Source organism: Eurosta solidaginis, chromosome 4, assembly GCF_040869045.1.
Source record: "Eurosta solidaginis isolate ZX-2024a chromosome 4, ASM4086904v1, whole genome shotgun sequence".
NCBI classification, from domain to species: domain Eukaryota; kingdom Metazoa; phylum Arthropoda; class Insecta; order Diptera; family Tephritidae; genus Eurosta; species Eurosta solidaginis.
Window position 1 is genome coordinate 144,200,847 of NC_090322.1, and position 144,179 is coordinate 144,345,025.

A 144,179-nucleotide genomic window follows, 5' to 3' on the forward strand; every position below is an offset into this window, starting at 1 on the left:
CATGGAAGCACCGCTATCGATGCACCAATCTTGCTGATTGCTACCGCCCTCACTACTCTCATGGGCACTGAAAGCCACCTTGCTTTTGTTGCTAGCTTGCTGTCGAATTTTTGTACTTTGATTGCATTCTTTGCTAATATGGCCTTTTCGACCGCAATTATAGCATTTGAGGTTACGCTTGTTAGTTTTTGCAAACCTTTTCTTGACACTTAACAATGCCTTGCCATCACTTGAGGGCTTTTCGTAATCTCCATCAAGAAGCTTGGCTTTTATGCTTTCGCCGGTAATCTTTATACCACTGCTCTCGATTCCCATGATAAATGGCTTAAAGTCATCAGTAAGTCCGGCCAGCATAATAGCACCCAGCCAATCGTCGGTTATATCGAATCCTATGCCGGACAATTTATTCGAAGTATTTACGAGTTGGTTAACATATATCGTCATAGATTCGCAATTTTCTAGACGTGTGGTGATCAATTTCCGTAGTAAACCGATTTTTCGTGTTAATCCGGTATCGTCGTATAGGTTTTGCAGCGTTTTCCAAACATCATATGCCGTTGTCTGATTTTGTATATGTACATAAATCGATTCGTTTACTGATAATATAATTTTCGCCCTCGCCTTTCTTAGTTTTCTTTCATCTTTTTCAGTAACAGGATCGGTAATGCACCCATGGAGGTCACACAGCTCCAAAATGCTTTCCATTGCGAATCGCCACGTATGAAAATTTTCGCTTCCGCGCAGTTTATCAACCACCTGTAATGTTTGCTCCGCCATTTCACCCTCTTTCTTTTTTTATTTTACAACGAATGTTATTTTACGCTCGAGAATTTGATAAAACTTTTAGCAACGTATGCTTTCGTATTATTTCATTTATCGTACTTTGAACACGCCCGTGGGCTGGGCCCATCACCTGTATAAATAAAACGAGCGGATGAAAATTCACCAGTGGCTTTAATGATGAGTTCAAAGTAAAAAAGGAAGTAAAATGAATGTAAAGTAATATTATACATATGACATAAGCAAATATTAGCAGGGTTGCCATATGAGTTATTTTTAACAGTTATGAAACGAAATCTCTTTGTCCGTTGACAAGACGTTCGCGTCCGCTTAATAGAGGTTTTGGTCTAATTTTTTGACAAATGACTGTCCGCGTCCGGCCAAGAGAGTGTCCGGATAAGAGAGGGGCATTTGTTCTGAAAAATGCACTTAAAATTTGGTGCATGAAAAAATGTCCGCCCATGGAAGGTGTCCGGTTATTAGAGGTGTCCGTTAGGAGAGGTTTCTCTGTATATAATGTGGTGATTTGCTTGAAATTCGATACATTCGAAAAGTAAATATTTGAGTTACTTTTCACTCCGAATAGTGGACCAGGGGCCGATCTACTCTAAGAACTGTATTTATGGCGCGCTTTGCGTGAAATATTGTACAAGGGTAGTTCCTTGACTAGCTTCTTATTTGAGAAACTTGTCTTTCCAAAAAGTGGACCTGTGACCGATCTTTTTAAAAAAGTCTATTTTAGACGCACTTGCTTGATATTTGGTACAGGTATACTTCTTTGACCAAGCTAAGATTTGAGAATATTTTACTATGGGGCTATTTACTTAATAAGAGAGTGCCTCTTCGACAAGCTTAATATTTGCGACTCATTTTTTGCGGCAGGTGGACTAAGTGCACACCTATTCCAAAAAATTTTATTCATTCATTTTCATGAACTTTCCTTGACTAGCTTATTATTAGAGAACATATTTTTTGACTTATCTTGCTTTGTTGATTTTCCGAGAGATCAGAACGAAAATCGACACTGATGATGGCACAACGCCGAAACTGGTTTGCCTCAAACCAAATTTGACAGGGGATGACGGAAAATCGTTCCAATATCTATCTTCTATTCTATAATAAATCTCTAGAAAATCGTATCTGTACATCCAAGATTTCTAAAAAAAAAATGAGTGTACTTGACGTTTGGAATGTCGTAGAATCCATCGGCACCACTTTTTTCCGTTTGTTTGTTTGTCGGTTTGTCTGTGTGTCTGTATGATATCGATAATCTCGGAAACTAACCAATGGATTTTTATGAGACTTTCACATGGATAGCCTGTAATCCAGAAGGGAATCTAGAACTTATTTCGTTAAAATCGCGTGAGAAACAAAAAAGATATAGTGGTTTAAGCTATAATTAAGCTACTTTTAAGGATGTTTTTTTTTTGAAAAACGAAGGAAAATGCACTTAGTTTCCAAACAAATATCAAAGAATGCCTTTGCAAAGTTTTTTTTCAATTTCATGTAAATTAAAAATCAAATTCATGAATAGATACAGTGGCGTACCAAAAAAAATTATTTCACGCTGCCATATTACGATAATCGGTTGAAATGAGGTTACCTAAAACCTCTAAATATGCGTACAATATGGGCATCAAACAATAGAGGAAGGTCACAGGTTTCATTTGAATTTTGTGATATTTGGATAAATTAATCGATAACTGAGTTATCGGTCAAAATGTATTTGCTCCAAAATCTATAAATTTACCTACAATATGAAATACTTTTAGCTAAGATTTTAAACCTTTTACACGCGTTAATCAGGGACTCAAACCTTTTGGTGCAATTCGATTTATCTATTCGCTGACAGGTGACAAGCGTTATTACCAGTTTTCATGAAAAAAATTTCATCAAAGTAGCTGTGATTTTCTTCTTTGATTTTTTGAGGTTTTATAAATTTTGGCTGGACATAAATTTTAGTTGTTTGAAGAATTTCAGTTGTGCAGTTGTATTTTGTGTTGTGCAGTTGTGTTGTTGTAAGTGAATTTTTTACTAGGTTCAAACACACACCAAATTGGCAATTTATACTATTTGGGCAATTTATTACGCAATTTGTCATATAATAAATTGCCAATTTAAAAAAAAAATGCGTAATAAATTGTTTCAAACTGCAAATGCAACATTGTAAAGTGTGTTTATTGAGTATATTAAACGTCAGTTACACATGGCTAAACTATATGGTTGGCTCATCTCATCAGCTGATTTTATGTCTTTCATTTCACTGGAGTAGGGATTGTCAAAAGAAGATGGCAAACTCAAAATGAAACTAAAACATTGAACACATTTTCTTACAACACACAAAAAATTCAAAGTTTTATGTTTTCATTCCATTTCATTCGCCTAATAATGTGCGTGTTTATTTTGACAGTCTGAACAAAGGTATGTTCTTGCTGTAGAGATGAGCCAACCAGCTATCAAATTACTATTGTGCAAGCTAAATCGAGTTGTATGAACAGCACTCAATTCAAATCGAAATTTCCTAAATTTATTTTTCTGTTTGAACATAGTATTAAACTGGTGAGTACAAATTGTTTTTCCTTTAATTTTTATTGTTAATCAATTAATATATTCGTTTAAATAAATAAATCTGTGGCAACAAAACATAACAACTTAAGTCGAGTTAAGAAATTAGACCAATCACAATTTCTTCTGCCGGTTTTTAGTAACAAAAAAGCTTAGTTTTGTAGAACTGTTATCGGTTTTATATTATTTGGTTTCTAGACCATTAAATCTAATACGTTTGGCTAAGTTATGAAGCAGTTTTCTTTTAAAAAATCGCTGGAGGAAATTTCAACTGGTATAATTTCTTAACTCGACTTAAGTTGTTATGATTTGTTGCCACAGAAATAAATGCGAGGTTTACAATATTATACGAGCTTTTCGAGGCATATACGACTTTAAACGAATACCCTGAATATTTTTAATTACATATTGGTAAACTCAACCTATTGCTATTTGGGAGGTGCATTCGGATGATGTATGTAGTTAAATTTTGGTAGCCTTATCTGAAGAAACGTATTTTTGAACCCCAAGCAATTTTACCAGTAACTAATGGCTCAATTACATAAAATTTGGAGTTGTCATTTCCATACAAAGTTCGTGGAAAGTAAAGCAACTTTGAATGAAAGTGGATCCTTCGAAATTTTACGTGTTATGGCCGAAATACATACAACTTTGTGCAACTTTGACAGATGAGCGCTTCGTTTTTTGCTCATGGCTGAAAATTTTTCTTTTTTTTATGTACAGCGTTGAGTGGCAAAAACGAGGTCTACCACATGCACATGTACTTCTCTGGCTGGAAGACAAAATACGCCCTAACGATATTGATAATGTGATAAGTGCCGATTTTCCAGACAGCAACACAGATGCCACACTATTTGACATAGTAAGAACACACATGGTCCATGGTCCTTGCGGGATATTAAATAGCAACTCTCCATGCATGCAGGACGGCCGATGCTGGAAAGATTATCCACGGGCACTTATAGAACACACCATAACGGGAGAGGATGGATATCCCTCTTATCGGCGACGGTCCCCAGAAAAAGGTGGGTTTACTGCCACTTTAAGATTACGTGGTGAAGATATAATTTTGGACAATAGATGGGTAGTACCATATTCACCTGTACTCTCCAAAACGTTTCAGGCCCACATCAACGTGGAAGTGTGCAGTAGTGTATCATCCATTAAATATATATGCAAGTATATAAATAAGGGCAGTGACCAGGCAACGTGTGCGTTAAGAAATGAGAATGACGAAATAACTAGATTTCAATCAGGGCGTTATATAAGCTCTTCAGAGGCCGTTTGGAGAATATTAGGCTTCCCCATTCATGAGCGATATCCCCCTGTAGTGCATTTGGAGGTTCATCTAGAAGGAGGGCAAAGGATATACTTCAATTGCGAAAACGTGACATATCGACTAGAAAACCCGAGGCAAACCACTTTACTAGCATACTTTCGGCTTTGCGAAAGAGACAGGTTTGCGAGGACATTAATGTATGAGGAGGTTCCCTCTTATTACACGTATGATGAGCAAAGAGGTGTTTTTAACCGCAGGAAACGGGGCAGATCTGTAGATGGGGAGCCCGGCATTTTTAAGGAACATGTCATTGGACGTGTATATATGGTTCATCCGAACAATGCCGAGTGTTTTTACTTGCGGTTGTTGTTGCATACAGTACGAGGACCTACTTCCTTTTCGGACCTTCGCACTTTTTTGGGAGTTGAATATCCCACTTTCCGCGATGCTTGCCGAGAACGCCACTTGCTTGACGATGACAAGCATTGGAATGATGCTATATCCGAAGCAAGCAGTAGTTACAGTCCAAGCCGGTTGCGACATTTGTTTTGCGTTTTAGTGGTATTTTGTTCTCTATCGAATCCTATGGCTCTGTGGGTAAAAACACAAGGATAAGCTGTCAGAAGACTATCTCAGAAGCATGCGACGCCATATTCAAGGGGAAATTAACAACGGAATGCGGGACAGAGCTGTTAATTAATGCTTAATCGAACTTCAGAATACAGCTTTGTCAATGGGGGGAACTTACTATCCCAATACGGCTTATCCGAACCATCTATAGACGGTGAACGCGTGAACAGGGAATACGCAAGCGAAATTTCATATAATCCTACAGAACTTGCGGACACTCTACGTAATGGCATTCAATGTTTAACGGATGAGCAAAGAGGAGTATTCGAACGCGCTTGTTATAGTGTCGATAATGAAGTAGGTGAGATTTTGTTTTCAGATGCCCCTGGTGGGACAGGAAAAAATTTCCTAACTAAAATTGTTTTGGCAAAGGTGCGAGCTCAAGGCAAAATAGCTCTGGCAGTGGCTTCATCAAGTATAGCTGCAACTTTATTACCTGGTGGTAAAACTGCCCATTCCATGTTCAAAATCCCCATACACTTCGATATCAATGAATATCCAATGTGCAACATAGCAAAAAATTGCGAAAAAGCCAGCGTTATTCGTGACTGTGTGTTGGTAATATGGGATGAATGCACCATGGCGAACCGGACATCCGGAGAAGCTGTGGACAGAACGCTGAGGGATATACGCCAAAATGACCAAGTTATGGGTGGTGTTACTTTTCTCTTTTGTGGAGATACTACCGGTTATACCACGCGGTACAAGAGCAGATGAAATACGAACGTGTTTGAAGAGCTCATGTTTATGGTGTAACATTAAAAGAATGCATCTAACAGAAAATATGCGCGCTCGAATCGGAGGCAACATAAATGCGCAGAACTTCTCCGAAACTTTGCTAAAGATTGGAAATGGTACATACCCCGAAGAAGTGGGCAAAATTACACTGCCCGATAATTTGTGCCGTACCGTACATTCTTTGCAAGAACAAATTTCTACTGTTTATAATGATCTAGGAGTCTGTCATGATAACTTTTGGCTTTGCGAGAGGGCTATCTTGACGCCACGAAATGACCAGGTTTTGAAAATCAATTCGTATATACTCAACGATATGCAGGGAGAGGAGGTCGAATACTTTTCAATCAACAGAGTTTTGAAGCAAGATGACTCAACAAATTTCCCTGTGGAGTTTTTAAATAGCCTTAGTACACTTGGACTTCCATCCCATAAAATTGTTTTGAAAATCGGCGCACCAATCATTCTGTTGCGTAACATAAGCCCACCAAAATTGTGCAATGGAACGAGGCTCAAAGTTGTTTCTCTTAAACAAAATATAATTAAAACAGAAATTTTGACAGGCAGTGGCAGAGGAGAGAGAGCCTTTATACCACGTATCCCCCTTATACCAAACAACTTTCCTTTAGATTTAAATGTGTTCAATTCCCGTGAACCTTTGCTATGCTATGACAATCACCAAAGCACAAGGCGAGACGATGAGTGTTGTGGGCGTTGATCTGAATGTGAGTTGCTTTTCTCATGGCCAGCTTTACGTGGCGCTCTCACGTGTTAGTGAAGCAGACAAATTAATCGTCTATGTTCCTAACACTTCTTCATCAAACGTTGTTTATAACGAAGCATTATAAAACAATTCTTTTTTTTAAATAAGCATTAAAAATTTAAATTTTGTATTACAAGTTAACTCTCCACACATACACATACATTCACACTGAAGAGCTTGGAAGAATTTTGTTTTATGTGTGCCAAGTATGTAAGCATTCACTTTTATAACAATCATAATGCTGTATATGTCTATGTATGCGCATAAGTTATTCTATAACAGTTTTATATAATTCGCCTTAATGTATGCAACAATTAAAAATTAGAAAGTCGTAAAAAGCTATCAAAATGAATTCTTTTAAAATTATTCAATCAACAAAAAAATATAATTTTTTCCAACCTAATTTGCAAAAACTAACAATTCTAAAAATGTGTACGTAGTTTTTTTTGCCAAACTAAACGATTTTTCAAGCGAAATAAACATGTATGTACCCATATATAAAAAAAATTTCTTTTATTCTCTGGTATATCAACAGGATCTGCAAGTATTTTCTGTTTTATATTTTGAATGTGTATGTATATCCATATATGTATGTAAGTTACGGCTTATAACTTTTAACCGATTGAAGCAATATTTACTGATTTTATTGCATGCTTTAGCGGTAAGCTTAGACAAAAGAACTGAAAATAAGATATGGTAATAGAAATGTGGGGGAAGAGTGAAGAAAATACCGAAAAGAGGTTGAGCGCGAGATAAGAAGAATGGGATCGCCAGAAAAAGGCACAAAGTAAAGTAAGTGGGATGGACCAAGCAATAAAAGGGGAGGAGGGATAATGTGGGAAAATAAATATTGTTTTATATAAACGGAGCCTGCACATTGTTTCGTGATTTAGGTTAGCAGAAATGTTTTAAAATTTGTTAAGTTAAAGACCCAAGATATCGATATTTAAAAAAAAATAAGGGCCACTTTAATATAAATACGCATCCCGAACAACGTCGGGTACCCTGCTAGTATAACATATTTTTTCTGAAAGTGGACCAGCTATTGTAATAAATCTTATTTATAGTGCGATTTGCCTGAATTTTTTTATTTGGGCAGCCAAATAGGCTAATCTTATATATATATAGACGTGTACAGATCTGTTGGTAACTATATGACTCAAGATCGGATAAACCATTTTTACCTTAAAGCTGCGTTGGGAGTGGAAGTGGGAGTGGGAATGGGTTTGGATGTGGAACGGAGATAAATGGAATAACGGATAGAGAAAAATAGAAGAAGAGAGAGAGCAACTGTATTTCGGAAAAGAAAAATGTATATCAGAAAACCCAATTGTATTTCAGAAAAGCTCAATGAAAGCTGAATATCAGAAAAAAGTAAAATGAATGTTAATGTTGGGAATGGAAGCAAATGTATTTCGAATACATAATTGTATTTCAGAAAACCTCAACTTAATTTCATAGAGCTCAAGTGTATTTCAGGAGAATTCAAATTTCTTTCAGATTTTCCAAATCTATTCCACAAAACCCCAAATGTATTCCAGAAAACCTCAAATGTGTTTCAGAAAATATAAAAAGTATTTCAGAACTATTCAAATGTATTTCAGAAAGTCTCAGATATTTCATAAACATCCATCAAAAATTACATTTTATTTTAAATAAAAAGTTAACAAAGTTAAAAGATGACAAGAGCAGCGAATTAACTAAAATTTGAAAGAATCCTATTACACTCCGCCTGACATGTCACGTTATCTCGAAGCATCTAAGAAAAGTATTCAAGTGCTGTATAGCGCGAACACAATAAAGTGTTGCAGGTCATGTTATTTCTTTTCCGAATAACCCCTTCTACACATATTGCAAACGCCTTTAATTGCTCATGCTTCATTTAACTTAGGAAGTGTCATATACGTTTTTATACTCAGTTGAGCAGAGCTCACAGAGTATATTAAGTTTGATTGGATAACGGTTGGTTGTACATATATAAAGGAATCGAGATAGGTATAGACTTCCATATATCAAAATAATCAGGATCGAAAAAAAATTTGATCGAGCCATGTCCGTCTGTCCGTCCGTTAACCCGATAACTTGAGTAAATTTTGAGGTATCTTGATGAAATTTGGTATGTAGAGTCCTGAGCACTCATCTCAGATCGCTATTTAAAATGAACGATATCGGACTATAACCACGCCCACTTTTTCGATATCGAAAATTTCGAAAAACCGAAAAAGTGCGATAATCCATTACAAAAGACAGATAAAGCGACGAAACTTGGTAGATGAGTTAAACCTATGACGCAGAATAGAAAATTAGTAAGATTTTAGACAATGGGCGTGGCACCGCCCACTTTTAAAAGAAGGTAATTTAAAACTTTTGCAAGTTGTAATTTGGCAGTCGTTGAAGGTATCATGATGAAATTTGGCAGGAACGTTACTCCTATTACTATATGTACGCTCAATAAAATTAGCAAAATCGTAGAAGGACCACGCTCACTTTAAAAAAAAAATTTTTTTTAAAGTAAAATTTTAACAAAAAATTTAATATCTTTACAGTATATAAGTAAATTATGTCAACATTCAACTCCAGTAATGATGTAGTTCAACAAAATACAAAAATAAAAGAAAATTTCAAAATGGGCGTGGCTCCGCCCTTTTTAATTTAATTTGTCTAGGATACTTTTAACGCCATAAGTCGAACAAAAATTAACCAATCCTTTTGAAATTTGGTAGGGGCATAGATTTTATGACGTTAACTGTTTTCTGTGAAAATGGGCGGAATCGGTTGATGCCACGCCCAGTTTTTATACACAGTCGTCCGTCTGTCCTTCCGCATGGCCGTTAACACGATAACTTGAGCAAAAATCGACATATCTTTACTGAACTTAGTTCACGTACTTATCTGAAATCACTTTATCTTGGTATAAAAAATGAACGAAATCCGACTATGACCACGCCCACTTTTTCGATATCGAAAATTACGAAAAATGAAAAAAATTCCATAATTCTATACCAAATACGAAAAAAGGGATGAAACATGATAATTGGATTGGTTTATTGACGCGAAATATAACTTTAGAAAAAACTTTGTAAAATGGTTGTGACACATACCATATTATTTATTTATTTATTTATTTATTTATTTATTTATTTATTTGTATAAACAATTTGTACAAGTAAGACTAAAGTCTTTTAGGTAGTACATCAATCAGTCTTAAAGATTACAAAGGAAATATGACACATATAAATATAATTCCAAAGAAATAATACAAAGAAAACCATAATAATACTAATAACATTAATATCTTAAAAATAGCATTATACATTTTAAAACAAAAACATTTTCGGTACACAGATTAAGAATCAAAGATCGAACTATCGTTTAGGATAAGTTAAGAGCTGAGGAAAGTTATTACTGCTTGTTTGAAACATCCTGCTTTTCGTATAGCTTTTATCTTACACGGAAGTGAGTTCCATAGACGGATTGAACTGACAAAGAACATTCTGGATGATGATGAGTACCTAAAGTTCGGAACCAAAAGATTCATAGTTCGAGTAGACTGACACAACTTTAGTTTTTTAAATAAGTAAGGTGGATTTTGGGAATACAATAGCTTATGCAAGAAGCAAAGATTTCTCATTTTTAAGAAATTATATACATCGCATCCGAGGATTTGTGTAGAAAATGAAGATATATGATCATACTTCCTTTTAGAAAAAATGAACCGGGCCGCATTGTTTAAGGCCAATTGTAATTTGTTTAGCGATATCGAGTCAAGGTTACCGTATATAAATTCGCTGTAGGAAATATGAGGTACAATAAGAGATTTCACCAGCATCATCTTGGTGTCTCGCGGCAACAAATAGGCAGTTATGTATAAACTTCGTAGAGACCTATAAATTTTACCAATGACAAGGTTCATATGATCAACGCAAGTCAGAGTGGAGTTGATTTTAAATCCTAAATTGGTAACCACATCGTGAAAGAATATTTTGTCTCCATTAAGCATAATTTCAGGAAGGTTGTTTAAGTCATACGAGGTGTTCGATATTGCTATTGCCTTTGATTTAGTTGCATTAAGAGAAAGTTTATTAAATTGAGCCCACTCTCCTATGCGTGCTAAATCTTCATTCAGCCTGAAAAATAAGTCTTCGGAAAGACCAATTGGACGAGACATGTATATTTGAGTATCATCGGCATAAAGATGAATGGAGGCATTGCGACAACAGGCGACTATGTCATTAATAAAAAGCGTAAAGAGTATTGGACCTAGGATAGATCCTTGCGGAACACCAGATTTTATGGAATTTAAATTTGAGACTTTATCAGCACACTTTACTTGTTGAAACCGGTTATAGAGGTAGCTTTGCACTAACTTTATGGCATATGGGCTGAAGTTAAAACTAGTTTCAAGTTTGTGAATTAGTACTTCAAAATCAACCATGTCAAAAGCTCTTGAGAAATCCAAAAGCACGAGCACGGTAAGTTCATTATTGTCAAAGGCCGGACGTATATCTTCAAGAATCTTAAGCATAGATGTTGCACAACTATGCCCCCTTCTAAATCCCGACTGGGCTTCGGATAGCAAATTATTATTATATATATGGTGAGTTATTTGCATTGCTAATAGCTTCTCAAACACCTTAGATAAGGCAGGTAACAGACTTATTGGTCTAAATTCTTTGTAAGAACACGGAGACCTCGTTTTAGGAACCGGAATAATATTTGCAATTTTCCATTGACTAGGAAACCTACTGGACATAATTGAGAAATTAAAGATATGTGTTAGCGAAGCGGTGGCGTAAGGTAGAATCAGTTTTATAAATCGTATGCTAATACCGTCAATTCCCACGGCATTAGACTTTATAGCAAAAATAGCATCCAGCACATCGCTTTCGGTGACCACTGAAAAATCAAAGGCACTTATATCCAGTCTTCTGTCTACACAGGTTACAGCTATTCTGTCATCGATATCATTCTTATTCACATCATTATTTTTTTCAATATTGTTTGTATTACCACACAAGAAATAAGAGTTCATAACATTTGGGTCGTGGCTGCATTCAATGTTATGCTTTTTACAGACTCCGAAAGATCGAAGATTTTTCCAGAGCATTCTCGTTGGCAAATTTGTATTAAATTTAATATTCAGGTATGCTACTTTAGCATTCCGAATGAAAAGGGTAGCTTGATTTCTCAGAAGGCGGTAATCTTCCCAGTGCTTATCATCGCGATATCTCTTCCACTCCCTGTAAGCCTTCTCCCGTTTTTTTATGTGTTTCAAAACCTCCGGTGTGAACCAGGGCTTTTTATGGCCCTGGATTTTAAAAGATTTTAGCGGAACAAATCTATCGAAAAGGTACCAAACCAGGTTATTAAAATATTTTACCTTCTCGTCCAAATTTGAAATGGACAAGCAGCCACTCCAATCAAGACGAGAGGCTTCTTCATTAAGAAGTTCCATATTAACAGCTTTGTAATTTCTGTAGGTTATGACAGATTCGGGCTCTGCTGTATTAAATTTCAAATCATAGCACAAGAAGAGCATTTCATGGTCAGAGATACCATCCATCGGAAGCTGGTCAGTATGATTGATATAATTTATATTGTTAACACACATTAAATCTAGCAAACTAGGCTTACTATTAGGAGCAAAACGGGTTGCAAATTTATTTATAATTTTTAAGTCACACGCCTGAAAATTATTAATAATACTTTTACTACGGGAATCACAGTTAAGCAGATCTACGTTAAAATCTCCACAAATAATGACGTGGTCATAATTTAACGAAAACTCTGTTATTTTGTGAAAAAGGTGTGTTAAATCGTTAGACCTATTGGGGTTATAAACACATGCCACAAAACACTTTGTACTGGCATCGCCTATTTCAATAAAAATACATTCAACCTCGTTTGCATGCTCTGAACGATAAACCACTTTTGGATTTAAAACATCTTTGCAGTAAATTGCAACACCACCCCCACGAATGTTATCTTTTCTGTCATTCCTCAGCAGTACGTATTCATTTATAGAATAAGAATCATCATTAACGTTGGATCTGAACCAGGTTTCCGTAAGGCAAATTAAATGAATATTTTGATCGGCAAATAAATACGAAAGGTAATCAAGTTTCTGAGTCGTAAGACTCCGCACATTTAAGTGACACATATTTAATCTGTTATGACTTTTACAAATTTGACTCAAAATGCATCGCACATGTCCACTGTCAGTGCAATTATTGGTCAAGTTAACCAAACTCATAGCAACGAAGCAAAATGAGATCAACAAAGCAGTATGAGGGGGGAAGTAGAAAAAAGAAAAGAACAATAAAGAATGGAAATAAACTAAAAACTAATAACACATAAAGCATTGCATTGCCAATATAAGTATGATTTGTTGTTGTCATTGCTCGCTAACAGCAATTCGATCAGCGCTCTCTTTGTCACTGATTTTCACTGCTTCACCTTGTTGACGTGTACGCACATATACATCTCCACGTATAGAGAAAACAGAAGTAAGTTTTCTCTGTTTTTTTAGTTGCAGTGCATGCTGCAATGTTTCGCGATTGTTCTTAGTTAGGCACTCATGCACAAAGATCTTTCCATTTTCGTTGCGCCCAATATCACTGAGAGTCACAGATCTTTTATTTAATTTGCAAAAATTTGAAATTGCTCTTAAAAGCAAGGAACGGTCAGTGGGTGAATTTAGTTTTATTATGATGGGAGAGCTACCGTTTTTGTTCTTGCTCTTTTGAATGCGAAATGCAGAGCGTATTGACGGCGCGGTCAACTGAACCGAGTTACATATTTTTGTGAAGACTTCGCCTATATCTTCGTTTGGTGTTTGGGGGACTCCACTTACCAGCACATCAGATAGCACGGCATTGTTTTGGCATTCATTCAACTGAGCCTTTAATGAGTTGACATCAGATCGAAGCTGACTGCATTCACTTTCCGCTGCTTGTACCCTGGACTGCAGACTGCTGAAGCTGCTCTTTAAATTCGAGATCTCAGCAGCCAACTCACCCACTCTCTGAAGAACCCGCTGTTCCGATTCTCTTAGTTGATCCCTTACTTTTTCTGCAATCTCCTCTAACATGCTCTCTTTCCACAGTATAAGTTTTGCTTCAAGGCGCGAAATCTCACCTGAAACTGCCGGTGGGCTCTCAATTTTCGTAGGCTTAACAAATGTTGGTGTGTGAAGCGGAGAATTAGCCGTTTGCCGTGTTGTGATTTTTTTCATCGGCGGAGCCATATTGGTGGTCAAATTAAAATTGAAATATTAATAAAACAAGCACAGAAGCAACACAACTTTCAATAGGCTTTCACACTTTTATCACAGATTGCCTTACAAAGAACGTCCGCGTATTTCAAGGAATAAATATGACGTCAATTTATAATTAAATATTAATTTACTGCAGCGAAACCGAATACGCGTCTATTCTCTTTGCATATTATTCGTATTAAGTAGAAGAAAATGAAAAAGTTCTGCAAAGCGAAATAAAACACCCTTAAAATCTTGGCAGGTATTACATATATAAATAAATTAGCGGTATCCCTCAGATGATGTTCTGGGTCACCCTGGTCCACATTTTGGTCGATATCTGGAAAACACCTTCACATATACAACTACCACCACTCCCTTTTAAAACTCTCATTAATACCTTTAATTTGATACCAATATCGTACAAACACATTCTAGAGTCACCCTTGGTCCACCTTTATGGCGATATCTCGAAAAGGCGTCCACCTATAGAACTAAGCCCCACGCCCTTTTAAAATACTCATTAACACCTTTCTTTTGATACCCATATCGTACAAACATATTCTAAAGTCACCCCTGGTCCACCTTTATGGCGATATCTCGAAAAGGCGAACACCTATAGAACGGAGACCCACTCCCTTTTAAAAATACTTATTAACACCTTTCATTTGATACCAATATCGCACAAACAAAGTCTAGAGTCACCACTGGTCCACCTTTATTGCGATACCTCGAAAAGGCGTCCACCTATAGAACTAAGGCCCACTCCCTTTTAAAATACTCATTAACTCCTTTCGTTTGATACCCATATTGCACAAACGAATTCTAGAGTCACCCCTGGCCCACCTTTATGGCGATATCTCGAAACGGCGTCCACCTATGGAACTAAGGATTACTCCCTTTTAAAAAAATCATTAACACCTTTCATTTGATACCCATATCGTACAAACGCATTCTAGAGTCAATCCTGATCCACCTTTATGGCTATATCCCTAAATGGCGTCCACCTATAGAACTATGGCCCACTCCCTCATAAAATACTCTTTAATGCCTTTCATTTGATACGCATGTCATACAAACACATTCCAGGGTTTCCCTCGGTTCATTTTCCTACATGGTTATTTTCCCTTATGTTGTCACCATAGCTCTCAACTGAGTATGTAATGTTCGGTTATACCCGAACTTAACCTTCCTTACTTGTTACGAATAATTTTATGTTTATCATGAATACTAAATTGGATTGCGCATTGAGGAGTACTGTCCCAGACCTAAAGCAGTTGCTGATCTGTTATAGCGGACTTCCTATAACTCACCATGACACGGAGGGCGCTTTGTCGCACACAAATGACTAAGTTGAGCTGTAAAAACGTTGCTTAGTGTCATCCCTTTCTTTAAAAGTTTATGGTCCTGTCCGTAATGCCAACGGTGAATAAAAACCCTAAGGCTTCGGTCGTATTATGCGAATAGACGAGACGCTCCGGAAAAGAAAATATTTCAGTGAAAACCGTAGTTTGAAAGCAGAGTAAGAGTGAGACCTCCACTGAGTTGCTCGCAATTGGCGTCAGTTATCGCAAACAGGGATAGCTGGCGTGACTTGTTGTGAAACGGTCAAAATCGCTTAGTTGGTTAAGCGCCATTTAATTATGATTATGAATCTATTATGGATTCGGATAAGCCAGTATACCAAATATCGTAAAGATGTCTCAGTTTCTCAAGTTCGAACGAACATGGCTCAATAAAAATCTTTTTCGATCCGGATAATTTTGATATAAGGAAGTCTATATCTATCTCGATTCCTTTATCCCATTACGCACAACCGTTATTCAATTAAAGTTTTAATACCCTTGTGTACAAGTATACGCTGTGTATAAAAATGTTACGTATACGCAAAGGTAGCCGTATTTTCAGGTGGTACGAACATTAGAGTGGAGTGAATTTATTTTTTTCCGAAATCGCTTTTGGCTGACCTCCAGAAAGTTGCCTTTCTAGACCAGAAATAAGGTTGACAATATTTATTTCACTCATCGTATGTTTAGAGGTGCCCCAACGCAACTAAACTTTGAAAAAGACGGTAGGTACAATTTTTTTTTGTCATTGATTTACTTTCGCTTGTTGTTATTGTGCTCATTGATTTCAAAGCCTACTGATTTTCATGGCCTGTAAAACTCTTACTTATACTTATACACTTGATTAGAAGTATACTATTATCAACAAAAAACTGTAAAACATCATTTAAAATTTGTCGTTTTTTATTTATAATATATAATTTTAATAAAGTTGTGTATATTAAAAAAGAAATAAAATAAATACGTAAATAATGAGCTTTGTAAAATCGCGATTATTTTGCTCAACTTCTTGGGCTGGGGGCACCTCAAAACGACATCCTACGAAAATAATTCTTATAAAGACAACTTTTCATTCCTAGCCCATTACAAAAAAAAAAAAAAAAAATCATAGGGTATCACTCCACCCTAACGAACATGTTTGCATGTAAATGGTTGGTTTTTAATAAAACAACTTTAACAACTATACATATACGTATGTAGGTAGATAGGTTGAACTGGCCGGTCCATGAGGACCTCACATAGACTGATTGAGTCCGTAGTGTTACCAGAAGTTTGTTTTAACGACCAAACTGAAAACCCCTATCAAAAACCAGGACCTATGGTATAAAATAACTCCGTCCTCTTGGCAAATACTAGAAGCTTCCTAGGATTTAAGCCACTTGCTGCTTCTAGATCTGACAGCTGTATCACTCCTAATAGCTGGAGTCTTAGCCTGGCAAGTGCAGGGCACGAGCACAGAACGTGCTCGATCGTTTCCTCCTCCAACCCGCACTTCCTACATCTGCTATCACTGACCAAGCCTAATTTAAAGGCAAGTCAGAATACCCGTCATGAGTCTACAGTCATCTCTTTTTAATGATAGAAGCAACTTGAACCCACGCCTTTCCCGCTTGGTCGATTATATGTACCTCTCGCCTTCGCTTAATCTCGCCCAATCTAAATGGGACATCTACGGAACAACCTTCAAGGGATGCGCCCTTTTTAGCTAGTTCGTCCGATTTTTCATTCCCATCTATTCCCATATGCCCTGTAGATGATACAAATTTTTTCCTTAAGCGAAATAAAGCTTTGTTCTTGTTTGTGAAATTCAAAATATTAATATGTTTAAATTATACAAATTTGTTTTGCGCTGGTGAAAGAGAAATATTCGGCAAAACAATAAATGTTTAACGCTTTATCAAATTTTTTGCATATTTTAATAAATTTGAAATATGCGTGCTTTTTTAATAAGTTGTTTGTTGTATTATTAAACCACTAAAGCAATGTTCATCGACTATATGCCAAATATGTGAAATTTCAACACAGCGGTCTATGAATTGTGCAAAAATTCAAAGGCGTTAGACATATATACATACACAAGCATACTAACATACGTTAGCGAATTGTGCAAATAGCTTTTGTTATTTACTATGAAATCAAATTTTTAACTAATTTTAAAACATACAGATTTGAAATAAACTTTAATTGAACGCTCTTGCATATGACTGAGCAATATATGTATCTATCTACTCATACATGTATGTACGTATGTATAGGGGCGTGTGTGCTTTTAAAGTTGGCTGCATAAACTAAAATTATTATTTCGAAAAGCCAATGTATTGCACGTCGTCTTTGATTCTTTGTTCATTGCCCATCGGATAAGGCAATGACGGCAAGCGAAAAGTGCATATGTATGTATGTACATTGGCCCGTTGCCCCTTAGCTGTTATAATAACAACAACAACAACAGTAAATAACTACTCACATAAAAAAGTAAAAAACAGGAATTTTAAGGAAATGCAATGCGCCAAAATGTCGAAAGCATTCATACATTCAATGTAAAATGATTTTGCAGACGAAAGGGCGGACAGTTACATACGTTTCAACAGGCTTGTGTAGCACATTTTTGTATTAGGGTGCGAGTTTTTTTCTGCATAGCGGCAAATTTGGGGTCGCTAAAAATGCTAACAAGTTCTCACTAAAAGATTAGTGTTACTGATCTTAAAGCGTAGGCGAAGAGCAATTTAGCTGAAATTTAAAGCCTTTAGTTCAAGGTTGAATGTTTAAATCCATGCAGGTACTAAAAATCAGTTAATGATTCACAATAATTGGCAACAAGTGGATAAGGTAAGTGGGCCAATCAAAGTCCATGGATGAGAATATTAGGGAACTATATCCACGCGTCCGGCCTAAATTATCTTCGGAGGTTATCGCGCCTTACATTTATTATTTTATTATACACGCGTTCAAGATTTGCTTCAAGCTTTATTGCAGGGGGATTCCTATTCATTATTTGGTTTTTGTGCTATGATGCGGATGAAAATGTGATGTCCAATGATTCATAATCAGCACAAAAGACTACGCCTTGAAACTTTCTGCATTTAATTACTTTCATCTCTAGCTCTTCTCAGGCTCGTTTTACTAGTGTTCGTTTAAAACAATTTTTTGCATATCTAATAAAGATTTATATTTTTTCAAAAGTGCAGACACGGGCACACCCTAATGTGTATGCGTTAAAACCATACATATGCATATGCATTGTTAGTATGTGGTGTTTAGGTGGTTTCGTAAGCGAAAATCGCTAAGCGGATGTAGATATGTGTAAAAGCAACGAAATATCTAATACATATTAGAGTGTGCCACATTTTTTTTTGTATTTCCTTTTGGCATAGTGAAGATATTGTTCAGCCCCCAAATTCGCTAAAGCTCAAACTCCATCGCCAAAAATATCTGAAACAGTATCAAGTGCGCTGAAAAGTATGCAACCTTTAGTACCCTGTCTAACATAACAGCCTAACTCTTAAATTTACGGCGGTTATTCCTTATGATCATATGGTACTAAATGCTGCATACTTTTCAGCGCACTTGATACTGTTGTACATATTTTTGGCGATGGAGTTTTAGTGTTAGGGAAAGCTGAAATTTGGGGGAGGACATCTAAAAGAATAGCATGTAAAAATTTCAGATTTTTATTTTAATGTTTAGAGCTGCCCAAAGTCGCGATTAGCTTTTTCGTGCAAATCGTATGGGGAGTTTTCAAGTTTTTATTAAAAGTGTTCTAGAGCTCTAACCCTTATTACCCAAATCATTAGCTTTACAAATCCATCTAGGAAATTGTACGGACTACAAAATACGTCTAAAAAGGTATTTTTATACTCAGCGTGCTTTGCACACAGATTATATTAACTTTGATTGGATAACGGTTGGTTGTACAGATATAAAGGAATCGAGATAGATATAGACTTCCATATATCAAAATTATCAGTGCCGAAAAAAAATTTGATTCAGCCATGTCCGTCCGTCCGTCTGTCCGACTGTTTGTCCGTTAACACGATAACTTGAGTAAATATTAAGATATCTTCACCAAATTAGGTACACGAGCTTATCTGGACCCATAATATATTGGTATTGAAAATGAGCGAAATCGGATGATAACCACGCCCACTTTTTATATATATAACATTTTGGAAAACAAAAAAAACCTGATTATTTAGTAATAATATACCTAGAATGTTGAAATTTGACGTGTGTACTGATATTGAGACTATTGATAAAAATTTGAAAAAAAAAATTTAAAATGGGCGTGGCACCACCTCCTTGTGTTAAAATCAATTTTACAAATATTATTAACCATAAATCAAAAATCGTTAAACCTACCGTAACAAAATTCGGCAGAGAGGATGCTTTTACAATAAGGAATGCTTTGGAGAAAAATTAACGAAATCGGTTAAGGACCACGCCCACTTTTATATAAAAGATTTTTAAAAGGGTTGTGGACGAATAAAATAAGCTATATCTTTGCAAAAAAGAGCTTTATATCAATGGTATTTCATTTCCCAAGTGGATTTATAACAATAAATAGGAAAAACTTAAAATAAAAAAAAAGGGTGTGGCACCGCCCCTTTTATGACTAAGCAATTTGCTATGTTTCGGGAGCCATAACTCGAAGAAAAATTAACATATCGTAATGAAATTGTGTACACATATTTTCCTTATAGCAGAATATATTTCTAGTAAAAATGGACGGGATCGGTTAAAGACCACGGCAACTTAGATATAAACAAGTTTAAAAGGGTCTTAGACTAGAATGATAAGCTATAACTTAGCAAAAATAGTTTTGAATCAATGATATTTCACTTATGAAGTTTTACTGTTAACTGTTAACTGAAATGAAATATACAATTGAAGCTCACGCTGAGTATATAATGTTCGGTTACACCCGAACTTAGACACCTTTACTTCTTCTAAGTTGAATTGAGCTTTCATCTCGAATACGAAACGAATTAAGTTAGCAAAAAATGTTTTCAATTTTTTTTTCGCCCACCCTAATACATATGTATATATGAATGAATATTTGCAAGTGCATGAGCATATTAAATTGTGTACTTTTGGCGACATTTTCGTTTGAAATAAATGCTAGGAATAGATGACGGTGTTAAACATGCCAAAAAATGCAAGACAGCGCCGAAAGAAACTTTCATAAGTTTCACAAGAGCACAAAGCATTGAGAAACTTTGTCAAAGGCAGTCTAACTGTGTTATCAGGATCAACATAAAAATTGTTCGATCTATCGCTGCCAGCATTCTTATGCAAAAAAAATTTATATCTTTGCTATTAAGAATCCGTATAATTTTATCTTTTTATATAAAGACAAGGGTTAATATTGGCTATTCCGATATAACTACACGTCAGGTAGATATCAAGCTGTGGATGCTTGTAAAAACGTACCGACTTACAGCAACTAGATGATAAATTAACGGAAATTTAATTAAAAGTCGATAGCGAAATTTCCAAAATCGGATGATTTATTTTAAACATCACCACCCCTGAGCCGCCTAATTACTTACTTACTTAATTCGCGCTTAACCGTTTAAACTGTTATGGCGCGCCAGTCGCTTCACGGCTCTGCTAAAGATCGGTTTTCACCTGGTCCTTTCAGCGGAGCGGGGATCGCTCTATTCCTCTGCTTTCATAGGGGGGTTCCGATAAAAATACTTTCTTAGACGGAGATGACGTATCTTTCATTCGCATAATAGCTGCTTAGTGAAAGCTTTTTAGCCAGCTGTTGTAGCGATAAAGAATGTTAGTGACGTTGCCTCTTACGACAGGCATATATGCCTTGGGTATATTCTAAACTCTCAAACCTATGGCGGCCTTTTTCACCTCATGTAGCATTGTCGTCTGGTTTCGAAATATCCTCATAGCTCAAAGATTCTAGCTTGATGGAAAGTTACTCGCAAATCAATTGCAAAATTCACCAATTTTGTATTGAATTTCACTAACACTTGCCTCATCGCTTTCTTCTTTGTCGTCTTGTTCCTCCTTTGTCTTTCCCCTTCCCTTGCCTTGTTCCCCCTCTATCCCACCATCTCCTCTCCTAGGGATGGCGATGAGAGCAGGTACTTCGTTTTGTCGTTATTCGCCACTAAACCCATCCACTCCGCTCTTCTTTACAGTTTATTTGTTCATACTGATGATATCAATTTCGTCAGCAGGTGACGTGTATACATTTTTTTCCCGGTTTTTTTTTCCAAGATTCGGTGCATAGTGAAAATCTGTTCACGGTGGGCTTGAATAGCTCCGCCAGCAATCCATGAGCGCCCGTGGCTTAGTTGTTTTTCAATCTGGTTATTGCTATTCTAACTTCGTTCGGATGTTCAGTGCCTACCCAGATGCAAAAGAGTCGCTATGGGAATTCCCTGGTGAATGGCGGTCAGAAGTTTTACCCACTTGCGTCGACACGATGGCTACACCCTCCCATTTTTGGTTAACAATGGACTTTGAAAAAAAAAAAAATCAAAAGTGGGCAAGAACAACTCCTGTGCCAAATTTCAGCACGATTTCTGGAATGGCTTTTGCTTTACGGCTTGCAAAACTTTGAAATTTTCTTCTTCTAGATGCGGGCTGACCCACGCCCATTTTCCAAAATGATAGAGATAGCGCAGACCTGAAGGGTAGCTTGCAGGTAATTGGCGGCTGAATAGTATACGGACATTTATTCGACGAGAGAAATATGGATAGAAAGGAAAGAAGAAAGAGAGATTGTGGCAGGGGGTAAAAGAGAGAGACGTAGATGGAGGTAGAGAGCGAACGAGATGAATGGTATTAGAGTAAGCCTCTTTAAAACTCAACAGCAGGCCGTAAGGTTTATAGTATTGCACTCTTTCATCAGAGTTAATTTATGCATACCCATCCCGAGCGGCACTATAAATAATATTATACATAATAATGCATTTATTATGCGAACTATATTCTTCTTATGTATTAAGTAAACGTTGCAATTTATCTTGAATATTCTGCTATTTTAATGTTACGTATACGCCCCGTGTCACTCTACCGGCGGCTAAATATTTCAAGTATTGTTGGGCTATGTACTTAGTATAAAAAAATAAATTTATAAATATGTAATAAAATTAATAAATAAAAAAATAATGAACAGGATTAGCCTGGTGTCATTGGGCCATTGGAGTGCAGTGCGCTGCCACAACGTCCAATTATTATTATTATAAGGTATAAGGCAAAACTGCGCCCAATGAGTCCAGATTGTTTAAATTAAGAATGTTTAAAATTTTTTGATAAAAGACTTTAGTGTTAATACCTACTTTTATATATATACATATGACCAACTACTTTGTATACCAGTTTACAGTATATAACAAAATCTAATAACAGCATAAAAACATTATTTTTTAAACGAATATTTAAATTTGTTCGCCTACGCCACTAATATTTGTAGCACACTACAACCAACGTCCATTTGCACTCGCGCAACATGAACGAACGCAGATGGCGCGACGTCTAAATGACTCACACAGCCAGAACCATTAGGTTTGGCAAAACATACGCACAAACAACAACAATCATGATGAAACCACCGGCAAAACACTGCTCGTCTGAGCGCATATAAAGGCACACCACATAAACGAAAGCCTGTGTCTATGCCACAATAGTTGTTGTTGTTGCTTATTGCTTAACGGCCTGTTGCCTTTTTAACTGTTGGCAGCTGACTATAGAATATTGGCAACAGCATGTAGGTGGTTTGTGGTATATAGAATACTGTATTTGTGTGTGTATGTGTGCATATACAATATGAAAAACAAGATATTTTCTTAAATGAAAAAGTTTACATTTCACTCAAGATATGTTTTTATGATAGCTCACAACGATTCGAAACAACCTTCACATACATACATGAATACACTGAGATTCTATACCCCAACCTCTCATCGTCTGCGTTCCCACCCACACGAATCATTAGTGGCATAATAATTTCGCTTTTTGTTATTGCTTAAAGCGCCCACGACACACCTGAATATTTGCTGCTACTTTATGCCTAAACAATAGTTGTTGCACTCACACATACGCGTTTGCTCCGCAACTTTATCTTTGGTTTTACCGTTCGCACATACGGCTCTCTCGTGCACTGCACACGATCGATTGCCTGCAGCTGTTTATCGGCTATGTATGTGTGCGTTTTGTGAAAATTTAATTTTCTGAAAAATTTCCGCAACATAACGTGCCTGGTTTTCTTGCTTGATCGTCAGTCTGTTTAGTCGAACCGCAGCATTCGCTCCTAACGTCGTCAGCTGCTCGGACTATCGTAGAGAGTGTAATTTTGTTTCTTTTCCCTAAGTAAGTTTTCAGCACATATAAAATTGTTCAAAAAAACAAAGGAATTTAAATATGGCTCAAATCATATTTGTAACAAAATTACAATTTTTGAAAACTGAAAATAGAAAAAAACAAAAATAGTTTTTTGTATCCTTGTAAGTTTTTCAAACTGTGTGATAGATTTGTTCATGAGAAAAGTGCAGAATGTTCTGAAACGAAAACTTTCTAAAGGACTTTCGCTGCAATAAAAAGTTATATAACACAAATGGACGTTCAAACGAAATTGAATAAAGTGAATTTTAATATATTTTTTTCATTGTGGGAACCAATATTCTGAGAAATATGTACATGCGCTATTTTATCGAATGATATTGACCTATTAATCTGAAGTGTCTGTATAGATATCTTGGCTATATAGAGTAAAAGGAGTGTGTGTCTGTGTGTGTGTGTTTGTGACGGCAAAACAATATAGTGAACTTAAAAATTATGCTCTAATAAAAAAATTTTTAATTGAAATATTGGCTAATTTGAGAAAAGAAAAGAAAATTCAAATGATCTAAAAAATAAAAGGGAACTAAATAAGTTTGTAGATCTCAAAAATTAACAATTAATAAAAAACCCAAGGGAAATTAATGAAATAAATAAGACTAATTAAAAACAATTGGGAGTTTCTTATATTTAATAAATTGAGAAAACAACGTGTATTTCTTTCAAATATTTATTCAAGATCTGAGAAAAAAAGTTGTTTTAGAAAAAAATAAAATTTATAACAAAAATAAAGAGTTACAAAAAAAAATTTTTAAATGAAGGTTTAATTACAGAAAAAATTAAATAAAACAATTGAAGACAAAAATTTTATTATAACAAAAAAATATGTTTAATAGTGGCTTAAACCAATTAAAAATATTAAAGAAAAATAATTATGCTATCGAATCGAACTCAAGGCACTAACTTTAATTTTTTGTCATTATTATTGTTATGATGTGAATTTTTTTTATTATTAAAAACAAAATTTTTAAATTGAGTAGAGAAAGAAAATTTTAAGACAACTGTTATGCCTCAACTTAAAATTTTCTTTCTTCTTTATATATTTAAACCATTTTTACAATTAAGGATAAAAAACTAATACGATATAGTTAAATAATATAAAATGACTATAGTAAAATAAAGAAAGTTAGTAAAATAAAATAAAATTTAAAAAATCAGAGTAAAATAAAGTAAAATAAAATAAAAAAATAAAATAAAATAAAATAAAATAAAATAAAAAGAAATAAAATAAAATAATAAAAAATAAAATGAATTAAAATAAAATAAAATAAAACAAGGTAAAATAAAATGGCATAAAATAAAATAAAATAAAGTGAAATAAAATAGAAAAAAATAAAATAAAATAAAATAACATAAAATAAAAAAATTAAAATAAAATAAAGCAATAAAAATAAAATAAAATAAAATAAAATAAAATAAGAAAAATTAAAATAAAATAAAACAAGATAAAAAATGACATGACATAAAATAAAATAAAATAAAATAAAATAAAATAAAGTGAAATAAAATAGAATTAAATAGAAAAAATAAAATAAAATAAAATATAATAAAATAAAATAAAATAAAATATAATAAAATAAAATAATGTAATAATGAAGTATTCTAAAATAAAATAAGATAAAATAAAATAAAATATAATAAAATAATGTAATAATGAAGTAAAATAAAATAAAATAAGATAAGATAAAATAAAATAAAATAAAATAAAGTGAAAAAAATAGAATTAAATAGAATACAATAAAATAAAAGAAAATATAATAAAATAATATAATATAATAATGAAATAAAATAAAATAGAATATGATATAACAAAATAACATAAAATAAAATGAAGTAAAATAAAATAAAATAAGATAAAATAAAATAAAATAAAATAAAATAAAATAAAATAAGAAAAATTAAAATAAAATAAAACAAGATAAAATATGACATGAAATAAAATAAAATAATATAATAATGAAGTAAAATAAAAGAAAAGGAAAACAGACTTGATGCATAAATTAAAGTCCAATCATTTACGTAAAAAAGAAGTCATTGAAATAAAAAAAAAAATCAATTAAAAAAATAGATATAAAATATAATAAGTAGCATAAAGTAAAATAAAATAAGGTAAGGTAAAATAAACACTGAAAAAAAAAATTATAAATTTAGATAAAAATCAATTTGAAGTAAAGTGTTTAAATATAAAAAGGAAGTTGAGAAAAGGAAGAAACAAATGATTGCGATAAAATTTCTGTTTGATTTTTCTGCTTACGACAATGTAAATAAAAAACTAAAAACAAAGTGTAAATATACAAAGTAGATTATAGCAAAAATATGTTAGCATAACATAGCATCAATAACGCGCCCGATACGCATGCTGCCGCCACGCACAGCGCCCATCGAATGTTTCTGTGCTGCAATAACATAATAAAATTTGTGGCATGCAGGGCGCCGCAGCCGTGCAGCCAAAAATAGACATCGGGTCTTAGCTCATTGTGTTACATGATATACCAAACGATCAACGAGCCAACAAAAACACAAAGCAACAAAAATGAAAGCAAAGGAGAAAAAATAATGAAAAGCAAAAAAATGAGTAAAGAAATGAAAAGCGGAATAAAAGAAATCATAATCCAAACAGCAAGATGCCAAGACAAATGAAAAAGAATGAGAATATAAAACAAAGTATAGTGGGGCAACAACAACAAGCGTTGCAGCTGTTACTGTCACTATGCAAAAACAGATGAAGCAAACGGAACGCAAACATATACACACACGCACACTTGCACATCCTCATGCACTGACAAACACACTTAAACGCACACGAAAAAGCACACACACAAAAAATACGGTACAAGTTGCGCAACAATAACAACCAGGAAAACGATATAAAAAAAATATTTTAAATGTGTGTGAATTTAAAAATAAATTTTTTAAAAAAGGAAAAAATAGTACGAGTGTTAGCTTTAAAGTCTAGATAGCCTTAGCTACTTGCCAGCACCTTGGCAAAATTGAAATGAAATGAAATGAGAACAGGAAAAGTATAAAAAATGTGTATACACATGCATGATGTATGTGGCTATACAAAGAATTCTTCGAAGAACTGCATAACAGCCAAATAGAAAAAAAAAAACAAAAAAAATATAAATATAAAAAAAGGAACGATTTGCAGTGTATTGCTATGTGTGTGCGCGTATTGTGCATGCCATAATTTTGCTTATAAATAATATTGCGCACAAATATATGTATGTAGGAATGCGTACGTGCAAATTGCCAAACGCCTGGAAAACGTCATAAACGCAGCACTCTAAATTTAGAAAGTTTGAAGTTGCGATAGAAGCACTCATAATTTTTCAAACACACAAATACATGGAAAGCAACACCTACGTATAAACACATACAAACACATTAACAAGCAGTAGCCATGCTTTGGTTGCTTTTTTGCTGTTCGAACGCGATGGATCACACTTTTGCACACGAAATTTCTGAGGTTTAATGCAAAAGAGCTTTCAGTGCTTTCAAAAACTTTTCAACGATTTGACCGCAATGCACAGCGTTCGTGTATGAACACTCGTATAGACCTTGCAGTTTTGTTGCTGTACTCTCTTTTTGTGATGAGAGTGAGCGCCGTTCCATGCGTTTCACCCACGCAAAATTCTATTTTGAAATTATTTTTATTTGTTTAAAATCATTTGCATATTTCTTTACTTTGTCAGGCATTTTTCGATGTCACATTTATGTTATAATTTTGGAATTTTGCCATTTGATACTATTTTTATTTTTATTAAGCAAAAACGAACGAATTCCATGAGAGCGCGTAGTGTTGGCAGTATGTATGTTCGTACGTAGTGGTATAATGCAGATGAAGAGAAAGCTGTTTGTCTTGAGACCATTTATCAAATCCCCCTTTTGTTTATTTTTCGTTGAAACTTGCCAGCCATATGTCATAGCCCTAAACTATACACCTCGTAGCTATGTATGTAGGTGGAGTACCCACAATCGGGCAGATTTTTGTATCATAAAACTCGTGTGAACTTCCTGTGCTGATATTGACCAGGGTTGTTGTTGATGTTAAAATTATTGGGATCATCTATTTCAGATAAAGTTATCAGATCTTTATGGAAAGCAGTTCAAAAATTATTTCACTGTTGTCTGACTACTTACCTTGATATCGCACAAGTAATGATATTCTCTCGTTTTGTGTGTGTTTAATTGAGATTAATGCGAAGTTAATAAACCCCTTGCGCCCTTCGACCCTGGTAATGCCCTCATTTCAATGCCCATGCCCTCATTTTGCTGAGCCCCTGTGTACCAGCTAATTGATATTTCTAAGGTGTGGCAAGCCCAGCTAAAAGCTACTTAAATATACCTAGAGACATCGAGTAAATTCCTGATACCACATCTGAAATCACGTTAGAACCGCCGGTGTTTGTTGGTTTGGCAAACCTGAATTAACAAAGAAATAAATGGTATTCGAGTGACGAATGTTCCAAAGGCCCGTACCTGGTGTTAATCTCGAGAACAGGTTTTTTTAAAACAATTCATTCTGCTTCGAAAGAACACTGGACAGACGCACAGCTCCTCAATTTCCTGTGCTCTTGGAAGATTGCAGCTACTGCGAGAAGTATAAAGTTCCAGTCCCATCCGCAATTCATGAATGCCAATTGTCAAGCGCCTGGCGAGTACCGAAACTAGTCCGAATATATCCTTGCTATTTATGACAAGATTGGCCGAATATTGTTTTTCGTTGTATTAAGGCCACATGCTCCTAAAAAATATGCAGATTGCTATTGCTTCCACCTTTTGCTAACCTCGCGGGGCTAGTGCTTAGTTGTGCGACCCTTGATACGTGCAAGGGGTGCAAGGACTTCTGCTGATGCTCAAGCGCCTTAGGCGCCGAGCTTTCTGTAGGCTGATGAGATTATTGTAATTCCGAGGACCTTATATCTTCGGCATAAGGGACTCTTTACCAAACATCGATTAACAAACAGAAATAATGTGTTTGTAAATCCCACATAGTTGGTATGAGATGCTATATTGCTGGTCGTTTAGTCTTGTCTGTTCAATATTACGTATCTTCCCCATGGCTTTTTGAGAAAATACCTAAATGAGCAAGCCCTTTATATGGTGGTTTTCTCCCATCTTTGGCCTTTATTAGGAAGCAAAGAACTGAGATTTGTTTGGACGATTACGTAGTATTTACTGTTATCAAAAAAAAAAAAAAAAAAATTCGACGCATTCCGCCTTGGCAACCATGACACTGTTGATAAACAATTTTACCCTGTTACCCTGAGACGGCAATAAAAAGTAAACTCCTATCCAAAGGAGCAAAAGTTACGCTTGATAAGTCCCTTATCACACCTGTACTGATATACGACGCGGAGTCATAGAAGGTGTCGAAGGAAGATAAGATATCCACTCGATCATTCATGAGAAAAAATCCTACGGAAAATTTCCTATCATGGCATTAAGGTCGCATTTCGAATGAAGCTAAGTGATGAGCTGGAGCTGCTTTAGGCCCATATAAACATGGCAACCCGAATAAAGACCCTAATGCTTTACTGGCTAAAAAGTTGAAGTTCCTCTGGCTAAGAAAGTATACATATATACTGGGTATTGTATTTGAAACCAGAGGAAAATATTGTAACGAATTTACTGCAAATCCTCTTATTTGCAACCTTCTGCTAAGTTCGAATCACTAAACTGTTGAATAAATAACTCCAATATTGAATAATGGAAAAATGGTCTTTATTAAAGTACTTCACAATAACGCTTATACTTTGCAACTAGCTGGCTTAATAACCAAACTGACTGATAGCTTAAATGATACTGATCTATTGCCCGACAGATAGCGTGCTTAACTGAAACTGCTTACTGCGCCTCTACCGTTGGTGCTTTTATACTCTGTGATTTCCTGGTTTCATCTTCTAGGCGCTTTCCGAATTTACTTAGTTACTGCCATATAATTATAACTACAGATGCAAGTGTATATCTTCTCAGAGGCGCGTGTGTTTGTGAGCGACACTTCCACAATTACAATTGCATACTTTTGGGAGCATCTCAGATAAGATATCTGCATGTCTTTGTGCATCTGTTCTCCGCTGCGTGTACGTACATATGTGTAGACATAATGATTGAATTATTGATGTGCGTACAAATCACTGTTTAGCATCGGCTTAGAGATGGCAATATCCCTTAGTGTTGCTAATATTCGTAACAATATGATCTCTCTTGAGCTCCAGTCATAACGCTGCGCTGAAGTCGGCGATTTTGTTGATAATCTATATCTGTACTGTCCGATCTAACAGCTATTTTATAGTGTTGCATTCCTTTGTTCTTTTCGTCTGAGAGGCAGGTATGCGTCAACCTGTTGGCCGTTGTTGAGAAGTAGAGCTTACGATTTCTTCTCGAACATAAGCGAGATTTTCGAGACCCGCGAAATCAAGAACTCGACTTCTCGCGAGATTCTCGTGTCTCGAAATCCTCGTAAATCTCGCGAGCTTCTCGTCATTCTTAATTAATCGCTGTATGGACAGTATTTTTACACTTGTTTTTTTTTACTTGTGACTTTTTTGCTGATTATATTGCTTCAATGACATTTAGCTCAAAACATATTTATTATTCATATCATTTTGTTCGCAATCATTGTGAATTCATACAAGTGGCGAATGTTTGTAAAAACGTTCACAATAGTAAACAGCCTCGATCACCTGTTCAATCGCTGTTCGATTACTAAAACCATTTGCTCAATAGTGTTTTTCAAACATTTTTGTAGACGACTGGTATATTGCATTATTTGCATATTTTAAAATGCTTACCTAACGGGCTGCTCAAATTTAATCTATTAACTGGATTTTAAAAATGAATATTAATATGTAGACTGATTTTCTGTATACACATTTTAAAGAAAAGCTGATTTGAAACACATATGGGCAATTCATGGCATGTAATCGCGAGCAAAAAACAAACCTATTGTCCATTCTCTGGCCATTCGCGACAGCCGTTCTCCCTGTCGGCAATTATTTGACAGGTAGGTATGGCAATGGAGGAATAGAAATATTCTTCACTCGTATGGATTCGCAATGTTCGCAATATTTTATTTTTCAACGAGACATCAAGAGCACGGCTTCTCGCGAGCCTTACGAGTAATTCGAGATTTGAGAATCTCGCGAGAAGGCGAGACTCGCGATAAATCTCTTCTCGAACATGTTCGATAAATCGTGAGCTCTATTAAGAAGATGCCAGATTAATATTGATTTTGAGTCTTCATGTTTTTAGTAACGTAGACTCAGCGTTCTGAGGTAATAAAACAGCCCACCAGGGACTGCTGACATAACGGATAGATGGTTATTTGCAAATCTTATAAGTTGATTACTTTAGCGTTGACAATGAAGATATCATGTGAACCCTAGTAGGTTCCCAATAATCTAGAGACGCCCGATAAGCTGTGCGAGGAGATGAATACAAACATATCATTCGCCATATCTTCGCCCTTGAAGTGGAACTCATGAATCGGAATAGTACGTAACAGGTCAGCTTCGTGTATTTGCTGCAGGGGATGACGAATTCATGCTGTAGCATGGCTTTTCTTCTTCTCTTAAAACTCGAGTCATTCCCGTAAGTACTAGAGGAGGCTTAGTGGTAGGAGCATAACAGCTGTATTAAAAGCATCAATGTATCAATAAGGCTTACTGACTTCCTGACTCTTGTGTCTTCTATGCGGAGATCTATGCCAAAGAATGGGCAACTGCAATGCTGCTAGACAATACAGTATCAACGACCAATGCAATAACTTTGTTGACATCCACATTGCTTTAAATTCATTACAATCCAACTTGATAAAATCAGTTGTTCTAGAGAAGTGTCAAGTTTTGCTACTGTCTCTTATTATCGGAACACACCATAAAAATAACGGACTTTCTGTGAATCAACCGTAACAATTGCAAGCTCCTTATGAGCATGTTTGAATAGAAAAGGAACGAGCTTCCTCCTCAAACTAAGCAAATCTGCAGTGAGAGTACTTACCAGCATCAGCACCGATCACTCACACAAGCTCCCTCTGCAGATCAAGTCAGAATGAAGAGGTAGAGAAGTCGATTCATTACCCATTCTTTGCCGATATGTACATGACTGTAGGCACGACGACTTAAATAGATTTCTAGACGCAAGGTTTTTCGACAGTTTGGCGGAGGTTAGGAATGCGGACTTTATGCTCCCACTTGCTTTGCCATATACCCTAAGACAATGCAAGTGGCTAAATGAAAACCGAAAAAGTGGACATTTTGAAAATTTGCATATTTTTAGCTTGATGCCATCAAAATAAAAATGCTCTAGTCAAATTTTGCTTTAAACAAATAAGACGTCACTTGTGAAAAATTTATTTTATTGGTATTTTAATGGCATTCAGTTATATAAAATGTTTGTATGTATAGTTACAAAAACTTTGAAAATATAATACAAATATTGAACAAAATAAACAGATTTCAAAAATTTATTTTAAAATCCACATTAATAAAATAGGCTAACTTATGACGCACAATATTTGTACTCTAATTAATGCTAAGCACTTCTGTCTGTACTATACATAATATACACTTCCGAACAAGAAAATAGCAAAAAAAAAAAAACAAACAAAATATAAACACATTTGAGCATTATTTTTTCTTTTTGATTTTCGTTGTTTAAGAAAAAAAAAAACGAAGTTTAATAAATCACATGGGGAAAACTATGTAAACCAAATTCCAAAAAGATTTCAAAAAATTCAAAATTTCAAAAAAAATTTTAAATTAAAATTGCAAAAATATGTACTATTGGTATACGTAACAGCCAGTAAAAAAAATTTTAACACAAAATTGTAAACAAATTTTGGTTTTTCTTGATTTTCGCTTATTAAAAGAGAGCTTCCTAGAGAGAACTATTTAAACCAAATTCAAAAATGTCTTCAAGAAAGTTCGGAATTTTAAAAAATTCAACAATTAAAATTCCAAATCTTTAATAAGAATTTTAAGAATACTATGTAAACATAATTCCATAAAATTTGGAAAAATTCAAAATTTCAAAAAGTTTTTAAAATTAAAATTTTAGACTATGTAATACCTGTATGTTATAAGTTAGGCCTCGTCGGTAACAGCAAGTGTAGGAAGTGTGAGCTGCAGGAAGAAACGGTTGAGCACGTTCCGCATACGTGTTCTGTGCTCGCCAGGTCACGAATCCAGCTATTAGGGGCGACATAGTTGCCAGATCTCGAGATAGCAATTAAGCTGGGCCTCAGAAAACTGCTAGTATTTGCCAACGGGATGGAGTTATGCTATAATATATGTCCTGGTACCTGATTGGGGTCCTTCGGTTTGGTCGTCAAACAAAAACTGGTAACACTATAGACACATTCAGTCTATGTGAGGCCTTCATTGGCCGGCCAGTTCAACTTAACCTAATCTGTATATGTAAACAACAACCGCACACGATGATTTTGTGAGAAAAATTGAAATAATTATTACCTGAGTAACATAGAGCAGCGTACACATATCAACACTAATACGACAGACCCTCATTTCATTACGCTCTCACAATTTTTTTTTGTTTTTTTTTGTTCTCTCATCACAGCTTCACTCAGTCATTTAAATTTTTATTATTTTGGTGCTGTTGCTAAAGCTCATTTTGGATGACAGAAATTCAATACGATCTATTTTAAAATAATACAAAAACAAATCATATTTTACTTAGCGTTAAATATTCATTGGATATGTTAGTGTAAATCCTATATATTTATGTATGTATATATGTATATGTATACAAATTGCTGTTTACCTGTGCCATATGCATATCTGTGATTCATATCAGAAATTTTTCTATGCAAATATACAAGCAAAATTTGAGCTCCACCACACAGATAAATTCTGGTTTTCACCTATAATTGGGAATATAGACAAAGTCATATACATAAATTCATATAGTATAAATGAAAATATATTTATGTTTGTATGTGTAACTTTGTATTTGTAAATCCGCATTGATGTTATGCATATGAGGTGTAAGTATGCATACTTAGTGTTGGTGTGAGCTTTTATATGTATGTATGAATGTGTGTGTTGTATTTGGGGAAAATTTGATAATGAGCCGTGGCTTTGCTGGTTAAGCTTTTCAATTTTGTTTGCCTTCACCATGCAAATGGTGTATATGTACCCATACATACACACATACAAAAAAGTATGTGCATAAATTTCTTGTTTATTATCAAATATGCCGCGTTAGCAAAAAACTTTGAATTAAAAAAATGCAAATTTCGCGATTTTGTTTTAGTAACCAAGCAAAGTAATTGTGGGTGTACATTAGACTGAGTTGTGCGCGCTTGCAAAGTAAAAAAAGCTCCAAAAGTCCGCCCAGAAGAACCTACCTCAAAAAATTAGAAGGGTATGCAGGCTATCAATGCTTAACATCTTGAGGGCCTTGAAAACAACAATAAAGCTGGATGGTTGGCGCAAGGGTGTCCAACTGACGGACGAGCCGATGCAAGTGAACATCGATGGTTCCAAAGTAGTGGAAGGAGTACGGTCTGCGGTATATTGCGCTGATCCGGAAATAACCAGATTCTGTAAGCTGTAACGTTTTTCAGACGGAAGTATTAGAAGTAACCAACGCAGTAGAAACACTGGAAGAAAATAGCTTAAACTACTGCAGCCGTGCCACCTTTAATAGTGACGGCCAAGCAGCAATTAAGGCAATAATCTCGCACAGCACAGCAACTAAAAGTGTTTTAAGACAGTAAGCAATCCCTGAAAAGAATCGAGACAGGGAGAAGCATACATCTATATTGGGTCCCAGGGCATATGTGAATAGATGGGAATGAAAAAGCGGATGAACTAGCTAAAAAGGGCGCATCCCTTGAAGCTTGCTCCGTAGACGTCCCAATTAGACTGGGCGAGATTAAGCGAAGGCGAGAGGTGCACATGATTGACCAAGCGGGAAAGGCGTGGATTCAAGCGCAGTGCTGTAAAGTGTCGAAGATTATGTGTACGTCTTACAACCTTTGACTAACAAAATTGCTTCTATCATTAAAAAGAGGGGACTGTAGACTCATGACGGGTATTCTGACTGCACACTGTCTTCTGGCGTCACATGCCTTTAAATTAGGCATGTTCAGTGATAGCAGATGTAGAAAGTGCGTGCTGGAGGAGGAAACGATTGAGCACATTTTGTGCTGCTGCCCTGCGCCCGTCAGACGAAGACTCAAGCTATTAGGAGTAATCCAGCGTTAAGATCTAGAAGCAGCAAGTGGCATAGGTCCTAGAAAGTTTCTAGTATATACCAATAGAACGGATTTATTTTATAAGTCCTGGTTTTTGATAAGATTTTCACTAGCACTACAGACTCATTCAGTCTATGTGAGGTTCTCAAGGACCGGCCAGTTTAACCTAACCTAAACGCCTACAAGTTTGAAGTTTTAAGTAAGAGGTGGTGGAAAAATATGTTTTTTCCTTTTTTATTCTTGAAAATAAAACCATTTACTTTTTATTGAAATTGGTTATTTGACACATATTTTAAAAAGCCAAGTGTCACTTTTTTGTCTGGATAGTTTTTTTAATACCCTCAGGGGTCCTTCTGGGTTATGCAGTCATTTTCTAATGGTCACTTTTTCATAATTTTAAGAAACGAGAATCATGCTTTAAAGAGCCACAACTGGTTTCGTGAATAAAATGATCTCAAAAAGTCTTTAAAAGCAGGTTTAGAATTTCTCAAGTTCAACATAATGACATTTAATTTTTTAAATGGGCTGACTAATAACCATGTAGCGATAAAAGCTATCCCCGGGTCATTTGGGGACCACTTCGGATTGTATGGGGATTATTTCCGGGACCCTTTCGTTGTCCTCGCGGGGGTCATTTCGAAATGATTTTAGGAACTCCTTCGGGGTACGCCCAGCTTCATTTTGAGGTCATTTTGTGGTCCTTTGGAGGTCATTCCAGTATAATTTTGCGGGCTCTCTCGGGGTGCTACCGTGATCATTTGTAGATCACTTCGGGGTCGTTAGGAGGTCGTTTCGGGGGGCTTTTCCGGGCCCTAGCGGATTCATTTGGGGATCAATTGGGGCTGATTTTAGGGACTCCCTCGGAAGCCTCTCGGAGTTATTTGGGGATCACTTCAGAAAAAATCGTGTATTTTTATGTTATCACTATGTCCTATTTAGTTTCTATCCTAATCTGTTCTTTTCGGCATATAACTTAAAAAAAAAGATAATATCAATGCTTCACATTTGCCAGGCATCCAATGACGGCTAACATTTTCTTCTTAATTTCCACGAATGTCAATAACAATGTTGATGTATTGACTTTTACAAAGTATTCTGATTTCTCATCTTTAAAACAACTAAAGCGTATGGTTTTTGTTGTGTAGCAAATTTGCACATATTCGCATTGGCCTTTATTGGCCTAACAGGCACTTTAGCTGATTGGCTGTAATTTTTTTTAGAGCGAATTGTACATATGAGGAAATGGGGAAAACATAAAAGCAAATAAAGGGCGAACAATTTTTTTAAGTTTACTTTTTGTTGTTGTTTAAAAGCATTGGTTGTTTATAGGTGCAAAGCGCTATAGGTACATTTTTTTAATTGTTAGATATGTATGTAGGTACACTGAAAGAAAAAGACTGGTAAAATCAACCGAAATACGGGTCAATTCAACAGAAATTTCTGTCAATTTGTATCCATCGCAACAAGATGCTGAATCAACTGCGCAAAAATCGTTGATTCGTAAAACAAAAAAAGTTGTTGCGACAGCTTTGTACGAAAGTACCTATGTTGCGGCATTTGCAAGGCAGATGAGTTTTCACTGAGATCTTTTCATGGCAGAAATATACTCGGAGTGTTTGCCGAACAGTGCCGAGGGGCGACCGAGCTTAGGAAAATTTTCTTCTAAATGAAAAACCTTACTTATAAAATTTTTATGTTGCTTTGCCCGGGGTTTTCGGTGTTGTAGGCGGAGCACGCTACAGTATAGTACACAGCATACATAAGTACAAAGTAGGGAACACAGTGAGCGTAAAATTCTCTTTGAAATTTGCTCATGTATTGACTGTTGATCGCTGTTGAAATGACCAGTGAGATCAGTTGTGTTAACAAAATCAGTTAGATTGATAAGGAATCTGTCAATTTTACAGAATTTTGTTAACTTAAGAGCGACAATTTCTCTTCTGTTGAAATGACTAAACTAATTTGTTCGTTTGACAAAGAACTCGGTCGAATTAACCTTAATTCGATCAATTTCACCGAATCTCCGTTAAGCCAAGAACAACAGAACCAATTTGTTGATTTTACTAGCACCATTTCTTTCAGTGTAGAAAGCAAATTGGAGCTATTTGGTTTGATAAAAGGTGCAATGGATAAATAAAGGTAGAGTTCACAATTTATTAAGCTAACGATGTGAGAACGAATGTTGATTATAACATTGCACGCAAACATTTTTCAGAATAGTTTCTACCAAAATAAATGGAATTATATTTTAGGTTAATTCGAAGCCAACTGCAGTATGAATACGACATTATTATTAAGCCTGCTTCTTGATCTACTTAACAACTTGTAGAAATGGCCTGAGAACTCTTTGGAGGTCAATTTGTGATCTTTTTGGAAATTATTTCATATTATTTGAATAATAGTTTAATCTCGTTTGGGAAAGATTTTGTTACGATTTTGTAGCTACTGAGTTTGGTATATTTTCGGAATGATTGCGGACCCAGGTCAGGCACAGTTCGATATATTTTGTAAAGCCCTCTTTGGTTATTTCTTGAATCATTGCGTTTAAATTTTGGACCACTTTACTACTGGTTTAGGGATTATATAGACCCTCTTTGATAAATGATGAAAAAGCAGTTTTGCTAATTTTGAGTTCGTAAATTGATTGCGTTAGCCATTGCATGTTCTATATGAAATTTAAATCCTGGATATCATGCAAATCATTTTCGGGCAACTGCGTTACCCTTTTGAGTCTATACAGGATATAGACATTTTTCCATATTGTTTTCGGGATTATATAATTACCATATGAGGATCACTCCTGGACCAGTTTGTGATTTTTTCGGAGCCAATAATTTTTAAACCCAACTGATGCTGTTTATTTATTTGCTCTCGAAAAATAATAGGGGTTTCAATAAAGTAGCCGCCTTCGAAGAAGGGTCAGGTTTAGAACAATTAAGTTTCTGCAGAAAAAAGCGGTTAAAAAATGTACCGGACTCAAAAAACTAACAAGTATCAAAAAAATGTACCGGTCCCACCAAGGTTGGCGGTTGTGAACCCTTAACCGGTTCCGAAACGGTAATTGTGTTGGAAAAAATAACGGTTTCGCAAACTGGTCTTGAAAAAATAATAATTTTTGAACAAGAAACAAGTTAAGAAAAAGTAATGGGTTTCAGAAAAAAAATCAGGTTTCGAAAAACTAAACGGTTAAGGCCAAGTAACCGGTTTCGACGAGCTTAGCGATTTAAAATATTAACCGGTTTCGAAAATGTGACCTGTCTGTAGCAAGCAGCCGGCTTCGAAAAATTCAGCGCTTTGAAAAAGTAACCATTAATGAAAAAGTAATTGTTTCGAACAAATATACCGTTGCTAACAAAAAAAAAAACGGATAAAAAAAATAACTGGTTAAACCGATTCTGAAAAAATAACCGATTGGGAAAACTAACCGATTTCGAAACGTAACAGCTTGGAAATCTTGACCAACCACCAGGTAACCGGTTTCGAATAAGAACCCTACTTCGAAAAAGTAGCTGGTTTCGAAAAACTAAGCGGTTTCAAAAATGCAGATGTTTTGGAAACACGATAGGCCTAGAAAAAAAACCGGTTTTGTGAAGATAACTGGTTTCAGAAGGAGTAATCTTTTTCAATAAACTAATCGGTTTCAAAAAAGAAGCAAGTTTCAAAAATTTGCCGTTTTCGAAAAGTTACTCGAGGAAAAGTTTTTAATTTCAAAAAAGTAACGGTTTCGAAAGAGTAACGGTTTTCGAAAAAGCTACATGAAAAACAGTTATCAGTTTCGAAAATATAACCTGTTTTTTTGGTCTCAAAATGTAGTCGTTTAAAAATAAGTAGCTGATTCCGAAAAGTTACCAATTTTGATAAATTTACCGTTTTCATAAGTAAAAGTAACACTTTTCAGTTTCGAAAAAGTAATCTGTTTTTTTTTTTGGTCTTACAATATAATCGTTTTAAAATACGGAGCCGGTTCCGAAAGTAGCCAACTTTTTGAAGACGAGTGATCAGTTTCGAAAAAGTAACGGGTTACCCAATGTAATCCTTTTCAAAAGAGTTACCGGTTCGAAAATTTGACCGTTTCCAACAAAGTAACGATGTTCGAAAAAGTTACCTGAAAAAAAGTTATTTGCTGCGAAAAGGAAAAGTTTTTGCAAAAGTAAACGGTTTCGCATTGTAATCTTTGTCAAAAAAGGACCCGGTTTCAAAATGTAAGCGTTTTTGAACAACGTCTGTATATAAAACAGATAGCAAATTTTGGAAAATACCTCTTATGGAAAAATTTTAAAAATTGTAAGAGTCAGCGAACCTGAAAGTTTTTGAAGTTAATAAAAAAATAAATAAATTCCAGACCTAGCAAAACTAGTAGCAAACACTCTGTCCACAGACTAAAGTAGCGCTTTATATAAAAACATAATTTTCATTGCGTGTGCTAGCTTGAACTTTATTTTCTTTTCTAATCTCAATTCAATTACGGAAAATGTTGGCATTATGAACTTTTCTTTTAGCAACAACAAATCGTTACATAAAAGTATTATTAAATATATCAAAGAGACTAAAAATAAAATTTCGATTACAAAGTCAGCTTGAAAACATCAATTATTTAGAAATGACTCTTATCAAAGTATATTTGCATACAATTTGTTGAGTTTGCAATTAAATTTAATATTACTTTAACAAAGCATAAATTCAAATACAAACAAACAATTTTCTTTTATTTCCAGGTTTCTTAATCCCAAACCATAACCATGTCCGACGATGAAGAGTACACGTAAGTACACAAAGAATAAACGAATTTGAACGAAAAATCTAGAAAAAGAGAAAAAGAAATTATAAAATGAAAAAATTGGAATCAAAAGGATATAAAATTGCAACCACAAATAGGATAAAAGCAGCTTTTCAATAAATTAAAACAAGCAATAGCCAGTTGAAAATGAGCATTTGAAATAACAAATACAACAAAATACACGCACTATGCAACAAGCAATTAAAATAATGACATATACACGCCATATCTACTCTAACATAATTCACAAACGAAGCACAAAAACAAAAATAATAATAATTTAAAAACAATTCTTTTTAAATTATTTTAGGAAACGAAACAAAAGTACTAATTGAAATACGATATATTTCAGTAAATATGTGATATACCATATGCAATATTTACATATAATGTTGAATTATAAATTAGCATATTAAACTTGGTCAGTGGAATTATCATATGCGCACACATACATACATATTCAAGCCATTGTGCCACGGGGCGTATGAGCAACATCATCACACTGGCGACTGCCATTGACTGTTTTGTATGTATGTATGTATGCATGTATTTGGTTATGCATAAAAATTTCAATATTTCAATCATTTGTATTAATAACAAATAATACTACCTTGTGGGAATATATAATAAATAAATGTAAAGCGCGATAACCTCCGAAGAGATTTTAGGCCGAACTTCTCTTCCAGTTTTCATCGTGCTCCTTTTAAGCTTTCCTGCAAATTGGCGACTCCGAACGGCATCCGCAAGACAGATGAGTTTTCACTGAGAGATTTTTATGGCAGTAATACACCCCAAGTGCTTTCCAAACACTGCCGAGGGGCGACCCTCGCTAATTGGAAAAGCTTATTTCTAAAATTTTGATCTTGCTTTTCCCGGGGCGTGAACCCAGGATCTTCGGTGTGGAACGCTACCATCATACCACGGCGGCCGACAAGTTTTTATTTTTACATACATACAAATGTATGTATTTAGTATATTGTGTTTGTGAATGTGAGTTTGAAATATTGTGTGAATTATTTTATTGAAGTATGAATTGCTGCGAGCAGAAAGCTAATTGTATTCAAACATGGTTGGATAGGTTTTTTATGTAGGCATACACTGGACCAGTCAGTCACAGCAGCGAAAAGAAGAATAACAGTGGCTGTTTGATAGCTGTGGAGATTTGATCAAATGCAGTCTTCTTATTTTATTTTCCAATTTTAAAAAGGTTTTTGAAAAAACTTGAAAACTTTATTTTTTTGAAATTTCTCGAACAGCTCGATTTTTTTATGAACAGTTCCCTCAATTATTTCGTGTGCAGTTTTGTAGCTCTTTTAGTCTAACAAAGTACAAGTTGTAGGTCTCTCAAAACTCGCATTGATTTGAGTACCTTCTTTTCCGAAGTGTGTCCTATGTAGAAACAATTGTTTCAAAATTTGTACGTATGGAAGAAAATGTAACAACCTTCGAAGAAGAATTGTCAAAAATCAATACGAATTTTGAGGTATCTATATTTTGTACTGTGTTAGACTTAAATTGATCGGGCTATGAAACAACATATTTTAAAAATTCAGAGAACTGCAAATAATAAGTTCAAAGATTTCGTTTAATTTATTCGAATATTTAAGTTTTTTGGAAAATGTTTTTGAAATTGGTTTTTATAGTTGAAAAATTCATAGATGTTTTTTTTTAAATATTGAAAGTAAAGAGAGTAAAGAAAAAGTGTTTGATTGGTAAAAACTGCCAATGCTGTATATATTTCTGTTCCCTGCTCTATATAATGGAAAATTTAGTAGATTAAACTTTATTCTATAAATTCTTTCAAGCACAGCCGGAACCAAGCACCATCTACAACATAGGTCTCAGCGGCCACTACCTGCTATTGTCGCAGTCTACGTAGTGTGCTGTGTATCGTTCATCCAAGGCAACTCAATTTTCTTCAAGCCTCATCTCAATAAGGCCGCCTACAGTGGACTGTATTTCAACTTAGTGCCACGGCTCTATGTGCCTGTCTTAGAAAATCTTTTAAGCGCCTTGTTCTTGTGTATTTTCCTGAGAGCAAAACTTCACACAACTATTAATCATTTAATGTTTAATTGAAATAAAAAACAATCCAGCTTTCAACAAATTTCTAAGCACAGAAAAGGGGGTTATCAGTGCGATATATTTTTGCGTGGAATTTTTCGATTTTCAAATTTTTTCTCTCCCTCACTGAGTTCGCTTAGTGTGATTTATTAGAAAAAAATATTTAAAGGCTCTATTCTGTATTGCGAGCGATAGCTCTGTCGAACGATTCGCCTTCAAACCATTACGTTTAGCACTGATATTCTCCATAATTTCCTTTCGACATTTCCGTTTCTTACTTTATGTAAAACAGGAAGCCGAAAGCAATTGTCAAATAATATGTTGCCATCGTTTAACATAATGCAAATACACTATCGATCCGTCTATGAGGTGAAACCAACGATCGTTTCGTAATAGAGAATGAGGCCCTAACAACTGTTAATTTGAGACATTGTTAGATTTAACATACTGATCACTTAACATTATGTTATTAACAGGGTCTGCAGATTGTTATATTTCTTCAAAATTAAAACTAAAAAGTCTTACCCCCTCACGTTCGTATATACAGCAGGCACATTATCTGGACACTTTTTGGGATAATTTTTGGACAACTGTGGAATCATTGCGAGGTTATTTTGAATAATTTTGGAATCAATTGGGAATGTTCTAAAAACATTTCGGGATTTTAGTCTGTACTATTTCGGAATTACTTTTCCCTCTCGTTTTGGTAAATTTGGAATATATAAATAAGCAATATTTTGGAATCATGCGAAGTATTTTTATTAGTACCACGTCTTTTTCGCTATCGTTTTGCGCCCATTCCAGGATCATTTCGAGACTGTTTTGGGATCATCTCATGGTTTTTTCGAAATTCTTTCGGGATTATTTTTGGCACTATTTTGCTATTATTTAGGGAATATTTTGAAACACTTTCGGGGCGGTTTCGGAATTATTTCGAAACTGCTTTAGGAACTATTTCGGGATAATTATGAGATTGTTTAAGGAATCGTTTTGGGATTACTATCGTGTTTTTTTCGAGACTGTTTTGTAATCTTTTTGGGATCAATCCGCAGCATTTTTGCGTTAATAACGGAGTTATTTACGTTAATATTTCAGGATAATTTTGAGTCTATTTTGATGTCATTGTGGCATCATTTCACGATAGTTTCAGGATAATTTTTGTCATTATTTTTGGATTAACTCGGGACTACTTTTAAATCAGTGCAGGAATTGTTTAGGTTATCTCGGGACTTCTTTGGAATTATTGTGGAACTGCTTTAGAAACTATTTCGATTTGGAATTATTTTGGGGCTATTTCGGGCTATTTTGGTACAATCTTGGTATCTTTCCGGGGCTATTTCGAGATAACTTTTGGTATTTTTTTCGCCTATGTTTTGGAGATATATATAGGAAGTATTTTAGAAAAGCTACACTGACTTGTTATCGGTAAAAATCGATAGTAACAATCGATATTGACGAGCTATTGGTTTGTTACGAGCTTTTTACCGAAGTGTGTTATTGGCGCTTTATCAAAGTGCCATCGTTTTGTGGGCGTGTTATTGATTTGTACTCGACGAGTTCTCGGCTTGTTATCGATTTGATATCGAAGTGTTATCGGTTTGTTATCTGTTATATTATGGTTTGAACACTATTTACATATACGTTTTTGAGGTTAAAATTAAGATTGCTCAAAAAAAAACATTTTGTGTTATTTTTTCAACTAATAAAACTCATATCGCACACCTAGATCAAAAGGGAGTTAACTCAAAAATAAAAAAAGTTTCGAAATTATGGGTACTACTGTGATTCCCAGTTCAATACCTACCGAAATGTATACTCGATTTATTAATAGATCCAATTGCCGCCGAGAAAAATATTTATGAAAAATAAAAATTGCATTTGCGCATATGGAGGAGGCGAGGCAGTCAGTTTACGTGTTTTCTGAACATTCCGATTCTTTGGGTTGCGCGCTATTTTGATCTAGGTGTGTGATATAAAAGAACTGAGGCAAAAGTAATTTATTTTTCTACTAAAAAATTATACATAATTTTTAGTTAAAGTCAAACTCAAGCTTTTAATAATTTACATAAAAATATTTTTTTTCAAATTTGATTTATAATTTTGTTGTTGTCACGGTTGAAACAATTTTGAATTTGAATCAACTTCTCATTAAACTGAAATTTAATTATAAGTAAAACAAGTTCTTACATATATATATGTATATGTGTGGTTTTCTAGAATATAACACGTCAAGATAGAAACCAGGATTACGTTGTATAGTGCGTGTCATAGTATAAGAGTTCCCCCTTCCCGTTGTTGTTATATGTTCAAAGTAAAACTATATTTAAACACAATTTTATTACAAAATTTATTTCATTAAAAAATTGTTTGTTATTTGTTTTTCTTCACATATATGACTGTTTGCACCATCGTAAAAAACCACCACAACAACTACAACAACCAAAACACACTCTAAATGTATTATGCACACGCTAACACGAACGTTACATCATACGATCGTTCGTTGGATCTTTCGCACCAAATTTTGCGGTCGTTCGTTGCGCCTGCCTGATTATACGCACGTCCTCCCTAAATTGAAATATTTATATGTTTCGACAAAAAAAAAAAAAAAAAAAAAAATTTAAAATATACATATTTGAATCATATACATAATCACATGTATGTATGTATTCGCATGTGTACGTCGAACGTGTTTTATGTCAACCAAATATATAGTTCCGAGGAGGAGGAGGAGGTTGTCGAGGAGACCAGAGAGTAAGTAATACAAAAACAAAAAAAAAAAACCAAACAAAAAATGTTTACTCAAACATATTCACACACTCATGCATAATTAAGCACACGCATTTGTTTATATCAATGTATACAACTTTATATGTCCTTATATACATACTCGTACATACATTCATTTGATTGATTGGTATTTCAAAAGAAAGGATAACACGATAAAATGATTAAATGTCACTCATTGTATTTATTATTCACTCATACTTAAGTTACTATGTACACAATTTATTATTATTAACCATTTCGTATTTCAATACTTATTTTTATGTTAGGCAACAAATTATTGAATTTGTAACAAAAACGACTAAAAAAATCGTCTATTCTACTATCAATAGTGCCAAAGATTGCAATCAATTGGATTAAATTTATTTAATTTTTACATATATATAAACTGAATCTGAAATAATTTTACTTAAAAATATCTAAAAATGTCATGGCCCGAAATTCTAAATATTTTTGCAACCATTTTTAAAATTTTCGAAAAAATTGTGTGTCGTTTGGTTACTCATGAGGGTAAACATATTAAAGTATTGCAATCTTGCACAATTTAGAAAATTGGTAAATAACTAAACTAAATATTTATTTTTGGTGTTAGTTAACAGGCGTTGTACTTATGTTAGGCATAAATTACTATTTGAGCAAAAAATTCATTTTAACAAAATATTGAATTCAAATATTTCTTAAAATTCTTCTTATTTTAATAAAAAAGTCGAAACCGCATTTTAATAATATTTTTTAGATTTTTTAGTTTTAGCTGTATTGCATTTTTTTTGTAAAGAAAGATCAAAAAAATAAAAAAAAAATGGACACCATTTCCGTGTAAAGGGTTTGAAACTTTTTGAAGCTTATTGACTTCATTTATGAAAATATTTAAATGTTCTTTAATGGAAAATAATATTTTTATTGTGACAAGAATTACTGATATAAGCTTTTCAAGTGCTCCTTTATTTGTATTAAATATTTTATTAAAAAAAATGTTAAATACTTTTAAATTTAAAGTGAAAATTTTTAATTTTTTTTAATTAAAAAAATTTTAAAACACTAAGCATTTGCGCTTAATTTTCAAAATCCCGGTGTCAAACCCTTAAGATGTCAAAGAAAATTTAATTAAATATTATTGCAAGTTAACTTTTTAAAAATAAAAAAACGTCAAAATAAATAAATAGATTTAACAAAAAAAAAAACACAAAAAAATAGTTTTATTTTAATAAAATACATAATTTGCCTTATTTCATATATTTTGCAAAATAAACAAGCGCATATATAAAAGAATTTTATAATTAAAGTTTTCCAAAATATTTAAATTTACATATACATAAATACATATGTATGTGACTACTTAAGCCGATTTTTTAATATAGAATTTTCCTAAGCATTTGATTTTTTTTTTAAGATTTCAAGCAAAAGTTTTATAGAATTTGGTTTTAGGAAAATAAAGTTGTATTCAAAATTGCAGTAATAAAAAATCTCAAATGCAAAATATGGATTTTTGTAAAACATTTCAAATTAGAAGGCATACATTAGAAATATCTTAATTCTTTTAAAGTAAAAAAATTAAGAAATATCTTAATTCATATAACTTTTTTTTTTTCAATTAATAAATAAAAAAAAATATGATATAAAAATTGTCCACACTAGAAAAATCTTAACTTTTTTATAACTAAATATTTCAACATTTGTTTAAGCGAAAGACTAGAGCAATTTTATTTAAATTGAATAATTCATTTTTATTTTTTGAAAAAAAACTATTCTTTTTAATATAGTAAATTTTTTTATTAAAAATTGAAATGATTTCAGATTTAGAAAAATAAATTTTTTTGATTAAAGTTTTTTAAAAATAAAATTTACTTAATTAAGCACAACATATTTTTATCGCTAGAATTATATTTTTTATGAGATCTACAAATTTTTTTGTTTTGATATTAAAAAAATTAGTTAAATTCACACTAACCATTTTAACATTTAGCACAAAAATCAAATTTTTTTTATTAAAAACATCTTAAAATTAGAAAAAAAAATTCGATATTTAAAACCTAAAATTTGTACAATCAAAAAACCAATATATTCAATCACTTATTATAGCTAAAAAACAAACTTCAAAAAAGTTTTAATTTTACAAAATATATGAATTTTTTCAAATCACAATAATAAATTTTCTAAATAAAAGAACCAGAGTTTTTTTTATGTAAAAAATTATATTTTAAATTAAAAAATACATTTTTTAAATAAAAATTAAAATAATTTCTTAAAATTAGAAAAGGTAGTTTTAAAAAAATTACAAAGCAATCTTTTATTTTATTTTAATATTAAATAAAAAAATAAATTTTTTACATTTGAATATTAAATTAAAAATAATGATATTATTTTGGAGATTAAAAAAAATATTTTCTTAACTAAGGAATCAAATTTTGTACATTGAAAATTGAATTAAAAATCAAAATAATTTTAAAATTAGAAAATATATTTTTCGGATATAAAAGTCACATTTTTTAAACTAAAAATATGAGTTTATTTTTATTCAAAAACATTTTTTTTTTATAAATTATAACAAAGTTATGTATACCGATCTCCGATTTGTAATTAGAGTGGTTCAGCGTTTCTTATAGCTCTACTTCTAATATTACAAAAAAATAGAGAAAACAAAAATACTCACACTTAAATCACTCAAAGCAATTGGCAATGCTGCGCTATTCCACATTTGCTGAAAGGCAATACAAAATATACTAAAAATGGAACAAAATTTAAAATCTTCTCTAAGTGACTTTGCTCGAGTCACAAACAATTTGGCAAATTTAAGAGCAACAAAATTACTATAATATATTTGCTGTTACAAAAATCATCACTGTAACTAAAAACAATAACAAAAAATTTTGAACAGAAAATGTCATATCTTACTTCTATAATTTCTTTTCAAAATTCAATTCGAAATGCAAAATTCTATTGACTTTACTATTACGTATTGTGTTTTGTTAAACTTGCTTCCTAAACTTTAATTTCATGTTAAATCTCTCTTACTTACGCTGTTCGTATGAATCATACGCTTTAACTACTTTTTATTGAACTTTTGCGTGTACATACCAACAACAACCAGCTATAATTGTTTCTAAATATGCATAACAACAATTCTACAAAATTTTGCCATTTTTCTTGTTTCATGCCAACGCTCTGCTCATACAAAAGAACATTCATAAATTTAAATGATACACAATTGTATGTGTATGTTGTTGTTATAACAATGCAGGACGTTGATATTTAAAAATATTTTTTCCTTTTTTCTTTCTTTTTTATTTCTAATTACAGGAAGTAAGTAATGAGAAAAAAAATTGTTTTTATAAAAATGCGAAATGAACACTGAGGAAATATACAAATAAACACAAACACACACACACAATATATATCTATTAACAAAAGATCTTATGAGGTGTTGAATGGCATAAAAATCTCTCTGATATAACATATAGTGTTATCGAAATATTTAGGGAAAGCTAAAACAATAGCATACTTTTAGGCGCAGTGTTAAGTTTTAAGCAGAATTCGTGTACTGATCTCGAAATTTGGTTGTGCGCCATATAAATAGCAATCATACATATGGGTTATGTATAAAAATATTTTTTTTTTTTCAAAAATTATGTATAGGGTGATGCGAAAGAAGAAATATGCTTCTTGTTTAGCTTCGAGTTGAAATTTTCTAGTTAAAAAATTGTGAAACACGTTTCGTTTATTCAACATGTGACGGGCGTGACTTCTGTCGTCAAATAAAGAATTATTTTTAAATTATATAAGCTAATAAAGGTAATTTTAATTACCTCTTTGAAATATTTCGTCAAAGCAAGCACAGAACTTTCTTCACATGTTCCAAGTTAAGGAATGATAACAACTCGGATCAAACATTAAAAATATTTTCAAACTTGTTTGTAAAGCCTATGTGACGCTTATATATGTAAGATATCACTCCACAAATAGTATTCTATACAATTATGAAAATTATGGGTTAGATAGTTGTTACACTGAAAGAAAAATGCTGGTAAAATCAACCGAATTACGGGTCAACTCAGCAGATATTGCTGTCAATTTTTATCCATCACAAATACCTGTTGCATTAATTCGCACAAATTGTTGATACTGAATTGAGTGTTTCAACGGTCAAATCAGCAAAAAAGTTCGTGAAATGAAAGCCACAGCTTAGTAAAAAAAAAAAATACTATAGCGAAATCGCTCAGACATTTTTATTTCTATGCTTGAAGGCAGAGTTTTCGCTATAAGCTATGCTAGGCGAAGAGCAGTTTTTTTTTACGAATTTACCGAATTACGGGTCAACTCAGCAGATATTGCTGTCAATTTTTATCCATCACAAATACCTGTTGCATTAATTCGCACAAATTGTTGATACTGAATTGAGTGTTTCAACGGTCAAATCAGCAAAAAAGTTCGTGAAATGAAAGCCACAGCTTAGTAAAAAAAAAAAATACTATAGCGAAATCGCTCAGACATTTTTATTTCTATGCTTGAAGGCAGAGTTTTCGCTATAAGCTATGCTAGGCGAAGAGCAGTTTTTTTTTATATATTTTACAAGCTTGAAACGTTTCTGGAACTTTGACAGCTTTTGATTTTGCCTTTTCCAGGCTTTGAACCCAGGTAAAAGAAACACCCACCCGCAACACCACGATGACCGCCTAACTTTCGTCTATAAACTAATAATTATTTATTTCACCCTTAGACTACCAATGAAGAATATTAAAATAACAAAATAATAATAGTGACTGTTGATATGACAAAGATTTTTGTGGCACGCTAGTCATAAGAACAAAGTAGTGAGAGCCGTGAGCGTAAGTTTCTCTTTCGACATTTGAACAGCGAACAACACAGTTAGTTTGATTGGGAATTTATAATTTTTACAGAATATTGTTAACTTGAGACCAACAGCTTTTCTTCTGTTGAATTAACTAAACAAGTTAGTTTTGTTGACAGAAAACTCAGTTAAATTAACCACAATGCTATCAATTTAAGAGAATGCCTGCTAGTTCACGAGTAACAAAACTGATTTGTATACTTTATCAGCTTCTCTTCTTTCGGTGTAAAATTAAGATCAGTATCAGACAAACTACGGGGCGAGCGTAGTCGTGGTTCGTTTGTGCGCACTGATTTATTATCACTTTGGTATTTTAATTAAATCAGTTCTCCAGTATTCATTCAGTCTACAAGTTTGGGTTTGTTTAGTATCTCTTTATTGTGTTATTTTTATACTCAGTTGAGCAGAGCTCACAGAGTATATTAACTTTGATTGGATAACGGTTGGTTGTACAGGTATAAAGGAATCGAGATAGATATAGACTTCCATATATCAAAATCATCAGTATCGAAAAAAAATTTGATTGAGCTATGTCCGTCCGTCCGTCCGTCCGTCTGTCCGTTAACACGATAACTTGAGTAAATTTTGAGGTATCTTGATGAAATTTGGTATGTAGATTCCTGGGTGCTCATCCCAGATCGCTATTTAAAATGAACGATATCGGACTATAACCACGCCCACTTTTTCGATATCGAAAATTTCGAAAAACCGAAAAATTCGATAATTCATTGCCAAAAGCGGTTAAAGCGATGAAACTTGGTAGATGGGTTGACGTTATGACGCAGAATAGAAAATTAGTAAGATTTTGGACAATAGGCGTGGCACCGCCCACTTTTACAAGAAGGTAATTTTAAAGTTTTGCAAGCTGTAATTTGGCAGTCGTTGAAGATATCATGATGAAATTTGGCGGGAACGTTACTACTATTACTGTATATGTGCTAAATAAAAATTAACAAAATTGGATGAAGAACACGTCCACTTTTTAAAAAAAAATTTTTTTAAATTCAAATTTTAACAAAAAATTTAATATCTTTACTGTATATAAGTAAATTAAGTCAAAATTCAACTCCAGTAATGATATGATGCAACAAAATACAAAAATAAAAGAAAATTTCAAAATGGGCTTGGCTCCGCCCATTTTCATTTAGTTTGTCTAGAATACTTTTAATGCCATAAGTCGAACAAAAATTTACCAATCCTTCTCAAATTTGGTAGGGGCATAGATTCTATGACAGTAACTGTTCTCTGTGAAAATGGGCGAAATCGGTGGAAGCCACGCCCAGTTTTTATACACAGTCCACCATCTGTCCTTCCGCTCGGCCGTTAACATAATAACTTGAGCAAAAACCGATATATCTTTACTAAACTTAGCCCACGTACTTATCTGAACTCACTTTATCTTGGTATAAAAAATGGCCGAAATCCGACCATAACCACGCCCACTTTATCGATATCGAAAATTACGAAAAATGAAAAAAATGCCATAATTCTATACCAAATACGAAAAAAAGGGATGAAACATGGTAACTGGATTGGCTTATTAACGCAAAATATAACTTTGGAAAAAACTTTGTAAAATGGGTGTGACACCTACCATATTAAGTAGAAGAAAATGAAAAAGTTCTACAAGGCGAAATCAACAGCCCTTGGAATCTTGGCAGGAATGCTGTTAGTGGTATTGCATATATAAATAAATTAGCAGTACCCCACAGATGATTTTCTGGATCACCTGGTCCACATTTTGGTCGATATCGCGAGAACGCCTTCACATATACATCTAAGGGCCACTCGCTTTTAAAACCCTCATTAATACTTTTAATTTGATATCCATATCGTACAAACACATTCTAGAGTCATCCCTGGCCCACCCTAATGGCGATTTCTCGAAAAGGCGTCCACCTATAGACCTAATGCCCACTTCCTCTTAAAATGCTCAGTAACACCTTTCGTTTGATACCCATATCGTACAAACATTCTAGAGTCACCCCTGGCCCACCCTAATGGCGATATCTCGAAAAGGCGTCCACCTATAGACCTAATGTCCACTCCCTCTTAAAATGCTCAGTAACACCTTTCGTTTGATACCCATATCGTACAAACATTCTAGAGTCACCCCTGGCCCACCCTAATGGCGATATCTCGAAAAGGCGTCCACCTATAGACCTAATGCCCACTCCCTCTTAAAATGCTCAGTAACACCTTTCGTTTGATACCCATATCGTACAAACATTCTAGAGTCAACCCTGGCCCACCCTAAAGCCGATATCTCGAAGAGGCGTCCACCTATAGACCTAATGCCCACTCCCTCTTAAAATGCTCAGTAACACATTTCGTTTGATACCCATATCGTACAAACACATTCTAGAGTCACCCCTGGCCCACCCTAATGACGATATCTCGAAAAGGCGTCCACCTATAGACCTCATGCCCACTCCCTCATAAAATGCTCAGTAACACCTTTCGTTTGATACCCATATCGTACAAACATTCTAGAGTCACCCTTGGTCCACCTTTATGGCGATATATCGAAAAGGCGTCCACCTATAGAACTAAGGATTACTCCCTTTTAAAATACTCATTACCACCTTTCATTTGATACCCATATCGTACAAACACATTCTAGAGTCACCCTGGCCCACCCTAATGGCGATATCTCGAAAAGGCGTCCACCTATAGACCTAGTGCCCACTCCCTCTTAAAATGCTCAGTAACACCTTTCGTTTGATACCCATATCGTACAAATATTCCAGAGTCACCCTTGGTCCACCTTTATGGCGATATCTCGAAAAGGCGCCCACCTATAGAACTAAGGATTACTCCATTTTAAAATACTCATTACCACCTTTCATTTGATACCAATATCGTACAAACGCATTCTGGAGTCACCCCTGGCCCACCCTAATGGCGATATCTCGAGAAGGCGTCCACCTATAGACCTAATGCCCACTCCCTCTTAAAATGCTCAGTAACACCTTTCGTTTGATACCCATATCGTACAAACATTCTAGAGTCAACCCTGGCCCACCCCAAAGCCGATATCTCGAAAAGGCGTCCACCTATAGACCTAATGCCCACTCCCTCTTAAAATACTCAGTAACACATTTCGTTTGATACCCATATCGTACAAACACATTCTAGAGTCACCCCTGGCCCACCCTAATGACGATATCTCGAAAAGGCGTCCACCTATAGACCTCATGCCCACTCCCTCATAAAATGCTCTGTAACACCTTTCGTTTGATACCCATATCGTACAAACATTCTAGAGTCACCCTTTGTCCACCTTTATGGCGATATCTCGAAAAGGCGTCCACCTATAGAACTAAGGATTACTCCCTTTTAAAATACTCATTACCATCTTTCATTTGATACTCATATCATACAAACACATTCTAGAGTCACCCCTGGCCCACCCTAATGGCGACATTTCGAAAAGGCGTCCACTTATAGACCTAATGCACACTCCCTCTTAAAATGCTCAGTAACACTTTTCGTTTGATACCCATATCGTACAAACATTCTAGAGTCACCCCTGGCCCACCCTAATGGCGATATCTCGAAAACGTCCACCTATAGACCTAATGCCCACTCCCTCTTAAAATGCTCAGTAACACCTTTCATTTGATTCCCATATCGTACAAACACATTCTAGAGACACCCCTGGCCCACCTTTATGGCGATATCTCGAAACGGCGTCCACCTATGGAACTAAAAATACTCATTAACAGCTTTCATTTGACACCCATATCGTACAAACAAATTCTAGACTCAGCCCTGGTTCACCTTTATGGCGATATCCCTAAATGGCGTCCATCCATAGAGCTATGGCCTACTCTCTCTTAAAATACTCTTTAATACCTTCCGTTTGATACACATGTCATACAACCACATTCCAGGGTTACCCTAGGTTCATTTTCCTACATGGTGAGTTTCCTTATTTTGTCTCCATAGCTCTCAACTGAGTATGTAATGTTCGGTTACACCCGAACTTAGCCTTCCTTACTTGTTTATTTATGATATGTTATTTGCACACAAACAAATGACGGTCATACTTGCTTGGAGGTTCGTTTGCTATTAGCCTTTTATTTGGGATGGGAGAGTTTTAAAAATTATATTCAACCACAAATTTTATTCATGATTAATTTCTAACGTTAATAAAGCTGCTTGGAGGCTGGTATTTTTATTAAATTAGTTTTTCTGTCTTCACTTCTTGTGTCTTCAAGATTGAGGTTGCTTAGTTTTTTTTATATATGATACTAGCAGACCCAGCAGGCGTTGTTCTGCCCTAAATTTGGCTTATCTGCATACATTTTAATAAGGTTTTTCCGTCGAAATCTGCCCACCCCTCTTCACTTTTTCCTGATCCTTTTATTCACTCCTCCCTCCGTCTTTTTCGCTTCATCTATCTCCATATTCGTCTCATTCTATTTCTTCCTCAGTCTCCTTCTCTCTTTTCTCTTCTCTCACGTACTCCTCAATATTCTTCACCCCTTATTGCCTGTCCCAGAGGGTGGTATGTATTTTGTTCCAGTCCCAGTTCCACCAGTTTCCCCCATTGTAGTTAAGCTACAAACTTGACTTGTGATCAGAGATGCGTCGTAAGCTTAGCACCGGTTAGGCGACAATATCGTAGCGAGAGCACAACGACCTCTTCGTCCAAATCAACGACAGCTCATTTAATTTGAATTTACAGAGAGTACAAAAGAATGCGTGTGACACATGCCCACTGTACAAGCGCTAAAACCAACCCGTATAAATGTAGTGGTGCCCACCGCTGTTTATGATTGATTTTTAAGGTCAATTGGAAGCCAAAGATCCACAAAAACATTTCTTTAACTAAAAAAAATTCAACTCTAAGTCAAAAAGTCGAAATATGCTTTAAACTTCGCTCTATTCTAATTTGTTCAAAGCATATATGTATGTGTATATAAATATTTATATTTAGTGCAGGTATCTATGCTATTATTCGATTGTAAATATGTATAAAGTAACTAGCGACGCGGTTTAAAAAAAATATAGTTTTTTTTTACATAAAAAATTGCATGTGAGCGTTTGTATATGTATATATATAGTATATGAATGAAATTTAATATAAAGTTTTTTATGAAATTTTTATACATCTCAATAACTAAATATAAAACTAAATATGAAAAAAAGGTTTACAAAAAATTAAATTAAAAAAATTGTACAAAAATAAGCATTTTGTGGCAGCAACAAAAATAGATAAGATTTTTTCTTTTGAACTGTTTTTGAAATATATGCATACATATTTATTTTTGGCACGTTTTGCATCAAATTGTTTTTTTTTCCTAAACCAAAAATAGATTAAGCATTTTTTTAAGCATTGATTTTACTTTTATTATGTATATATAAACATATATATACCAATTTTCTACATATGTACATATGTACATATACATATATACAAACACTTAATAAGCCACATATCAATACATTTACATTATTATATATTATGCATACATATATATTGTATATTTACCACGTATGTAACACATATCTTTAAAGAAAATATTTTTTTTTTCATTCTTTCTTTTCGCCAACGTTACATTTTTTGTGTTGTTGCGTGTGTGTGCAATTTTTTGTAAATGGCTACCGTCACAACCATCATGTAAAATATATATATAAAAAAATACTTTTTTGTTATTACGCCTAAACAAATTTTCTACAAAAAAAAAATAAAATGATCAAAATAAAAACACATCACCAAACAACCAATCAATCAACCAACCACACATCCTTCACTGTGGATATGCAAAAAAAAAAAAATTACCAATTTTTGAAAAAAAATCGTTCAATCATACACAATTTAATCCAATCAATCCATCCACAAAATATGTTTGCAAATGCCTTATGAAAACGTAGAAAGCCACCTCAAACACCAGCCGAGTAAGTGTTAGAAAATAAAGCAACAAAAAAAAAAAAATATTTTATATTTATAGTTAATTTTATTGTTGTTGAATCTCAGCGAACAAAAATTGGCTGCAAGTGAAGCATGCGAAATGGAACTTTTTGTGTGAAAGCAGTAATGCTTCATGAAATTTCTACAGCTTGTTTTTCAAAAAAAAAAAAAAAAAATTTTAACAAAAAAAAAAAAAAATTATTCATACAAAATATGCACTTAATAAAATGATTTTTAAACGCTTCGCTTGCAGCCACATATTATTTTTCCCTACCTTGTTCTTTCACTTAGTTTTTGTAATTTTGCTTAAAAAATAATTTTATTTAGTTAGTTGATTTAACAACTTCTTGTACTCACCTACCCAAAAAAATAAATAAATAAAAAAATTTAAATCGTATTCTCAAATGAAATCTCTACTCATCCACTATCCACTCATTTTAGCTTATAGTTTGATGGCATGCAATTTGGTCTGTTCTGCCCCACTGTACATAATACATATAAACATAATAAAGCGTTACCGAGGTATTATAAGGCATAATTTGGCTACAAAAACAGCTGCTTTTGAAAAAGTAGTAAGCAACACTGAAACGGAATTTTGCATTTTAATTTTTTTTTAACTGTAGAAATGCATCTTACTTTTATTTATGTATTTGTTCTGTCTGGTTCATATGGTTATTGCTATAGTTTTTTTAATCACTTAACACATTTTTTGTTGTAACTTTGAATTTATGTTTATATAAAGCTTTATTAAAAAAAAACACTTTTTATAATACACATTTTTTTTGTTTAAGATTTTAACAACAAATAATAACTTTGAATTGGTTTTTGAAAATATCTGAAACATTCTTATCAAGAAACACCTTATTTCTCTTATTTAATGTTTATTTTTTTGCATTTTTTTTTCTTAAACCAAAAATTTGGACCTTTACAATTTGCAGGAGATGGCAGTTGATATTAGCTCATTGAGTATATCGGTTATGTCATCCTATACATTTGCAATTTTAAAGCACATTTTTTTTTAATGAAAACACAATATTATTGTTTAGAAGAATTGCGATGTTTTAAAATGTAATGCCAATAAAATTTTGTTTGTTTGTGGACCAAATTCCATTTTATAAAATGTATTACTGTTCACCTTACTATTTTTGCAAATAATGCCCTCAATTTGCATAATGGAATATTTTTCCATCTTATGATACAATATTATTTGATATATAAAAAAGGAGAGGGCTTGCATGCCTATTATTAGGCGAAAACTAAGAACTAACACCAACTCAGAAGATCCGTTTAGCATTCACGGTGTATACAAGCTTACCTGCAAATGCCAACACAGTTGCATACGACACACAGGACGACAAATAAGAACGAGGTTCAGAGAACATGCTAGAGATTACAATAAAAAGCACGGAATCCAAACACTATACAACAGTCTAACTTCGCGAATCACATGGTCGAAAATATACGTTCCCCAGTAAACATCAATAAAACAGTTGGGGTCCTTCACATACAAGCAAAAGGCCGACGTCTTAACGTACTCGAAAACACGAAAATCCACAAACAGAAAATATTTGACGGTAGAATAATAAACGAAGAGATAATTGCAATTTCTGACACAATATCTGAGCCTTTAAAACTTGGTTACAAGAAACAACTACAGGTACAACAGACAGACACACAACAACAAATAAGCACAAAACAATAAACGCACCAAAGCAACAAACCCACAAAGAAGGTCAAACGATTAGATTTACTGACTTTTACCTGCCTCAGTCAGCCACACAAATCGATCAGTAAAAACCATCCTATCTCATTATGTACCTACGAACTATAAATACAAGTCAAACGATAACAACAGATCAGAAAGAAAATCGAAACTGATGATGGCACAATGCCGAAAAGGGTTTTTCTCGAAACCAAATTTGCAAGGGATGACGGGAAATCATTCTAATATACATCATATAACAAAAACATGTGACGGTGACTGCCCGGAAGGAAAGGCCGCCGGATGGAACGATGAATAGATAGGCAAAGACAATTTCTTTTTTCGGTTGAATAAAGTCAGCTATAAGAAAAACCATCGATCAAGCTAACGAAAAAAAAACGATTTTTTTTCGTGTTGTTGTTCCCTCAAAATGTCTCTCTCGATCCTCCCCAGACGTTAGTTTAATGGTAAACAACTTGTACTCAGCTGGTATTTATCTTCCCTTTCTTCTGAGGCTCACTACTCCCATAATCTGCCAAAAAAAGCTAGTTTGGTTACCCCTATATGACTTGACAACAAAAAAAAAATGAGAGCGGTGACCATTTCTCTTTACAACTAGTGCAAAAGCTGACCATGTAGTCATTACATAGTGAATTGAAAATGACAGTTTTATGATTACTTATACCCAAATGTGCAATTTATTGAAACAACAAAAGAAAAAACGGTGGTAATTGCAACAACAATTTCAAAAGAGAATGGAGGAAATTTCGCAATTACTTGCAATAATAAATGAAAATTATCGAAACAAATAAACGAAACAAATAAAGAAACGGTGGTTTTTCCAACAACAGCTGTAATGAAAATAAAGTAAAATATAATTACAGCATGTAATTACTAAGTTGATATTTTGAAATTACCGGCACTCAAATAAGCAAACTATCGGTAAAACATAACGATGATCTTTAATATTGCCACTTCAAGAGGAAAAGTAATGATTACTTACATTTTCGAGCAGGAAAATAGCGGTGGCAATTTTGATAGAATTTCGTCATTTAAATTCTTCTTTTTATTTTATTTAAATTATCGCATTTAAAGAAAAACTTCTATGACGTTTGTAACAAAAACTATAACACTCAATCTCCAAATCGTTTTCGAAAATATTCGACAATTCGAGAAAATTTTACGAAAGTTTCGATTTTTTTTATTTTTAGTTCTCTAAATTTTTAGACCCTGCAGCCCAAACAATTGTAGTCTTACAAAGTATGAGTCATAGGTCTTTAAATTTTTTTTTTTGCAAAGACTGTTTAGATTTTCATTCATAAAAAAATAGTTTTTTCGCACAAATTTATCCATGTGTTGGAAGTTGTGAAAGTTTTTACTTAGGCGCACTGTGTAATGATTACTTGTAGGCAAATTGTAATGGTTTAAAATATTGAAGTCCCATAATAATCCTAGTAGTTTAATCTAATTTGCATTACTCCGCATACTTATGCCGAAACAACTGCCATCTCCAATTTTGCCAAAACGTAAAAGTCCATTTACATTGATTTCTATAACAACACTTTAGGAAAGTATTTCGATGGTTGAATGAAACATTGCCCTATCTCGGCTGCCAATTTACAAATGTTGGAAGTGCAATATTCAGAATCCTCGTTTGTATTCGGAAGGTAATCTTACCTTGCAAAAATGCGATTAGTCTAGAATGAGTCTGGGATGAGTCGCAAAGGCGTATGTGACTAATGCCAGTTTTGATCTCTTTGTATGTGTTGAGCTGTTTCCTTTTGTTTGAGCATATCCTATGAAAAGACTAGTTGTAACTATATACCCGAACGGGAACGGTAGGACTGATCCCCTTCGTACCCATATGTGAACGAATGAAGACTAGTTCCTTTTCTCATCAAAAGGTGTTAGTTTTCGTATGGTACAACGTTGAGTAAATTTTAAACGCAATATTAAAACTTGCAAAAAATTGTTAGCTACATCTATGTAAACAAATAATTAAGTCGCCAACTCATTCCAAGAGATATGGGTCGACGATAATGGAACATATGGTCCAAGTCATTTAGGTTCAGTATAGGGCTCCACATTTTTGTTAAATAATTCAAATCAATCGCCTATAATATTTTCTATTTAACTCACTTCGTTGCCGTTTCTTTATGTTTCTTAAATTGGCTACATAGATTTAAACCTTACTATACCCAAAAGGGACTAGAGGGGACAATTATGCTCCAATGTAGACAAATGAGATAAATCGGAGAGCGCTCCCTTTAGGCTATGTTCTATACAATACGGTCAATGCAGGTATTAAAATTAATGTCGATAAGCTCGCGAGACTCAGGCCCGGTTTTTCAGTACAATTTCATTTGCGCCCGTTCGCAATTGCAGCGAATATACCCAACAAGCATTTAGGCTTGAGTATCATTAGAGCGCACATTGATAACTTCTAAAATCTCAAGAGTTGATTCGAAACAATGGCTTGAGAATCCTAGCGTTATCAGCAAAAAGAGAAATTTATATAAAACTGTTATTTAAGTTGAAAAAAAGATAGGTCCTACTTTGTTCTCAAGTGTGGTTCGCTAATTGGACTCAAATGTACGGTCCCAATACTACAAAATTTTTACCTCAATAATATGAAACATGTATAATTATTTTTAATATATAACACTTCGTTACTGCTACCAACAAGTGTTCGTTTCTCATAATAAACAGCTCTTGGCTTTGGTGGTAGAAGATTCTTTTCCAACTCCACCTCAACTCGATATCCAATGTAGGTTTTCAACTGGAGAAATGTGTTGGATATTCACTTCAGAACTGTAGATATCTCAAACCTCTCAAAGGTAGCAGAACAATTTGACAATGGCATTGTAGATCAACTCGAGAATTACGGATTTAACAAAATTTCTCAAAAGTTGGGTAATGATGAATGATGTGGGATATCAACTCCAGAACTAGATATGTATTTCTCTAAGGCTGGTGAAATATATTTTTTTATGTTTGTTCTCTAAGCAAAACCTAGCTGTTGCCGTATCTACAAATTCTCTAGATAATAAAAAACCAATGTTGCCGTACACAAACTCCTACCCCAAAGGCGGTCTTAAACTGTGACTGAAAAACTGCGCTTTAGTTTAACTGGAAATTAAATTTGACTAGAGTGTAAACAAATTAAGTTTTATCTTAGCTTAACCAACTACTAAAAAATCGAGCATTACAAATGTTTCGAGAATTTAGAATTAAGAATCTTGCGAGAAGCCGATATTCGCGCAAAATTGCTTCTTGGACAACTACGAGAGATCGTAAGCTCTTATAATTTTGATTATTTTCAATTAAGTGCTTTTGAAACTTTAAATTTAATACATGATCTTAACAGTAGACTAAAAAACACATCTCACTCATCACTTACATATTTTTATCAATTCTGCGCCTAATACTTTCTACTAGTTTTTTTATTATACGAAAAAAAAATGTTTCTTTTATAAAATATGTATTTTTAATTGGATCTAAAAAACCTTATTCTAAGCTATTTATTATCTTGAGGCTCTTAAAAGTGAGCAAGTAAAATCGCTATTTTACCTTGCTCTTACCTATTCACTACTATCTAATGCAAAAAAAGTTAAGAAAAGAAAAAAATTTACCACTAATGTTTGTTTTCTCATCTTTCAATATCTTTTCTACACACGCATTCACTGTCACATTCCCACGCACGTGTTAATTTTATGGACACACTACACTAAACTCATCATACAACAGAGGTGAGGGAGATCCAGAATTTATTAAGCGTCAGGATCAAAAACGCTCCGATCTCGATGATCAGCTGAAAGAATACATTAGTGAATGGCGTAAACAGCGTGCCAAGGAGGAAGATGAGCTGAAAAAGCTCAAAGAGAAACAGGCCAAGCGAAAGGTGACACGTGCCGAAGAAGAACAAAAGATGGCGCAACGTAAGAAGGAAGAGGAAGAGCGTCGCGTACGTGAAGTTGAAGAGAAGAAACAGCGCGAAATTGAAGAGAAGCGCCAACGTCTCGAAGAGGCCGAAAAGAAGCGTCAAGCAATGCTGCAGGCCATGAAGGACAAGGACAAGAAGGGACCCAATTTCACTATTGCCAAGAAGGATGCAGGCGTGGTAATCCTTTCATTTTAATTAAATGCCACTTACTTATATGTGTACCCTGTTCTTTTTGTATTTTTTAATGTTTCTCTTCACTACCATCTTTGTTACGCTATACGTTTCTATCTTTCATTCCGCTTGTTTATAATGTCACACCTCATTCCCATACACATTAAAATCACTTACAAAATCAATTGGTTAAAATATGAAATTGACAAAACCAACTTGAAAAATACTTTAAAAACAACAACAACAACAAACACTTAACTATTTTTTTAAATTAAAAATTTCACAAAAACTTAAAAACATTACACTAAATTTTCAAAATCTCAAAATTATAAATTAAAATATTAAAACACAACATTTTCTTAACAACAACCCAAAAATATCCAATGCTTTAATAACTGTTACTTTTCGTATATTTCCTTGTCCAAATAACTGTCCTAACGTACCCAATATTTTTTTGTTTTTGTATTTTGTCAATAAAAATGCTTTTGTTTTTATGAAATATTCAAATGGAAAACAAGAAACTTCAAAACCTTTTGGTATGTCTCTTTCTATCTTTCACAACTTGATTACGTTTCATACATATATTTCCTGAATCACCGCACACACACACATACTTCTACCACAACTCCTATATGTTTGTGGTAATGCCAAACTTTGAACTATGACCTGCACAACTTTGAATCTTTCATCATAAAAAAACAAAAAAACAACAACAAAAATTGCAACATACAGTTGGGACTCTCATCTGCCGCTATGGAGCGTAACAAGACTAAAGAACAATTGGAGGAAGAGAAGAAAATCTCTTTGTCGTTCCGTATCAAGCCTTTGGCCATCGAAGGTTTCAGTGAGAGTAAACTCCGTGAAAAGGCTCAAGAACTGTGGGAACTTATTGTCAAATTGGAAACTGAGAAGTATGACTTGGAAGAAAGGCAGAAACGTCAGGACTATGATGTGAGTATTTAAAGGCATGAAAGTTAAAAAACTGCCTTTGAACTAATTTCTCATTTCCTTGCATTTACAGTTGAAGGAGTTGAAAGAAAGACAGAAACAACAGCTCAGGCACAAAGCCTTAAAGAAGGGTCTCGACCCTGAGGCTTTGACTGGCAAATACCCGCCCAAGATCCAAGTCGCCTCCAAATACGAACGGCGTGTGGACACCCGCTCATACGATGATAAGAAGAAACTCTTCGAAGGTGTAAGTATTTTAGGTTATTATAATAGAATTAAGCAATTTTTATTTTTGTATAAACTTTGACGAAGTTGAAGTGGAGCTGCTTAAGTGAAAACCCTATAAGTTTATACAAAATTATACTTCTTTGGAAAGATGAAATGGTTTTTAGTTAACATGTCATTTTCTATTATTATATTGAAATATACTTCATCCTAAAAGTATGCAATTTCAAAATTTTAGTTCGCGCTGTTGTTGGCATGATCGCTCCAATTTGTTTGTAAAGTTTTTAAGACAAAAATTTCTTAGCAAGGGTATTAAAGGTTAGACTACATCTACTTGCTTATACTTTTAGCCTCAACACTAAGATCGCACATTCCCAATATTTGACTGCCTAAATGTATGCAATCTGTAAACTCAAATTGATGAGCTTGGTACAAGGCAGTTCAATTAAGCACTGTCTTATACTGTTTTCACACAGAAACTTAATGATCTCATTTCACCTGCTAATGAAATCGTAAAATTTTTGCTTTCACACAGAAGTAACTGCTCGATTAGTATGAAGGATGAGACAGACAATCATGGCGGAACGATACAAGGTGGGAGCATGGTGACATACCTACAAACAAAAAAAATTCCATGTACTTGTAAATTCGATGGACAAATGTCAAAATCGTACTGCGCCGGCAGTTGATGTATCAAATCAAATAAAAAAGGTTATAATCAGCTGTTCGATGCGGCCACCTTGTATCGTTCCGCCATGCAGACAATGACATTTGCTTTGAAAACTAAGAAGCGGAAACGGAAGCGGAACGCTGCCAACAGAGTTGCATTGTGCTTTTGACTTCATTAGGCATTCGATTAGCTACTAATGAAATAATAATAGATTCGAATTTTGTAGGGAAGATTGAGCTCAATAAGCGTCTTAATGTAGAAAATTGCCTTTATTATTCAATAAGCCGTCTGTGTGAAATTAGTATTATTTTTCTAATTTGGTAATTTATACAAAAGTATAGAGTAAAAGAAAAGCACCAGCTTAAGTTTTTCGTGCTTCTTCAATAAGTTTGGGAATAATTTCCTTGATATTATCTATATAAGGACTTAGTTTATTGATTGAAAGTCTTCATTCAGGGTTCTAAGCGGAGCATACACACTCAGAGTCTCGAATGTGGGTCTTCTGTGTAGTTTCTGTTGAAATCGGTACAGTGTCGTATTTTTAATGCAATTAATATCAGCATAATTTTTGCTCTCTGAAAGTATGCATTTAGTAGCTATAAATTTTCACTGTGTGTGCTACGCATCTTCTTATTTTCCCAAAAGAGCTCCTAAAATGACACAAATTGATGAACAATACCTGTACATTTTTTTAAAGCAGCACATATATAAATATGTACGGCTATCTTAACGTTAAATAATTACTGATATTTAAACATCCTTATTCCGGCTATACCTCTCCTACTTCGCCTTCAAAAAATACTCGGTCCCATTATCAAATTTTATCGTATTTTAAGTTCTTCGAAAAATAAAAAAAACGTATGCGCTATTTTGGGAATTCAAAACAGTTTAGTCTTTGGTGTGCCCTTTTAATAAAATAAACGTTACATACTTTAAGAAAAATAAGTATATGCCTGAAGTAAAAGGCGTCCTAGTTGGAAGATATGATAGATAGATATAGGGGACTACACTGCACCCATTGGTCTATTGCGCCCTCAGGATTTGAATGCCAAAAACTCAGCCCCCCGTCTTGAGATTGCCTCGCATTCCAAGAGAATATGTTCAGCCATCTCCGCTGCCCGATCGCAGGCTTTAGTGTAAAACTTAATATGTTACAAAATTCTACAAAATTATTTCTAAATGTGACTATTCGTGTTAAAGCTTGGACCTCATTGATGTATGAGTTCTAAGAATTGTTCCAGAATTTGAGTGGAAATATAATACAAGGAAAGAAACTACTTTTGAATGGTAATGGTTTCCGAGTAAAACCAGAGGATAGTTATTTGGAGCTCTGATTTTAACCAGGCGTGAGCAGGAAAATTTTATAAAACTGTAATGGTTATAATTTTTCGTCTTGATTTGGAATCATTCTACCAAGACAAGAACTGTGCAACATTCGAAAAGAGTTTTCCAAATTTTGTACGCAGGAGCAGTCCAAAGAAGTATAATTTCCGCAATTTTTTTATTTTTTGAAAACATAATATACCTAATACTCTATTTATAACCTTTTTGTTATGAAGGGCTACGACACGCTCTACAAGGAGACCGCCGAAAAGCGCTGGCAAGAGAGGGCAGAAAGATTTACATCGAGAACCAGATGTAAGAACACAAAACGAGTTTGTGTGGCTTTGAAAGAAGAGACCCTTTACCAAAAATTAGTTTGTGTGAACTTTGTGTTTAAATTTGTGCTCTTTCTTTGGGGTCTCTTTCTTCGATGATAGCCTGTTTTTGTCAGTGTTGTGTTCGAATTAACATTCAAAAATGTTTGTGATTGTCCAAATAAGGAAAGAGTCGCAGTTTGAATGATGTTCGTGAGATTCATAGCGATCTCTTTTCTCCAAATGTGTATGCTTTAACAAGACTTTCTGTGAAAGTACTAAATTTCTGTAACTCAATCATCGCATGGAGAATAATTTAAATTGTTATTAAAATAATTTTATAGGAGAGCAAAGTATTTTTTAAAGTAAAAGACTGCTTTGAAACAACGAAATTACTTCCTTAGAAAAAGAAAAATAAACGAATACTCTTTCATACACACTCACACAAACACCGATGCGAACATCACTCTCCAAATTTTCAAAAGCGTAACTTACACAACTGCACACTTTATGGCTTTATATATATATACATATATGTATTTATAAAGCCAAATTGAGTACCACTCTCGTGAAAAATGTACTGTGGAGCCAAAAAACACATTCTCTATGTAGAAGTTTTTAAAAGGCTTTTCTGCTCTCTATGTGATATTTAGAAGTTTAATAAACTTATATTTACATACATACATATACATATGTATTTTGTTCTAAAAACAGGGATGCACCTTAACGTTAAGCTAATCGTTTATCAAAAAATTTCCACCGTTTCCGTTGAAACACTTCGAAATATTATCGATAAAGAAATTATCAAGATAAATTGTCTCTCGTTTTTAACCGAAACGAAAAGCTTTCGTTAGCGTTAAAAACGTTAACAGAAACGTGATACTTTATGTTTGAATTGTGCTGGCAATGCTATAGCCATGGTGAAGCCGTAAGGTGGCAACAACGAGCGCACATACACACACAAACTCTATGTAATTTGTTTGTGTAATTCGTTGGTGGTAATGTCAAAAATACTCTGAGAAATGTTCGTACTGTCAAAATTCATGAGAAAAGTTGCAATCAGCTTGGATAATGCTTTCACCTTTAATGACTCCGCCATCAATCAGCTTTGCCAGCATAGTTTGAAATTAATAATCAACATAAACGATTTGATTTCGTTTTGATATGGCAGAAAACGAAACGAAATCATTTCGTTAATTTGACGATCTTAACGTTAATAAACGAAACGAAATGACTTCGTTTCGTTTATTAACGTTGATTATCGTAACGAAATGATATCGTTTCGTTGGTTAAGCATGCCTGTCTAAAAATATATTTCATTCATAAAATTACTTGCTCACGTTACTACTTTCTATTATTATTGTTTCATTCTCTTTCCCTCTCACTCTCTCTATTTCATTTGAACTACGATTTTTATGTATGCATTGTTTACGTGTTCCGTTATCGTCTGCATCCGTATGTAAATCGTATACACAAAATAACAACAACAACCACAAAAACCAAAAAACACTCGCATGCAACCAACCAATAGGGCTGGCTAGAGATCGGCAAAGAGGTGAATGAGAAGATCTGGAATGAGAAGAAGGAACAATACACCGGCCGCCAAAAATGTACGTATTCAAAAAAAAATTCAACACAAAAAAGTTAAGAAATAAAAAATTACAAATTAGAAAACAAACACAAAAGTCGAAACACAAACCATAAAAAAATTAAATTAATTAAAATTAAACGGAAAAGAAAACATGACATTTTTTTTACACTGAATATACAACACTCAAAAATTGTTAATTTATTTTATGTTTTGTTTTTGACTAAAAAAAACTAATACACAATTTTTTTCAGTGTAATATGCGAACTTTTTGCCCGCACTAATATCATTTATATATCAAATAAATACATATATATATTTTTACTAATAATTTTGTTTCCCTCTCCTTTAGCCAAACTGCCAAAATGGTTCGGCGAACGACCAGGCAAGAAGACTGGCGAACCCGAGACACCCGAAGGCGAAGAAGATGCCAAGGCCGATGAAGATATCGTCGAAGATGAGGAAGAAGTCGAAGAAGAGGTTGTCGAAGAAGAGGAAGAAGAAGAGGAGGAGGAAGAAGAGGAGGAAGAAGAAGAAGAGGAAGAGGAGGAGGAAGAAGAAGAGGAAGAAGAGGAAGAAGAATAAATTAATTTAACTACATTTAATAAAAATTGAAAAAAAAAAATAAAGCAAATAGTTATTATTAGATTATTCGAAAACACCTTCAACAACAAGAAAAATAAGAAAAAAAAACAAACAAAAAAAAAATATCATCTAACGAGAGAAAATCAGAATAAAGAAGGAGTAGCAAAAATAGAAAGAAAATTACCTTAAACAAAAACACTGCTCAATTTGTCAAAGTTCCTCTCTCACTCGAACACAAAACTCACTCTGACACTCACTCAATCACTACTGATTTTACACTCAGTTACTCAGTCACATACACAAAACAACTGTGACAAAAAAAAAAAAAAACACAAACGTCGCTCGCTCTCTCTGTCTTTTTATAGAAATACAAGCAAAAAAACAAAACAACATATACAAAATTGAAAAAGATTAATAGTAAATTCAGAAAAAAATTTGTTTTTATTTGTTTGTAATAAAATCTTTAAAAAATTTAGATAACCATCAAATATCACACTCTAAACGATGTCGATATTCATACATATATATGTTTCTATTCATATATAAATATATATATATTTTTATTTAAAGATTATATATAATGTTCAATTAGCTGAGTAAATATGTTGTTGTAATGCAACATGAAGCTAACAACAAGAACATGAATATATATGTACATCATAACTCTCTCTTGATATTCCTTTTTCTTTTAAGATATTTTTATTTATTTCGTATTTAAAAGAAAATCAAATAAAAACAAGTTGAGAAGTAATAAATTATTTACAACGAAACCAAAAATCAAGACGGAAAAACAAAAACGCCTTCAACAAATCTTCTCTTATTTGTTATTTCAAACCGAAGCTTGATACGATTCGTAAGGCGCACCATATGGATTATTGTAAATAAATTTGTCTTAAAAGAAGCCAGTCTTAGTGGCAAATGACTGGAACTAGAGATTTCAATGGAGTTGTGACAAAAGGTGTTGAAGTTAGTCCTGTGACCATTTTCCAGCGTTATGATTACAATACTATAATAAATCATCCCTACGATTCTTAAAGCCATATATTATAAAAACTTTTTAAACCAATATTTATTTTATTGTAAATAGACTACTCTTTGTACAAAGGCATATTAAATATTAATTTATTAACATTAGAGAACAGTTCGTCGAGGGCTTCAGTTAACATTTGACCTTGTCGAACTGTATACTTGAATACTAATTAAATAAAGTTAAATTTACTGTGACGAATTTGATAATTCTTTCTTATATATATTCTTTCTCTTATATTCGCAACTACTGTGTACAAATTCACACTTTACTATACTTTACCGTAATTCAGTTGCAGCGAGTTAAAATATAGCACTAATTACAATGAGTTGGTTTAACGCCGCTTATATAACTTGGCAATGTGCTAGTGCTCCCTAAGTTGTTTGCTTCCAGTAATTGAAAATGCTATATTACTCCTGATTTTCTTTTTTTGCTATTGCTCTAGCTCTGAACATGAACAGAGCATAGAGCAGAGCCGAGCATAATGAAGTGATAGCATTTCTTTTGCTCGTGTTTTAGAGCGGAGAAAATAGCAGAACAAAAACTTCAAATGAAATACTTAGTGCTATTTGCCATGTTGGGCATATAAATACAAGAGAAATTTCAAAACGCTGCAAAACAATACTAATAAAAACTAAATAGAAATTCATTTTTTTGATTGCCCCCCCATCCGCTACAAGTAGCACTTCGGTTGTAGTTTTTGTTCTACTGTTCGCTCCGCTCTAAAACACGAGCATAAGAAATGATATTACTTTATTATGCTACAGCTCTGCTCTATGCTCTGTTCTTGTTCTTGTATGTTGATAGCGAATATAAGGGCTTAGTGAAGCAACAAGAGAAGAGTTCCAGAAAGAAATGGAGAGATTGGTAGAAAAATTAAAAAAGGGAATAATAAAGAGCGAACAGGTATGTACTCCCAATAAGTTTTTTTTGAGCTATGATCAGAGGAAAGAGCAGGGTGAAATACTATTTCAATACAACTTTCAGCAGTCGGTTCTATGCGCAGGAGAGACTTCTTAATCCCGATTTGTGCCGTATTGCTTATTGCAGTGGTACTGCTCATCATTCTCTTACTCCAGAAAGGCGTTGAATCTAGCCCCGATCATTTTTATACTCAGCTGAGCAGAGCTTACAGAGTATATCAATTGTGTTCGCATAACGGTACCCCGTAACGGCATAAACTAATCGAGATAGATATAGACTCCTATGTATCAAAATGATCTGGGCGAAAAAAGAAATTCATTTAGCTATGTCCGTCCGTCCATCCGCCTTCCCGTAAACACGATAACTTGAGTAAATTTCGAGGTATTTTAATTTGGTATGTAAGTTCCTGGGCACTCATCACAGATTGCTGTTCAAAATGAACGAAATCGGACTATAACCACGCCCACATTTTCCATATCGAAAATTTCGAAAAACCGAAAAAGTGTGATAATTCATTACAAAAGATGGATGAAACTTGGTAGGTGGGTTGATCTTATGACGCAGAATAGAAAATTAGGAAAGTTTTGGACAACGGGCGTGGCACCGCCCACTTTAAAAAAGGAAATCTAAAAGTTTTGCAAGCTGTAATTTGGCAGCAGAGTATGTAGTGTTCGGCTACACCCGAATTTAGCCTTACTTGTTTTTGTTATGTTTTTTGCCCTATTGATCTCCTAACTTACAGACCTACCTACCCGATAAGTCATACAGAGCTCCCAATGCTACAATCTCCTCGAACAGGAGAAATGCCTTTTACGACATCACAACTCGTGTGGAACTAGACCTCCAGCCCTTAGTCACTTGCCCAGTGTGCACCGTATGCCAGTCCTTAATATAAGTGACTCGTCATCGACATGGTAGATGCCTCCTTAAAATACTTTCAGAGCTTTTCAACCGAGCTACATCACCAGTTACACCAGCGTCATCCATCCCTGGTTCCCCTTCTTGGCGTACTTCAAAATTATGCAATAGAATTGCAACGGTCTAAACGGTAAGATAAGGTAGATCACCGAATTCATTACGCAAAAAGTTTTACAGAACCCTTTAAACGATGTTTAAGGTGAAAAGATAGCCTGTCAAATCTATTCAAGCTTCTCGGAATGGGTTTGATTCGGTAATGTATAAATTGCCTTTAATGGCCAAACTTAAAAAACAAAAAATACAATAAAACTTTGCCCAGTTAAGATGATAGGACACTTACCTCAAGATCTGACAATACATTTTTGAAGATACGCAAAAAGGGACGAATGGAAAAGTTTTAGGAGACGGAATCCGTTCCTACTGCTATTTTCACGGATGGCTCGAAACTAAGTGATACGGTGGGTAGTGGTATTTGCTTATTATTTGCGCTGCAATCAGGTTCCCTTTTGGTAATCGGTGAATTATGAACAAATTTTAGGGATGCCGATTTTTTTTTTCATAGGCAAAGTACCTCCTCCATAGTGTCATCTCTAAGTGGAAGCACGAAATAAAATAGAGACATGAAAACTTGACAGGTAATAATCTATTTCCTAGGGATGGTATATATGTGAATGCATAAACATGTGAACGATTGTGGATTTATTGTAGATTAAAGCATGTGTAAACTCGGTTTTAGCCGATGATTGCTGAGTTTTGAAAACCTATTACAGTCTATTCCGACAGCGAAGCCGCTATTAAATTCCCACAGGCATGCGCAGACAAGTGCTGAATTAGCTAATTACGCTTTGTACAACAGAGAAGGTACAGCGGCATTTTAGAAGGCCCTCGTATGTGCCCTTGTCACCCTGTTTGCACATTAGGATGAGCCCAAAAAAATTCTTTCTTTCCGTTTGATACAGTGAAAATGTTGCCAATGTTTAGGACATTCAAAAACATAGTCTGTATACATTTTAGCCTTTTATTTGATTGTATTATAAGACACCTCATCGCGACTTCAATTTTTAAGTGTTAGTTTAAGTTAAGGTGCCAGACGTCTAACCCTTAGTGCACAAATCACAAAATATACATATTCATATAGGAAACTTAACGGTCGACAAAAAAGTACATACATTTTTAAGTTAAAGTTTAACCTCGAATTGTACGAGATTCCCCAAACGATTTGTATGGAAAAACTGAAGTTACGATCAAGTACCTCTAAGCACTCAAATAGAAAGCTAACATTTTTTCAGACTATGTTTTTGGATGTTCTGAACAATATTTTCACTATACTAAAAATAAAAAACTTTATTTTTTACCTATCATAACTCCATACAAATGTAAGGGAGAATCACATACAGGTAACGAGTTAATTTAGAAAATAATATTTTAGCCGGCTATATTTTTGGCCACGGAGTTAATGAAAATGAACAGGTAGACTACCTAACCAAGCCGAGTGTTATATCAGTATTCTATGGCCAAGATGCCTTCTGCGGACTTACACACATGCACACACAATAGAAACGACAAGTAACTGGGAAACAAAGCAGTTGGGGCAACATTGGAATGTAAGACAGTGGGTAAAGACAGGCCCCATTGTTTACCCTCATAGCAACGATGGTATCAGCTAAACTCATTAATCTAAGCAGAGAAGACCTACGAAGTCTCACTAGATACTATACGGGACACTGCAGTATATGATATCACATAAATCAATGTATCCGATAAACAAATCCTGAAAAATATTTTCACTTTACCAAAAGGAAAAATAAAAACCATTTTTTGTGGTCCACCCTAGTTCATGTGCTCGAACTAAACTTCATTGGACAGAAAATGTTAGATTGCTATAGGAATCGACTTGCTGGGTGACTAGCAATTTTATTCGTGGGTTAAGAAAACCCAACTTTTTCCTCAGATTGGCTGTCACTCAGCGTCCTTTTGAATTTAAAACGGTAGTCTACTTGATGAGAATACCTAGAAAACTTAGAAATTCAGAAATTCTGAAGATGAGTAAAGGAGAGGTCTTACAAGTTTTATCACTATGACTAAACAGGCCTAAGCATGCATATCAATCTTACACAGGGGAAGATATCTTAACCCAACCCAATCTATTAAATTGCCTTCGTTTTATAAACGTTAAATTTTAGACAAAGATAATAAATACCCTACTGTACGGTTATCTTTACAATTACCCACTTATGGTCCTATTGAAACAGCAAATGGCCTAATTACCCGCCATAATCATATAAAATACGCAATTCTATACAAGGAAATGTTTTTTTTCGTTTTTTACCTTTTTGGCAAACATTTTTCTTTTTAGATTTTCCTTAGGCATTTTGAAGTCCATTGAGCTGCATAATTGCACGTTCAAATTGAGTGCGGAGCAATTTGATGTAGCGATAGCGCACATAAAACGGAAACACACATGCGCACTCGCATAAAAGTTGTATTCAATACAAAGGCAATCCATTCGAAATGCGCCCATTGGAATGCTTAAATTGAAGGCAAATTTTACTCTTAACATCGAAGCCCAAAGCAAAAACATTTGTAAATAAATTGAGAAAATGAAAAAAAAAAAAAAACAAAAATACATCCAAAAATGTTTCAGCGTTTATTTTTTGACGGCTCCCTCGGATTTGTGTGAGTATCAAAAAGAAAAAAATAACAAACAAATGGTATTAAGCGGAACATTCACAGCAAATCAAATGATATCCAATGCCCAGGTAGACCATAGAACAACATAGAACTGTCTACAAAAAGTTTTGATGGATTATATGTAAATAAGTTGTTCCCCATGCATGAAGGTCCGTTGTGATACCACATAAAATAACGCTTACGTAGCTATGGCTATAAGAGAATCGGTGCGTAGCAACGATATAGTTTCTTATGAGATCAATCTCAACCTTGGATTAATCCTTCGAAAATCCAACTGAGACACGATCGAAATACTTTTGTCTAGTTCGACCAAAAGCTGGGCATTTAAGCATAAAATAACTCGGTGATTCCACCGTATCATGCTCCATAAAGCTACAGCAGGATGGGGTTTACAGTATATTGAGACGCTCCGCATTGATTCTCATTGCACAGTACACTGTTAAAACGCCAATGACCATTTATAGATGAGAATTAGCGAACGCAATCATTTTGGCAGACCTCTTGCCATCCACATCCGGGCAGAAGGATCTTTATACTCTGCAAAAAGGTGGTGTCCGCCCAACCTTTACTCAGCTGATTCGAGGCCCATTTATGCAGGAGCAGACCATAGGTAGGCAGCGGTATTTCGAAATCCCTACAGCCATCTTCTTCTAATTGTGAGCTTTGTTTTAGCATTTTATTAGCGAATTGTAAAGACCCCGATTAATCTGCTCATAAAACTCCTAAAACCACGTATCACTAACTACATTGAATAAGCTGAAGGACTATTACCACGCATTGTGGTTTCCTCATTATATCTCCGAGAACTGTAGGTAGGCTGAGCAGATTTGAAGATTCTGATAAGCAAGCTCAGCTGGCTTGAACATTGTAGAAGTTAAACAAATCGGTGTCGAGGTGATCGAGATGAAACCGGAGTATATCGAATTCATGGGCTCAGTGGTTCTGCAATGCAAATAATTAATTGCCTCAAATGAATTCAGTCCCCATTGATCTTTCCAGATTATGAAAATACTGAATCTATAATAGGCGAGAGTTAACGTCAAAGGCGATGTTGTTAAGAATGCTGGAATGCCCGTAGTCCATAAGCCACCAATTGTAACACGAGATAAGTTTAACATAATGATTGAAAAGAAAACTTGCACAGCAGAACTAAACCGCTCAGGTACAATCTACTTCAAGAATGTGTACCAATGATATTGGTGTAAGTGGCCTAACAAAGGCGATGTAAACTCAGCCTCCTCTGATTTTGACTATAAGGCAAAAAACTGGGTTGGGCAGTGAACAAGAAAAAACCGAAGTACTTGCTACTAACAAAGAAACGCACGATGTACATGCGACACGGGAGGCACGCCCCTATTAATACCCTGCAGCGCAGCGTTCAAGCTTCGAATTATCGCTTTTATGGACGGTATTAGTTCCAATTCTCTCCCCTTGAAATGTTTTTAAATGCCACTTTGTATAATGTTATTTCCTACGAAATTTCAATATGCCCCGTTTGCGTACCTTTTGAATGCGTTCTTTGCTTCTAGGCTATCCCGCACCACCCCCCAGTTCTATGAGGAGCTTGGGCTCGCCATAGGCCCAGCTGCTAAAGAAACAGCATTCGCCACGTGTATGTGAGGTTAAAAATCGGGCTAGAGGAGCTATATATTGCGCAGGCATTCCCTTGAAATAGTTGCGCTACACAACCCTTCGTATCAGTTTTGTGTGGCACATTGGTGCCGGACATCTACGTACTCTTCCCTGGTCTGTGCCCCCACAAAACTCCTTATTAAACACTTATGTTGCATAATAATGATACCCAATGGATTACCCTTTATATACCGCCCAACCGTACCCACGGAACACCCTGATTACGCGTTGATTATATGTATATATGAAAGGAAAGGACGAGTTATCGGTTTTTTATCGAAAAGTTATAGATTAATTATAGAAGATATTTCGACTATTTGTCGACACGTTGTCAAAAGTATATGGATTGGTTATCGGAAAGTTATCGACTTTTATCGGAGTGTTATCATTTTTTTATCGGTGTGATATCGATTTATTATCCAAAGGATATCGAAAAGTTATCGATTTTTTAAAGAAAAATTATCGATTTGCTATCGAAAAACTATCAATTTGCTATCAAACATTTTTCGATTTGGTATCAAAAATCTATGGAATTGTTATGAATTTATTATCGAAAATATATCGATATGTTATCAAATAAATATCGATTAGTTATCGAAAAGTGATCGATTTTTTATCAAAAAGTTATACATTTGTTTTCGAGAAGATATCGATATATTATCGGTGTGTTATCGATTGGCGACTCATGCGGTAAGACAAGTACCGAAAAAACTCCAATATAAAATCGATGTTACTCCAATATAAAAAAGTATAACGGATACACACATCGATGATAAGCCGATGAGAAACCAATGAGAAGCTGATCACTATAACAAGCCGATAACTCGATATCGATAACAAAGGAACAATTTTTGTTGTTATATCGGCTTACTGGCATGTAAGATCGCGGGTTCGAATCGAGCTCAAGGCCTAACAATAATTATTTTATCTCATTATTGCTATGATACTGTAAAGAATTTATTGAAATTCCGCTTATTCCAAACGTTCTGCTAATGTTCGAATCGCTAAACTGTTGAATAAATAACTCTAATATTCAATAATGCAAAAACGGTCTATATTAGACTACTTGAAAGTACTTCACAATAACACTTAACTTCACAACCAATAGCGTGCTTAAATCAAACTGATTACTGACTACTCAGCTTGTGCTGCTTTTATACTCTCTGCCACAAATGTCTAGATGCTTCTTCTTCTAGAATCTTCTACTTGGTTACCAGCTATATGCGTGTGTATTTGTACTTTAAAGCCTCTCACATAGGCATATGCGTGTGTATATGTGAGTACTACTTCGACTAATGACTACATCTGTGTGTGTCTTATCCGTTCGCTGCCTAGTATGTATGGGGGTAAATGATGGTTAATGTGTTTATGTAGCAAGAGTGACAGCTTACTTCTTGTTGTTGTGCCTTGATTTACTTAGTATCACATTAGTGATGTGAGTATCACTTAGTGATACTAATATTCGTCACAATACGTTTATTCTATTATAATTTAAACAATTTTTTCATTTAAGAAAAAATATATCATAACAATGATAAGATAAAATTATTAGGCTGCACAGAAGGTTCATAGGTTTTATGCCGCCTCCGAACGGTATCTGCTAGGTAGATGAACTTTCACTTAGAATCTTTTTATGCCATTTTTGGAGTCTTTGCCAAATCACTGGCGATTGGCGAGTCGGCTTAGAACATATTGTTTCTAATTAAAACTAGTTTCTAGGCTTACGATGTTGCTTTGCCGGGGTGTGAACTCAGGATCTTCGGTGTGGTAGGCGGAGCATGCAACCACCACATCACGGTGGCCACCAAAGTAAATTTTTTACACTTTAATGGAACCCTCTATTTTTTAACAATATCCCCTATATAGGAATTGAGTTTTCGGTTTGTTGATGAACCCACAAACATAACGCTTACTCATTGTCGGTTATTTTCAAGAACCACCACAGCACGTAGCATGACATATTTAGTTTTCCTAGCTGTCATGGTTAGAGTGTGTGATTGTATGCGTTTTAATAAATTCGTAACCATACGCACGCACAAACATATTGCAGCAGGATTCGTATTGTACTATTGTTATTGTTGGTACACAGTTATTATGCCCGTTCTAAATATGTCGGTAGTTTCTCACTTCATTGTTGCTTATCTGTTTTTTTTTATACTCAGTTGAGCAGAGCTCACAGAGTATATTAAGTTTGATTGGATAACGGTTGGTTGTACATATATAAAGGAATCGAGATAGATATAGACTTACATATATCAAAATAATCAGAATCGAAAAAAAATTTGATTGAGCCATGTCCGTCCGTCCGTCCGTCCGTCCGTTAACACGATAACTTGAGTAAATTTTGAGGTAACTTGATGAAATTTGGTATGTAGGTTCCTGAGCACTCATCTCAGATCGCTATTTAAAATGAACGATATCGGACTATAACCACGCCCACTTTTTCGATATCGAAAATTTCGTAAAACCGAAAAAGTGCGATAATTCATTGCCAAAGACAGATAAAGCGACGAAACTTGGTAGATGAGTTAAATTTATGACGCAGAATGGAAAATTAGTAAAATTTTGGACAACGGGCGTGGCACCGCCCACTTTTAAAAGAAGGTAATTTAAAACTTTTGCAAGCTGTAATTTGTCAGTCGTTGAAGATATCATGATTAAATTTGGCAGGGACGTTACTCCTATTACTATATGTACGCCTAATAAAAATTGGCAAAATCGGAGAAGGACCACGCCCACTTTAAAAAAAAATTTTTTTAAAGTAAAATTTTAACAAAAAATTTAATATCTTTACAGTATATATGTAAATTATGTCAACATTCAACCCCAGTAATGACATGGTGCAACAAAATACAAAAATAAAAGAAAATTTCAAAATGGGCGTGGCTCCGCCCTTTTTCATTTAATTTGTCTAGGATACTTTTAACGCCATAAGTCGAACAAAAATTAACCAATCCTTTTGAAATTTGGTAGGGGCATAGATTTTATGATGATAGCTGTTTTCTGTGAAAACGGGCGAAATCGGTATATGCCACGCCCAGTTTTTATACACAGTCGTTCGTCTGTCCTTCCCCATGGCCGTTAACACGATAACTTGAGCAAAAATCGACATATCTTTAATGAACTTAGTTCACGTACTTACTTGAACTCACTTTATCTTGGTATGAAAAATGAACGAAATCCGACAATGACGACGCCCACTTTTTCGATATCGAAAATTACGAAAAATTAAAAAAATGCCATAATTCTATACCAAATACGAAAAAAGGGATGAAACATGGTGAGGTAATTGGATTGGTTTATTGACACGAAATATAACTTTAGAAAAAACTTTATAAAATGGTTGTGAAGAAAATGAAAAAGTTTCGCAGGACGAAATAAAAAACCCTTAAAATCTTGGCAGGTATTACATATATAAATAAATTAGCGGTATCCAACAGATGATGTTCTGTGTCACCCTGGTCCACATTTTGGTCGCGATCTGGAAAACGCCTTCACATATACAACTACCACCACTCCCTTTTAAAACTCTCATTAATACCTTTAATTTGATACCCATATCGTACAAACGCATTCTAGATTCACCCTGGTCCACCTTTATGGCGATATTTTGAAACGGCGTCCACCTATAGAACTAAGGCCCACTCCCTTTTAAAATACTCATTAACACCTTTCTTTTGATACTCATATTGTACAAACAAATTCTAGGGTCACCCCTGGTCCACCTTTATGGTGATATCTCGAAACTGCGTCCACCTATGGAACTAAGGATTACTCCCTTTTAAAATACTCATTAACACCTTTCTTTTGATACCCATATTGTACAAACAAATTCTAGGGTCACCCCAGGTCCACCTTTATGGCGGTATCTCGAAACGGCGTCCACCTATGGAACCAAGGATTACTCCCTTTTAAAATACTCATTAACACCTTTCATTTGATACCCATATCGTACAAACGCATTCTAGAGTCACCCCTGGTCCACCTTTATGGCGATATCTCGAAAAGGCGACCACCTATACAACTACCACCTCTCCCTTTTAAAACCCTCATTAATACCTTTAATTTGATACCCATATCGTACAAACGCATTCTAGAGTCAACCCTGATCCACCTTTATGGCTATATCCCTAAATGGCGTCCACCTATAGAACTATGGCCCACTCCCTCATAAAATACTCTTAAACACCTTTCATTTGATACCCATATCATACAAACGCATTCTAGAGTCACCCCTGGTCCACCTTTATGGCGATATATCGAAAAGGCGACCACCTATACAACAACCACCACTCCCTTTTAAAACCCTCATTAATACCTTTAATTTGATACCCATATCGTACAAACAAATTCTAGGGTCACCCCTGATCCACCTTTATGGCGATATCTCGAAACTGCGTCCACCTATGGAACTAAGGATAACTCCCTTTTAAAATACTCATTAACACTTTTCATTTGATACCCATATCGCACAAACGCATTCTAGAGTCACCCCTGGTCCACCTTTATGGCGATATCTCGAAAAGGCGACCACCTATACAACTACCACCTCTCCCTTTTAAAACCCTCATTAATACCTTTAATTTGATACCCATATCGTACAAACAAATTCTAGGGTCACACCTGGTCCACCTTTGTGGCGATATCTCGAAACGGCGTCTACCTGTGGAACTAAGGATAACTCCCTTTTAAAATACTCATTAACACCTTTCATTTGATACCCATATCGTACAAACGCATTCTAGAGTCACACCTGGTCCACCTTTATGGCGATATCTCGAAAAGGCGACCACCTATACAACTACCACCTCTCCATTTTAAAACCCTCATTAATACCTTTAATTTGTTACCCATATTGTACAAACAAATTCTAGGGTCACCCCTGGTCCACCTTTATGCCGATATCTCGAAACGGCGTCCACCTGTGGAACTAAGCATCACTCCCTTTTAAAATACTCATTAACACCTTTCTTTTGATACCAATATTGTACAAACAAATTCTAGGGTCACCCCTGGTCCACCTTTATGCCGATATCTCGAAACGGCGTCCACCTGTGGAACTAAGCATCACTCCCTTTTAAAATACTCATTAACACCTTTCTTTTGATACCAATATTGTACAAACAAATTCTAGGGTCACCCCTGGTCCACCTTTATGGCGATATCTCGAAACGGTGTCCACCTCTGGAACTAAGCATCACTCCCTTTTAAAATACTCATTAACACCTTTATTTTGATACCCATATTGTACAAACAAATTCTAGGGTCACACCTGGTCCACCTTTATGGCGATATCTCGAAACGGCGTCCACCTGTGGAACTAAGCATCACTCCCTTTTAAAATACTCATTAACACCTTTCTTTTGATACCAATATTGTACAAACAAATTCTAGGGTCACCCCTGGTCCACCTTTATGCCGATATCTCGAAACGGTGTCCACCTCTGGAACTAAGCATCACTCCCTTTTAAAATACTCATTAACACCTTTATTTTGATACCCATATTGTACAAACAAATTCTAGGGTCACACCTGGTCCACCTTTATGGCGATATCTCGAAACGGCGTCCACCTGTGGAACTAAGCATCACTCATTTTTAAAATACTCATTAACACCTTTCTTTTGATACCCATATCGTACAAACGCATTCTAGAGTCACACCTGGTCCACCTTTATGGCGATATCTCGAAACGGCGTCCACCTCTGGAACTAAGCATCACTCTCTTTTAAAATACTCATTAACACCTTTATTTTGATACCCATATCGTACAAACACATTCTAGAGTCACCCCTGGTCCACCTTTATGGCGATATTTCGAAACGGCGTCCACCTATAGAACTAAGGCCCATTCCCTTTTAAAATACTCATTAACACCATTCGTTTGATGCCCATATTGTACAAACAAATTCTAGGGTCACCCCTGGTCCACCTTTGTGGCGATATCTCGAAACGGCGTCCACCTATGGAACTAAGGATTACTCCCTTTTAAAATACTCATTAACACCTTTCTTTTGATACCCATATTGTACAAACAAATTCTAGGGTCACCCCTGGTCCACCTTTATGGCGATATCTCGAAACTGCGTCCACCTATGGAACTAAGGATAACTCCCTTTTAAAATACTCATTAACACCTTTCATTTGATACCCATATCGTACAAATGCATTCTAGAGTCACCCCTGGTCCACCTTTATGGCGATATCTCGAAAAGGCGTCTACCTGTGGAACTAAGGATTACTCCCTTTTAAAATACTCATTAACACCTTTCTTTTGATACCAATATTGTACAAACAAATTCTAGGGTCACCCCTGGTCCACCTTTATGGCGATATCTCGAAACGGCGTCCACCTCTGGAACTAAGCATCACTCCCTTTTAAAATACTCATTAACACCTTTATTTTGATACCCATATTGTACAAACGCATTCTAGGGTCACACCTGGTCCACCTTTATGGCGATATCTCGAAACTGCGTCTACCTGTGGAACTAAGGATTACTCCCTTTTAAAATACTCATTAACACCTTTCATTTGATACCCATATCGTACAAACGCATTCTAGAGTCAACCTGATCCACCTTTATGGCTATATCCCTAAATGGCGTCCACCTATAGAACTATGGCCCACTCCCTCATAAAATACTCTTTGATGTCTTTCATTTGATACACATGACATACAAACACATTCCAGGGTTTCCCTCGGTTCATTTTCCTACATGATTATTTTCCCTTATGTTGTTACCATAGCTCTCAACTGAGTATGTAATGTTCGGTTACACCCGAACTTAACCTTCCTTACTTGTTTTTTTTTGTTTTCACCGTATGCCTGAACTCAAGGTGATGAATCACATCACTTCGCGTCACGCATTCGCCACAACAGCCACGTCACTTTGAACTTTTACAAACTCGACACTCGTACTAGTCGGCAAAACATAAAAAACAACGAGTGTTAAAGTCAAAAGTTCAAATTGAATTATGAACAAATGAGTTTTTTGTCATTGTGGGAAAGTTATGCTTGATGTTCGTACAATAATAAATGCTTACAGACATACATATGTACATATATACATACATATACATATGTATGAGTGATGCAAAGGGAAGTTCAAAAGAAAGACTTGAGCAAGAGTAATATGCGGCCACATTAAAGACAAGAAACACAGATATAACCCCTCTGAGCTTGAGCTATCTTGATGTACAGTCAAATACCATGCGAGATGTTATAATTCCTGATAGATTAATTGCAATTAGTATAGGTTGATAAAAAAATAAGCATCAGTTGCAAATCGACACAGTTTATAAGTCCTGTAACAGATTACTACCACTTTGCGTAGGTGTCTCGAATCGCTGTGCCGCATAGTGCTTTATACATTTGTTCTAATAGACTCAACTTTCGCCGTCGGTTGAGAGGTTTAGGTGCTGCAGCTCATGGCTTCCGTTTGCCGACTTTCGCCCTGTTTCCGTTTATTCTAATAGACTCATCTATCGCCGTCGGTTGACAGGTTTAGGGGCTGCAGCTCATGGCTTCCGCTTGCTGACTTTCGCCCTGGAGAAATATACTATGATTTAGAAGATATGCATATATAAGTATTTATAATCTGACGAGCGATATTGCCTGATTGGACAATGATGCCCTGATATTATGTGACCTTGCGGACGATTTTGTTGTTGTTGCAGCAGTGCTTCACCCCATTCAATAGGTGCGACCACTCTCATTGGCCGATGTTGCATGTTTGTTTCATGCAGCAAAGTGCTTCTTTTAATATTTCAGTATGTACTACTAAAAAAATGTCATTAATCTTTAAAATGTGATTCTTGGAGTAACTTACTCATAAATATTCATCAGAATTGTGCTTTATTCATTAAGCTGAAAAGTCATAGCTATAAATCTTAGGATTCTTAAAGAAGTTCATGTGTATCTCAGCAAGTAAATATTTAATGTCATATTCTTTGTCAAATAAGAAAGCAATAAGATACATTTATTTGATATAAAATTAGAATTGGTCGTTTTGGTCCTATAACTCTGATTACTGCATTAAGAGCTTTTTATGAAATGTTAATGCATTCATGAAGCTGGCGTAAAGTGCTCAATAGAGCAACAAAAAACAAGTAAGGACGGGACTGTCTTCGGCTGTGCCGAAGACTTTATACCTTTCATGAATGGGGCTGAACAATAATCTTATCGCATTCGTACTATCCAAATAAGCTGTATAAAATAAGAAATATATAGTGCAAAGATGTACACCAAGCGAGTTTTAAGACAAATAAAAATAAATAAATAAAACTAAAATAAAACATTTTAAGCACTTCCTTTATATAAATGGACAAAAATCAGCAAAAAATGTCTCCTTATAAAAGACATATTCTTGCAAAACTTTGATTTTTAAATTTTGACATAGAAATTGCAAAAATATTTATGAGAAATAAAAATATAAAAGTGGAGCGCACATTACTTGCATTGGAATATTGGTAGGAATGGAGATATTATTAGTCAATCGATTGCGCTCCACCTTTATATTTTTACTTCTCATAAATATTTTTGCAATTTCTATGTCAAAATTTAAAAATCAAAGTTTAACAAGAATATGTCTTTTATAAGGAGACATTTTTTGCTGATTTTTGTCCATTTATATAAAGGAAGTGATTAAACTTTTTTTATTTTATTTTTATTTTCTCATTTTCTTATATTTTCTCGGTGTCTTATCCTATCTGTTAAGTTTTACGTGCACCCCCTAGCGAAACTTTTTGTATTGTGTCATCGGCTGTCATCGGCCTCTGAATTAAGCTCTAAATTTTTAGCCTCTAGCTCATCGTGAAGTTACTTAAAAGCTGATTTGAAAATTTTCAAATTCTTATTTAATTATTTCGATCCGTGCTGCACCTAACGGATTTTCTTCTTCCTTTTCTTGCATTGTCACGTTGTTCTAACCCATGTGTAAAGTTTTGTAGCTCAATGAGAAGTTACTTAAAAATCGATTGCAATATTTGTATGAAAAGGGGACAAAAATTCAACCGACCCAATATAACGGAAGTAAATAGGTAGTTACTTTGTGTGAGGATGCAAAGTTTCACGTTTTTTGTGGTCTGCATGTATAAAATATGACCACGAATCACTTATTTCAACAATATATGACGTAACGTAAGTATTGGAAGAAATTTGAAAGGGAGCAGAAATGATAGTTTATATGGCGTATACACTATATATACCACCGATCTCTATGATTTTCTCATATGCCATATACATGCGTAAACATTTGGTGAAATTTGAAGCTTCTAGCTGTTAAAATGGGGCAGTAATTACGAAAAGTTTCTTATCTGATCAATCGGTTGTGGGGATATCTGCTATATATATGACGGATCTCGTCCATTTTTTCAGACAATAATATGTGCAATATACGAAAGCATTTGGTGCAGATTGAAGCTTCAATCTGATAAATTGAGGGAGATATGAAAAAATCCTCTTTTCTAAAAAATCGGTTATATGGTGGATATATGTTATAGTGGTCCCGATCCGGGTGGTTCCAACAAATGTCTAATCACACACCTAAATATACCCGCTCACCAAATTTTATCGAGATATCTCAAAAATTGAGGGACTAGTTTGCAGACAGACGGACATGGTTAAATCAACTCAGCTCTTCATCCTAATAACTTCGGTATACTTAATGGTGGGTCTATCTATTTGCCTTTAAGGACTTACAATTTTGAGATTCGTGACGAAGTTAATATACCATTTCATTTTCATGAAAGTTATAAAAAAGCTATAAAAAATGGAACTTAATTACGTTCGACATAACTTAAGTTGAATTTAAATAGGCACGTAGCTATGTTATGTATTAAGTGTTTGGAGCATTAGTTTGGTAATTCAATTTCTAAGCACGTAATTTAATTTTATTTTATCGCAAATGAAAGTTAAGAAGAAGCTAGTTAGAGGAATTTGAAGAATTCGACAAACTAGAGCGACATTAAATGAATTTGATGGACATTGAAAATAACAAAATGTTTTGTTGCGTATACGACATGGTGTACGAAACTCTTATTTTACATTGTATCTACATATGTATGTAGGTGTGTAAGCAGTTGCCGTCAAAGGCAGATTGAGATGGGTTCAATTGGGTTTATTATAACACGATTGCGAGAAAGAGGCCATTTAATTTGAAAAAGAGGTGAACCAGAAGCTATTGAAAATAACAGAATTGCCAAATAGATTGGTTTATGTAGTGTTTAGAGTGGAAGGTTAAGAAAGCTTCCTCACCTAAGAATTTAGGTTGAAAGTAAGAAAAATGAGATTGATAAAATAAACATTTATTGAGGCAAAACTTTAAACGATGATAAGCTTTTATTATTAGCGCCAGTAGCTTTGAGAAGGTAAAGGGTTGCTCCTCAATGGAGATAGATAGGGAAAAATAGAAGCGAGAAATATATGCACAGTCTATGCGCTGCTAGTGAGGTGCGGAATCCAAGTTAATTTTCAAGTTAATGGAGGGCTATTCTGAGCTGGGTACTTAGTTGCAACATTTCCCTAGGCAGTATAGTTTAACTTACGATAGTTTTATTCCTTGATCTTATTAGTTATACATAGAAACTTAAAAATTCCACTAGAATGCTGTCGGCCAACGATAAAAAGGATTGTTGATGTATTAACTTTTTTTGGCCTATTTTAGGAGGGAATTTAGACATTCCAACTGTGAAGCTGGTGAACATTGTTAACTTTGTGTAAAATATGTACATCAAACAACAAATCAGTTAATAAAAATGAACGATATTAGAAGAAAAGAGAAAGCGGTAAGAAAAAACAGAAATGGGATTATTTCGTGATGAAATTATTTTGGGATAAAATCGAAATGATTGCAGAACCATTTCGGTATTGTTTTGAAGATTAATTTGCTACTATTTGGGATTGTTTATAGGATAGTTTTTGAACTTTGTCGGGATAGCGTCAGGAACGCTTGCAAGTTTTACATTTGGGAAATATTTCGAGAACATGTGGCCTCTGTTTCCGAAATCAATTCGGGGCTATTATAGGATAAATTCGGTTTGATTTTAGAAATATTTCAAAATCATTTCTTTAGTATCTTTTGGTAGATTTAATACCATTTTTTAGTTTGGGACTATTTCGCGACAATTTTCGGATTGTTCTCGTGATAGTTTCGAGATCAATTTGGAAGCAATTTCGAAAATATTTTCTGTTTACTCGGAATTGTTTTCTTGATTTGCTTTTGAAACATTTCAAGACTGCTACGGGACAATTGCGAAATCATTACGGTATTGTTTTCGAATTCATTTCGCGAAAATGTTGGACCCATTTTCGCGATAAATTCAGGATTACTTCGGAATGATTTTAGACGTATTTGTGAGTAATTTTGGGGTAATTTTTTTACTTAATTTTGGAACTATTTCGTATCATTTTCCGGGTTGTTTTTGCGCTTAATTTGGGATTTATTTCGCATCTCTTCGAAGCTATATCGCAGCTATTTTCTGACCTATTCGACACTGTTTTCATGATCTTCTTTGATATCATGGCTGTAAGATCGTTTCAGGGTTATTGTTAGCGTATTTCGAAATCAAGAAAGAAAAGAAAAGAAAACAAAAGAAAAGAAAAGAAAAGAAAAGAAAAGAAAAGAAAAGAAAAGAAAAGAAAAGAAAATAAAAGAAAAGAAGAGAAAAGAAAAGAAAATAAACGAAAAGGAAAGAAAAGAAAATAAAAGAAAACAAAACAAAAGGAAAGGAAAACAATAAGAAGGGAAAACAGGAAGAAAGGAATGGTGGGAAGAGGAAACGAAATATTCGAATTCAAAACCGAATTCAAAACGGACCCGAACGGCGTGCTACTAATTTGTTATCGCGAAGTTAGCGGTTTGTTATCGATTTGTTATAAACAGGATATGGTAATGTAATCTATTTACAACCGAAGAGTTATCGATTGGTTATCTGTAGATGTTTCAACGAGTTATCAGTTTGTTGTCAAAATGTTATAAATTTGATGCCGATTACAAAGGTAACCGACGAGTTATCGACTATTGAAGAGTTATCGGTTTGTTATGGAAAAGTTATCGATATGCCATTAAAAATTTGTTATCTATTTGTTATCGAAAACTTATAGATTTATTATCGGAGTATTGCAAATTTATTATCAGCGCGTTCACGACTTTTTGTCGTAAAGTTATTAGCTTGTTACCCAAATTTTATCGTATAACTATCGATTTGTTATCGATTTACTATTGAAAAGTTATCGATATGTTATCAAGCAGTTATCTATTTTCTTTCGTTGTTATTTGTTATCGAAAAATTATCGGATATTTTTCGAACAATTATCAAATTTTATCGCTTATTTTTCAAAAAGTTATCGATATGTTATCATAAGGCTGTCGGTTTCTTATTACTACGTTATCGTTGCCCTCAGTGATCCATATTTTTAATGGACGTTGTGACAGGGCACTGCCCTCAAGTGGTCCAATATTATTTTAATATTACATAATATTAGCGGAGAATAGTTAAGGGTTGTCTCTTCATATGGCGCTAAGATTTTCGATAAGCTTCTGATTAACAAGCCATTTATTTCTTTGTAGACTCCTATTTACAGCCGCCCATTTTGGTGGCTATACGCTGCCAATGAAATTCCCCAGATAACTTCTAAGCCATATATGTTGCAGTTCACCAGCTCACCACTAACGGATTTTTGGTGGCAAACGATAGATATTCGGCCACAATTAGGAAGTAGTGAGCTGAGTGAATAGCATGCAAATTAGTCGACCTAATCATTCCCTGGTGAATGGCGATCAGAAGCTTTCCCTAATTGCGTGGACTGCAACACATGACGATATCCTCTGAAATCGGCCAAAACTATTTAAACGGATAAGCGACAACTATGTAAGTAATTTATCATAAAATAATCATGTCGGAGCTATTCCTGAACTGAGTATTTTGAGACAATTTCATTGGGATTGTTTTGAGACCATCATTCGATAATTTCGGCACTAGTTCGGAATCATATCAGGTCAATTTCTTGACTCTTTCCATACCATAATTCGGATGCTGTTTTTTATTCCACGTGTGGATTTTTTCCTGACTGACATTTGGCATAATGCCATTTACTGCGTTGTTGTTCATTGATTGTGCTTTTGCTCAAAACGTTTGGCCTGGCCTATAAATCTACTCGTGTCGTTTATGGAGCACTTTAACACTTCCTCGGTATCAGGCAGCAAACCTTGCCTGGGGTCTAAAATCTAGAGCTGAATACTCGCGGAGAAAGCGAGTGAACATTTCGTTTGCAACATTCATTCTGCATCTCAGAAGATCCTAATTTTTCTCTTTAACTTATAACAAGCCTACCTTAAACCCTTATCAAGACTTTAGGTTCCTTTTTAGATCTTCTCAGAAAGTTTGTTTGGAAATCTTACGAAAACTTTTACAACCTCAATTACGTGTGACAATCGTCAGGAATGACCAGATAACAGAACTTTCCGAAATCGTGAAAAATTTCAGCAAGAAAAATATAACGAAATATGAAACCGTAAAATTAAAATTAAAACTTGAATTTATTCGAAATATCTTTGTGACATCCAATTTAACCCATTGAACCAGCGTAGGTTAGGTTAGGTTGAAGTGGACGGTCAATAAAGACCTCACATATACTGAATGTGTCCATAGTGTTACCAGAATTCCTTTGACGACCAAACGGAAGAACTCCAATCAGGTGCCAGGACATATGTTTTCTACGACCCAGCTTAATGACTGCATCGAGATCTGGCAACTATGCCACCCCTAATAACTGGAACCTTGACCTGACGAGGGCACGACATGAATACAGAACATGCTCAACCTTTTCTTACTGCAGATCACACTTCCTGCACTTGCTGCAGAAGACAGTGTCCTGCCAGTATGGCCAGATATGAGCCACTTTGTGAGTCTAATATCGTAGGATTGCACATGATCTTAGAAATTTTGCTGCCCCTCGGCAACTCCTGTCTCCCTTTGATTGCTCCCAAACGGATTGGGACGTCTATCTTCGACTCAGCGTATGTTCAACCCTCCTTTGCCAACTCATTGGCCTTTTCGTTACCTTCTATCTCTTTATGAACGAGAAATCAGCAAAGATGCATGGTCCGGCCTAAGCGAAGTTTTTCCAATGCTTCTTTTCATTCCAGGACACTTCTTGATGAAGTACTGTGTGAGATTGTTGCCTAAATCGCAGCCCGACTATCAATATATATATTGGCGTGACTGCAGCTTAAGCACGCTTCCTCCGGAATTTCTGCTGCTTTCTTTACTGCTATAATTTTTGCCTGAAAAACGCTGCAGTAATCTGGCAGCCTGTAGGATATAGTTATTTCTGGGTCGACGCAGTAAATAGCAGACCAACCCCTTCCATTAATTTGGAACCATCCGTATACACGTGTATAGCACGTTCTGCAATTTCTGCACCCCGGCACTAACTTTCCGCTCAATTGTGGCCCCAATATCTCTTTCAAAGCTCAGGCACGGGACCATATATTCCGTTTGGCCGATATTAGATGGCGTTATACTGCCGTGGCCATAAGGTCTGCACTCAAGCTGCCCCGAGGCCTTAAGCCTTTGTTGCAGTTTCTAACGCGATGTTTTTGGCCGTCAGGTCTGCAGGCGGGATATGTAGAATGGCATGCAATGCTGTTGTTGGGGTAGTTTTTAAGGGTCCCTTTATGCTAATAACTGATACTCTGCATACCCTCTCACGTTTTTTGGTATACGTTCTTTTTTGTGTGGCTGTCCACCAAACAAGAACCCCATAGTAAAGTGAGCGTTTGACAATTGTCATAAAAACCCAATGAGAGAGTTTGGGTGATAGGCCTCACGTGCATTCTAGCATCCTCTCGTATGCGTACATTGCCGCAGAGGCTTTCTTCGCTCTCTTTTCCACATGGAGTTTCCACGACAACTTACTATCTAGTATAACTCCTTTGTGCTATATTTTTCTTTCAGGCTTACCCCAGCAAGCTTAGGCTTAGTCCAATTAGGGACCTTATACTTCCTAGTAAATAATACTAGATCGGGTTTTTCCACGTTGGCAGTTAACCCGACTTCAGGTGCCCAGGTATGTACATCCCAAAGTGCCTGATCCATCAGAGAGCTGATTGTTGTTAGGCATCTGCCGCTTATGATGACTGAAACATCATCTGCGTATGCCGTAAGTTTGACTGGTCCTCCGTTGAACTGGCTCAGCAACTGGTTTATTTCCAGCGTCCACAACATTGGTGATAAAACCCCACCATGTGGGGTTCCTCTGTTTACAGATTTCTTTGCCTCGCACAGACCCCTGCGATTCAATCGAGTTGAGGCTGTCCATGATTGCTCCTTTCGATACATTGTTGAAAGCTCCGACAATGTCCAGAAAAACACCTAGGGCATATTCCTGGTACCGCGTTCCGCTTTATATTAAAAGTGTCAAGTAATTGACTGGCTTTAATATTGCGCAACGGCTATTCGGAATACTCCTGGTTTATTTTTTTCGCATTCTTCTTTTCCTGCTTTCCATTTGCGACACCGACAATGTTTTTTGTTTTGTGAAAATTTCTTTGTATCTCAGCTTCATCCAATATACGTTCACCGTGCACTTTAATTACACAACTTGTGTGTATTTATCTGTCTTTACGTATTCAACATGCGAGAAAAAAAAAAGAAGAAGACAACTCCATCTACAACGACGGATTGGTTGAAGACGAGCTGCGTTTTTTGGCCGAAAATACAACAGTCTTGTGACAGCAGTAAAAGCACAAGACTTGAGATGTTGAAAGAAAACGATAACGTAAATGAAAATGAAAACTAAAATGATAACGAGTAAATTAAGCGTTGTTGTGAAACGTTGCTTCTAGGTTTGGTGTTGAGCCACGCCACTTCATGGCATGCCATTGTGTCGCCAAATGTGACGCTTCATTGTGAATGCAATGAAGTGAATGGAATTGATGAGCTTCATTTTCGTCCATTTAGCAGCTTGATGGTTATACAAACTTATATACATATACATAAATACACATTTACTATTCCTTAAATACTTTATGTACCTACATTCCAGTGGCAGATCTATGAATTCACTATGGAGGAGTTTGGTGAGGGCATTACATCTGAATATGAACAAAAAAACATATTTTTCAAATCTATAGCATCCCATTCGATTTGGTGGGCAAACATACTTTATGAAAGAAAACAAGCAAGGAAGTTTAAGTTCGGGCGAAGTCAAGAATTTTTAACCCTGATGCGCGGCTTTTCACGTCAAGTGTATCCACTCGAAAAACTTTATGTCCTCCACTAAAGTTGGTGAAAATGTTGTTATTGTAAAGTAAATTATCTGTGCAAAAGTAGTTACCGAAATATGAAGGAGTTGCAATGATACATGGTGTCGGCTTTTTTCCCTGAGGTTTTTATATTCAGCGTGCTTTGCACACAGAGTATATTAACTTTGATGGATAACGGTTGCTTTTACAGGTATAAAGGAATCGAGATAGATATAGACTTCCATTTATCAAAATCATCAGTATCGAAAAAAATTTGATTGAGCTATGTCCGTCCGTCCGTCCGTCCGTCCGTTAGCACGATAACTTGAGTAAATATTGAGATATCTTCACCAAATTTGGTTCACTAGCTTATCTGGTATTGAAAATGAGCGAAATCGGATGATAACCTCACCCATTTTTTATATATATAAAATTTTGGAAAACACAAAAAACCTGATAATTTAGTAAATAATACACCTAGAATGTTAAAATTTGACACGTGGACTGATATTGAAACTCTTGATAAAAATTTGAAATTTTTTTAAATGGGCGTGGCACTGGCCACTTGTGATAAAATCAATTTTACAAACATTATTAGGTAATCATAAATCAAAAACTGTTAAACCTATCGTAACAAAATTCGGCAGAGAGGTTGCCTTTACTATAGGGAATTCTTTGAAGAAAAATGTACGAAATCGGTTAAGGACCACGCCCACTTTTATATAAAAGATTTTTAAAAGTTTCGTAGACGAAAATAATATGCTACATCTTAGCGAAAAAGAGCTTTGTGTCAATAGAATTTTACTTTATAAATTGAATGATAACATTAAATTGGAAAAAACTAAAATTTTTAAAATGGCCGTGGCACCGCCCCTTTTATGACTAAGCAATTTTCTTTGTTTCGGGAGCCATAACTCGAAGAAAAATTGGCGGATCGTAATAAAAGTGTGTACACACATTTTCCTTATACCAAAACATATTTCTAAAAATAGACGGGATCCGTGAAAGACCCCGGCAACTTAGATATAAAACAACTTTAAAAGGGTCGTAGACTAGAATAATAAGCTATAACTTAGCAAAAAATAGTTTTGAGTCAATGATATTTCACTTATCAAGTTTTATTGTAAGAGGAAATGAGGAGACATTTATATATCTGAAATGAAATGAACAATTGAAGCTCACGGTTACACCCGAACTTAGACACCTTTACTTGTTTTCCTAAGACTTTTTTCAACAAAAATTTAGACTACTAAATTTCAACGTACAAAAAAAGGCTGGATGATTCTTATAGTAAGTTTTCCGTACTTTTCAAAAAAATGTTTCAACTTTTACAACTTTTTGCAATTTTTTTTAATGTGGCTTAAACCTTTTCTCTTACAAAAATATATAGCTCAGTTAGCCGGTTTTTCCACGTATTTTTGCTTTGAAGCTTATGGGAACCATTGCGCTACAGTTTCAAAGCAAAAAACATATAAAACGTTGGAAGGAGCGAAAAAAGCTCGCCACGCTGGAAAGAACGTTTTCAGAAAGCGGTTCGAGATCCCTTTGTAATGGAGCAGTTCCGCCAACCAAACCAAGTGATAGACGAGGAAAATAAAGAACCATTGTGGTTGATCTGTTTCCTACCCAACCCTACGGTAAGGAATGTAACGTAAAGCCAGAAGATCGCTACTTGGAACCACTCTAGAAAAAAGAGCTTAAAACTGCGCTGTTCACTTTGAAATCTAGAAAATCCCCATGCACCAACTTTCTGTACTTCGACAATATAAACGAGGCTTGCCATACCACCTACGAATGCGAATACTTCCACCCACAACGTATGAGAGAAATAGAGACACTTGGCGAATTATCTCTGGCCAGGGTTATCAATAGCAAGACCTGCTGAGGCGACAGTTAGGGTACGTTCAGCATATCGAGGTATGTACTTCTCAGCGAACGAGAAAATGGATGCCCACAGCCAAATTATTGCTAAATGCGGTCCCGGGTGCGGCGAATCGCGCGTGCCGTGGGAGGCTAAGTTGTAGTGGGGTAGCCCTTCAAAGAGGGAAGTAAGTCCTATACTTGAAGAGTCTCCCAGTGCGGCTTAATATATACGGTAAAAACAAAACAAGGAAAGCCTCTCTATCAAATTCAATATGCTGTATTCATGCGTCGCCACGCCTATTCCCCAAAAATTTACAAATTCTCTATTTTACGTCATAAAGCCAACCCACTTAAGAAGTTTCGCAATTTTCAATATCGAAAAAATGGGCGTGGCGTCCGTCCGTACATCCGTTAACATGATAACTTGGGAAAAAATTTAGATATCTTTGCAACATATGTTTGAACATTAGCTTGTCTGGCCCCAAACTAGATTGATATTAAAAATGGAAGAAACCATACGATAACCACGCCTAATTTTTCGATATTGAAAACTTGGAAACTCCTACGATAGCCATAATTTTGACATAAGTCTATAGCCATCTCGATTATTTTATGACATTACAGACCTCTGTTATCCGAGGGTATACACAAAATTAGAGCTTACGAATTCTCGAACTTGCTTGAAAAACAATTTTTCGCGAGTCCTGGCTTCTCTCGAGTTTCTCAACTTTTGTAATACTAGTTGAGCTTGCGGGATTCACGACAATCAATTTAATAACTGCATTGGCAGTGTTATATAGACCTTACGATTTTCTCTGGATCTTAAGCGAAAATTTCCACAAAGCCACAAGTAAATACACACCAGAATATTTAATATAATTGAATGTCGAGAAACTCGCGAAATTTGCGAGTATTTTGAGATACAGCGAAAAGCCGGTACTTAAGTATTGAAATTCTCGCTTGTGTTCGAGAAGAAATCGTAAGCCTTAAAAAAATATAAAGCTATCTTGCAACTTTTCAAACTGATTCGAACTCGAACCCGCCACAAATATCTACCATTCTGAACACTTCCATTAAAATATTTTAAGTTTCTGTTCAAGTATTAAGATGGCATACCCTGCAGAGAAATGAATACTTAGTGACAACAACTTCTGGTACTCGGACTACAATGCAATAAAATTTTAACAGAAAATAGACAACACAGAAGATCATGGTTCAAAGTTACGGAGCTCATAACTCCAGCTAATATAACCCAAAACTTCGTTCGTTTTAAGAAAGTTAAGGAGTTTAAATCGTCTAGAAACTTGCCACTTCAGAACTGAAGTCTTTTCCTATAAGGCGATAATTGAGCTAGTGGCGTAGTGGGGTTTTCTTGTGCCCGGGGCAAAACATTTTTATTTAAGATCGTGATACGCTTCTCTAAAATTCATTCCCGGGTCTTGTAATCTGAGCTGTACATGATCAATCCTCCTTAAGATTTCATACCAGAAATGAACTATTGTTATGAAACTAAAAATTAGTATATTTTGCAACAGAATTGTAGCTTCGATTCTAGTTTCACTTGTGGTGTTAGTGTCCTCTGCTAATTGTTCAAAGTGTTCTACTACATTCTCTAGCCCATCGACGATAACGCTAACCGCTTGTATTCTGGCGCTTCATCGTGTTTCAGATTCATGTTTGACAGTTTTTGTTAAAGCATTTTTAATAATTCCTAACGTAACGTTGAACGTGAGAAAAAAAGATATGGGTAATTCTCACTAAATCTTGAAATTCCTGTCCTTTCAGGTTTCACAAAAATCTAACCGACATACGATGGTAACTTTTTTTTCTTTGAAAAGAAGGGTATTAAGCCTAATTCTTTTGTGTATAATTTTTAATCTATGTGGATGTCTTTAAAGAATAACAAAAATACAGTACCCTCAACATCATTCCCTCACTATGTCCCAAACCCCAGATTATAACACCTCCGAATTTTTAGATCAAAATCTTCTCAAAAATTCTGTTTGCAGCTTTGACTAATTGACTAAAAATACAATAAATTTTCAAAAATTTTTTGTATTTTGAATAAAATGTAAAGAACGAGTTTTTGACAATGGTTTTACCTGTGTCCCACAAAAAAAAATCATTCCCTCACACCTTTACCGACAGTCGATAAGTGAATGTATTTTTAAGAATTCAAACATTACCCTCATTGGTTTTTGATAGTTGGCAATACTGTCAATTATTCGAAGCAGTGACTTCATCTTGCGTCGCTACAGAATTTGTTTCAACAATTTTTCATTAAAATTTTAAATAATTAAATTTTTATGGTGCAAGATTTGTTTGGTTATGTTTGATTTAGTCATTTCGAATAATTTGGTTAAAACACATGTATTCTGGGGACCACTATGCTGTTAAAATCTAATAACATAAGTACTACAAAAGTGACAATAAAAAAAATAAAAATTTATAAAAATATTTTTTATTAATTTATTTATATCTTATTTCAAGATTTCGTGAGAATCACCCATATATGCTTTCAATTATTCCACAACCCCTCGCAAGTGCTCCGGATATAGTATAGAAAAAATTTCCCAGAAATCAGTTATAATAAAAATACAAATTATCCAGGAAGCTCTGCTTTGCGGACCATTTGGCGCCCCCTGTGAGTAGCGCCCGGGGCAAGATGCCTCCTCCTCTCCCCTCAATATGCCACTGTATTAAGCATCTAAGTGGATAAAAGGGTGAATTTACTTACTAAGAAGAGAATTATAAGACAAATAATGAGAAATTATTGGTATATAAGACTATATAACTACATGGTACATAAGTATAAGTAAGCACATTCTTACACAAATATTATTATGAAGCAATTTTCATTAAGTCGTAATGCGATTAGTGAATTCTTATAATTAAAATAGTTTTCTTTATTTTACTTTTGTAAATCGAGATTTTTATATTAATATGATTCTCGTTATCGGAAGGATGTGATAGTTAAATCAGGTACTATATTGGAGGTAGTGATGAAAGCTATGACAGCAAAAAGGGTCGCCTTAGGTAGCTGGACTTTTACGCTATTCCTAAAAAGATATGAAAAAATTTTCCTAGAAACATGAACGGCTATATTCTCATCGCATGGAGCGCAGAATAAATATTGAAAAGTCTATATATTCTGAGCAAGAGCCATATTAAAAAAAACATTCAGGATAATATGAGTGCCTATGACTCACACTTCGTTAGATTTGTCAGATCGCGAGTTCGAAGATACATTTGTTTAACGACTTTAAGATTGTGTCCCTATGTTGGTGCATCCTCCATACATATGTAAGGATTATAAGCTTCGTCAATGATCGAAGTGAGAGATTATCAGAAAATAAATATAGGTCGATCCCTGATCTTATTAAACGGTTTTATTTTGTAATTTCTTTCATCTACTTAGGAAACTTTAACGATTGCCGTGGTGTGCTCCGTCTATCACGCCGAAGATCCTGGGCTCGATTTCTCGGCAAAGCGACATTAAAAATTTAGATACATGTTTTTTTCAATTAGAAAAAAGTCTTTCTAAGGGAGGTTGCCCCTCGTCAGTGTGTTGATAAATACTTCGAGTGTGGAAAGCTTCTCAGTTAAAGCTCACCTGTCTTGCAGATGCCGTTCGGAGTCGGCGTAAAACATGTAGGGTCTGTTCCGCCAATTTATAAGAAATATTAAAAAAGAACGACGCAAATTGTAAGAGAAACACGGCATAAAATTTCTATCGCGCCTTGCATTTTTTATGTATATAGAAAAAAGAGTTAGTGTGTGTTTGTCTCGCTAAATCTCAAAAACGGCTTAACCAATTTCGATAACTTTTTTGTTTCGATTGCTGTGGTTCACGGTTGGTTCAGGAAAAACAATTCTGAAAAGTGGGCGGTGCCACGCCCTCGATTAAGAAAAACTTAAACACGTTTCTTCCTCGCCACTATTTGGGGCAAATATTCTATATTTGGTAGAGACTGCGGAAACTGTGGTGGGAGAGATGGGGAGGGGGGGGGGGGGGACTGGGAGTGAGAATAGGAATGAAAAATAAGAAGCTTCAGTAGAAGAGAATGTTATATGGGCGCATTTTTTTTTAAATTAGGCAAACCGATTTTAGGGCAGGACAAAGTCTGCCTGGTATGCTTTCGATATTTATTTTTTATTTCGTGGGAGTGGGAGTGAGGGTGAGAGTGCGAGGATAAAGTAGACGATAATGGTATAGAGAGAAAGAGAGAGGAGAGGGGAGGCGAGGCTCACTTTCAACCTTGCACAAAAATATCTAGGATTCATTCCAAACAGTAAGTTGTTGGGGAAGCTCAACGTGGAGGAGAGAGTGAAGAAGGGCACGACGGCACTTTATGCATGTAAAATAATATTGGAATGTACGAGAGACTTATCGCCCTCTCTCTTTCATTGGGTATTTACACCGATTTTAAAGCCTATCCAATATTATGGAGTTCTTGAGGGAAACCTGCCTCAATGAATTAGCGAGGGTAGCTTGCGGGAGCTCTGAAAACAGCCCCGACGCACAGTGGCGCCAATGAAGATATTTTAAAAATTTAAAATGCAGATGAAAACTAATCACTTGAAGTTTTATTGTGTGAAAGCTCAGAATGTCACAGATACAGGGTGCTTCAAAAAAATTCGTCAAAAATTAGAAAAATGCAAAAAAAAAATGTTTTTAGTAAAAAATAAAAAAAACTGAAATGAGATTTGTCTTATAATGACGTATTTAAGCATTAAATAAGATAAACTAATGATTTTGATAAGATAGCGTGGCACTGCCCACTTATGATAAAAAGTTTTATCTAAGTAGTCACGTAATCAATAACTACCAAAATCGATAGACGTATTGTTTCTTTTAAATGACAATACTCTTATAAAACTCAAATGTCCGTTTTTAGTGCCACAATAACAAGGTGCTTCAAAATTCATCGTAAAATTTTACATGTTTTTTTTTTAATTTACAACCCAAATATGTATTTTATTAATAACTAAAAGGTATTGAAAGTGGTTCAATAAAATTTTATTTGAGCTAAAGATTAAACAGCCAACGAATTTTGGAAAAGGGGAGTGGCACCGCCCATTTATGCTAAAAAGTTTGATCATAGTAACCGCTTTACCAATTTGTACCAAACTCGATAGACGTATTGATTTCTATTTAAATTTAATAATCGTTTGAAGGCGAAATGCCTAAGCTTTAAAATAAATTTGATAAACTTTAGAGAAATGCAATAACGAAAAGTATATATTTATAAATAACTAAATTAATTAATTCTTTTATTTGAAATAAAAAATTAACTTGTACATAGATATCTTATTTTTCAATAAAGTAACAAAATTGATTAGTAAATCTCTTTTTCATTGTTGTGATAAGAAGTGAGAAACTTACTTTATCTTAACATAGTCATCGTCACTGGAACACATATCTAACAAAGCAACCATTTCTGAGCTATACGCATCTGTAAGATCTTTTTGTGTTCTTACATACCTCATAGATGATATGACTGGATCAGAAGAGATAGCTAACATGTTGAAAAGGTCTTCGTTTTGTCTAACTCGTGATACTTTGCAGGTGTTCATACATCTATATCTTTTGTAGTTCTTGTTCTTAGATTTGTGAGCTTCTTCAGACAATTCTCCAATGGTAAGCACTGGTACTCTATTAAATCTTTTCCATGTGCTAAAATTTTATGTACCGTTGGTGTAAGTTTCTTCTCAGGATACTTTTGATGCAGCAACTCTGTAGTTTTAGATGCATATTCTACATATTTGGGTCCATTAACTGGTTCATGGCAGTTTAAAATTACTCCCAATCTTTTCACAATATCTCTATCAACTCCTGTTATGCGAGCAGTCACTTCATCGTTTTCAAAAAATCTTCTTGAGGAGTTACCATCTTTTGTATTTCCGTATCCATACTTGGACAGTCAACTCTAAGGCCAATCTGTTTATAGAATGCACCCTGAATTATTTTTTGTCTCCTGTTTTGTCTCTCCTTACATGTTGTATTGTCGTCGAAGACTTCTCCTTGTTGTGGTAGTGTATAAGCCAGCTTCAAAATAAATTCCCTACATCTTATCCTAGCATGCAAAGGAGATATTCCATACTCATAATTTAGTTCGTCAGTTATTGAATCATCAAGATTTTCAAAGTCCTTTTGGCTCTTCTTATAACTTGGACATTTCATTGTAGATGTCATTGTAGTGTTCAAAACTTTTCCATCGACCATTGTTAGAAGAAAATCATGCTTTATTGTAATGACATTCCCCTCTTCAATTTCAATTATTTTTGGTTCTAATTTGGCAATTTGATTTTTTATATCACTCACTGTAGCTTTTATAAGTTCCGAAGACTCCTTCTCGTATTTAAATAATATCAGACGGCACAATATAGTTGATGACGGACGTAGATTTTTCCAATATTCTGAAGCTTCATCTTTTAGTCGTAATGGAACAATAGAAGCCATAAACATATTACTATCCGTAATTGTTTCAGCGTCTACATTTATTCTTTGTTTATATGCGCTTTGTCCTGATGATCCATCACAGCCCCTTTTAGTTATCAATGCTAGCTCCTTTGGCAGTGATTTCAACTTTTCTTCAGTAAAATTTTGAAGGAGTCGTGTAGACGTATGATCCATTAGGTTTTGTAGCTCAATTTCAGCTGATACTTCGGTTATTTTGGGACTTAGAGGAACTGCTTCTTTCTTGGCTTGAGTAATTTTTTTGTATCCAGGTAAAATATCGGCATTACGTTGCAATAATGACTTACGCAATATAATATATTTTTTCTTCGTTAAACCGAGATCTATAAACAGCGCCAAAGCTTCTTCGGGAGTGTATTTCCTAGGTAGCGCATTTGGTGGTGTGGGAATGCTGTTTTTGATCCTCATCAGTCGCACTGGACTTGCTACTGCAACTGCTTCTTATATGAGACTTCACGTTTTCTTCGTCTTTTTTATATTTAATAGCCAGTGCTTCTGAAAGATGAGTCGTGGCCATAGCTTTTGTGGTACCAGGCAGCTTCCTTTTCCTTGTGTAGGTAGAACACTATTCTATGGCTTTTGTTGGTCTCCCTCTAGTTGGATTGGTTGACATGCTAGGCGTTTCTTCGTCCAAAAAAGTTTTGTCAGCTAGCCACTTTTCATGCTTACTTAGACATTTTGAATTGTTACGATAGACGTCCTTCCATTTTCTTTCTATCATAATGTATTGTAAACCAATTTTTTCTTCCAGGCCTTCCTTTTCTTTAATGCTTGTTTCACTCGCTAATTCTCTCATAATAGCCTCAACGAAATCCCGTCTTGACTTTGTAGATTTAAACACCGCAAATAGTTTCGAGTTTTCTAGATACATATTAGAATTGGCTTCGAGTGTATCTGACTAAATATTAAACTGTGAAATATATTTAAAAATACTATTCACTTTATCTAAGTAAACAGAATATTTAGATCCTTAATCTCCAAAAGACAAATGATAATGTGCATTGTATGATGGATAGCTTTATATACCTACTTCCAATAACAAAAACGATCTTACGGCCGTGCTGAATTATATATATGTACCTGCTCAGGCGCGTATTTATGCCCAAGGTTGTTTAACTTTATTTGATGTAAAAAGTGAAGTTGGAGCTGGACGCAGGTAGACTTTGTGAATTTAGGTAACTGAATATTTCACAAATAACTACTGTTAATTTGACGGAGCACATATTTAAAAATTTTTTTTTCCATCAAAGTTTTAAAAAGGACCTAAAAATAGGCATTTCGAAAAACAGGTATATCCGCCAACTTTTAACAAAAAAAAAAAAAAAAAACTATTTTTTTTTGGTTCAATCCTAAATTAAATTATCTTTAATTGCTATACAAGAAAACGACAACCGGCCGCCTTATTTACTCACAAAACCATTTTAAATACAACAAAAAAGAAGAAAATTTTTAAATTTTTCCCAATGTTGAAAATTGGTCAACTTTGAGCGGCTCTGCCTGGTAAACTATAATTTTCTGTGAAAAAACAGTTGTATATTCTGATATGATCCCTGGAAAATTCTCTATTAGAAACATGTATTAGATTTAGCGAACGCCTTCATAATTTTTTTGGTTTTTGCCATTCTTTAACGGCAGAGGCGCCACTGTGCGATGGCTGGACTGTGTGCCATTCTGCTCATTCCTCCCGTATACATGGTGCTCCGGCTCCGGGTAGCTTGAGCGCAGACGCTATAATAGTATAGCGTCATCAATTACAGGAAGAACGTACTTCTTGATTCCGTATCTGCGCTTCGAAGGGGATCTCAGAGCCACAATAAAGTTGGATGGCTGGCGCAAGCGTGTCCAAATGGCGGACGAAGCGATACATGTGTACACCGATGGTTCCATTAGTGGAAGGAGTAGGGTCTGTAGTATACTGTGCTGATTCGGAAATAAACAGACTAAAGATATTGCTATTATCATTGAAAAGAGGAAAAAGTAGGCCCCTTATAAGTGTTCTGGCTTGACCCAGCCTTTTGGGGTTAGTAATAGCAGCTGTAGAAGGTGCTGTTTGAAGCATGAAACGATCGATTACGATTTATGATTGTGCCCTGCGCTCACTAGGCTTAGACTACGGCTGTTTGGAATGACAAAACTATCTAGAAGCTGTAAGTAGCAGAGTCCTAGAAAGTTTATAGCATTTGGCAAGAGGTCGGAGTTATCTTATAACATAGGCCCTGGTTTCGGGAAACGTTTTCAGGTTGGTAGTTGAGAAAACTTTTGTTAACACGATGGACTCATTCAGTCTATGTGAGGTGGTCATAGACCAGCCAGTTCAACATAATCTAACCTAGCCCTTGGCTATACATTCCCTGAATAGGACTTTCCTCAATCTAGGTGTGTTGGAGGGACATTCGATGTGTTTACATGAAATGCTCTTTGGCCTGTTGCCTTCATGTTTACAGGTTCTCATCAGATCTCGTCGAAGATGCCTCACTTTTTCGAACTTTTCCCAGCCTGAAAATATTTAAGCTGGAATTCTAGTAAAGCTCCTATCATCCCATAGAGCGTTCTCGTGTTCGTCATGGATAAATACACCGTTAGCAAATTCAGGCAAAACCTGTCTAAATAATAGTTTGAATCATATTGCACCTCGCATAGAATATATACATCCATCTTTTTAATTATTTGCCTTGTGAACTCCCTCTTTTCCTCTCTCTAGGTCTCTATTCCTTACCTTTTACTTCTTCCCTTCGCTTTTCCTTTCCTTCTGCCTGTCCCCATCATACTTCATCTATCTCTCTCTTTCCTCCTCTCCAATTGTTTCCCTTCTTTTCTTCCTTGCTCACCGCATTTATTATAATCCTCTTTCTTCCCCATCTCTCGAACCATAAATAAGATTTATTCGAAAGTACAAGTTCCTGGTCTACTTAAGGACGAAAACGTGAATTGAGTTTTATATAAAACAGCTGGTCTCTTTAATCGGGGATAAATATCTTCTCTGTTTAATCTTGGTCATATAGATGATGTAGCTGCAAGCTTTCCGGTATAGCTTGCATTTCGGTAAGGCTTTTCCCGAAGCTTCGAAGGGCTATAATAGCTCTTTCACGAATTCGTCTCTTCCCTAACTTCAACCAAAACAAATATTTTACTCTAGCCAACTCACCTTTCTCACCAAATGCTACATAGTTCCAAGTTAAAGTTCTTAGAGTTTCATTATTCATATTCAATTTGTGTGAAAGTTTTTTTCCTCTTTATCTCACCCTGAATGTGAATTTTACGCACTTCCGTGCCAATAAGTTGTTATTTGTTCATCTTAGCTTGCCGCTTCTTCTTCTAGCTTCTCTGAATTTGTTTATTTTTCTAGGGCAACTCTTAACAATGCACTTGCACTTAGTAATGGTATGTATATAATTACTCGCATTTGCACTTACCCGTTTACATGCCAACCTAAACAACTTAAGCAAGTAACCAACGAACTACCCGACTCTAAAAACAAAAAAACAAACAAAGAAGCACAAATTCCTTAGAAGATGCTTAAAGTGAATGCTTCAAATTTTGCCACCATCTTTGGTATTTTTGTTCATTGAAATTTTCTTGCTGTAAAAGTTTTATTTATTTTACTTTTCCAAATTCCAATGATGCCATAGAGTGGAGTAGTTAGAAGAGAGAAGCTCTTAATGCGCTGAGTCCTACATCGATGTGGTATAATGGAAAAAGTAAGGTGCTAAGTCTATAGATAGTCATTCAATTAGGAACATAGTCCAACAATGTCGTGCATTACTTGGCGTGCTAACTTTTTCAAATTTTTTTCATTCAACTTAAAGAGATGCCTAAAGAGATGTGCTGAGCTTTTATACTCAGATGTGAGCCTAATAATGCTGTTGTTCTTGTTATCCTTTGCGGGTCTTCGGGCGACATGATTCCGATGCTTAAACCTGATGGCCTTGACACAGTGCATGTACGATAATTTTGCTTGGTCTAATGCGATATAAAAACACCGTCACATTCGATTTTTGATGCAGCATCGTGCGCTTACGGATGAGTAGATTGTGGTGTGACACCTCCCAGTTGAAAAGGTTGGCCGTATCTTTTGATTGTGGCAATATAAATCTGAAGTTTCAGAGGGAGTTTAAATGAAACTGATGGAAAATTTGCACAGCGAGCGACAAATAGCGCCATCTGACATAAAAATGTAGCCAACTCTCAACTTTTGTTGCAAGCAAAGCATAAGAAGAAGAACTTTACATTCACTTGTGAGTGCTTTCAGAATTTATTATAATTTGTCCCACTCTTTGGTTTTTTAAAATTAAAATCTGCATTTTAACAAATGAATAGCAGACAAAATATGTTAGTAAGAATATTTTTTGTATGGTGATAGTGTTTATAAGAGTACTTTTTTAAGTGAATCGGCAAACCGAAATATATACTTAAGTTTCAACTGCCAAGTCTGAACACGCCCCAGAGGGTTAGGGGTCTTAGAATATACCCGCGGCAGGTATGCCTGTGTTAAAAGGCGACTAAAATACGAAATTGTGCGCAACCCTTTCAGGGGGTTGACAGCGTAATTAATAGTTTCTCCAACCCATTTATCAGCCTCAGCTACCCGTGGCGATTCCTGTTTCTTAAGCAGATGAGACTCTGCCGACCCCAAGCTCCTCATGGATCTAAGCGGTGGGAGGGCGGTTTTGGACTAGAAGGTTTTATGTGGTCATACTCAGTTATTCCCGAGATGGTGGGGCTAGCACCTTAATTGTGCTTGTTACCGGAACGTTCCGGATCTGCATTCGGCAAAGGACAATCAACATCTATAACACTCCTCAAAGCCTTTGGGGAGAATCCTTATTGCTACAACAACAACAAATTCCTCTATATATTTGTCCCAAAATCTTGGGGGAGGCTCCTTATTGCCACAACAACAACAACAACCACATATTCTTTTATATTTATCGCATCAAAACTCATGAACATGCGAAATTTCACTGTGACGCAGCCATAAGTGAATCGGCGCCTGATCGGCATAACCATCAGACTGTTAGTCGAGTACGCCCTATCTTAAAGTTTGTGTCTCGAAAATCATGTCTCAGAATTTTTTTGAAAAATGGTCTATATCAGTTTTTGATCAGGCTAATTCCTAGTTCCTCCATTGATAGTCTCCAACGAGGTCAAGTTTCCCTACACCTGTTCCTGTCAGCTTCTGGTTCTTCATCTGCTGGCAAACACGGGTGTTTTCAAGCCTTTAGCTATTCGCATAATATTACCTCACCAGCGAGTAATTTAGGGTTCCTTTCATTGCACTATGCTCACGTCTGCGTAAAGTTCATGCAACTCATCATTTATTCGACTCATCTTTCGATACATACCGTTTACTTCAGAGATGGAATTATAAATCTTCCGAAGAACTTTTTTCTCGAATACTCCTGGAACCATACGATTTTCTCTCGACACCATGATCCCGGGCCGTTAATTAGGAGAGATATGATGAGAAACTCATGCAGTAGAGTTTTCCCTATTTTGTCCAAAACTATCACTCGCTGGCGAGATTTTAGGCGGCATTTTGCAGTTCCTCTTTTTGCCATCGCTTTTTTCCAAAGAATCACATCAACAAATTGGTGGCCCGCTGGCAAGAAAAAACCATTGCTAGAGCAACAAACTAGGCTTCATAGATTACAAATATGCGTATAGTGATTACAAAAACAATAATATGATTTTAATGTAATTGTTTGGAGCCTTGCGCCCGTTAAAGATAGGTTTAATGTTAGAACTATGTCGGCGTAGCACACAAATTATTTATTTGAAGGAAGTAAAATACCTAAAGTGCACCCTCATGGTAATGCTCATAGAGAGGCTGCTATGGACAAAGCAGCGATACTATACTTGCATGGTTTCCACGTTACGGTAAACTTCAAGACTATTTGACAAAATTAAGTATTGATCGCCATCTCTCACCACCATATAATGCCACATCACAAGGTACTCATTTCAGGCTTTTTGCGTGGTTTGCCTTATACATAGTCTGCTCCTAAATAAAGTTGTGAAGGCCACACAAAGAGCGTAGCAGGTGTACGATAACATTCCATGCAGCTGAACTTAGTGCCCTATTGAGAGTACCTCCGATTGCCATGGGAATCCACATAGAGCCCTTAACTCAGAAGTCTGACATGCAGACGGATTAAAATGGGGTGGTTGCAAGTTAGAAGCTGGTATCTATTGATCATTCGGATACCAAGGAATATGCACAAAGACCGAAAAGCTTATCGGGGACCCTATATAATAAAATAAACTAAATTTCCGTAAATGGCCTTGTGAAAAGGTGCATTGAGTGTCATCTTTGAAGACAAGGGTACAAATGAGTAAAGGGGAAGCTCCGCTCGCCGAACTAAGCGATGGATGAAGCAAGCAGTTAAATTGCTGCTTTAATGCAGAAAAATGCTGTGCCTAGCTCTACAAGAGAGGAAGCGACTCTCATACTCAGAGAGCTTAAATATAACGTAGTGTAGTACCGAGGCTTAATCACGAAAATATCCATTCTTCAACGAGAGCTATTATCGTACTGAACGACCATACTACCAAAGTGTTGAAGTCTGACATATCGAAGGACTAGATTGTCAATAACATTTGGATAAGAAATCGAAAAATTTTTGATGTCTCGATAATTTTTGATAACGAAACGGCAAATTTGGGTAAACGCTCGTTAACTTTTCGAAAACAAACAGATAGCTCGTGGATAGAAAATAGTAATTTTTTGATAACCTTTGCTGACGATAGCAAATTTATAGCACTTCGATAACAAATCGATAACTCTATGTCTATAATTTTTCGATAACACACATATACAAACCGATAAATCGGCGATAAAAATCCGGCTGAATTTCGACTGAAACTGATAACACGCCGTACGGTTAAGGTTACTTCATCGGTTTGGATTTTCCTCTCCTCTCCTCTCCTCTCCTCTCCTCTCCTCTCCTCTCCTCTCCTCTCCTCTCCTCTCCTCTTCTCTTCTCTCCTCTCCTCTCCTCTCCTCTCCTCTCCTCTCCTCTCCTCTCCTCTCCTCTCCTCTCCTCTCCTATCTTATCCTCTCTTCTCCTCTTATTTTCCTTTTTCGGTTCACTTTCTGCTTTAAAAATATATCATAGATTTGTTTTTCTGCCTTCATTAATTTCCATTACTTTATTTGCTGTCCAATTTGGCTCGAAACAACTCAATCACGTACATTGTTCACACATTAATACACTTGCGCTTACATTCTCGATTCCGTCATACCGCGCGGAAAGGTTTTAATGGTCGTACGATTACCTTACCAGTAATCCTTGGATCCAATCCATCTTTTGCCATAACATCCAAACAAGTTATTCAGTTATGCCCACTGCCCAATAACGGTTTATAAATATTATCTAGCATAACTCGCTTTACCTTGATACTTGCCTTATCAGCTGTGTCTACTTTAGCTTCTTCACTTCGGTTACCTTCGCGTGAAAATTTGATAGGGTTGTGTGGTGCATTGTTGCCTTATTCTTTCCATTTAAACGGCAAATTGGTGCATCGAGTGACAAAGATGACTGCATGCAAAAGCGCGTTACTACGAACGGCAAAGCTAAGGAACTGGTGGTGAAATGCTAAGCTGCTAGTTGACATCATCGTTTCAACATTGGCTTCGGCGAGTTCGTTCCATTTAGTAAGTAGCTGCATAATTTAACGAAAGCAAAGAGCGAAAATATTCAAATGAATATAATTGGGGTGAGCAACTAGAATAAAAATGATAACTGAAGTAGTGAAGGTTAGTTGAGTGGCAGCACTGATAAAAATATATGAAATTGTTGCAAACACACACATAAAAACGCAGAAGAGCACTCAACAAAACTGAACTGAAGTGAACAGAATGCAATTATGCTAATGCAACTGAAAGCTTTTCCATCTTTGCATAGCAAATGTGCGCGAGTTGACATGCCAACGTCAATTCTATGTATGTCAGAGCAGCCTCCACGCACCCAGAATGCTTATCATCATTACAAGTGTTGTTGTTGTTGTAGCGATTAGGTTACTCCCCGAAGGCTTTGGGGAGTGTTATCGATGTGATGGTCCTTTGTCGGATACAGATCCGATACGCTCCGGTAACACAGCACCATTAAGGTGCTGGCCCGACCATCTCGGGAACGATTTATATGGCCACATTGAACCTTCAGGCCATCCCTCCCTCCCCACCCCCAAGTTCCATGAGGAGCTTGGGGTCGCCAGAGCCTCGTCTGTTAGTGAAACGGGATTCGCCGCTCGAAGGTGAGGTTGACAGTTGGGTTGGAGAAGCTATATATTGCGCTACACAACCCCTTGAATCCCCATCATTACAAGTCGTGCTCATCTTTAATGCGCCCAGCTGTAGTTCAGCTGCTCTTTGCTACTTCAAGCTGTTGCATTGCTTTTCGTGCTTTTTTTTTTGCTTTGCATCTTCCCTCCTTACTATTGTTGTATCGCTGGTGTTTTGTTGTGTTGTGTTTCTCTTTTGCTGTTTGCTGCTCCTGCTTTGATATTAGCCTTGTTGAAGGCAGCTTTCAACCGAAGGCGAGCCATCAAAATACAATACAAAGAGCTGTAGAAATTGAATGTCAGTACGTGACTGCGACTTTGTGTATTTCAGTATTCCCCGCGCGTGCGTGCATAAGAATAGCTCATAACCACAACTGAATGTATAGTCCTTCCTTGTAAAGCAGGAAGATTTAAGTCGTTCGGGTATTCAGAAACCTATATTTCATATTTTTCTATCGATGAATAGGTTTTATATACCCAATTGTAGATGCAGAAATGGCAATATAATTTTGAATATGGACCGAAGATATGTAACATCTGGCTGGTTCCCTCAAGCTTGGTTTCTATACTTACGGGTTACTGCCCAGCTGTTGCTTAAGGAGGTTAAAACTCAATTGGCAAAGCTTATATTTTGAGAGCACCGATCTTAGGTGACCTCAAAGCATGTCTGCTTCTACGGTCGGAAAGATAGGCAAATCCAATAGCAGGATCGAATATAAACAGATGCGATTGAAGGGGCTGTGCAGCGCAACTCTCTCAAGGCCAGGACTCATAGCTTCCCCAATCCCCAAATGTGATCCTGTTAATCTCGCAGGCAAGGCTCTGAAGTTCTTCAGCTGGGTCTGTTGCGGCGCACTGCATGAATTCCTATTGCACAATGAACTGTTAACACTCAAGTATGCCTCGGAATATGAATGGAATTCGTTTACCCCAATAGTTTCGTCAAACGCTTGCAGTCAGCACGAGCCAGAAAGACTTCGTCACCTGCCCAAATGCGCAGACAGCCCGGCGCTACCTTTGCGAACCTCACAACCATCTATCCATAGGAAGAGAGCAAGTGGCAAGCGGAATTTCAAAGTATCAGATAGTTGCCACGTTCTCAAAAACTTGCTTATTAGTGTCACAATTGCCACTCATATCCTTACGCCCTGGCATCTAGGTAATTTTTACCAAAAAGTAGTTCACGCCAATTGGAGTGGGGTTGAACCATTCCTGACAGCCCTCGAAGTCACGGTGGCAGTGTTCAGCGATTTGATAAAAGTCTGACTATCGGATCCAACATTAAATTTCTTTATAGTTAAAGTGACGGTTAGCATCCCTTTTTCTGCATCTTTGCTAACGGCGATCTCCGAAGATGCAGTGATCGCCCAAAAACGGATATTGCCCTCCCATTAGATAATTTCCAAACAAATGAAGGGTTTCCTTGTTTGAGACACCCATTAGGTCAGTAGACGGTGAATATTCTAACATCCGGGTTCTTTGGGCCTATGAATGGATAAGGTGAATAAAGTTGTTCAGGAAAACGGAGGAAAAGAAAGATCTTTAGCATTCTCGAGGAAGATTTGATATTCGAATAATAAAAGAGATCGAATTAATAGTAATCATATCTCTTGCGGTAACAAAATCCTCAAATCTCATGCCAGCAGCACTTGGGGTAGATATAAAACGACGATCATTACAATTTGCAAAGCAATTGGCCGGTCGCTTGCGCGCTACACGTTCTCGTTATGGTCGCCGAGCCGAAGGGTTACTCACTGAAAGAAACTACAGGCCTGTCAAAACATCTCTCTCAAAACTGCTACGGACTGTCTTCTTATGTCCCCATAACACCATCTACACAGTGAGGCCAAAGTACTCCCAACTAGGGAGAGAAAATAAATGCCGAACAAATAGTTTTTGTTGAATGCATAGAAGCCTGGGCGTCCCAACAGATATCTGATTGAAGAGGCCCCGTCTCCGAGGGACTTAGGAGGTCATCTCTGCAAGCATTGTGTATGAATGCGGAGCTTGAGAACTCAGCTGCATGTAAAAGAAGAGCACAAAAAGGTCCTCAGTGATATCCACAAAAAGGCGTCGGACCTCTGTGCCAGGAATTGCCCGGCGAGCCCCGTTCTCTAATTCAAATACCATAAACTCGCAGGAGAGAGGACCAACCATCTTTTCAATTGCAATGTGGAATCAGCGCCTCTGGCACCCTTTTCGGTCTGGTCCACTCCTGTTGAAACTGCAAGATTCTTCGGACTGCCGTTAGAGGATATTGATGAAAATGTTGGGGTAGTCGCACCTATTGGACGGGGCGAAGTACTGCTACAACAACAACCACAACCATTTTTTTGCGGTACCCATTCAAAGCTTTGAGTATAATATGGTAATTTTCCCTTTACTTGGCTAAATGATCTATTATCAATATTTAACGCAAAATCCACGAAACCTACAAATGGCTATACTTAGTACATGCAGTTCCATATGAACTTTGACCCTCTTCCTTTCCATTTGTTATGCTGCTGTTTAAGCTTATGAGACACGCTTACAAATGCGGCAGCATAAAGCATGAATTATGTCAGTTGAAAGTACTCAAGAGAGAAAAACAAGAAGCAACAACAACAAAACAAGTAAAGAAGGCTAAGTTCGGGTGTAACCGAACATTAAATACTTAGTTGAGAGGTATGGAGACAAAATAAGGGAAAATTACCAGGAAGGAAAATAAACCTAGGTTAACCCTGGTGTGTTTGTATGGCATGTGTATCAATTGGAAGGTATCAAAGAGTATTTTAAGAGGGAGTAGGCCATAGATCTATGGGTGGATGCCATAAAGGTGGACCAAGGCGGAATCTAGAATTTGCTTGTACGATATGGGTATCAAATGAAAGGTGGTAATGAGTATTTTAAAAGGGAGTGGTGGCAGTTGTATATGTGAAGGCGTTTTCGAGATATTGACCATAATGTGGACCAGGGTGACCCAGAACAACATCTGCCGGGTACCGCTAATTTATTTATATATGTAATACCATGAACAGTATTCCTGCCAAGATTCCAAGGGCTCTTGATTTCGTTCAGCAGAACTTTTTCATTTTCTTCTACTTAATATGGTAGGTGTCACACCCATTTTGCAAAGTTTTTTCTAAAGTTATATTTTGCGTCAATAAACCAATCCAATTACCAATTACCATGTTTAATCCCTTTTTTCGTATTCGGTATAGAAGTACGTGAACTAAGTTTAGTAAAGATATATAGATTTTTGCTCAAGTTATCGTGTTAACGGCCGAGCGGAAGGACAGGCGGTCGACTGTGTATTAAAATGGGCGTGGATTCAACCGATTTCGCCCTTTTTCACAGAAAACAGTTATTGTCCTAGAATCTAAGCCCCTACCAAATTTTACAAGGATTGGTAAATTTTTGTTCGACTTATGGCATTAAAAGTATTCTAAAAAAATTTCTTTTATTATACTCAGTTGAGCAGAGCTCACAGAGTATATTAACTTTGATTGGATAACGGTTGGTTGTACAGGTATAAAGGAATCGAGATAGATATAGACTTCCATATATCAAAATCATCAGTATCGAAAAACAATTTGATTGAGCCATGTCCGTCCGTCCGTCTGTCCGTTAACACGATAACTTGAGTAAATTTTGAGGTATCTTGATGAAATTTTGTATGTAGATTCCTGGGCACTCATCTCAGATCGATATTTAAAATGAACGATATCGGACTATAACCACGCCCACTTTTTCGATATCGAAAATTTCGAAAAACCGAAAAAATGCGATAATTCATTGCCAAAGGCGGATAAAGCGATGAAACTTGGTAGATGGGTTGACGTTATGACGGAAAATAGAAAATTAGTAAGATTTTGGACAATGGGCGTGGCACCGCTCACTTTTACAAGAGGGTAATTTAAAAGTCTTGCAAGCTGTAATTTGGCAGTCGCTGAAGGTATCATGATGAAATTTGGCAGGAACGTTACTACTATTACTATATATGTGCTAAAAAAAAATTAGCAAAATTGGATGAAGAACACGCCCACTTTTTAAAAAAAAATTTTTTAAATTCAAATTTTAACAAAAAATTTTATATCTTTACTCTATATAAGTAAATTAAGTCAAAATTGAACTCCAGTAATGATATGATGCAACAAAATACAAAAATAAAAGAAAATTTCAAAATGGGCGTGGCTCCGCCCATTTTCATTTAGTTTTTCTAGAATACTTTTAATGCCATAAGTCGAACAAAAATTTACCAATCCTTCTTAAATTTGGTAGTGGCATAGATGCTATGACGGTAACTGTTTTCTGTGAAAATGGGCGAAATCGGTGAAAGCCACGCCCATTTTTTATACACAGTCCACCGTCTGTCCTTCCGCTCGGCCGTTAACACAATAACTTGAGCAAAAACCGATATATCTTTACTAGACTTAGTCCACGTACTTATCTGAACTCACTTTATCTTGGTATAAAAAATGGCCGAAATCCGACCATAACCACGCCCACTTTATCGATATCGAAAATTACGAAAAATGAAAAAAATGCCATAATTCTATACCAAATAAGAAAAAAGGGATGAAACATGGTAATTGGATTGGTTTATTGACGCAAAATATAACTTTGGAAAAAACTTTGTAAAATGGGAGTGACACCTACCATATTAAGTATAAGAAAATGAAAAAGTTCTACAAGGCGAAATCAACAGCCCTTGGAATCTTGGCAGGAATACTGTTAGTGGTATTGCATATATAAATAAATTAGCAGTACCCGACAGATGATTTTCTGGTTCACCTGGTCCACATTTTGGTCGATATCGCGAAAACGCCTTCACATATACATCTAAGGGCCACTCGCTTTTAAAACCCTCATTAATACCTTTAATTTGATATCCATATCGTACAAACACATTCTAGAGTCACCCCTGGCCCACCCTAATGGCGATATCTCGAAAAGGCGTCCAACTATAGACCTAATCCCCACTCCCTCTTAAAATGCTCAGTAACACCTTTCATTTGATTCCCATATCGTACAAACACATTCTACAGTCACCCCTGGTCCACCTTTATGGCGATATCTCGAAACGGCGTCCACCTATGGAACTAAGGATCACTCCCTTTGAAAATACTCATTAACACCTTTCGTTTGATACCCATATCGTACAAACATATTCTAGAGTCACCCCTGGTCCACCTTTATGGCGATTTCTCGAAAAGGCGTTCACCTATAGAACTAAAGCCCATTCCCTTTTAAAATACTCATTACCACCTTTCATTTGATACCCATATCGTACAAACACATTCTAGAGTCACCCCTGGCCCACCCTAATGGCGATATCTCGAAAAGGCGTCCACCGATAGACCTAAGGCCCGCTCCCTCTTCGTACAAACAAATTCTAGAGTCAGCCCTGGTCCACCTTTATGGCGATATCCCTAAATGGCGTCCATCCATAGAACTATGGCCTACTCTCTCTTAAAATACTCTTTAATACCTTCCATTTGATACACATGTCATACAACCACATTCCATGGTTACCCTAGGTTCATTTTCCTACATGGTGATTTTCCTTATTTTGTCTCCATAGCTCTCAACTGAGTATGCAATGTTCGGTTACACCCGAACTTAGCCTTTCTGACTTGTTTTTGTATATTATTGCACCATATCATTACTGGAGTCGATTGTTGACATAATTTACTTATATACTGTAAAGATTTTAAATTTTTTGTTAAAATTTGACTTAAAAAAAATTTTTTTTAAAGTGGGCGTGGTCCTTCTCTATTTTGCTAATTTTTATTAAGCATACATACAGTAATAGGAGTAACATTCCTGCCAAATTTCATCATGATATCTTCAACGACTGCCAAATTACAGCTTGCAAAACTTTTAAATTAACTTCTTTTAAAAGTGGGCGGTGCCTCTCCCATTGTCCAAAATTTTACTAATTTTCTATTCTGCGTCATAAGTTCAATTCACCTATCAAGTTTCATCGCTTTATCCGTCTTTGGTAATGAATTATCGCACTTTTTCGGTTTTTCGAAATTTTCGATATCGAAAAAGTTGGCGTTATAGTCCGATGTCGTTGATTTTAAATAGCGATCTGAGATAAGTGCCCAGGAACCTGCATACCAAATTTCATCAAGATAACTCAAAATTTACTCAAGTTATCGTGTTAACGGATAGACGGACGGGCGGACGGACGAACATGGCTCAATCAAATTTTTTTTCGATACTGATGATTTGGATATATGGAAGTCTATATCTATCTCGATGCTTTATACCTGTACAACCAACCGTTATCCAATCAAAGTTAATATACTCTGTGAGCTCTGCTCAACTGAGTATAAAAATATATATCGAGTCATGTTGTCAACGCAAAAATAAAATCAGTGGTTTTTGAATGTTGAAAAATTCATGTTTTTTATTGGGTGAAGGAAATTTGCATATTTTATTGAATATTGTACAATGTTTGAATTTGCGTCTTCTCTTGAAAAACATTATGTTTGTATGTATGTTTGCATCCAATGGCTGCTAGGCAAAGAATGAGAATGAATGAAAAATGTACGTTAGCATAACATAAAACTGTTACATAAAAGTGCCCTTTAAATTACAAATGTCCTTCTGGGAATTTCTTTAATGACAGCATTTGATTTTGCTATTGAATTTGTAATGACCATTTCGCATGAGTTTGCTTCATTTTGCGAGCGTTATCAAACAGATAAGTGTACATAATCAGTGAAATTGTGGGATGTGGCAAAATTGTTAAGAAGAATTTGACTTTTTTATTCAAATATTGAAGCTTGTTAAAAGGTTTTATAGTTTTTTATAAAAATGTGAAATAAATATAACAAGGACTTAGGATTACAATCAATCTTCTTTGGCATGAAATATATTGGAAACACCTTGTCCGCCTAAAGAAACGGCAATAAACTTGAAAAAGTTAAACATCTGTAGTCATTAAAAATAGTTAATATTTATTATTGGAGAATAAGGACACGAATGATACCAAGAATATAAGAGCCAAGTGAAAATTACTTTGAAATGAATTACTGCTGTCGTATAAGTTCGGCAACAATAAATGCTGGTCACCCACGCAAGGGAGTTCTGCTTTTTGGTGACCTCTTACTAGCGAATATGACGAGCATACAACCTTACAGCATCCTAACAGCTGTAAGGCAAGTGATCGCCGACCGCAGTGAGAGCGATCACTGTAGTCAACAGCGAGGTTTGATATCACACGCATACTGCTGTTGTGAATATTAGCAGTTCTAAAGCAAGCATCCACATTTATTTACATGTACACATCAAAGCAAGCATCCACACTTATGTACATGTACTCATCAAAGCAAGCAGCCACACATACTTGCAAACAGCGAAGCTAACAGCGAAGAGATTATTTCACATACTCACGCATATAACTAGAAGAGAAACGTAAATATCATATATACGAAGGAGACATAAATAAGCAGGTGCTCGCAAAAAGTCTAGAACTTAGGAGAAGTGGGTGAACGACGTATCCGAGAGTATAAAAGCAGCGCAAGCTGAGGAATAATGAGCCAGTGCTGATTTATACCCACTATCAGTGAAGTACGCGGTAATTGTAATTGTGAAGTAAAGTTGTAAATCTAGTGTTTAGGCAGGATGCCTAACTTTTCCGCATCTGATTGCGATCCCCCCAATGCAACTCTGCAAATCGATACTCGATACTCGACTTAATTTATAACCACCCACACCATCACCGCCACATGCATGTGCTTACATGTACATGCACGTGTATGTGTGCTTTTTGTCAGCACTCATGCATATGCATGTCGGGGTTGATGTGTGGGTGCCTTTCCCCTCCAAAAAAGAGGATTTTGCGGGTCAACGGTTGTAGCTTGCTATACAACCGGCCTCTTGGATTCTAACAGCCAACCAGCTCACATCTGCCGGCAGCGATCTCTGCCATAATTGTTTGCGTTTATTCAGGTAATATTGTAACCTTTGCTATTTTTACATTTACCCAATAAATCATATATATTATAACGAGAAATCTCGTATATTTGCTTATTTTCTATTCCATACACCTATTCCCACTGAGATCGACTCCGGTGCACCCACCTACCTCCAGGAGCACACGCACCCCGGCCGAACATTTGGTCCATCTTCACCAGGAATTTGGAACACAGTACCTATACAGTCCACATCCGCACAAAATCATTATATACACGCTAGGTGGTACACTTTGGTGGTAAAATTCTTTTGGTGATACTCAAAAATTAAACAGAAGCTGATAAACATGCTTGGTGATACTCTGCAATTAGCTAACAACATCTTGGTAAAACACTGAGTAAAGGACAGCCAGCTAAAGCAATTTCAATATCGCAAGCCAACTTGCCACATCATCACCAGAACAGCAAATCGCCACAAAGTAAGTGCAATATTTCTTGCCACAATTTTTTTTGGTTATAAAAAATAAATAAAACCGTCTAAAAATATATTCCAAGTGCCACACGCGTAGTGACTGTGATTAACCGCGAAAAGTGTGAAAAATTTATTAGTGTCGAAAAACAAATTAAGTGCAAACGCGGCACATTAACGTTGTCTTTAATTCCTTGTGACTATCTGGCCTGCCCCCCACCAGCGGTAAGGCTCTCCAGACACAGCACAGGGAAGAGGTGCACATAACCGCACTTTCACAAAAAAAATTTACGCCATTCGACTGCGGCAAAATTCAATTTCTTTTGCGTCACTATTATTTTTACTAATTTCTCTAATTAATCTTGTTACACAGACTTGTTCTTTGTTGCATAAGATTTATTTCACGGTTTCACACTTTTCGTCGAGTTTATATCAACGCGCGCACTTATTTCATAATAAAATTGAAGGTTGAAGTGGCGAGTGGCCCCTCCTTTACTTTACACAGTGCATATCGGTGTTGCTACCCCCTGCGCTCTGTTTTAAGGCACAAATAATCTGCAAAGTCAGACCAAAATAAACAAATTAAGAGTAATAAATCAATTTTGCGTAATTTTAATAGTTGTTGGTTGGGTGATTCGCTCAGGTTTTCAAGTTTTATATCACATGGTTAATTCGCTCTCCACTTTTCAACCATGAACATGGACTCCTACATTAGATTGGCCGATCGAATAATCGAATTCGAGGCCGATTTTAATGATATCAATGCGGCTCTGCACACTGTACACACTCTTGCAATACAGCAAAAAGAGTTGCAAGCTAAGTGGGAAAAAGCAGAGAACGCCCTAGAGGAGTTTCTTGGCTCTGACACGCTCGACGCAAAGAAAACTGCAGCTGTCAAGATCAAGCATAAAGCGGCATATGCCGTATTCCTGAGATGCATGTCGAACATGACTGAAATTCAAACTAAATTGAAGGAGGAAAAAGATAGGGCAGTCAAACCTGAGGGAGAACGCGCGCGCGAACACAGTATCCGCAGGCCAGCCTGCGATACTGAGGTATTCAAGGGCGACTAACTATCTTGGCCAACGTTTCGTGACCTGTTCACGGTCATCTACAAAAACAACAGTCGCCTAAGCCCGGTAAAAAGTTGTTCCACCTCAATCAAAAAACTCAAGGTGAGGCAAAGGACATCATCAAGAAATGTCCCTTGACAAATGAAGGCTTCGAAACAGCCTGGAAAAACCTATGTGAGAGATACGAGAATAAGCGGATTCTCGTGAACTCACAACTACAAATTTTGTTTAATCTAAAAAAGATAGATAACGAGTGCGGCAGCTCACTCAAAACCTTACAGCGCGACATAAATAATTGTTTGGCATCCTTAAAAACCCATCAGATTGATGTTTCAAATTGGGATGCGATCATCACATATTTATGCTCGACAAAATTAACCGAAAATACGTTGGCTCTATGAGAGCAGAGCATTGACCATAAAACGGACATATCCAAGTGGGAGGATATGGACAAATTCTTGTCAAATCGTTTCCAGACACTTGAAGCTGTGTCTGGTTTTACAGGGAATGCCACTTCTAAAGTGCAAAAGTCAAACACGTCGCGCCAGTCGACAGAAACCCCTACAAAAAGACTTGGTGCTTTTCAAACAAAAGTAACCAAGCAAACAATAAAATCAATGTGTAAAATGTGCAAATCTACGGAGCACAGATTACGCAACTGTTCACGTTTTTGCGATTTAAACCCGGTAGAAAGGATTAAATTCGTCAAATCCACAAATGGCTGCCTGAATTGTTTATCCCCAGGACACACGGTGATGAGGTGTACCAGTTCGTACAACTGTTCCAAATGCCACTCTCGTCACCACACGTTCCTGCATGCGGACACACTTCAGCAACCGGCGGTGCGCAACCCTTTCAAAGATGCAGATAATACCCCATCAACTTCGGTACAGGCACGGAAAAGACAGGAATCGGGACAACCACCTTCCTCTACGAACCAGAATGTCAAATCCTGCCATGCCAATTCCAGCACAGGTGTGCTATTAGGAACTGCTCGCGTACACATTCACCATAATGGTACCGACTTCTCCGCGCGGGCATTAATTGATTCTGGGTCTGAATGTTCCTTTATAACTAAAAGACTGAAACGCAGAATCAATTTGCCAGCGAGGAAAATGCATGCCCATGTTTCAGGCATCACAAATGCGGTTTCAGCTCAGGTGAAAGAAGCATCCAACATCGAATTACGTTCACCAGTGGATCCCTGCTTCAGTCTGACTACACCCGTACTAGTTCTAGCGAAACTCACTGGGAATCTTCCATCCTGCCATATCAACGCAATGACTATGCAGGCATTCCCAGACTTGGTTTTGGCAGACAAGAGGTTCTACGTCAACGAAGATGTAGACCTCATACTTGGCGGAGACATATATCCCCAAATCATATTAAGTGGCCTTAAGAAAAACGTGCTTAACACACTTCTGGCTCAAGAGACAACGTTCGGTTGGATACTAACCGGTCGTATCGAGGCACCGAATCCAACGAAGAGCATCATGTCTTTCTACAACGAAGTCGCGTTAGACAATCAATTAAAAGCTTTCTGGGAGGTAGAAAATCTACCCAAAAATAAAATATTAAATGAAGAGGAAAGGTACTGCGAACAATTATATAAGGAAACAACGAAACGAAATGAAGATGGAAGATACACCGTATCATTACCATTCAGGCAGGATTACCCTAATAATATTAATTTAGGACCGTCTCTGAAACGCGCATGCTCTCAATTCTTCCGGAATGAAGGGCGACTAATAAAAAACCCAGATTTAGGTAAAGAATATGTTCGCGTGTTGTCAGAATATGAAAAGCTCGGACATATGAGAAAATTGAAAAAGAATATCCCATCCGACGATTCGGATCATTACTTCCTGCCCCACCACGCCGTTATTAAAGCGGAAAGTACCACTACAAAGGTACGCGTAGTATTCAATGCCTCGAGCCCTACGGCCAACGGGAAGAGCCTAAATGATATTCTACTCCCATGCCCAGTTCCACAAGTCGATTTACCTATACTAATCCTACGATGGAGACTATACCATTTCGTCTTCAATAGCGATATCGAAAAGATGTATCGACAAATTTGGGTGAACGAAAATCACACCAAATTTCAATGCATTGTGTATCGCACTTCCCCGAATGACCCTATTAGTCTCTACGAATTAAAGACGGTTACCTTCGGAGTGAATTGCGCACCATATCTCGCGATTAGAACGCTCCTACAACTAGCAGACGACGTCGCAAGTTCACACCCTACAGCGGCTAGCATACTGCGAGAATACATGTATGTAGATGACGTGTTAGCGGGTGGACATACGATCACATCGACCATTAAAGCCAGAGATGAAATTCGTCAAGTCCTACACTCCGCGGGCTTTCCACTTCGCAAATGGACATCCAATTCAGAGGACATTCTAAGGGCCATCCCCAAAGCAGACCTCCTCAGTGAAAACTTCCTGGCCTTCGAAGATACCAGTTCAGTTAAAGCTTAGGAATTCGATGGAATGCCCTCTCCGATTTATTTTATTTTAAAGCGGGGACGCTGGACAACCCGGAAAACATTACAAAGAGAGCGATACTATCAGCAATCGCCAAACTTTTCGATCCATTAGGGTGTCTGGCACTAATGGCCATTGTGGCAAAAATACTCATGCAGAGTATTTGGTTGGAAGGCACCGCTTGGGACGAACCAGTATCTACCAGTACGCTGGAACGATGGAAAACTCTCACCGACCAATACCATGAAATCGATAAAATCAGGATACCTAGATGGGTCAACTTTTCACCAGGAACCGACATCGAGATCCATGGATTTTGTGACGCATCCGAGAAGGCTTATGCAGCAGCCGTTTACATGCGCGTGAAAACGGATTTTGACATCGGGACAAACCTGCTTCTAGCCAAAACCCGAGTAGCCCCAGTGAAAACTCTTTCTCTTCCACGATTGGAACTTTGCGGAAATCACAGAATCAATTTTCAGGAACCTCAATTTGGGACCAGTGAAAGTGCACCTTTGGACGGATTCAACTATCGTCCTCGCATGTATAAGAAAACCGCCGTGTTCCTGGTCCACTTTCGTCGCACATCGGATCACCAAGATCATCGACATGGTCGGAAATAAGGACTGGTTGCATGTAAACTCAGAATCTAACCCAGCAGATTTAGGTAGCAGAGGATTATCTGCGTCTGAATTGGTCAATAATTCGTTGTGGTGGCAGGGACCTTCTTGGCTGCAAGAAGACATTTCCCAATGGCCAGCACAAGAAAGTGACTACATCACCTCCGTAGAGGAAAAGAGGGGGAAGACCTGCGCAACAACAACAGTAAATACTACCGATGTTCTCCAACGCTTTTCAGACCTACCTAGGGCTTTACGGGTGCTCTCATCCGTTACGAGGTTCTACCAAAGAACTCACCCCAAAACAAAAAAATCATTTCAGGTCGAGTCACCTTTAGTCTCTCCTGATGAGATCAAATCAGTAACCCAACTCTTAATTAAAATCTATCAGAAACAACATTATAGTTCCGAATATAATGATCTAAAGGCCGGAAAACCAATTGCAGGGAAAAGTGCAATACTCTCACTTAATCCCTACTTAGACCAAGATGGCATCATTCGGCGACTCGGGGCGTCAAAGGACTTAGCTTTTAATGAACGCCACCCAATCCTCCTCCCATACAACTGCAGGTTATCCCGTCTGACAGTCCTAATGTTTCATCAACAAAGTCTGCATGGGGAAAACCAACTCATGTTACGTCTGATACGCACCCAATACTGGATACCTAACATCAAAACCATGATTAGGGCAACCATTCATAATTGCAAAGTTTGCACGATACACCGAAAGCGCGCTCAGACCCAACTTATGGGTATTCTCCCTCGTGAACGCACGACATTCAGCCGTGCATTCACGAATACTGGAGTCGACTTCGCCGGACCCTTCGACATTAAAAGTTACCGCGGCAGAGGGTGTCGACTATCCAAAGGCTATGTTTGCCTGTTCGTGTGTTTTTACACACGAGCAATTCATCTGGAGGCCACTACTGACCTCAGCACACCATCATTTCTTGCGGCTTTTGCCCTCCATCAGACTTTCTGCAAGCGATGGGAAACCGAATATCTATCCGAACTTCAAACACGAGTAAAGTGGAAGCATCCCAGGCAGAATATAAAAGTGGGAGATCTCGCTGTCCTCAAAGAGGACAGCTTATCTCCCAACGAATGGAGGTTAGGTCGAGTTGTCAACGTACACCCCGGCGAAGATGGCCGAGTACGCGTAGTCGACCTCAAAACCGAGAAGGGTCAAGTCAGACGACCTTTAGTCAAACTGATCCAACTTCCAACGGAAGAGATGGATTGCGAGAAGGCTAAGAGCTCCTCCATATCCCTACTTTCAAAAAAAAAAAAAAAAAAAAATCATTAAACCCAGCACTCGTTCACCCGGAACGAGGCCAACCACCCTAATGCAGATCCGCATCTGCCACAGAAAACAAACACATGCGGCCCATTAATTTTTTTTTAAATTTTCAAAAATTTCAAACCTTAAATTTACTCGCTCACCCCGAGCGAGGACACCACAGCGCAGATCCGCTATTTGCCACAGAACACATATGCACTCGGCCAACGGCACGAGGCCAACAGGAATTTTGTCAAGATAATCCAATTTTTTAAAAATCAAAAATTTTATAAAGAGAGACTCCTTCTGCCTATAGCAGAATCCCTCAAATATTTGTTGGTTATATTTGGCGCACTGCGGCCCGAACCGCGAGTGCTTAAACGTATTTTTATTCAAACAAACGGAGTTGAATTTCGTCTGTTAGCGTGGTCTAATTTTGTTGGTTATTTTAACCAACCTTGATACAACCGTGCACTGACAGCATCTTTTGATTTAAAAATTGAAGGTCAACTATTGGAGACACAAGGTCTATGCATACCTTCCAATAATACAATATTCATTAAATGTGTTAGCGAAAAATTAGCAACCAATGAACCACATTTAACAGTTGAATTTTTTGGAGGAATGTATACAAGGTTTTCAGCGTGGCACAATTGAATTGAAAGATTTATGTTTATAGTATATTTAGAATATATGGTTAAAGAATTTGCGCATATTTTAGATAAATTAATACATTTAACAATTAAACAAAAATCCGAAGCAATATGTGCCAGCACAATTGAACGCAACTGAAACATTGGAAAATGCAACAAGTACATTTTTTAGCTCAAGCGTATAATCGGTCCGCGGACTTTTCAAGCTGCAGGACCACTAAATATTGTAAGTGGCGACATAGACTGCAATGAGGCAATTGAAGAAAATTACGCCGAGTCTCTGCTAGAGCAAGTGTCGTTCGCTGCACAGCTAACTGGTCAAAAGGTCACTGCAAAAGTGGCCACACCACTAATAGAGGTGCTTTCAACGGCAACAGCGCCGCTCACTGCAGTGAGCACAAGTACGCCAGTCTCTCTTGCACACGCGAAGATGCGGCCAATAGCACAATATCCCAATATTGAGCCATTATAATATATCGAAACCACATCTAAAGTAATATATGAGCAAAAAGGCGTGGCAACACCAAAATAGTGTTTCGCCAACACGCAGTTACGGCCTCTTATTTGCGAACAACAAATGGAACTATATCATTGCGCTGAGTTAGACATGGTCAAACAATTCGAGTTGGATTTTCTTATGAACTCTTTATTGGAGACATATGTACGAAAATGACGCACTGTATTAAGCGCCGCTCTAGTACTGGTAATATGTATGATGTGAAAAAAGCAAAAAACACGTGTAGAAAAGGCACAAGGACACATATGGACTCAGGTTCAAGTTACAAAATCCCTTTCGCAGAGATGGTGTGATTTTGAAAGAAAGTGTAACGTACAAAGTTGCTCACCTTTAGTCTTTAACATTTATGCAACAAATCTCATCAAGGCAAAAATTATTAAAGTAAAGATCGACAGAACGATCGAGGATATAATTTCACCTAATTGCTTGGCAATGCTTGCACTAAATGAACAAATCGAACTGCGAAAAGTTCACGACGCTGCTGTAATTCCTTATGTAGCACATTTGAAGCGCTCTATATCAATTTAGTTCACGTTCATGCGCAAATTGAGCCCTAATGAGGAATTCTCAGACGATTTAAAAATATGGTTTGGCAAGCTGATTGCCTTGCACTTGCTCATTGTAACTAAAGAGGATCACTGGTTTTTACTTTTCAATATTTTACGTTGCCCTTGTGGTGTTGGAGATTGGGCAACTGCATTTTATTTAAAATTCTCGCTCAAGTAAAAACTCAAAATACGTATGGGAAAGGCATACAAAGCAGTGAAATGCCAATGGATCTCAATTCCCCGAAGATTAATCACTGTGTAGCTAATTTGCAAATATTGCTTTTTGCCAAGTAAAAAACGCAAGGAATATTTAAAGGATTTTGATCAAGAAATATCGGATCCTGCCCGAGAAGAACGCTGGATAGTCATAGGTTCAGATGGCGAGGATAGTCACAACCAAAGTGGCGAATATATCGGTCTAAAAGAGAGCGATTCAATAGCTCTATTGAATCAAATACCATTTGAGAGGATCTTTATTTCGGCTTTAAAGATTGAAAAGTTTCTTAATGACTATATAATAACACCAGACCACATATCTGCCAATGATATACTGCGCGTCATAACATTTTTTTCTAGATTAGTTGTAATTTGTGGTGAAGGTATGCTGACATATAACACTGAGCGCTACAAACAACTAGCAAACCCTTTGGGTCGTCTAATACGACATACATTGCAATACTGTACGGATTATTATCAGTTATATATACATAATGAACTTACAAAGGATGCAAATACATGTGATCGCATTTCGGTAGAACTGAATGCCTTTATTATTCCAGGCATGTAGCTACATATATCGGTCCAGAAAATTGGCCACATGGCAGTATTTTTCGTATCTGCTTTCTCATGCGCTCGACAACGAAATTATTTGGAAACTGTTTTATTATTTATACGTTGGTTTTCCTACCGAAGCATTTCCAGCAAATCAAGAAGATTATACAGAGATAATAAAAACACCTGATTTGTGGACAAAAAAATGCAATATTGCTAATGCGTACTCATCGGCTGAAGATTTATATATACTATCTGCTACAGACCTTCTTTAAATAGCTAATGCGCGTGACAGATTTTATTAAAGTTATCTGTTTACATATTTGAATATCGGATTTATAAATGTTAATACTCGTGAAACTTGTTACAAAACAGAGCGTGATATGCTTGTTAATTTAATATTGTCATACGAAGATCTTATCACATGCATCTTACTACAAATTAAAGTAAATTTTAATGAAGTTGCAAACCATCCATACATTGTTAAATTATTGCCATTGGAGAACTAGAGACCTGGAATGGACAGTTTTGAGATTTCATCCAATTGGCTACTGCACCTTGATTATACATCACGAGAAAATATGCTTGCGAAGTTGGTCGTAAGCCATTTGAATTGGTGCTTCGATTGCGATGGGTGCCTTTTTTGCCACATAACATACATGTGCATATGGCATGTTTAGTTACAGATTCGCTTAATAAACATGCTCCTGACACTATTGGCTTATCCGGCATTTCCGAAAGCGTACGTCAAGTTTTGAAACTTATAGATTTGGTGCTGGACGGTGATCTCACAACTTTACATTTAATAGATTTGGGTACTGCATCTATAAAAATGACACTTCGTAATCCAATGGAGCAAATACAATTCGTTCCAGAATTGGAGCATATCAAAATTATATTCCGCCTACTCCAGTAGCGTTCAATGAGCTTATCACTTTTCGTTTTCAACTTGATTTAGAAGAAATTTTAAGTGAAAAAATGGTTGTACGCCAAGCCACGCCGTAATCCAGAATGAAAAACGGGAAAAAAATCATTCCATGTACAAAAGTATTTTCCGTTGTTTCAATTCATAGCGGAACGATACAAGGTGGCAGCATGGGAAAACTGATTATAAACTTTTTATACTCAGTTGAGCAGAGCTCACAGAGTATATTAAGTTTGATTGGATAACGGTTGGGTGTACATATATAAAGGAATCGAGATAGATATAGACTTCCATATATCAAAATAATCAGGATCGAAAAAAAATTTGATTGAGCCATGTCCGTCCGTCCGTCCGTTAACACGATAACTTGAGTAAATTTTGAGGTATCTTGATAAAATTTGGTATGTAGGTTCCTGAGCACTCATCTCAGATCGCTATTTAAAATGAACGATATCGGACTATAACCACGCCCTTTTTTTCGATATCGAAATTTTCGAAAAACAGAAAAAGTGTGATAATTCATTACAAAAGAAAGATTAAGCGACGAAACTTGGTAGTTGAGTTGAACTTATGACGCAGAATAGAAAATTAGTAAAATTTTGGACAATGGGCGTGGCACCGCCCACTTTTAAAAGAAGGTAATTTAAAAGTTTTTCAAGCTGTAATTTCGCAGTCGTTGAAGATATCATGATGAAATTAGGCAGGAACGTTACTCCTATTACTATATGTACGCTTAATAAAAATTAGCAAAATCGGAGAAGGACCACGCCCACTTTAAAAAAAAATTTTTTTAAAGTAAAATTTTAACAAAAAATTTAATATCTTTACAGTATATAAGTAAATTATGTCAACATTCAACTCCAGTAATGATGTGGTGCAACAAAATACAAAAATAAAAGAAAATTTCAAAATGGGCGTGGCTCCGCCCTTTGTCATTTAATTTGTCTAGGATACTTTTAACGCCATAAGTCGAACAAAAATTAACCAATCCTTTTGAAATTTGGCAGGGGCATAGATTTCATGACGTTAACTGTTTTCTGTGAAAATGGGCGGAATCGGTTGATGCCACGCCCAGTTTTTATACACAGTCGTCCGTCTGTCCTTCCGCATGGCCGTTAACACGATAACTTGAGCAAACATCGACATATCATTAATGAACTTAGTTCACGTGCTTACTTGAACTCACTTTATCTTGGTATGAAAAATGAACGAAATCCGACTATGACCACGCCCACTTTTTCGATATCGAAAATTACGAAAAATGAAAAAATGCCATAATTCTATACCAAATACGAAAAAAGGGATGAAACATTGTAAGGTAATTGGATTGTTTTATTGACGCGAAATATAACTTTAGAAAAAACTTTATAAAATGGTTGTGACACCTACCATATTAAGTAGAAGAAATTGAAAAAGTTCTGCAGGGCGAAATTAAAAACCCTTAAAATCTTGGCAGGTATTACATATATAAATAAATTAGCGGTATCCAACAGATAATGTTCTGGGTCACCCTGGTCCACATTTTGGTCGATATCTGGAAAACGCCTATACATATACAACTACCACCACTCCCTTTTAAAACTCTCATTAATACCTTTAATTTGATACCCATATCGTACAAACTCATTCTAGAGTCACCCCTGGTCCACCTTTATGGCGATATCTCGAAAAGGCGTCCACCTGTAGAACTAAGCCCCACGCCCTTTTAAAATACTCATTAACACCTTTCGTTTGATGGCCATATTGTACAAACAAATTCTAGGGTCACCCTTGGTCCACCTTTATGGCGATATCTCGAAAAGGCGACCACCTATACAACAACCACCACTCCCTTTTAAAACCCTCATTTATACCTTTAATTTGATACCCATATCGTACAAACACATTCTAGAGTCACCCCTGGTCTACTTTTATGGCGATATTTCGAAACGGCATCCACCTATAGAACTAAGGATTACTCCCTTTTAAAATACTCATTAACGCCTTTCATTTGATACCCATATCGTACAAACGCATTCTAGAGTCAACCCTGATCCACCTTTATGGCTATATCCCTAAATGGCGTCCACCTATAGAACTATGGCCCACTCCCTCATAAAATACTCTTTAATGCCTTTCATTTGATACGCATGTCATACAAACACATTTCAGGGTTTCCCTCGGTTCATTTTCCTACTTGGTTATTTTCCCTTATGTTGTCACCATAGCTCTCAACTGAGTATGTAATGTTCGGTTACACCCGAACTTAACCTTCCTTACTTGTTTTATTTGATTTGATACATCAACTTCCGGTGGAGTACGATTTTGACATTTGTCCATCGAATTTACAAAAACAAAGTACATGGAATTTTTATTTATGTTTGTAGGTATGTCACCATGCTGTCACCTTGTATCGTTCCGCCATGGTTTCAATTCATCAGAATTTCCCTTTGAATACAAGTATATAAGTATGAATACGTTTTTTGCTATCGTTGCCTTTGGTATGCTTGTACCAGTGCGCGGACCTTTAATGTTAACAAGAATGTTGATAGATTTTTTTTTTGGAAAACAGTAGCGAGAGTCAATATTTGTACAAAACAATTCATGATTTAATGAAAAACAAATAACGCACATTTCACGGAAATAACCCTTTTACAAACATGTAAACAAGACAAGAAATACATGTAAATTCGTATATAAATAGCGTATGCCTATATAATACTCACCCTTTTGGAATTGCATTTGCTTAAAACGTTCATTTTTCGCTCAAATTTAATCACATAAACTGACGGAAATAGCGTAGGAAAATATTTGCGTACTCATTTGCAATATTCATCACATAATTTGTACACAAATTTTTTCAAAATTGGTTAGTGTCACCGCTAAGTGTTATTTGGGTGGGCTCGGCAATTAAATACGTTTACCAAATGATCGCAGTCTTTGTTTTTCAATGCCAAAATACTGAAATATTGGTAGATTTTGGTCCTTGGTGATAGAAGTAGTAAAAAATGAAAACGGGTCAAAAAGTGGGTCCCTCTATCAATTAAGTGGAGAAGTCCGTGCACTGGCTGTCCGTTTGCTTATACCAACGTAGGTACATATATCTGCTTATTTTTTTAGTGCTGCGCAAAATGACGCACGCTGGTACCGAAAACCCGCAAAAGAAACAAAAGCGGGGTCGGCCTTTTTGACCCATACTGACACCTCGGACAGGCCGAAAACATACTTACGCACAAAAATAAAGGCAGAAACGTAATTCAAAATTAATTATACCCTCATTCACAAAAAAAAATGTTTTTTTTTAATTTTTTTTTCCGTCGGTACTGCTTGTTTTCCTGGCTGGGGGGCAGGACTTGTTGTTTTCAACAACAAAAATCACAAACCGTCTTAATTATGGCTTCGATACAAAAACAATCAGAGTCCCGAAATTAAAGAGTCCCGAAATGAAAAGGTCCCGAAATGAGATAAAATCAACTTTTCTACGGCACTAGTACAACGACAAAATACATAAAGCCTTCCGCGATTTACAACCAGATTGATTGAATTTTGTGTGTGTTAGTGCAGTCGGGTGGCTTCGTGACACACGTATTTGTTGTCGGCTACACGTTGATGAAAATCAAAAATTTTTGATTTTTTCATTTGACGCTAGCTTATTTGACAGTCGCGGGGTGTGATTGACAAAACGCAGTGTTGTATTTAGTTTGTGTCGACATTCAAAATGAACAAGTGCGCGGAAGAACAGCAATTCATATTAAAATTTATTGAAAATTATCAATGTTTACCAGCTTTATGGAATGTAAAGCTTTTATTATTATTTAATAAAATTTTTATTAATTTTTTTATTATTTAATAAAACTGCTGTAGTTGCAAGAACAAAAAGTCATCATCCGATGACGACATATTCACGTCCGAACGCTACGGTTTCTCAATGCAAATGTTGATTGATGGCTTTTTATTTGATAGTCGCGGGGCAAGCGTCAAATACCCGACACGCACACATACAAAAATTCAGTAAATCTGGTTGTAAATCGCGGAAGGCTTTAAGGTATAGATATAAATATTCACTCCACAAACTCACCATACCAGCTGTCAGCTAACCAATAAATACACGACAGGGTTGCATGCAATCTCAGAATGGTACGTGCAGATAGAACGCGTCGTGGAGAACGCATCGCCAATCTGCATTTAAGCACCGGCAGTTGGTACACTTTCGAACTTAATTACGATTTTCGCTATTCGTCATGAGCAGTCGCACAAAATTAAATCCATACCTTCGTCAGCTTCTACGCTTCGTTTTTTAATCACCCAACCATCTATTTTAACATACGTTTGTTAATAAAACAACACGCGTATCACGAAAACAAGTAATTTTGCGCGGGTGGCTTGGAATCACGTCCGTTCCAACCTCCCACACACCGCAATCTTACTGGTTTTGTTAAAATGCATAAGCTGCTCGAAATCACATCCATTCTGACAGCACTAACTAATAATATAATACACAACTGACGAAATACATGCGCTGTGGCGTAAACGCGCATCACCCAACCAACCTCACGGCCACTCAACCTGGCACATCCATAAAATGCCACAGTCGCCCTGAGAGCGACACGACAAGTTAGACGCTGGAACGGAGACCTCGGCCTCTTCGTCCAGCCTAGAAAACCTCAAAACCCTCGAGTCTGGAACGGAGACCTCTGCCTCTTCGTCCAACCAAAAAACTGCAAATCTGGAACGGAGACCTCGGCCTCTCCATCCGGAACAAAACAAACAAAGAATAACAAAAAAAAAAAAAATGGTGCCATTCTGGAACGGAGACCTCGACCTCTTCGTCCAGCCTTACTGGCCATCGACTATACATATATTACGTTCTGAATTTCTATATTTAAGAATTATGTATAATTATATGGAAAGAAATATTCACTTATATCTGTTCATAACCGTTAACTTTTCATCCTAGCTTAGGTGGCATGCTGAGCAAGTCGGGAAGGATTCCCGGCCACCGCGAAGCTGGTGAACTTCTCATATAGATTAAGTTTAGTGTGTAAGTCTTATATTCATTTTTCTCGTTTCAGCGGAGGTCATTGGCGGACAACGATCTTGCGTATCGCAAGGGGGCCGGCATGTTTAGGCAGGATGCCTAACTTTTCCGCATCTGATTGCGATCCCCCCAATGCAACTCTGCAAATCGATACTCGATACTCGACCTAATTTATAACCACCCACACCATCACCGCCACATGCATGTGCTTGCATGTACATGCACGTGTAGGTGTGCTTTTTGTCAGCACTCATGCATATGCATGTCGGGGTTGATGTGTGGGTGCCTTTCCCCTCCAAAACGGAAGATTTTGTGGGTCAACGGTTGTAGCTTGCTATACAACCGGCCTCTTGGATTCTAACAGCCCACCAGCTCACATCTGCCGCCAGCGATCTCTGCCATAATTGTTTGCGTTTATTCAGGTAATATTGTAACCTTTGCTATTTTTACATTTACCCAATAAATCATATATATTATAACGAGAAATCTCGTCTATTTGCTTATTTTCTATTCCATACACCTATTCCCACTGAGATCGACCCCGGTGCGCCCACCTACCTCCAGGAGCACACGCACCCCGGCCGAACATATAGACCATTTTGCCTTAATGAATATTGGAGTTATTTATTCGAAAGTTCAGCGATTCGAACGTTAACAGAATGTTGTAATTATCAGGAATTTCCCGAAATTCGTTACACTACTTTATATCACCAATAGTTGTAGAAAATGTTCGTACCGATTGTTGTGAGAGCGACCAATGGTATCAAAATTAATAGTTGGAACACAAGTGTCTGCCACTAGCTGTAAAGAGCTTCGACTATGAATATGCTTTCTTCTACTACACTTTAAAGTCTTTCCAAACTGATATTCCCACTGATTAGGAACTATCGGCAAAGGGAATCAAATTGTACTAGAAGCAACATGTAGAATTTCTGACCGGTTCGGTACCAACGATATAGTACCAACAAAAGAACTAGGTCTAAATTGTAAATTTTTACACTAGTTCGGAACTACCAAAATAGTGCCAATAAACCAACTAGCTTTAAAGTGGAGATAGTTAAATATCTACCGTGACAATTTACATCGCCTATGAAATTGCAATGTTAAATTCACCAGTTGAAAGCGTGAAAGAGATAGAACTACTAATGGTTCCGAATGCAATAGAAGCGCACCAGTTTTGAATTAGAGATGAACCCACAGGGCAGTGACTGCTTTGATACCTCGTTCATCTTCTTCTCAATGAAAACCGGAGTTTCAGCGTTAGCTCCCTTTAATATCAACAAGTGAGCTGGAGTCTGATCGTTACCTCATTAACATTTTTGGCTCTATTTCTCATGCCACTACTGCCCTTCTCTATCCGCATTGCAGATATGAGTTTCATGGCATTTCATTACTTATACTTTCCTCTTCGGTCTGCTTTGAACATTCAGAGGTATGGTTCCTGTCATTCCGGGTAGCTCCCGTCCCGTTTATGGGACTACGGCGTTTCCCCTCCCTCTTCTGTCTCTTAAAAGCAGGCATATCGAGTTCAGCCGACCTCTACCTCTTACCTCTCGAGGTTTCTTCTCGATGCGGTTGCAAAATTGAGGATTAGTTATAGTAAAGTAAAGTCATTGAACTGTCTTCGGCATTCTTCCACCGTCTCACGGATCCATGCCAATCGCTTTCGCGGTTGGTTTGATCGACCACTGCACCTAAGCGCTGCATGATCCCTAATGCTGTCCGGTGTTGTGAGAGTGTTCTCTTAAACTCTCTTTCTCGTTCCCGTCACAAGTTAGTTCTTTGTGTATGTTGGAAAACAACTCCTTTACCGAGCGCACTGACAGCGTGCAGTCACTATCCGCGTACGAATCATCGTTGATATCGATTTCCTCTTGCCCGGCTTTTAACGCCATCCTTTCTTTGTTCTAAAATTTTTGAGTTCAATTTGGTCATACGACCGCCTGCCCCACAAGGTGGGCTCAGCGGTCTAATGTTAAATGTGGACATAAAAAGGCGTCCGCCAGAGCAGCGTCTCTTGCTGTGCTAAAGCATCCTTACTTCTTGAGGCGGCTCGGTATCAGGTAGGCTTCATCCAAATACAGTCGAAAAAAGCGGCTGGCTGCGAATCGTCCAAAAGGCACGGTCCGCATAAAACCCTGGATTAGGGGGTTGGCAATTGATGGTCACTAAAGCTAAAAGGAATAAACCAGGCCCCTTAAAGGTCCAGCGCCATTTTCGGGCGCCATATTGTTCAGCTTAGCGTCAAAATAACGACGAAGTGTCTGCTATAGTGAGGGTAAATTCAATATTGTTTCTATGACAAAATTTGATGGATTAAAAATTGGCTTCTTTACACTTTCAAGTAAATGTTGTTATTCAATTCAACTTCTTTAACAAACATTTGGCTTCTATTACATTAGGGCGAATATTAGCATTTCTAACATCACTACGCTGCTAGTAAATAAACACAAAGACAGAAGCCATTTACACACATAAATAGAAGGCAACGAAGAATATTTCATACAAATAACCAGCAGCTTGAAGAGAAGAGATTATTTCGCATACACATATATAGTCAGCAGATGCGAGCGAAGAAGGAAGAAAGAGCAGAATCTGTTACTTACACATGCATACGCATATAGCTGGAAGAAAAACATAAACTAAAGAGATACATATATAGCTAAATAACCCAATATATAAGATATAACTGTTCCAGAAAGCATGTTCGTGAAAAGTCTAGACCTTAGGAGTAATAGTTGAACGAGGTAAAAAAGCAGCGAGGGTATAAAAGCAGCGCGGTGCAAGCGGCAATGAATCAATTTGATTTAAACGCGCTATTAGTGAAGTACGCGATAATTGTAATTGTGAAGTACTACTCCCAAAGTAGTCTAAATAAAGAAGGTTTTGCTATACTAAATATTTGAATTATTATTTATTCCACAGTTCAGAGATTCGAACGTTAACAGAAGATGCAAAATAGTCAGAAATTCCCCAAAATTCGTTCCAATATGAAACATTCAAAAAAAAAAAAAAACAAAAAAAAAAGAACCATACATTTGTAAATTTAATACTACAGGCTTAACGAATAATTATCTTTTTTCTTTCTACTTTGCGCTATGCAAACACACATATCTACAGACATGTAATACAACTACATAGTAAACGTGCTATTCACTCATGCATAAATGCACTTGAAAGAAACAATTGTGCCAACAACACAAATGCACTCAAATTTCAACAAACCCTCAAGAATCTATTTAATAAACTCATAAGTATGAGAGGCAACAGAGCAGCTTTAGATGTCATTCTTAAGAAAATCATAGAAGGAAATGTACAGAAGAATATTAGAGTTGCGCATTTTCCATTCAAAAACCATCGACACTTTAAAGAATGGAATAAGAAAATTAATTGCAGATTCGGCAGACGCTGGAACTTTGGCTTATCAACTAGGTTCTTTGACTACGCAGGGAGTTTCTAGCCTTGCTCTTTCTCTACCTAATTTCTCTCCTCTTCCATAGCCACGCTCCTTTTTCTAAGCTCCCTCTTTTTTCCCACTGATTCTCCTTGTACAAATACATCTTTGATCGGCGTCTATATCTTCCCATCCATTCACGTTTCCCACTACTCCTCTCTCTTCCTCTTTCTTTCCCGCCCCTCATTTTCTCCCTTTCCCTCTCCTTTTTATTCATCCCTCTCTGATGCAACTGGTCGGCGCACAGTGACTACATCAGTGATGTCTAACGATGTAGCCCCCCTTTTTCTGGTTCATTCGCTTTTTCGGTGGTGTAAAATTCCTGTGTCCGGATACCCATTGAATTAAATGATCGCTAAATTTGCTGACTCGCTCAGCATTTTCTTACAATTATCGATGGCCTTAAAGAACGTAAATAGTCCAACGTCATGAGCGTTGTTTGGCTTACCCCTCGACCACATAAAGATTTCACCAAGTAGCAACAGGCTCTCTCTCTTCCAAGTAGTTACGTTTGGAAGATGATTTTGAAAGATGAATGGAGAGTGCAACTTTTAGCTATTCGGAAAATACCCCTGCACCAACAAAATAGAGTACTTTGGTTTCGGAAGTATAGAGCAGGGGTCTGAGTTTCTTAAAATTTTTGTGAACCCATGGTGTTACTGTTTAAACCATAGAATGCTCGGAAATATTCCTTAAAAACGTTACAGTATTTTAAATCTTATTTAAATGAAACTGCTTGTCAATCACTTCGAAACTGAATTTGAATTATATTATTATTTATACAAAAAATTACAACTTATCTGTATTGATACTCAAAAATGCAACCGTGCCAAAAATGTAAGAGCGTTTGAATTAACCGAAACGTTCCTTCGAGGAATCAGTTTGCTACGAGAATTCAGACGCGTACGAGGCACGAAAAGATATAAAAAGGAAACGAAACCAAACCAAAACCAAACCGCCGCTACGCTGAGCTGCGTTTAAACGATTTACCAATTTAACTAATTTAAACAATTTCTCTATAACTATTAGTAAAGCGCAAAAGTGCGCCATATATTGTATTTAACTATTCATTTTAAACTATACAATATTCACACGTTACAAATAATAAAAGCGAATTAATTAAAACTCAGTAAAGCCTGTTCTTTATACTTTCGAAAGCCTCGTAAATTTAGCCAAAAGTTGTTTAGTCACAAACATGGTGTAGAGTGAGATGACACCCTTCTTATATATTATGTCTGCTGCCCAGTCAATTCTCGATAATACTACATAATTACTGTAACCTGTAGAAAGGGAGAATCCCCATGGGTAAGATTCAACAGACTCGCCACATTTCTTTGAGGTGTGTAGATTGCATACTGTACCGTTGCTGGTCTTTCAATTTCGATGAAAAACCAAAATGAGATTGGTGCGATCACTTACAAATGGTAGTAAATATGCTATAAAGTGAATCCTACTGAACTTGTTGCTTGAACAGAGTTGAACCATAGGGATAAACGTGCTAGCGGCGTTAGTTCCACATTGTAATTGAAAGGATGGCTGGTGTCATGTGGGAACACATTTTCAGCAATATATACATCGGTTATGTCTGTGCTAAATCTTATCCTATTACAGCATCTATATCGAAGTTGAGCTAGAGTGACGCGCGTCTCTCTGGGGAGGCTGTTTCCCTCAACTGCAAGTTCAGGGGATTTCGTCTTTGAGAACGGAGTTCACCGAGCAATTGTTGGCAAGATGAACAAACTGGAAAGACTAGGGAGACTGTCGTTATTATCTTAATTAATAAAAATCACGTGTCACTATGTTTGGCGCTAATGGACTTCTAAACTACTGAACCGATTTTTGATTTGTTTTGCACCCCGTGTGTAGTTTGATCCAACTTGAAAGATAGGATAGGTTATATCTCAGTTCATGGTCGCAATGTTATTTTATTGCAATTTTTTATATGTTTATACGTAATAATAAAATGTTACGTATACGCACCGGCACTCACATTTTCAGGGGTGCGGATATACTTCCGTGTAATTGGTTGGTGTTTAATTAAACAACGTGCTTATCAATAAAAATTATTATAGCGAATGATATCAAGTACAGCACATGACAAAGCCTGCCGAGAAGGTGGGGCCCGCGATTTAGAGGTACTATGACATTTTTTTTTTAATTCAGGGGAGTCTTTAGTTGTTCCATGTGCAATTTTTAAGCCGAATATCAAGAGCAACGAAAATCTGCATTTCGTTTTAATATTATTTTGAAGTGTGAAAAATAAAAATCTATATATATAAAAAGAAAGGCTAAAATGTGTGTTAGTTGGCCGCCGGTGTTTGAAGAGATGCGTCGGTCGATTTTGTTCAAACTTTCACACAATTTGCGTAAACCTCACGCGGTGGTTACTACATAGGTTTGGTTGCGATCGACGTACAGAGTCTCGAGATATAGGCCGAAACGTGGACCCGAGTACCCCTAGAATGTGTCTATAGAATATGGACAACAAATGAAAGCTGTTGATGAGTGCTTTAGTAGAGGGTAATTTTCATACCCCTGGGTGACTAGGGTCTCGAGATATAGGCCAAAACGTGGGCCTGTGAATGCCTAGACAGTGTTTATACAATATGGATATCAAATGAAAGCTGTTGATGAATGCTTTAGTAAAGAGTAATATATTATCCAGAGACGGACTGGGACTGGGATTAGGACTAGGACTGGGACTAAGACTCGGAGAGGGACTGGGACTGAGACTCAGAGTGGGACTGGGACTGGGAATGGAATAAAATACATACCACCCTCTAGGACAGGCAATAAGGGATACAGAAGAATGAGAAGAAATTGAGAGAAGGAGAAGGAGATTGAGAAAGAGATAGAATGAGTGGAAGATGGAGATAGATGAAGCGAAAAAGACGGAGGGAGGAGTGAATAAAAGGATTAGGAAAAAGTCAAGAGGGGGGAAGGGCAGAGTCAGGCGGAAAAAGCTTATTAAAATGTATACAGATAGGCCAAATTTAGGGCAGGACAACGTCTGCCGGGTCTTCAAGTATATATATATATATATAACTATATATTGCCTAACGAAATGCATCGAAAGCATTCTGCTTGGGTCTATCACAATCTATCGCGTGTATTGGTAACGACTAGAGATGAGAATTCTTATCATGACATTGAAGGCAACATTATTCGACATGCATAAACCTAAGCATTTGTTTATTTGTTTTATAATTATGGCGTAAAAATAGCAACTACTTTTGATCAGGCACCCTAATGCATATTCATATATTGCACTAAGGTGAGAGCAACGAAAATCATAAGTCATTTTTCTTCTTCTGTTTGTATTATTTTTCATATTTGATGGAAAAAAATATTAAAAACAAATTCTGTGAAATATAACAAAAAAACACAAAGACTTACACGGGGAGGCAAAAGCGCTGTTGATTTCATATGTGAGTGTGTGTAAATGGCTTTGTTGTTGGCGTCGCTCATCGCATACAAATGCCACTATTTAGCATTGAGGAGCTCTGAGCGGTTAGGAGTTGGCAAAACCTTGTTCGCAGCCTCTTCATGATAAAGTATAAAGTTTGTTGTAGCTACTGGCGGCATCGGCGGATTTTCGCGTTTTACAACTGATTTTCTTTTACTTAATTTTTGATCCTTGTTTATGATTTTTTTACCTTTGTATGTTCTTGATTTTTATAAAAGTCACTTTGCAAAACGCCAAAAAGTTAAACAATTACTCATCAGCCAGCGCTTGTTAAGTGGAAATCAACACACATATTGCGGTTTAGTAATTGGCAAGGAAGAAAAATAAATGAAGTAAAATATGACAGCCAGAAAATTTTATTCTTTTTTTTTCATTTTTATTGTTGTTCTGATTGAATTGCATAAACTTCTTGCGTAGGAAATTCTGAGTGTGAGTAATACAGAGCAATGTGTAAAATTTACAAAAATTTTGAATGAATATTTTTTTGGCCGAAATTAACAGGAGGCCAGGAAGTAAAGGACTTCAGAAAATAAGTACACGAGCTTATAAGGGGAGCATTTAAGATTGTTCCCTATATTGTTTATTATTTAAGTATATGAAGGAAGGATATATTTTTCGTTATGGATCTGGCCGTTAACTTTCATTAGCTCTTCAAAATTTCGTGTATTTTTTGTTAGTGAATAAAATAAAATTAAATTAAATAAAACAAGACATATAAAAAACAAGTAAAGAAGGCTAAGTTCGGGTGTAACCGAACATTACATACTCAGCTGAGAGCTTTGGAGACAAAATGACGGAAAATTACAATGTAGGAAAATGAACATAGGATAAACCTGGAATGTGTTTGTATGACACGTGTTTCAAATGGAAGGTATTAAAGAGTATTTTAAAGTGGGGTGGCCCATAGTTCTATAGGTACACGCCATTTCGGGATATCGCCATAAAGGTGGACCAGAGGTAACTCTAGAATTTGTTTGTACGATATGGGTGTCGAATGAAAGGTGGTAATGAGTATTTTAAAAGAGAGTGGCCCTTAGTTCTATAGGTGAACGCCCTTTCGAGATATCGCCATAAAGGTGGACCAGGGGTGACTCTAGAATTTGTTAGTACGATATGGGTGTCGAATGAAAGGTGGTAATGAGTATTTTAAAAGAGAGTGGCCCTTAGTTCTATAGGTGAACGCCCTTTCGAGATATCGCCATAAAGGTGGACCAGGGGTGACTCTAGAATTTGTTAGTACGATATGGGTGTCGAATGAAAGGTGGTAATGAGTATTTTAAAAGAGAGTGGCCCTTAGTTGTATAGGTGAACGCCCTTTCGAGATATCGCCATAAAGGTGGACCGGGGTGACTCTAGAATTTGTTAGTACAATATGGGTGTCGAATGAAAGGTGGTAATGAGTATTTTAAAAGAGAGTGGCCCTTAGTTCTATAGATGAACGCCCTTTCGAGATATCGCCATAAAGGTGGACCAGGGGTGACTCTAGAATTTGTTAGTACAATATGGGTGTCGAATGAAAGGTGGTAATGAGTATTTTAAAAGAGAGTGGCCCTTAGTTCTATAGGTGAACGCCCTTTCGAGATATCGCCATAAAGGTGGACCGGGGTGACTCTAGAATTTGTTAGTACGATATGGGTGTCGAATGAAAGGTGGTAATGAGTATTTTAAAAGAGAGTGGCCCTTAGTTCTATAGGTGAACGCCCTTTCGAGATATCGCCATAAAGGTGGACCAGGGGTGACTCTAGAATTTGTTAGTACGATATGGGTGTCGAATGAAAGGTGGTAATGAGTATTTTAAAAGAGAGTGGCCCTTAGTTCTATAGGTGAACGCCCTTTCGAGATATCGCCATAAAGGTGGACCAGGGGTGACTCTAGAATTTGTTAGTACGATATGGGTGTCGAATGAAAGGTGGTAATGAGTATTTTAAAAGAGAGTGGCCCTTAGTTCTATAGATGAACGCCCTTTCGAGATATCGCCATAAAGGTGGACCAGGGGTGACTCTAGAATTTGTTAGTACGATATGGGTGTCGAATGAAAGGGGGTAATGAGTATTTTAAAAGAGAGTGGCCCTTAGTTCTATAGGTGAACGCCCTTTCGAGATATCGCCATAAAGGTGGACCAGGGGTGACTCTAGAATTTGTTAGTACGATATGGGTGTCGAATGAAAGGTGGTAATGAGTATTTTAAAAGAGAGTGGCCCTTAGTTGTATAGGTGAACGCCCTTTCGAGATATCGCCATAAAGGTGGACCGGGGTGACTCTAGAATTTGTTAGTACAATATGGGTGTCGAATGAAAGGTGGTAATGAGTATTTTAAAAGAGAGTGGCCCTTAGTTCTATAGATGAACGCCCTTTCGAGATATCGCCATAAAGGTGGACCAGGGGTGACTCTAGAATTTGTTAGTACGATATGGGTGTCGAATGAAAGGGGGTAATGAGTATTTTAAAAGAGAGTGGCCCTTAGTTCTATAGGTGAACGCCCTTTCGAGATATCGCCATAAAGGTGGACCAGGGGTGACTCTAGAATTTGTTAGTACGATATGGGTGTCGAATGAAAGGTGGTAATGAGTATTTTAAAAGAGAGTGGCCCTTAGTTCTATAGGTGAACGCCCTTTCGAGATATCGCCATAAAGGTGGACCAGGGGTGACTCTAGAATTTGTTAGTACGATATGGGTGTCGAATGAAAGGTGGTAATAAGTATTTTAAAAGAGAGTGGCCCTTAGTTCTATAGGTGGACGCCCTTTCGAGATATCGCCATAAAGGTGGACCAGGGGTGACTCTAGAATTTGTTAGTACGATGTGGGTATCAAATGAGAGGTATTAATGAGTATTTTAAAAGAGAGTGGCCCTTAGTTCTATAGGTGGACGCCCTTTCGAGATATCGCCATAAAGGTGGACCAGGGGTGACTCTAGAATTTGTTAGTACAATATGGGTGTCGAATGAAAGGTGGTAATGAGTATTTTAAAAGAGAGTGGCCCTTAGTTCTATAGGTGAACGCCCTTTCGAGATATCGCCATAAAGGTGGACCGGGGTGACTCTAGAATTTGTTAGTACAATATGGGTGTCGAATGAAAGGTGGTAATGAGTATTTTAAAAGAGAGTGGCCCTTAGTTCTATAGATGAACGCCCTTTCGAGATATCGCCATAAAGGTGGACCAGGGGTGACTCTAGAATTTGTTAGTACGATATGGGTGTCGAATGAAAGGTGGTAATGAGTATTTTAAAAGAGAGTGGCCCTTAGTTCTATAGGTGAACGCCCTTTCGAGATATCGCCATAAAGGTGGACCAGGGGTGACTCTAGAATTTGTTAGTACGATATGGGTGTCGAATGAAAGGTGGTAATGAGTATTTTAAAAGAGAGTGGCCCTTAGTTCTATAGGTGAACGCCCTTTCGAGATATCGCCATAAAGGTGGACCGGGGTGACTCTAGAATTTGTTAGTACAATATGGGTGTCGAATGAAAGGTGGTAATGAGTATTTTAAAAGAGAGTGGCCCTTAGTTCTATAGATGAACGCCCTTTCGAGATATCGCCATAAAGGTGGACCAGGGGTGACTCTAGAATTTGTTAGTACGATATGGGTGTCGAATGAAAGGTGGTAATGAGTATTTTAAAAGAGAGTGGCCCTTAGTTCTATAGGTGAACGCCCTTTCGAGATATCGCCATAAAGGTGGACCAGGGGTGACTCTAGAATTTGTTAGTACGATATGGGTGTCGAATGAAAGGTGGTAATGAGTATTTTAAAAGAGAGTGGCCCTTAGTTCTATAGGTGAACGCCCTTTCGAGATATCGCCATAAAGGTGGACCAGGGGTGACTCTAGAATTTGTTAGTACGATATGGGTGTCGAATGAAAGGTGGTAATGAGTATTTTAAAAGAGAGTGGCCCTTAGTTCTATAGGTGAACGCCCTTTCGAGATATCGCCATAAAGGTGGACCGGGGTGACTCTAGAATTTGTTAGTACAATATGGGTGTCGAATGAAAGGTGGTAATGAGTATTTTAAAAGAGAGTGGCCCTTAGTTCTATAGATGAACGCCCTTTCGAGATATCGCCATAAAGGTGGACCAGGGGTGACTCTAGAATTTGTTAGTACGATATGGGTGTCGAATGAAAGGTGGTAATGAGTATTTTAAAAGAGAGTGGCCCTTAGTTCTATAGGTGAACGCCCTTTCGAGATATCGCCATAAAGGTGGACCGGGGTGACTCTAGAATTTGTTAGTACAATATGGGTGTCGAATGAAAGGTGGTAATGAGTATTTTAAAAGAGAGTGGCCCTTAGTTCTATAGATGAACGCCCTTTCGAGATATCGCCATAAAGGTGGACCAGGGGTGACTCTAGAATTTGTTAGTACGATATGGGTGTCGAATGAAAGGTGGTAATGAGTATTTTAAAAGAGAGTGGCCCTTAGTTCTATAGGTGAACGCCCTTTCGAGATATCGCCATAAAGGTGGACCGGGGTGACTCTAGAATTTGTTAGTACAATATGGGTGTCGAACGAAAGGTGGTAATGAGTATTTTAAAAGAGAGTGGCCCTTAGTTCTATAGGTGAACGCCCTTTCGAGATATCGCCATAAAGGTGGACCGGGGTGACTCTAGAATTTGTTAGTACAATATGGGTATCAAATGAGAGGTATTAATGAGTATTTTAAAAGAGAGTGGCCCTTAGTTCTATAGGTGGACGCCCTTTCGAGATATCGCCATAAAGGTGGACCAGGGGTGACTCTAGAATTTGTTAGTACAATATGGGTGTCGAATGAAAGGTGGTAATGAGTATTTTAAAAGAGAGTGGCCCTTAGTTCTATAGGTGAACGCCCTTTCGAGATATCTCCATAAAGGTGGACCGGGGTGACTCTAGAATTTGTTAGTACGATGTGGGTGTCGAATGAAAGGCGGTAATGAGTATTTTAAAAGAGAGTGGCCCTTAGTTCTATAGGTGAACGCCCTTTCGAGATATCGCCATAAAGGTGGACCAGGGGTGACTCTAGAATTTGTTAGTACGATATGGGTGTCGAATGAAAGGTGGTAATGAGTATTTTAAAAGAGAGTGGCCCTTAGTTCTATAGATGAACGCCCTTTCGAGATATCGCCATAAAGGTGGACCAGGGGTGACTCTAGAATTTGTTAGTACGATATGGGTGTCGAATGAAAGGTGGTAATGAGTATTTTAAAAGAGAGTGGCCCTTAGTTCTATAGGTGGACGCCCTTTCGAGATATCGCCATAAAGGTGGACCAGGGGAGACTCTAGAATTTGTTAGTACGATGTGGGTATCAAATGAGAGGTATTAATGAGTATTTTAAAAGAGAGTGGCCCTTAGTTCTATAGGTGGACGCCCTTTCGAGATATCGCCATAAAGGTGGACCAGGGGTGACTCTAGAATTTGTTAGTACGATATGGGTGTCGAATGAAAGGTGGTAATGAGTATTTTAAAAGAGAGTGGCCCTTAGTTCTATAGGTGAACACCCTTTCGAGATATCGCCATAAAGGTGGACCGGGGTGACTCTAGAATTTGTTAGTACGATATGGGTATCAAATTAAATAATGAGGCTTTTAAAAGGAGTGGTGGTAGTTGTATATGTGAAGGCGTTTTCGAGATATTGACCAAAATGTGGACCATGGTGAACCAGAACATCATCTGTCGGGTACCGCTAATTTATTTATATATGTAATACCACGAACAGTATTCCTGCCAAGATTCCAAGGGCTTTTTCATTTTCTTCTATATAATATGGTAGGTGTCACACCCATTTTCCAATTTTTTTTAAGCTATTGCATAGATTTTATCGCTGGCTTGGCGACTAAATAAAAAAAACCGTAACGGATATTTGTCAAAAAAGATCCGAAAAGGCTCGAAAAGGTTCGAAAATGTTCTTAAAGGTTCGGTGTTAGCAACAGGCCAAATACATAAAATTGGATCTCTATCATAAACGCGGTGAGCACCACTACATTTACACGGTTACCAAATTGAGAATGTGTTAGTAAACACGAACGAGTAGCGAGCACGAAAGCAAATCAATTATTTATTTAGTTTGATTTCAATGCTTGAACGGTGAACATGTGTCACACGCATTCTTTGGTACTCTGTTTTAAGCGCGCGTGCGACACTTCCTCACCGTACGACCATCGAAATCACTGATGACCTGATACGAAACTTTCATTCTCCCTCAATTTGTTTCCAGGAAAGGGGCTTGGAATCAACTGTCTGTTCATTCAATTGTAAACAAAAGTTCATTCGTTTCCAAGAATGGGGTCTGATGTCAGATGGCTATAGAGTTGCCTAAAATACGCAAAAAAAATTCTCCAAGAAATCCGTTCGGTTTCATTATTTTCAAATAAATCAGAACGTAACCTGATAAAAACTTATAAAATTTATAAAAAAGGCGTTTTGTAGAAATATTTTGTGGTAGATAAGTGAAAAATATGAAATAATATATTTCGATTGCGTTGCTTTGCTTTGTAGCTCTGGCACCGCCATAAGATAACAATGAACGGATAGCCCCTTTTTTCACTTTGATGTGACCAAAACGTTTATCTACATACATATGTATATCCACATACAATAAAAAACGCAAAAAATGTATAAGAAATTACGAAATTAGATCACTTGGTGAAGTATCTGCGTTGTCGTCCGCAAAAGGCTGTTAAAACATGTTGCGTTAACCTATACGTATACCTACAATTTATCTCAGCTGTCAAAAATGGAATGACGCAACGCTTCACAAAAACATGGCCTTTATGCAACCATTTACATCAATGCGAAGACTAATAATCTGACTTTTTTGCCAATCGAAAGTTGCTACCAAAACCCGTTTCGTATGCAGCCCTTCGATGAAAGGTGTTGTCACTTATAAATTTTCCACGGGTGAAAAAGAGTTATTTTTTTCTTCGGATTTGTAATCCTGACAAAAATGCGAGTTTTTTGATACCCAATTGACAATCTTGAGTAAATTTTCGGTGAAAATCATAAATTAAAGCTTTACCTGTAAAATACCCCAAAGTTATTCTTAAATGCCCAAATTTGATTTTGAGCACGATGGCATCTATGGTCAATGTTATAAAAAATGCACATTTTCAAGCGCTCTCAGAGAGCGAGAAGTTTCATATCAAGTCATCAGTGATCGAAATCAAACTAAAAGAGCTGTCGTTGATTTTCACGAAGTAGCCATTGTGCTATCGCTTATCGTATACATATATGGTCGCTTACAAGCCAACCTAATAAAACCGCACTGCGTTTTTTTAGCGCACGCAAACAACCGGCGTTTTTTGCCCAAACCCAAATAAGCATGCGTTGCGACAATGTAAAGCATGTGGGCAAACGTCAAATCTAAATGTCACGCAGAACAAAAATTGGAAATCGAGTTAGGTTTTCACGCAGTAAATTCAATTTGAGTTGCTCTCATACAAGTTGTATGTGCATGAGACATTTTTGACAGAAAATTACTTGCGTGCGTTTATATTAGGTTGGCTTGTTAGCAGGTGCTAAGCTCACGCCCACCCCGGGACATAAAGTTAAAGTTAAAGTTAAAGTGAATGTTAAAGTTAAAGCGAAAGTTAAAAATAAAGTTAAAGTGAAAGTTAAAGTTAAGGTTAAAGTTAAAGTGAAAGTTAAAGTTAAAGTTAAAGTCAAAGTTAAAGTTAAAGTTAAGGTTAAAGTTAAAGTTAAATTTAAAGTTAAAGTTACAGTGAAAGTTAAAGTTAAAGTTAAAGTTAAAGTCAAAGTTAAAGTTAAAGTTAAAGTGAATGTTAAAGTTAATGCGAAAGTTAAAGTTAAAAATAAAGTTAAAGTTAAAGTCAAAGTTAAAGTTAAAGTGAATGTTAAAGTTAATGCGAAAGTTAAAGTTAAAAATAAAGTTAAAGTTAAAGTGAAAGTTAAAGTTAAAGTGGAAGTTAAAGTTAAATTTAAAGTCAAAATTAAAGTTAAAGTTAAGGTTAAAGTTAAAGTGAAAGTTAAAGTTAAAGTTAAAGTTACAGTTAAAGTTAAAGTTAAAGTCAAAGTTAAAGTTAAAGTTAATTTAAAGTTAAAGTTAAAGTGAATGTTAAAGTTAAAGTTAAAGTTAAAAATAAAGTTAAAGTTAAAGTGAATGTTAAAGTTAAAGTGAAAGCTAAAGTTAAAAATAAAGTTAAA

The 144,179-nt window shown here is 36.2% G+C and overlaps 1 protein-coding gene across 6 annotated transcripts; it reads left to right on the forward strand.

Annotated features, from left to right (window-relative positions):
• Positions 1-23,547: 23,547 nt before the first annotated feature.
• On the forward strand, positions 23,548-68,026 carry up (Troponin T, skeletal muscle). 6 transcript variants are annotated; one of them, XM_067783234.1, is made up of 9 exons: positions 23,548-23,684; positions 39,651-39,697; positions 44,492-44,530; positions 55,293-55,316; positions 60,779-61,151; positions 61,878-62,096; positions 62,167-62,340; positions 64,548-64,626; positions 66,566-68,026. In XM_067783234.1, the coding sequence occupies exons 2-9, from the start codon at positions 39,675-39,677 to the stop codon at positions 66,796-66,798; spliced, it is 1,164 nt and encodes a 387-aa protein (XP_067639335.1). In that variant the 5' UTR covers positions 23,548-23,684; positions 39,651-39,674; the 3' UTR covers positions 66,799-68,026. The 6 variants fall into 6 exon arrangements, with proteins under 6 accessions (XP_067639335.1, XP_067639336.1, XP_067639339.1 ...); XM_067783235.1 differs by lacking the exon at positions 64,548-64,626 and adding an exon at positions 66,157-66,235; XM_067783236.1 differs by having other exon boundaries at positions 23,549-23,684; positions 60,779-61,148.
• Positions 68,027-144,179: the final 76,153 nt, after the last annotated feature.

Coding starts and splice junctions, on each gene's coding strand:
- up (XM_067783234.1), top strand. CDS start 39,675: ATGTCCGACGATGAAGAGTACAC. Junction 62,097..62,166: donor AGAAACGTCAGGACTATGAT/GTGAGTATTTAA, acceptor TTGCATTTACAG/TTGAAGGAGTTGAAAGAAAG. Junction 64,627..66,565: donor ATTTACATCGAGAACCAGAT/GTAAGAACACAA, acceptor CCTCTCCTTTAG/CCAAACTGCCAAAATGGTTC.